We start from the raw sequence: 144,179 nt of genomic DNA, 5'->3' as shown, positions 1-144,179 counted from the left end.
GCCTGCAAAGATCATGGTCTGACAAATGAATCTCCCAGTATGGGTCCTAGTCCAGGCTGGGATGGAGTCACTGTGGCTATGCAACTGTGGCACTGTGCCCACTCCCTGTACCCCAGCAGAACCTGTCATGTGGGCAATATGAGGCTCTGGTACAAAAGCTGCCTAAACTACCTTATTCCTGTGATCAAATTAGAAATTAGTACAGAGGTAAGTCATTAAGCTAGTCCATATGTGCACTTAGCATCACTGTCAATGTGTCTTTCGACTCATGACAGGTCCTTTACTTCCGCAGATCTGTTGTCACTTCCCCACATATAATATTTGTCCTGTAGAAGCTTACTGCATAAATGACAGTCCCACAGTGCAGACAATATGTTGTTTCCTGGGAGTTCATGATATGTGTCTCAGTAGTCTGGGCACGTAGCAGAAACTCTACAATGTATGCCTTTGTTTGCTGTATGTCATCTCTGTAGGATGGACACGTATCTCCAAAGGAGTATCCTGTGGTACAAGTGCATACCATAGAACACCTCCCCCTGAAGTGGCCTGAGTCTGCCTTTATTAGTCCACATGTCCACACATGGACAGGGAAGACACTTTCTGTACCCACAATGCCAGTCCCTTCATTGTTGCCCATATGTGATGTTTGAGTTTGTTCTCTGGCAGTAACCTGTAGGGACTGTATTTAGAGAGTCATTTGTGTGAATGTGTTGTTCCATTCATGCCTAAGGAGTTTACCCTTAGGAAGCCACAGAGGTGTGATGTGTCTCATAGTGGCTCACATCTCAGCCAGGCTGTTATAGCATGTCCCACATGATGTCAGTAAGCTTGCTTAGTCATTGTAGGGCCTGAGCACGGTGGTGGGCTGGCCTGCAGACTAGGAAACATATGTCTGTAGTCATGGCCCTCCACTTATTGGCTTGTATGTGTCACACTGGGGGAGTATTGACAAATAGGAAAGGTCTAGCTTGATGTTACTGACATGTATGTGACTCAACCATTTGTGACAAAACTTGTGATCATAATCTCTTGATTTGCTTTTTGCATCCATGCATCCATCAAAAGAAGGGGACACGGAGAGCATCACCAAGAAGGAGTGAACCCTGGGGGTCCACAGCCAGGGGAGAGCCCATTGCAGAAAAAGGTGGGAGGACCTGAGATGCTGGGCCTGGAAAATTGTGGCGGTCCAGCTGGGGCTGTCCTCCCAACATGGGCAGGGTGCTGATCAGACAATGACCTCCCTAACAACCTGCATCCTGTTGGTGGCCTATCCAGAGCTTGTGGGTGTGTGAGGGCAGCACAGAGGACACAAGGGGGTCAGTAAAGGACATATTTCTGCCTGTCCCATTGCAAGTGCTTCAGTGAGGTCCTGACAGCTCCCCCTGACAATCAGGTATGAGCCATGCTTGACACAGTAGATGAGAATTTGTTTGTGTTGACATGTCACATGTTATATACTGATGTGCCTTGCCTATTGGACCAAGGGCCTAGGACACAACTGGGTGGAATCTATAAACCACTTGCTCTGGAGGGACCTCATATGGCTCTATACATTGATCAATCATCTACTGCTTATTGTTGTAGTGGGTGTAATTTCTTCGCAACAGATGAATACTCCTCAGTGTTCCAGGCCAAAAGTAAGTAGGTGATGGATCACTGCCCTGTGCCATGTGTCTGTGTAAATGTGTATGTTGGCATCTGCCATCCAGAAGCAAGTTTTCTTCAGTGTATGATATGTGCTGGTGCCTCACTGCAGTCTGTAATGTGGGGGCACCCAGCATACATGTAACAGGGCTTACATTGTTCTTTGGATGCAGTTATAGGCTACTACATTTCCTTGTAAGTGGAAAATGTCTATTGACATGATTTATGGGCCATCACTGGTGCCAATATTCCTGTGCCTACATGTGTCCCTTTTTCTTTAGAAAACATTTGTCAGTTGCACTTTCATGCATGGTCCACCTATGTTGATGGGATGGTGTCTGTATTCTCTCACATATGTGCATAGCAAACTGTTTGTGGAAAAGTACAGTTACAATGGGGGTACATTTCATGTTGTGCCACAGACAGGAGTGTGTCACCATTGTTTATTGGCTGATACATACCCTCATCCATCATAGCATGTCACTTGGCATCTACAACTGCAAGAGAAATGAGGGACATGACAGGGAGGCCTAGAGTTTAGAGCCACAATGTGAATATCTATGCCCTTGATGTGGCATCAGGTGAAAAAGTGCACTGCACATGTATAACGGTTAAGGTTTGTAAGCTGACTGTTTTGTTGTGCATCATAGAGTGACTTGCAGTTATGTTCAGATCACATGTGTATTGGTACAGGCATTCATCCACAGCTTGACATCTGGGTTTGCATGAGCAAAATGGGGACAGATAGCTTTCTATTGGGAAACATGCTGAGGGCCTTGTACAAGTCCTTGCTAATTTCTGTGTCCGACATTAGTGGTGATTACTCTGGGGTTTGCTGGTTCATTGTATTGCGTATCTTACACATGAGGTCTACAGTGTTCATTTGCATGTCACATGTGTGGCCTATCTGGGCAACATTCATACTACCTCCTTGACTCTACTGGGACAAATATCACTTAGTGAAGTATACATGGTTGATATGTTTCCAGTGTGACATGAGCATTTCCATGTCACCTTCTCCAGGATATTATACTGTTGTCATTAACATGGCATTATTTTGTGTCATCAGTCCTCATTTTTGGGTCATCTTGCATGTGACAGTCAAATGTGTGTACGACCTTCTGTGGGATCTGTGAAAATGCATTTTGTATTGGCTTACTATTGTCTACCAACAGCTGGCTGATTTCCTGTGAGCAACTTTTGACTGTTCAGATAGCATGAATGCATATGGTATGGCACATGTATGGGCGACCCAGGTGGAGTTTGTTGCTGGGACCAACTTGACATCATGGTAATGTATGCCAATTAAAGCTGTTGTTCAAGTGTAATCATGGACATGTGATGACCCTATTTCTCTTTGTACTTGCAGCATCAGCACCAGCAAGTGAAGGAGACGGGGCAGGGCTGAGTGGGGAAGCAACCGGCCACAGGACCTCGGGTCCAGACACCACTAACACAGAGAGACCCAGGGGTCCAGAGGGCAAGGGGAGTGCCAAGGGGGTAGACCACAAAATCATCCTCATCATCATTGGATTCCTCCTCCAGTGGACACTCCCTAGTGGAGGCAGACCCATTGGGGCGTTCCCCTGTACCATACTTGTCTGCTACCCCTCGTTCTATCACCGCCCTCCCTGTTGCTCCCCACCAAGCTGCTCATGCCCACTCACCCAAGAGGGTGGGTGTCTCTTTCACCACAGGCGCCTTCGCCCAAGCCTGTTACCCCTACTGCCCTCAGTATGGAGGCCATTGAACTCCTGAGAACAATCTTTGTGGCTCACTTAGCCATTGTGAATGCCATCCAGGGATTGGCCACCCAAATGCAACAAACTAACACATTCCTGGAAGGCATTCATGGTGCAATGGCTGGACTACAGAGATGTTCTCAGGCTCTGGCCTCCACACTGATGCCAACCAGTCACCCCCGCCTCTTGTCCCCCCCTCCATCTCCCTCTTCCTGATACAAATTCCACTTTCCTATACCTACCCAAAGCACACAGACAGATTTGCACACATCCACATCAACACACAAGAGCAGCACACACAAACACAAGCACCACAAACATACTCGCACACAAGCAAACAACATCCACCCACAGACACAACAGTCACAACTTCCCTAGACACCCGAGTATCTCACACACATCAAGCATACCCACAGGCACACCACCAACAGTCACTGACACACTCACCACACCCATCATACCTGCAGACACCAGCCACGTAGACCCCCAGACATCCACTACAGGTGCCACACCCACAGACACCACAACTACAGACACACAGACATCCACCATATCCAGACAATCCACAGTCACCACCAAAACAGCCACACACTTCCACCACTCTATCCCAGAGCATCTCCACCTTCCAGACCCCCAAGAGAAAGGTATATATTGAGCGTATGGATATGTGGATGTAAATGCAATGGTGGTGTCATGGCATTGTGCACTGTTTGTTATGGTAAGCATTTCCTTTTGTGTTGTCCAATGTGAGCATGTGCGCTGTTTGACTTTTCCCCTGATATGGCTTATGTATTCATCTGATGTGTGTCAGCTTGCATTTTGTTTGTGCAAACATAGAGTGTGTTCAATTCTGCTAGCTTTGCTTGCATTTTACTGTGCACGTGTCCATTTAGCTGTGTGTACCTTGCAGCTAGTTCCTGTAAAGGTATGTCCCAAACTAACAGAGTTGTATGTACTTTGTTGACTTTCACTTCCTTGTTGTGCAGATGGGCATGGCATTTGGGTCATGCACTGTTTCTCCCTGAGACACATGTAGGGCCATTTCCTGTGTACATTTTGTTTTAGGGGCCTGTGCAAAGTGATATGTGTCCCGGTGCAGCCTCCTTCCCTGAATGCTCCTGATGCCCCTATCCCTATTGTGCAGGTATTGTCAGCATAGTGATCATTGTACATTTGTCTCTCTGACTGTTGTGCATGCCATTGTCCTTCCATTGTGTTGTGATGTGTGTGATGTGCATGCCCATTGCAGGGGTGTTTAATGGGAGTGTTGTTTGTGTTTCATGCCACATTGATACATATGTGTGTTGTATGTGAGTCCATGGCATGTGTGGAATTTGAGTATGTGAGTTGTATTTATAGATGTAATGTTTGTGTGTTGTTGGTGATGTGTGAGACAATGTTTTGCAGCCTTCACTACTTCACTGGGAGAACTCCTGTGTAGGAGCTGTTATAAGTAGATCTTTTCCATAAAGACACAGGGGGTCATTTTGACCCCGGCGGGCGGCGGTCGCCGCCCGCCTGGAGGGAACCGCCATATGGCCGCTCCGCGGTCGAAAGACCGCGGAGGCCATTCTGGCTTTCCCGCTGGGCTGGCGGGCGACCGCCAGAAGGCCGCCCACCAGCCCAGCGGGAAACCCCTCCCCACGAGGAAGCCGGCTCCGAATGGAGCCGGCGGAGTGGGCATGTGCGACGGGTGCAGTTTGCACCCATCGCGTATTTCAGTGTCTGCTAGGCAGACACTGAAATACACAGTGGGGCCCTCTTACGGGGGCCCCTGCCGTGCCCATGCCATTGGCATGGGCACGGCAGAGGCCCCCAGGGGCCCCGCGGCACCCCCTACCGCCATCCTGTTCCTGGCGGGCGAACCGCCAGGAACAGGATGGCGGTAGGGGTTGTCAGAATCCCCCATGGCGGCGCAGCTTGGGGGATTCCAAGGGCAGCGGTAAACCGGCGGGAGACCGCCGGTTTACCCTTTCTGGCCGCGGCAGAACCGCCGCGGTCAGAATGCCCTTTGGAGCACCGCCGGTCTGTCGGCGGTGCTCCCGTGGCCGGTGACCCTGGCGGTCACCGGCCGCCAGGGTCTGAATCAGGCCCACAGTGCATACTTTAGGTCTGCAATTGTTGTGGTCAAATGATTGACAGTGGGATGTGACAAACTGTTCAAATTACCTACGATAGACAATACAGTAATTATTTGGGTCTCCTACTGTACTATAAAAATATTAATGTATAATGAGGGTGTTAATCATTTCTGATATTCGAAACACAATGTTTCAGTCACCTAATAGGTGCCCTAGCAGGAGTCTATGGCTTGAATCAGACCAGGTTTCCTATTCTGCTACACAAATCTATGTTTGTATGTAGGCCCAAGTAGTGTGTGGTAGTTAGGGTGCATATAAGAACAAACAAGTGTAAATATTACCCTTCTAGATACATTTTGTGTTGGGATGGTAAATAAATATTAGCAAAGACTTATGGCATCAATAAGTGACCTAATGTTCGAGAACATAACTTTTCTTAAATAAATACAAACATGAAGTAGTCTTTGTCAGCCGCAAGGCAGTTCCTATCTTACAAAAGGCTTTACACTAAATTTCTGTGATACCTATGGTGTGCTACTTGGCTGGTATTTTGACTCCTCAGATATATATCTCAACAACTTAGATACATCTCAAACCAATCAGGACTATCCGTTTTGTCAATGTTTGTTAGCTATTTAACATCAATGAGTAACAACAATGATTTTGTTGTAAATAATTAATTTTTTTAATGTGTTGCTCTGAAATTGGGAGACTGTGAATTTTATATCACTGAGGTCTGTGGAAGGAGTAGTGGTTATCAGAGTGTCTCAATCACACCTGTTATATTTACTCTGTGTTAGACATGCACACCCTTTTTCTCTCCACATTTTGACCAACTGCATATCTTACACCTCAACTGTTTCCTCTTCAGCACCCTGTTTTCCCTATCTTCTTAATGCACCTTCTCACATCTCCTTCATGTCACCAGTACCCCAAAATGCAACACACCCACTCACCTCTAAGCACTGTAGTTTATTTTACTTTCACCTTTTAAATATTGACAATTGTGTACCTCTTTCCCACACATTTTCGCAGAATCTTAGCTGCAACTGAAATATGTGACCTTTGCCCTGTGAACTTTGCTGAGAAGCTAAGGAATGGATTCTGAAATGGATTCTGAGCATGTATTCTGAAAATCTTTTAGACTCACTGTTAAGCACTCTGAGAAATGTTCACTGCCTTTAGCCTCAACCCCAAAGTGCTCAATCATGGCCCGTTAAACAAATCTGAAAGCAACTAAGTTCACTGTATAAGAGTACTATGCTACCCAACAAAATACAGAAATACAACATCCCAGAAACGTATAACACTACAAGAGAATGCAAGATTAAGTAAAATCTGAAATATAAGCAGGAACAAAATCACTGACATGGATTACCTTACCATTGTTTACTTGAACTGATCAGCGTGTTACAGGGCCCAGTAGGGACCAGTCTTAATACCCTTTTTTAATTATTACAACGACTGGAGCCCATATAACGCTGTGCTAGGCACGATTACTATAAGGAGACAATGACCAATATGTAAAGTACAGAATTAACTGCACATGATGAAGCAACATGAATTCCATACTGACAGACCACATTTCCTGGCACATCCAGTGCATTGCCTACTGTAGCAGGCTTCATTTGCATGTGACCAACCACCTCCCACTAGCAGTCTTGCACACAAAATGGATGCTATGTGCACAACTATTAAAATGAAATATGGATGTCAAAATTTGAGGAATATATGCTGGGCTACTTCGTTGTGTCTTCCTGAGATTTGTGAGTATTTGAAAGAAATTACAAACTCCTGTCTACTAGCACTAGCACTCATGAAGCAATAGGCATAAATGGACTTGCCACTACTACAAAAGGACTGTTTTCCAAAGACTAAGACCAATCGATGTTTGTAAATTCCCTTAGCGTTGTGTCTGTCATGTTACCATTAGCAGGGTAATGAGGAATATTTTTGACCTGGACACCCTTTTTTCGAAATTTTTCTGCATTTTTCAACCATCAACTATGTAAAGTTATTGATTTTGGCTATATATGTATCTGTTGAAAATTGGGTCTCTAGTTGGCAGAGGTTTACACCCTCTCCAAGTAGAGGCCACAATCCTAGTCAAGGTAGGTCAGAAACACACCCAAAATTAACCTGTGCTCACCCTCTGGTAGCTTGGCACAGAACAGTCAGGCTTAATTACGATGCAATCTGTGAAGTATTTGTGCAAAATAAACACATGGTAACACAATGAAAACACCACAAAAAGACTCCACACAGATAGTGAACAATAGAAAATATGTATTTGGGTAAAACAAGACCAAAATGCAATCAGTAGAAGTTGAGATATTAATTTTTAAATATTACACAAAAAAAGAGCTTAGATGTCTCAGTAGTCACGAGGCACTGGTGCAAATCCAAAGTTCAGGCTGACCGTGATGGAGGGTAGGTTGGTAACAAAACCCAGGCAGGGTCTGCTGAAAAAGTACCTTGGATGGAGCAAGCGTTGACGTTGAGGAGCAAACGCGGAGGTGATCCAGCAGACAGGCCTGCATCAGCGTCAAGCTCCTTAGAGATGAATGCAATGCATCGCTGTCAAGCTGTGCAGAGCGTTGTCATCAGGACGCACAGGAGATTAATCTGTTATTGTCGAAGAGCCTCTGTGTCAGCGCTGAAGGAGCGATGTGTCAATTATGACCGGAGCAACGTTGATGATGTGCCACTTTTTAGTAGAAAGCAAGATTGGCTCAGGACTGTGGGTGGCACCATAGGCAAGTGTAGGATTCACAAATGGTAGAGTTTAGCAGCACCAAGACAGTTGCAGGTACTTTTTGATGTCCCTGAGGCTGTAGAACAAAAGGGGGCAAGCCAGCAAGCCCTTGGAGTCACTCTGGGTCCAGTACTTGTCCAGGGCAGGGCAGAGATCAGCAGGAATCAGGGCAGCTCAGAAAAGCAGAGAAACAGCTCCTTAGAACAGTCAGTCCAGGAAAAGTGGCAATCCTTACAGCACAGCAGTCTTTACTCCAGCATAGTTCTTCTCAGTCCAGTAGTGTACTGATTTGCTAGGGTCAGAGCCCAGGCATTTATACCAAATATGACTTTGAAGTAGGAGTGACTTCAAAACAGCTCCTTGAAGTGCGCAGGTTGATCTTTCATCCCAGCCCTGACTCCAGACTATCAGTAGGGGGTGATCAGCCCTTTGTGTGGGGACAGGCACTTCCCCATTGAAGTGTAAGTGTCACCTCCGCTCCACCCTTCCTGCCCAGGAAGGCCCGTCAAAATGCAGATGAATGCAAATTATTTCTTTGTCACAACCACCCTTCCTGTGTTTGCAGCTGTCTCCTAGCCCAGGCATGTATTGGAGACAGGTTGCTAGGCACACAGAGCAGTAAGGGCAGATGTGTTTCTAAAATAGTAATGTTAAATCCAACTTTACCATTAAAGTGGATTTATCATTACCATTCTAATGATATGAAACACGATGTATCTAGTTCTTTCTGATCAAGAATTAGAGCTTAAATGTATATTAAGGAATTGCCAATACTGGCCTACCAGAGGAGTAGGCCTCGCAGTAAAAAATGACTTTGGGGGTTTTTCACTGCCAGGACATGTAGAACTTAAATGTATATGATCTGCCTTTTACTTGCATGACACCCTGCCCCATAGGCTACCTAGGGCCTACCTTTGGGGTAACCTATATGAAATAAAAGGGGATTTTAAGCAAGAGATTTTAAATGCCAAGTCATTTATTAGAACAGACTTGGGTACTAAGGACGTGCTGAACACATCCTTAGCACTGCTTCTCAGGTGTTAAGGATATGTCCAGCACATCCTAGCACCCCCAGCAGGGGAAGCACTGGCACTTCCCCACCAGCTCCCCCACCACATGCCTTCACCAGATATGGCAACTGCAGTGCTTCCACTGCCAACCCTGACCACACTGGCGGTCCAACATCATGATTAGTCCCTTGAAATGCACTAAAAGCCATTTCCTTCCAGCTCATTGGGAGAGGAGGGCTCTTTTTGGGTAAGTCCCTTCACTTGGAAGGGGGAACCAGGAGGCAAAAGACACACTGGGGGAGATGGAAAATCTAATTCCTTTCCTCTGGTGTCTCTCTTGAGTGCACTCCTGCTGAGGGATCGTAGGTGGGACTGTGATCGTGCAGCAGGAATGCTAAACACTAGGCCACTAGCGTTTTTTTTTTGCTGTGGATGTGGCCACTTGGGCAAAGATCTCTACTCATTTGTGGGCATATGTACTCTGCCTACCCCCACCGGAGGAAGATCGACCATTTTGTGGGCCAATCTGCCCCCCAGTTGGAAGGGGGGTGGAAATCCACTAGACACCAGAGATTTTTTTTTTTTTTTTATGTATGGAAGAAAGTGACACTTGCCTAAGGGTCTCTCCTCCAGTTGGGTGCCATTTTTAGCTAATCTGCCCACTAGAGGTAGATATCCACTAGACACCAGGGAATGTTTATTTTATGTGTATGTAGGGGATCAGCCTCTTAGTCAAGTGTTGCTCTCTCAATTTGAGCTCATGTTTTCTTTGCTTTCCACACCCCCTGGAGATTGTTGTTTACATCGATGTGCCCTCAGGAGGGTGGAAACCTGCTAGACATCAGGAAATAAGTTTCTGTATGCCGGAGGAGCTGCTTCTGAGGTAAGGTTCACTCTACTCTAGAGAAACTGTTTTTTTGCCTTTGCTTTATGCACCTTTTAGGGGTAGACCAACATTATTTTACTCTGATCTTCCCATCAGAGCAGATTTTTTTAAATATTTTTTTTCATGGATGGATCAACATGAAAATCCATTCAAATACATGTATCCAGGTGTAACATAACATAAAAAAGTAGTTCAAAGCTAAATGAGAACAATTAAATTAACCAAGAGAAAAAAGGAAAAAAGGAACAGAAGGGGGAAAAAATCACAATACCTGGAAATAGAGCTAAAATAGGTGGAGTAGTCACATTGAAATAACCGTCCCCAAGTAATAAGCAGTCTTAAGTATCCCCTTTTCCCTTTGGTTTTCGGTGCAGCAGACTCTAGTTTGAAAGAGTGTGGCATTATGGCTAGCCAGGAGTCAAAAGTAGGCAGGAGCTTGCTTTTCCATTCATGTGGCAGACAAATCCTGGCAATAATAATAGAAAAAAGACCAGCCAGCATATTTATTCAACATGTTTTCAACTCTATGGAAAGCATAATATTCAAAGTATCAAATGCCACCTAAATTCTGAGTTTATTTGAAAGTTGTAGGAGGCTGGCCTGGCTTGTAGTGGGTACCAGAGGTACTAACACCTTGTGCCAGGTCCAGTTCTCCCTTATTAGTGTAGAAGAGGTGTTTCTAGCAGCTGAGGCTGATAGAAGATAGCTATGGCAAAGCAGCTTAGGCTGAACTAGGAGACATGTAAAGCTCCTACTATACCACTGGTGTCTTATGCAAAATATCATAAGAAAACACAATACACAGATATACTAAAAATAAAGGTACTTTATTTTTATGACAATATGCCAAAAGTATCTCAGTGAGTACTCTCAGTATGAGGATGAGAAATATACACAAGATATATGTACCCAAACCAAAATTATGCAGGTTATAGCAAGAAAAGTAATGCAAGCAGTGTAAAGTTACAATAGATTGCAATAGGAGCACATAGGTATAGGGGCAACACAAACCATAAACTCCAAAAGTGGAATGCGAACCACGAATGGACCCCAAACCTATGTGAGCTTGTAGAGGGTCGCTGGGACTGTAAGAAAACAGTGAGGGTTAGAAAAATAGCCCACCCCAAGACCCTGTAAGGTAGGTGTAAAGCGCACCTACAACCCCCAGAGAGCACAGAAGTCGTGATGGGGGATTCTGCAAGGAAAACCAACACCAACAATGCAACAACAGTGGATTTCTGGACCTTAGTACCTGTAAGACAAGGGGACCAAGTCCAAGAGTCGCGACAGTGTCGAGAGTGGGCAGGAGCCCCGGAAATTCCAGCTGAGGGTGCAAGGAAGATGCCACTGGATGGAAGAAGCTTGGTGTTTTGCAAGAACGAAGAGGAATAGGAACTTCCCCTTTGGAGGATGGATGTCCCACGTCGTGAAGAAGCTTGCAGAGGTGTTCCCAAGCAGAAAGACTGCAAACAAGCCTTGCTAACTGCAAGGGTTGCGGTTAGGGTTTTTGAATGCTGCTGTGGCCCAGGAGGGACCAGGATGTCGCCACTTGAATACAGAGACCGAGGGGGCGTCCAGCAAGTCAGTGAGCCCTCACAGAAGCAGGCAGCATCCGCAGAAGTACCGGAACAGGCACTTAGAAGAGGAGTGAACCGGAGTCCACATGAAGTCACAAAAGGGAGTCCCACGACGCCGGAGGACAACTCAGAAGGTTGTGCACTGCAGGTTAGAGTGTCAGGGAACCAGGCTTGGCTGTGCACGAAGGAAATCCTGGAAGAGTGCACAGGAGCCGGAGCAGCTGCAAATCACGCGGTACCCAGCAATGCAGTCTAGCGTGGGGAGGCAAGGACTTACCTCCACCAAACTTGGACTGAAGAATCACTGGACTGTGGGAGTCACTTGGACAGAGTTGCTGAGTTCCAGAGACCAAGCTCGTCGTACTGAGAGTGGACCTAGAGGACCGGTGATGCAGTCTTTTGTTGCCTGCTGTTGCAGGGGGAAGATTCCGTTGACCCACAGGAGATTTCTTCAGAGCTCCTGGTGCAGAAAGGAGGCAGGCTACCCTCAGAGCATGCACCACCAGGAAACAGTTGAGAAAGCCGGCAGGATGAAACGATACCAGGTGGAAAGTAGTCGTCTGGCTACTTTGTTGCGGTTTTGCAGGCGTCCTGAGCAGTCAGCGGTCGATCCTTTGGCGGAAGGTGAAGAGGGAGATGCAGAGGAACTCTGGTGAGCTCTTGCATTCAGTATCTGAAGAATTCCCCAAAGCAGAGACCCTAAATAGCCAGAAAAGGAGGTTTGGCTACCTAGGAAGGAGGATTGGCTACTAAGAGAGGTAAGAGCCTATCAGAAGGAGTCTCTGACGTCACCTGCTGGCACTGGCCACTCAGAGCAGTCCAGTGTGCCAGCAACACCTCTGAATTCAAGATGGCAGAGGTCTGGGGCACACTGGAGGAGCTCTGGGCACCTGCCAAGGGAGGTGCAGGTCAGGGGAGTGGTCACTCCCCTTTCCTTTGTCCAGTTTCGCACCAGAGCAGAACTGGGGGATCCCTGAACCGGTGTAGACTGGCTTATGCAGAGATGGGCAGCATCTGTGCCCAGCAAAGCATTTCCAGAGGCTGGGGGAGGCTACTCCTCCCCAGCCTTCACACCTATTTCCAAAGGGAGAGGGTGTTACACCCTCTCTCAGAGGAAATCCTTTGTTCTGCCTTCCTGAGCCAGGGCTGCCTGGACCCCAGGAGGGCAGAAACCTGTCTGAGGGGTTGGCAGCAGCCGCAGCTGCAGTGGAGACCCCGAAAAGGCAGTTTGGCAGTTCCCGGGTTCTGTGCTAGAGACCCGGGGGATCATGGAATTGTCTCCCCAATGCCAAAATGGCATTGGGGTGACAATTCCATGATCTTAGACATGTTACATGGCCATGTTCGGAGTTACCATTGTGACGCTATACATAGGTAGTGACCTATGTATAGTGCACGCGTGTAATGGTGTCCCCGCATTCACAAAGTCCGGGGAATTTGCCCTGAACTATGTGGGGGCACCTTGGCTAGTGCCAGGGTGCCCACACACTAAGTAACTTTGCACCCAACCTTCACCAGGTGAAGGTTAGACATATAGGTGACCTATAAGTTACTTAAGTGCAGTGGTAAATGGCTGTGAAATAACGTGGACGTTATTTCACTCAGGCTGCATTGGCAGGCCTGTGTAAGAATTGTCAGATCTCCCTATGGGTGGCAAAAGAAATGCTGCAGCCCATAGGGATCTCCTGGAACCCCAATACCCTGGGTACCTCAGTACCACATACTAGGGAATTATATGGGTGTACCAGTATGCCAATGTGAATTTGTGAAATTGGCCACTAGCCTGTTAGTGATAATTTGGAAAGCAGAAAGAGCCTAACCACTGAGGTTCTGGTTAGCAGAGCCTCAGTGAGACAGTTAGTCATCACACAGGGAACACATACAGGGCACATACTTATGAGCACTGGGGCCCTGCCTGGCAGGATCCCAGTGACAGATAGACTAAAACAACATATATCCAGTGAAATATGGGGGTAACATGCCAGGCAAGATGGTACTTTCCTACAAAAGTAAATGGCAAATTTCCTCCCCATAGCCTCAAATTCAAGGGCAAACTGAAAAGATATGGATGATATTTGAGACCAGCTTAACGGGCAGACTCCATTGTGCTTTGTAAAGTTTACTGTTTTATTACTAATGATGTGCATCTGTTTTTCCTTTTTATTGTAGTGCAAAGCTTTTGATTGTCTTAGTGTAGTCATGCTAGTGGTTTCAGCAATGCCAGATCTGTAGTTTTTTAGTCACATGAGTTTGGTAAGGAAACCTTTTTGTAATGTTTACAAAAAATGTGCATCATTGCCCTGCTTGAATGTTTCTCCCACTGCTGTAATAATGTTATCATTTTTATCTTAGATACTTTATTGTCTTTCAAATTCACGTTTGGATCTGTGTGTTTTGTTTTTTGTATTTCCTGTTTTAGTGCTATATCTTTAATGCTTGCTGTATCTGGGCAGAGTAGTTTTAGTTGATCCTCAATACAGTAGTTGATTCAAGTAAGAGGTATTTATGGATCTTTTCATAGTGAAAAGTTAATTGTGTTGTTTCTATTGATCTATACATATCAGTATCTTTCAATAGTTGTATGTTTGATACAGCCACAGTTTGTTGAGTTCTAATTCAATGCAATTGCTGTAAAAAAATGGATTATTTGTTGAAAGTGGTGAGAACCCACTCCAAACAATAATCACAATCCTTGGCAGGGTGAACCACAAAAGGCAGTAATCAAGCCTTGGTTTAACTGTCCTTGCAGCTTGACACACAAGCAGTCAGGCTTAACTTACAGGCAATGTGTAAAGGATTTATGCAGTACTCAAACAGCAAAAAAGTGAAAACGCAAAACAAATAAATCCCTAAATCAATTTAGAACAATAGAGAATATTTTAATAAATACCATGACACTTCAATGACATAAATCCAATCAATAGAACAAGAGGTATGAATCTTTTAATTTTTAGATAATACTATAGCCAAAAGGCACGAGGTGCCATCTGCGGACATCTGGTTGTGTCGGACCAGGACAAAGTCAATAGTTCAGGCCAACTGCAATAGAATGCAAGCGATATACTAGACAACGTTTGTCCTGCCGGAAATTTTACCTTCTGACTTTGATGAGGAAAAGAAGCGGTGTGATCCTACAGAGTACTGCATTGTCCTGCATCAGATCAGGGGGTGTGCAGTGTTGCAAGGCTCTGCGTTGCTCTGGATCAGGCCTGGTGAAACCACTGATCAGAAGCAGTGCAGTGCTGCATGTGAAACTCTGTGTTGCTTTCTGTTGGATCTGGTGAAGATGATGATCAGGCCCTGCTTCACTTCGCATTGGTGGCAATTAAACCTTCAGTTACCAGGAAGAAATGCACTCTTTCTCCAGCCACCAATAGATCCAGGACCTCTAGGACAGCACTTAGGGGTCATTATTCACTCCCACAGACAGCAGATGGAACTAGGAGAGGTTCAATTGGGTATGGTCAGTTGGAAAGCAGGAAAGGCCTTTAGAAGCTTATTGTGTCATTGTAGCTCAAACAGGTCATCCAGTTGATCCTTGTAGTCACTTCAGGAGCCCTGTGGTCAAGGCAGGAGGTTCAATCTTTCCCCTCCGACAGAAGGGCAGTTCTTCTGAATCTTCTATGGTTCAGGAGTGCTCTAATTTCACGTCACGTGAATGCCATATTTATGTCCAGTGTCAGCCTGTGGGTGGGAACCCTAAACTGGTTCTTGTCAGTTCCTCTCTACTACCTAAAACTTTGTGGAATCCACACAAGGTATACCACCGTGGACTCCCCGGGATGCCTAGCTGTCAGAAACGTTTGGGTTTAACAGGCTTCCCTGGATGGCAGCTAAGCCCGTCCCAAACACCACAGCTACCCGCATTGCTAAATATAGTCATTTTCTGGATACATCAACATTGTATTTTGGACCCTTTCCTCTCATTGGTGCTATGCCCACCCACAAATGTGATGTACCCTTTTTATAGAAGACATGAGGGAATGCTGAAGTAGGACATTTGTGGCTCATCACTGATTCCAGAAGCTTTCCTCATGTAAATGTGAGGAAAATGTTTGGTTTTAGCCAAAGTTTGAGGTTTGTAAAGGCGTTTGGATTAAGACAACCTGATGAGAGTAACAAAAGTCACTCCAAATGTCTACTTTTCAGAAATGTGTGGGTTTGGTAGGTTTTCCTGGATGCTGGCTAAGTAGGACCCAAAATTTAAGGCTACATAAATTCCAAAAAAAGGGTTGGTTTTTGTTAGAAATTGGGTTTTTGGTTGGCAGTCAGATTACCCTCTGTCCAAGCAAGAACCCTCACTCTAGTCAGGGTAAGTCACACACAATCCAAAATTAGCCTGTGCCCACCCTCTGGTAGCTTGGCACGAGCAGTCAGGCTTAACTTAGAAGGCAATGTGTAAAGTATTTGTGCAATAAATCATACAATACCACCATATAGCACCACAAAAATACACCACACAGTGTTTAGAAAAATATATAATATTTATCAGGATAATTGTAGGTCAAAACGAATAAAGTTGCAATGTGAATTTGTAGAGATATCACTGAAAAGTGATATAAAGTGTCTTAAGTCTTTAAAAAGCAAACAAAGTCTCTTTCAAGCACAAAGTACCTGGTTCGGAGAGGAAAATCTCCTCAGAGGGCCACAGAAGAAGAGATACGTGGAAAAATGGTGTGTGCCTCAATTTCTCCCCAGCACACACGGACTTGCGTCGTTATTTTTCACGCGGGGAAGTTGTGCGTCGTTTTCCGGCGCGCGGACAGTCTCTTTCTGAGGATCGCGGGGATTACCAGATGTCCCGGTTCTGTGAATGGATTTTCCTGCTTGTTTTCCGTTGGCGCGTCGTTCTGCGGGGCTGCGCGTCGAAGTTTCGCTCTCACGGCAGGCGTCGCGTCGATTTCTCCTCTGGAGGTTGGGCGGCGTTGTCCTTGCAAGGCCGTGCGTCGAAGTTCCGGTCGTCCCGAAGGTGTTACGTCGATCAGCGTCGGTGTGCGGTGTTTTTCTCGCAGTGGAACAAGCTCTGCGTCGAAAATTTCGGCGCACGGAGCGTCCAAGAGAAAAAGAGAAGTCTTTTTGGTCCTGAGACTTCAGGGAACAGGAGGCAAGCTCTATCCAAGCACTTGGAGAGCACTTTCACAGCCAGGCAAGAGTTCAGCAAGGCAGCAGGCCAACAGCAAGACAGCAGTCCTTTGTAGAAAGCAGACAGGTGAGTCCTTTGAGCAGCCAGGCAGTTCTTCTTGGCCGGATGTAGTTTCTGGTTCAGGTTTCTTCTCCAGCAAGTGTCTGATGAGGTAGGGCAGAGGCCCTGTTTTATACCCAAATGTGCCTTTGAAGTGGGGGAGACTTCAAAGTGTGGCTAAGAAGTGCACCAGGTCCCCTTTCACTCCAATCTTGTCTGCCAGGGTCCCAGTAGGGGTTGTGGCAGTCCTTTGTGTGAGAGCAGGCCTTCCACCCTCCCAGCCCAGGAAGACCCATTCAAAATGCAGATGTATGCAAGTGAGGCTGAGTACCCTGTGTTTGGGGTGGGTTTGAGTGAATGCACAAGGAGCTGTCAACTAAGCCCAGCCAGACGTGGATTGTAAGGCACAGAACGATTTAAGTGCAAAGAAATGCTTACTTTCTAAAAGTGGCATTTCTAGAATAGTAATATTAAATCCAACTTCACCAGTCAGCAGTATTTTGTATTACCATTCTGGCCATACTAAATATGACCTTCCTACTCCTTTCAGATCAGCAGCTACCACTTCAATACTGTATGAGGGCAGCCCCAATGTTAGCCTATGAAGGGAGCAGGCCTCACAGTAGTGCAAAAACGAATTTAGGAGTTTTACACTACCAGGACATGTAAACTACACAGGTACATGTCCTGCCTTTCACCCACACCGCACCCTGATCTAGGGGTTACCTAGGGCACACATTAGAGGTGACTTATATGTGGAGAATGGGGAGGTATAGGCTTGGCAAGTACTTTTAAATGCCAAGTCGAGGTGACAGTGACACTGCACCCACAGGCCTTGCAATGGCAGGCCTGAGACAAGGTAAAGGGCTACTTAAGTGGGTGGCACAACCATTGCTGCAGGCCCACTAGTAGCATTTAATCTACAGGCCCTAGGCACATATAGTGCACATTACTAGGGACTTATAAGTAAATTAAATAGTCCAATCAGGTATGATCCAAGGTTACCATGTTTAAAGGGAGAGAGCATATGCACTTTAGCACTGGTTAGCAGTGATAAAGTGCGCAGAGTCTAAAAGCCAGCAAAAACAGAGTCCAAAAAGTGGAGGGATGCAGGCAAAAAGTTAGGGGTGACCACCCTAAGGCTGTCAGGGCTAACAGTTTTCATTGGAAAGATTGAATTCTCCATGTTGCATTTTGGGTCCTTTTCGGTCTCAGGCACTAGGTCCACCCACAAAAGGGAGGTACCATTTTTATCAGGAGACATAGGGCAATACTGGGTAGTTGGAAATGTGTGGGTCTCCACAGATTCCAGGCATTTCTCTTGCAGAAATGTCAGGAAAATTTGTGTTTTCAGCCAAACATTAAGGTTGTGGGTGCTTCTGGGTGAGAAAGGCAGATGAGAACCACAAAAGTCATGCCACCCTGGACTCCACCAGTTGCTTGTTTTTCAGAAATGTGCAAATTTGGCAGGTTTCCCTAGCTGCCAGCTGTCTAGGGCCCAAATTCGAGATCCATCAACATTGCTAAAAAGGGTTCATTTTGACTGGAAAAAAATGGCATGTCCATGCCGCTTGCTGGATCCTTTGCTGTAGAAGGCGCTAGGTCCAATCAGACAAATGAGACACTATTTTCATCAAGTGACATGGGGAGAACTGGGTGTAGGAAATTTGTGGACCCCTCACAGATTCCAGAACTTTCCCTTGCAGAAATGTGAGGCAAATGTGCGCTTTTGTAAATCAGCCATCGTGACAATAAGCTACAGATGAAAATTCTGTCACAAATCGCTGTTCTCTACTACTAATTTTCATTATTTTTAAATTTAAACAGTTAATTTCTTTGGAAACCTCTTGAGGTATCTACACAAACAACCCCTTGCTGAATCCTGAATTTTGTCTACTTCTCAAAAATGTATAGCTTTCTGGGATCATCAGTAAGTTCTGAACCTGTTTCCACCACAAACTGGAAGTGGGTTGAAACCATAAAAATTATGAAAAATGGACTACCTCTTCAAAAATGGAAATACCGAGCTAAAAAATGTTTTTTTTTGCTACAACTGTACTTCTTCAGGAAAGGTGGGAGGACGGTGGTCCAAGCATAGCAAACCTCTCGTTGATGCCATTTTTAGAAGAAAAAATACAAATTTAGTGATATTTTTTCTATTTTCTTGGCACCCTCGAGGGAAATCTACAAGCCCTGTGTATCTTTAGAATTCCCAAGATGTTAGGAAAAAAGATGCCAATTTGGAGTTGAAGATTTATGTGGGAAAAAAGGTTATAAAGGCGTATGCGCAAAGAACACCAAACAGGAAAAAAATATTACAATGTTATGTACCATTTGTGATAGTCCTCTTACTGGAATCCATGACACAGCCATCGCCAGAAGATGAACATATTATTTCATGAACGTTAATGAAAGTATTGGGATTTTTTTGTAATTCTCTTACTATTTGCCAGATTCTCCGGTCAGCACACGTACAGTAGCCAGAGGTCAGGAGAAAGCTCACAGCAAAGCTTGTCTGACAGGCACAGCCTCTGTATTTATTGCATTTACAGATTAGTTCTGTCACGTTCTTTTTTATGATCATTTTATGGTCGGAGTTCGATGCTCTAACTGCCAGGAGTTGACGCTCATTAAAGTCTGGGCGGTCTGTCCTAGCCCCAGACCAAATGGTGTTAATTATTTGTCGAATGTAGCACACATTGTATAGCTGCCATCGAACAGCAGAGGCCGGCAGCAGTAGAAACTAATAATACATCTTGAACCTGCAGTTTGCAGCTTGCTGCTTCACTTCAATTTTAGTGAAGCTATTAAAATGAATGTGGTCGCTGGTGGGCCATGTTAGAAATTAATTTTCAGACATTACAGGGCTCTCGTTGTTCACTGTGCGTTGGCCTCTGTTAAACCGATGCTTCAAAACGACTGCTAATGGAAAATAGTCTAAAGGGGCCTGATTAGATACACTTGACTGGTTCTAATTTGCATCGATCCGCTATTTTAGCACCACATTATAAGGGTATCAGTTGTTTTATTCCATGTCATTTTGAGGCGGTAGGTCTATATTTGAGGCAGTTGAATCCAATTTTTGAATTTTGTCAGTTTACGCAAATTATAAGTAGCTTTATTCTGCCTCAAAAACGTACAATATGATGCATAGTAGCAATTTGTTGTTGTTTCACCAATCAGTGTTTTTTTAACTTATTGATTTATTTACCTATAGAGCATTTTCGTGACCCAATTGGCATCTCCAGACTGCGAGTAGAGAAATAGAAAGATTGCTTGGTGGGGTGTGTGGGCAAGGAGGCCAACAGGGAGGTCGAGTTTTAGCAGTGCCCCCGTTTCCCGACTTTAATCCGCCTGCCTGACAGTGCTGTACTGACCCCCTCCAGTTCCTTCCTACACCCTGTCTCACTCGGGGTGACCCCCTTTTTGACACCTTCTTGCACCACCTGAAGAGAACTGCTGCACTCGGCATAGGCCACATGGAACCTGAGCGAGTTGACGGCAGTCGTCGTGGGATGTGTCTCGCACCTGGAGCGGCTAGTGAGTGCAGTCTTTATGCAGCTGTGATCCGGCAGCCCCCAGCTTGGTCTGGCCTCTGAGTAAGTGAGTGCGCCTCCATCAATAGCGGAACCAACGCAGCTGGCACATGCTGGATTCCCTAGCCGGACCCGCCTGAGTCCTGCCTTAGCTTACAGCTACTGCCGGAATTGTATTGTGGGTCTGGGCTGGCCCATATATTGAATCACTCCCCGGAAGGAGACGGAGCTGGAGGCCAGTGATTTTGCCACACACTCAGGGCGAGGGAGACTGTTGATGTCCCCCCAGTATGGATAATCAGAGGTGGGCATGTGTGCGCAGAGACTGCTGTGGCATTTACATGCCCCCACTTTGAACAACGAGGCCGTATCTCAAAATCTCTATATGCAGACCTAGGGTAGCTCAAAAATCTGATATCCTCAAACCAGGGGCCTACTGTCCTCCTACACATCTTGAGGCAGCAGGGGTGCAAGAAACAGCTCTGGAGGAGGACTGCCTGGGGGGGAGATACACTGTGACTGGCTCCCTAGAGTGCTCAACTAGAAGTTCTGCCCTTGCAAAGCCTTAGCCATCTCCTGTACAGATCAGCAGCAGACGGTGGTGCTGCACTCGGGACCTGGGAAGCAACTACAGTTGACTGGCATGCTCTGGATCATGAAAGGGGGGTAAGCCAACCCATATGATGACCTGAGCACCTACTCCTACAGCACATGTAACCTCCCTACACGACTGAGGAAGGACCTGCCTGCTTACATAGTATCCAAATGATCCAGACTAGCTGATACTGCCTTACTGAGTCCCCTTGGCTTTGGGGAACCTGTGGTGATTTAGGATCTCTCCACCGGGTTGTGGCTCACAGGGGGTGAGGTGGACCTGACCTTGGAACACATACTGTTGCCACATTGGGAACTATGACTGCCAGACCTGGTGATTGATGGTGATTTATTGCCCCACGAGAGAAGGGAAATAGGAAGCACCCAAAACTGCACATAATCCCTCATACGGAGGTGATCCAGAATCTGTCTAGGGTGTGGGTGGGCCCCTTTCTGCATGCACCACCATGGATATTTGAATCCAAAGAACACATAGGACACTGTACCGGTACCTATGCCTGGGCCGTTCCCCCCATTTAAGGTGTGTCACTGAACTCTATGCAACAGTTCACACAATCAGCCTATGGGCCTGGCACTCAGCTGCCCCAACTGTGTGAAGTCTTCACTTTGCCTCCTACTTGTTGATGCCCACGGAGGAACACTACTAAGACTGTGGAACTCAGACATTGCTGCCTTGCAGAAGCTGGGGAGAACACAGGGAGGTGTGAGACTTTCAGTGACTTGGGTCAGTCATCCACAACTTGACTCCTGCTCCCCCTCGAAGGTCAGGTGTCTCCTTTTCTGGGATTTCCAGACCAAATACTGCTGACTGATCTGCTGCCCGAGGCAAGCGGGTTGGAAATACTGGACTCCCCTATTGGTCCTGCTTGTGGACCCTCCTTCCCTCACCGACCATCCTGTGTGTCACTGTGAATTTTCATCCCAGGACCTGAACCTTAACACGATGGGCTGTTCTTACTGCACTGGGGCAAACAGGCCCATTCCCAGTGAGCTTACTTTCCACCTTCATTGGTCAAGACATACCCAATGATAGGATGTGGTAAACCCCCCTCTGCTGGTGGCATCTCAGCCCAAAATGGACCAGTATGCTGTTCAGGCATCAGAAAACAAAGAGACCACAGAGACTCCCCACTCCGCTGCTCGTACTCAGTCCACTACAGACCTGGGAACTATCTTCAAAGCAATTCAGGACTCAAGGGAGGTGGTGGAAAGCAGGATCAATTGCATCCGTGTTGATATTTTGCTTTTGCGCTATGACTTACACAAAGTCGCAAAGAGGGTGACTGAAATTGAGACATGGATCTCCGTGACCGAAGATGATATATTAACACTTAAGTGCCAAATGTCTAAACTGATGTCCACAGTGGCTACTCTGGACGAGAAAGCTAAGGATGCCGAAAATCACTCCAGGCGCAACAGTTTACACCTCATTGTGCTTCTGGAGTGAGAGGAGGGCCCAGGACTCAGTGAACTTCTTGAAGAAGGGTACCGATCCTAGATCCCAGCAGACCAGCGATAGGGGTGTTTTGTAATTGAGAGGGCACAATGAGCCCTGACTAAGAAACCCCCAGCCAGAGCCCCGCCTTGCCCGGTGATATTGTGTATCCTCAACTTCCAAGACTGAGAAACCATCCTGCGCATAGCCTCAAACCAATCAGACCAACGACATTTGAACTCTAAGATCATTATTTTCCCAAATTATACCAAAGCAGTCCAACAGAAACAGCGCCCCATTCAAGGAAGTTAAACAGAAGGTCCATACTCTCAACATACGCTATATGCTTTTATTCCTGTCCCACCTTAAAGACATTTTCAACTCCAACTACTTGACTCACTTCTTCAACACTCCTAAGCAGACCTCAGAATGGGTAGAGGAATGGCAGTTAATGCCCCCACGGAACCAGGAGATTGAGTGAGTCTGGGGCAGCGGAGGAAGCACTCCATGTCCTGGAAATTGGGACCGCACCAAGGGGGAAGACAGACGGTTGATGAGCCCACCCCTGGTACAGGACAATTTGACTGAAATGGAGCTTAATTATAAGACCCTCACAGCTACCCTGCAACTGTTGGTCTCTCTAGACAGTGTACCCGAATAGCTAGCTTAGCACCCCCTTCCACCAATGCTTTGACTGAGTTGGAATGGCAGCGTGCGATAGAGCAGAACTTGACCACTAACACCTGGAGTGGCATTGTATATCTCAATGCCCGACTCTTTGGCTGTGTGGGAGCGGGGGATGAGGGCTACATACACTGTATTTAAATGCCTTGGCGCTGTATTGTTTTTAAGGGTTACATATTTGTTTTTTAAACTTAGGCCTTCACTTTGAATCCAATCACTATATTGCTCTTAGGCTTGAGATCCGACTTACATGCGACAAACTGTCATTTACATTTCCCCCAGGTTTTCTTATTTGGTGGGGGAGTTGCGGGGGAGTGCGTTACTTTCAATAGAATTTGTGTGCTGTTGTTTTTTTTTTCTTTTCAGGTCTTTACTATGCAAGCTCTTCACTGTGTCTTTTCTGTTTCCTGGGCCACGCCCTGGGTTGCCAAGTGTGGACACCCCCTATCATTGGCTGGTCCCCATCCGACACACATATACATCACCACCCTCCTAGATGATTAAAATCATCTCCTTGAACATAAACAGTCTCCTGGACTGTCTTAAGAGATCTGCTGTGCAGCTATATATCAAGCGATACGTACCAGATGTAGTCTTACCCCAGGAGACACACCTCTTATGTTCTCATTTCCCCTTTCTTGGTCAATTTGGGTACGACAGAATGTTCCACTCATGCTTCGCCAGAGGCTCAAGAGGAGTCGCGATCCTCTTACATAAAACCCTTCCACTGAAAGTCACTAAGGTGCACGAGGACCCCAGGGGAGATATGTAGAGACTTGAGGGATGTATGGTTGCCCAATATTATAATTATATGTCCTGCTATGTTCCTCCACAGCTCCTAGAACCAACCTTACAAGTCCTCCAATCCCTATTAGTAGCCATTACCCCTGGGACCACCATAATAGGTGGGAACTTAAATGTGGTTCCAAATTCCATGAAAGACGCCTCTAACACCCCACACTCTGGTAGGTGGAAGGGCTTTACATATTTCTCTCTTTTTGTCTTCTCTTTTCCCCCCTCCCTTTCCCCTTCCTTCCCTGTTTCCCTCCTCCTTCGAGTTCCCTCCTGTCTCGTGACCGCAAGAGGAGGCTTTCTACTCCTTCCTAGAGGCTGGGAACTACATTTCCCAGCCTCCCGCACACTCCAGCGCGTTGCGTGTTCTCTTCACGCGAACGCTGAGCGCTGAACCACTCCCCGGCAGCAAACCGGCTGGGGCTGGCTGGAATGAGGACGTACACTGCGTACCTCATTATCACTTGTTTGCTCAGACTTCATAAACCGCCACCAAACTGGACCACCTACCACAAGCGGTCCAGTGAGGGGACAGATTAGGCGCACAATGCCGGATTATCTCTTACTCTTCTTCCCCGGAGATCGTCTTCCACGCTACAGATAAGCACTATATTGGCTGGCTGTTTATTTGTTTTTGCATTCCCTTTCCCGGCTGCCGTCTCTCCGCTGCGGGGGACATATGGTTGGTCATATAATTATTTAATGTTATTTGGATTATGTAGGAGGCTAGCCTGGCTTATACGGGAACCTTCCTTGTGGTACTTACACCCTGTGCCAGGTCCAGTTATCCCTTATTAGTAGAATAGAGGTGTTTCTAGCAGCTTAGACTGATAGAAGGTAGCTATGGCAAAGCTTAGCTGAACTAGGAGACATGCAAAGCTCCTACTATACCACTTATATCATATAGCACAATATCATAAGAAAACACAATACACAGAGTTACTAAAAATAAAGGTACTTTATTTTTATGACAATATTCCAAAAGTATCTCAGTGAGTACCCTCAGTTAGAAGGTAAGTAATATGTACACAAACCCAAAACAGGTAAGTAATAGTAAAAAAGTAATGCAAACAGTGTAGAATTACTATAGGATGCAATAGGTGAACATAGGTCTAGGGGCAACACAAACCATATATTCCAAAAGTGGAATGCGAATCACAAATGGACCCCAGACCTATGGGAGCTTGTATAGGGTCGCTGGGACTGTAAGAAAACAGTCAGGGTGTCCAAGATACCCTACCCCAAGACTCTGAAAAGTAGGAGTAAAGTACACCTTCTACCCCAAAAGGACACAATAGTTGTGATAGGGGGATTCTGCAAGAACCACAAACACCAGCAAAGCACTGAAGATGTATTCCTGGACCTGAGGACCGGCAAGGCAAGGGGACCAAGTCCAAGAGTCGCGATAGTGTCCAGGGGGGGCAGGAGCCCAGGAAACCCCGGATGAAGGTGCAAGGAAGCTGCCTCTGGATGGAAGAAGCTTAGGATTCTGTAACAACGAAGAGCTAGGAACTTCTCCTTTGGATGGAAGATGTCCCACGGCGTGCTGAAGGTTGCAGAAGTGTTCCCATGCAGAAATACCACAAACAAGCCTTGCTAGCTGCAAGGGTCGTGGTAAAGGTTTTTGGGTACTGCTGGGGACCAGGAAGGACCAGGATGTCGCCCCTTGGAGGAGGAGACAGAGGGGGCGCTCACACAGAAGCAGGCAGCACCCAAAGAAATACCGGAGCAGGCACTTAGAAGATTTGTGAACCGGAGCTGGCTCAGACTCACAAAGGAGGGTCCCACGATGTCGGAGTCCAACTCAGAGGGTTGAGCACTGCAGGATGGAGTGCTGGAGACCCAGGCTAGGCTGTGCACAAAGGAATCCTTGGAGGAGTGCACAGAAGCCAGAGCAGCTGCAAATCACGCAGTATACAGGTTTGCAGTCTAGCATGGAGAGGCAAGGACTTACCTACACCAAACTTAGACTGAAGGATCACTGGACTGTGGGAGTCACTTGGATAGAGTTCCTTTGTTCCAGGGACCACACTCGTCAGGATGAGAGGGGACCCAGAGGACCAGTGATGCAGTCTATTGGTGCCTGCCTTAGCAGGGGGAAGATTCCGTCGACCCACAGGAGATTTCTTCTTGGCTTCCAGTGCAGAGTGAATGCAGATGCCCCTCAGTGCATGCACCACCAGGAAACAGTTGAGAAAGCCGGCAGGATGAGGTGATACAATGTTGCTGGTAGTCATCTTGCTACTTTGTTGCGGTTTTGCAGGCATCCTGGAGCAGTCAGCGGTCGATCCTTGGCAGAAGTCGAAGAGGGAAGTGCAGAGGAACTCTGGTGAGCTTTTGCATTCATTATCTGAAGAATACCCCAGAGGAAAGACCCTAAATAACCAGAAAAGGAGGTTTGGCTACCAAGAAAGGAGGATTGGCTACCAAGAAAGGTAAGAGCCTATCAGAGGGGGTCTCTGACGTCACCTGCTGGCACTGGCCACTCAGAGCAATCCAGTGTGCCCCCAGCACCTCTGTTTCCAAGATGGCAGAGGTCTGGGACACACTGGACGAGCTCTGGGCACCTCCCCTGGGAGGTACTGGTCAGGGGAGTGGTCACTCCCCTTTCCTTTGTCCAGTTTCACGCCAGAGCAGGGCTGGGGGATCCCTGAACCGGTGTAGACTGGCTTATGCAGAGATGGGCACCATCTGTGCCCATCAAAGCATTTCCAGAGGCTGGGGGAGGCTACTCCTCCCCAGCCCTTCACACCTATTTCCAAAGGGAGAGGGTGTAACACCCTCTCTCAGAGGAAATCCTTTCTTCTGCATTCCTGGGCCGGGCCTGCCCAGACCCCAGGAGGGCAGAATCATGTTTGAGGGGTTGACAGCAGCAGCAGCTGCAGTGGAAACCCCGGAAAGGCAGTTTGGCAGTACCCGGGTTCTGTGCTAGCGACCCGGGTGATCATGGAATTGTCCCCCCAATACCAGAATGGTATTGGGGTGACAATTCCTTGATCTTAGACATGTTACATGGCCACGTTCGGAGTTACCATTGTGACGCTATACATAGGTAGTGACCTATGTATAGTGCACACGTGTAATGGTGTCCCTGCACTCACAAAGTCCAGGGAATTTGCCCTGAACGATGTGGGGGCACCTTTGCTAGTGCCAGGGTGCCCACACACTAAGTAACTTGCCACCCAACCTTCACCAGGTGAAGGTTAGACATATAGGTGACTTATAAGTTACTTATGTTAGGTGAAAAATGGCTGTGAAATAACGTGGACGTTATTTCACTCAAGCTGCAGTGGCAGGCCTGTGTAAGAATTGTCTGAGCCCCCTGTGGGTGGCAAAAGAAATGCTGCATCCCATAGGGATCTCCTGGAACCCCAATACCCTGGGTACCTAAGTACCATATACAAGGGAATTATATGGGTGTACCAGTGTGCCAATGAGAATTGGTAAATTTAGTCACTAGCCTGCAGTGAAAACTTTATAAAGCAGAGAGAGCATAAACACTGAGGTTCTGGTTAGCAGAGTTAGGCACCACACAGGGAACACATACAGGGCACATACTATGAGCACTGGGGTCCTGCCCAGCAGGATCCCAGTGACACAAGGGCCAAAACAACATACATACAGTGAAAAATGGGGGTAACATGCCAGGTAAGATAGTAAAGATGGTACTTTCCTACAGATTAGACAGTTCTTATTCGATTTTGACCTCGTATTTGGCATATTGCCTACCATACTCTTATCGTAGCCAAGCTGCACCATCACTGATACGAGCTCTATAGTATTAGCTCCTTCTATCATGCTATCTAACAGGGTTTTTTTTCTGAAGCAGCTCACAGTGAGTGTAGCATCTGACCAGACGCTCTTGATTTCTCTATAGAATTGTGATCTTTTGTTTTTACTTACTGCCGTCCTTGCCTACCTCTTTCCCTATCCCTTAGTGTGTGACTATAAGGGGACACACCCCCCTCCTGGAGTTCTGGGGCAAGTAGCCCTTAGACTTGGGGTAAGATGTTATTTTCATTGTAGATACATGTTACACTCTTATACATTGCATGACTTTGGCTTGCTGTGTCACCCCTGTGTGTGTTTTGCAGTGCTGTGCTGTGTGTCACAAAACGTTAATTACGTTTCTGTTCCCTTAGGCCTACGCTAGGTAGTTCCTCGCTTCAGGTAGGCTGCATTAATTCTCACTATATTTTACCCACTCTCTTACTGAGTGTTGGATGTTTATCTCTGCAATGCATGACTTTAAGGCCCTGAAGAATGCCCCCAGACCTTCATTGGCTCATTGTAGAGGGCAGAAACATGTCAGCCATTCATTTTTAGATAGGTGACCCAGTGAGTCCTAGTTCCCACAGAGGTGTACCATCCTTGTTATTAACACACCAGCAGACACCATTATTAAAAATGTAGATTGCACACTGGTAACTGCCTAGGTATTTTTATATTTTTCCCTAGTTTAGCTGGATCCCACAAATTCCAGAAAGTAAAAATGTACGCACTCCTTCCAGTTCTTTTGAGTCCATTGAGGCATTGTCCTACCTGGGTGGGTCTAGGTGGTCAAATGATTAAGCATGACACTATATAGTGTGTGAGACCACCTAGTCCGTAAAGGAAACACACCCCCCATCACCACTTCACAGCACTCACTCACCATTCATACACCTAGTGAGGTTAAGGAGCTCCAGGAAAATCTCCCTCGAGTATAGCTCCTCATTATAAGTGAACCCCATACCTTTTTGTGTTTTTTGGCTCTACATATTTGGTCTCTTGAGTGTATTCCCTGGGTCTCTTCGAGTGGCATTTGTGGAACTCTTCACAATTTTCTTACAGACACCAGTTCACAGCCCACAACATAGAATTAAGAATTAACCTCCTTTGGCTGCTAGCTGCCGATCTTTTGCCGCTACGGTTGGTTAGGATCCTGTCATGAGGTATATCCAATCATGCCCTCTCTGGATTGGGGTGCCCTGTGCCCAATCTGAAGGTTTAGCATGTGACATCTGCTGGATTTAGAATGTGCCATCTTCGTGGAGGAGGAATTGGATGCTTTCTTTCACACCAATGTGGGCTCAGTATCATCATCCGCAACACTATGGGCAGCATGTAAGCCCACTCTGTGATGGAAGGAACTGGTGTAGCTGGCACAAGTAGCAGATCCTTACCCTGGAACACCAGTTCTATGGCTCTATCATGGACAAAGCCAGTCCCCTACTGGCGACAACACAATCCATATTGAGAAGGAGGTAAAACTTTGCTCTAGGGAATCGACCCAACGGGTATATGAATTGGGAGATAAATATGGCAAGCTGCTATACTGGCTAGCGACCTGTAATATTTTCAATTGGATTGTGCTTGCCATCAGAGATTCAGCTGGTATCTTCCATGAGGACCTGCCTTCACTTGCTCAAATTTGTGCAGCATTTTATCAAGACCAGTATGAGGTGCACCCAGCTCCCCTCCCCTATGCGACTGAGAAACTACTAATCTGGGACATACCTCTGCCTTCGAGGTCATGTTCTTTTGCTGATGAGTTGGATCGACCTCTGACAACTGAAGAGGTAGAACAAGCTATATCCGAACTTCAACAGGGGAAGACCTCAGGCTTGTATGGCTTCCATGTAGAATATTACCAAAGATACCATACCATTCTGACACCACACTTGCTGGCCTTTTATACGGAGGTGTCAAACCAAGGATCATTCCTGCGGTCCTTGAATGTGCCATCATCATTGTCATACCCAATGTGGAACATCCCGAGGACCGATGGTCCTTCTATTGACCAATCTCCCCTATTAATGCTGACATCAAGGTCTTTGCTAAAGTTCTAGTGATCAGCCTGAGGCAAACCTTTTCCCCACCTCATTTATCTGGACCAATGTGGTTTCAAGCCTGGTAGAAGTACCTGCAACTGTATTTGTCAAGTGTAGTTGCCCATCTCCTAAACACACTGCCTGGATCGTAGCCTAGCCGTTCTCCTTGTGGACGTCCAGAAGGCATTCAACATGGTTAACTGGACTTTCCTTGATGCTGTGCTCCAGGGAGTTAGGCTTAGCCCATCATTCTGGAGAATTGTGCATCCCTTGTACACCATCCCCACAGCTCGGGTCAATGTCAACAGAGTTCTTTCCCCTCATTTCCAATCCATAGAGGCAGGCCCCAGGGATGCCCCCTATCCCTGCTGCTATTCACCCTAGCTTTTAAGCCCCTGGCACATCTAATACGTTGCAATGCTTAGACCTTGGGCTGGAGATGGTGAGGTGGATTTGAAGATCAGATAGGTCTTTGTGCTGATAATATACTTCTTTTCCTCAGAGACCCCAAGACTCAGGGCTTCAAGGTCTGGAGATTCTCTGCCTATATGGGGAGGCTTCTGGTCTGTAGTCAATGCACGTACATCCCTGCTGGTAGAGGTGGCTGGGGAAAATGCAGGGCGACACTGGTGCCTTGACATACCTGTCCAACAGAACTCATTTCTATACCTAGGGATTCATATATCATGCCTCCCAGATCTGGCCTGGTCCCTCAACTTTTAAGCCCTGAACTCGACTCCAGACAGGGACCTGTGCAAATGGAGCTGATTGCCTCTTAACCTAATGGGGCGTATTGCACTCTTTAAAATGAAGTGTCTCCTCCGGTACTTATACATTTGAACAAATTTCCTTTATCAAATATCTCGGGGGCGGTTCCATTCACTGACCACAAAGTTGACATCCTTTGTATGGGTGGACAAACGACATTGAGTGGAATTTAATTCAGCGCTGAAATCTCCTTTCAATGGCGGCCTTGGCATGTCAGACATTTTTGGCTATTATTTAGCTGCATATCTGATGCCCATAAATGAATGGTTCTTGGGGGCTGAGATGACCCTGCTTACCACCTAGAACTCCATTTCCTGGGGTTTGAGAGGCTTCTTAACTTGCTCTGTGGGCACCGAAATCTCATAATGGCTCCATCCTGCATGCATTCGAGTGGCGGTGCTCTGCTGCAGGTCTGCTCTTTGTCTTACCCAGTGGGACCACCACGTGACAGTTGACTCCCCTATGGCGGAGCATCTGGCTTCAACAGGTCTCAAACCTTTGAAGGCTTTGCCCAATGAGAATGGACTGGAAATACGTACTTGGGGTGGGGTGGGGTTGGGGGGTCGGTTTACTGCAGGGAAACCCTGATGCCCCTCCAAGAACTGAGAGATCAATACACCCTATCCCACAGACAATTTTCCATTTCCTCCAACTGTGACAGTCTCTGTGGGTTCACCTCCCACTAGGTGTCATAATCCCTGAAAACAACCTGCTTGTGGCAAAAATCTTCATGGGGTGCCTGGGTAAGGGGGCTGTATCTGGGTTTTACCACCCACTGATTATCACGGCCCCAGACGGTTTCCCTTTTCTTCGGCAGAGATGGAAGGGTTGGGTGGTCGACCAAGATGATGATGATTGGAGCGAGGCATGTGTGGCTCCAAGAGAACTGGTGATGTCATTGCAGCTGCGTATGATCCAGACTAACTACCTTCATGCAACTCACCGGTCCTAACATCACATACAACAGATGAGTCAATGAACACAGGCGAGATCAACATGTTATGCTTTTCCTGCTGCTGACTTCTATCATGACTTCTTCTAAATATAATAGGTTAATACAGTGATTTATCAATATGACTTTACAATATGAAACTAGAATGAGGGTTTGAGAGTATATGATACCCCACAGTGTCTTTACAGGTCTACGGATGGAATGTGATGTGAAGTTTATTGTGCCCTTTCTGGAGACATTAATAATGTGAGATTGAGTACCTGTACCAGAAGTAAAGAGATAGAATGGTACTATGAGATTGATCTAATGATTCTGAAGTAATGATACATTCTGGGCTTGTTTAAACTACCGACATGCGTTTGTAATAATTATAATCTATTTTGATTAGTAAAACATGAATGTTGTATTTATTAGAGAGGCCTGTAGAGGGAGCGATTTCCCCTTTTTGTTCCTGGTTTTGAATGGGCACCCAAGTCAGGTGTGATGGATGACGGTGTCAGATGTAACATTCCTGGGATGCCGGCAGATAAGGGTGACCACCCGTCCGTAAATTTCATGGCCTGTCCGTAATTTCGCCCTGCTGTCCGTTGTCCATGATGAAAGCTTTAACGGACGGCATTTGTCTGTAATTTTATCCTTTCACCTAAAGGGCAACGGAGGCAGGGCGAAATTACGGGCAGATCAGTTTCCCCAGCTGGACTAGAAGGTAGGGAGTCTCCTGTGATCTGAGCGAGGGGCAGACAGATAAGAATCAGACCTTCTTGCCAGGGGGTCTCCTTCCCTAAAGACATGCAAATGTGCCCAACTGGTAAATCTGCAAATACAAAGGGGCTTGAAAGCCTGCATTGACTTTACTTAACCTCTTCTGTGCCTTGGACGAGATGATCTCGTCCAAGGCTACAGTTCCCCTGTGCCTTGGACGAGATCATCTCGTCCATGGCACAGGGGAACTTGGGGGCGCGCTAGCGCGCCCCCCGTGCACCCCCCTTCCCCCCCAAGTCGGGGATGGAAGGGGAAGACCTTCCCCTTCCACCCCCGACCCCCCCCACTCCCCCCTGTGACGTCCGCACGCGCGCTGATGTGTCACATGGGCCTCCCTCGTCGCGCTGGAAGCTCTGCTTCCAGCGCGATTGAAAAAGAAATGCAAAAGCATTTCTTTTTCAATCACTTGGGAGGCCCGGAGGGGCTTCAAAGGGAAGGAAAAGTATTTCCTTCCCTTTGAAGTCCCTCCGAGGGTTTCAAAAGCCGGATTGCTTGCAATCCGGCTTTTGAAACCCCACTAGACACCAGGGATTTTTTTTTTTTTCTTAGAAATTGACAAAAGGGAGCGACCCCTTGGGCAAGGGTCGCTCCCAGGGGGGGCATTTTTTTGAAAAGGCCTTTTCTGCCCCCCCTGGGGGCAGAAACCTCTAGGCACCAGGGACCATTTTTTTTTATTATTTTTATTTTTTTCATTTTTTTTTATTGAGGTGGGGAGCGACCCCTTAGGCAAGGGTCGTTCCCCTTGGGGGAAAATTATATTTTGGCCATTTCTGCCCCCCTTGGGGGCAGATTGGCCTATTTTGATGAGGCCAATCTGCCCCCAAGGGGGGTAGAAACCACTAGACACCAGGGATTTTTTTTTTTTTTTATTGATATTGACAAAAGGGAGCGACCCCTTGGGCAAGGGTCGCTCCCAGGGGGGCATATTTTCGGGAAGGCCTTTTCTGCCCCCCCTGGGGGCAGATCGGCCTACTATTAGGCCGATCTGCCCCCAGGGGGGGCAGAAACCTCTAGGCACCAGGGACCATTTTTTTTTTTTTGTTTCATTTTTTTTTTTTTTGGTGGGGAGCGACCCCTTAGGCAAGGGTCGCTCCCAATGGGGGAAAATTATATTTTGCCCATTTCTGCCCCCCTTGGGGGCAGATTGGCCTATTTTGATGAGGCCAATCTGCCCCCAAGGGGGGTAGAAACCACTAGACACCAGGGAGTTTTTTCTTTGCGTGAATTTCACGCGAAGGGAGCGACCACTTAGGCAAGGGTCGCTCCCTGGGGGGGAGGGGAATTTATTTTAGGCCATTTCTGCCCCCCCTGGGGGCAGATCGGCCTATTATTAGGCCGATCTGCCCCCAGGGGGGGAAGAAACCTCTAGGCGCCAGGGCAAATTTTTTTTTTGTGTTTTTTTTTTTTTTGTTCTTTTTTTTTTTTTAGAGATGGGGAGCGACCCATCAGGCAAGGGTCGCTCCCCTGGGGGGCAAATTGTATTTAGACCATTTCTGCCCCCCTGGGGGCAGATTGGCCGATTTTAGGTCAATCTGCCCCCAAGGGGGCAGAAACCACTAGGCACCGGGGATTTGTTTTTTGGCGCCAATGTCACGCAGGGGGAGCGACCCCGTAGGCAAGGGTCGCTCCCGGGGGGGGGGTGGGGGTTGGGGGGGCAAATTTATTTTAGGCCATTTCTGCCCCCCCGGGGGACAGATCGGCCTATTATTAGGCCGAACTGCCCCCGGGGGGGGGGGGGCAGAACACTCTAGGCGCCAGGGCAATTTTTTTTTTGTGTTTTTTTTTGTTGTTGTTTCTTTTTTTAGAGATGGGGAGCGACCCATCAGGCAAGGGTCGCTCCCCTGGGGGGGCAAATTGTATTTAGACCATTTCTGCCCCCTTGGGGGCAGATTGGCCAATTTTAGGTCAATCTGCCCCCAAGGGGGCAGAAACCACTAGGCACCGGGGATTTGTTTTTTGGCGCCAATGTCACGCAGGGGGAGCGACCCCGTAGGCAAGGGTCGCTCCCGGGGGGGGTGGGGGTTTGGGGGGGCAAATTTATTTTAGGCCATTTCTGCCCCCCCGGGGGACAGATCGGCCTATTATTAGGCCGAACTGCCCCCGGGGGGGGGGGCAGAACACTCTAGGCGCCAGGGCAATTTTTTTTTGGTGTTTTTTTTTTTTGTTGTTTCTTTTTTTAGAGATAGGGAGCGACCCATCAGGCAAGGGTCGCTCCCCTGGGGGGGCAAATTGTATTTAGACCATTTCTGCCCCCCTGGGGGCAGATTGGCCAATTTTAGGTCAATCTGCCCCCAAGGGGGCAGAAACCACTAGGCACCGGGGATTTGTTTTTTGGCACCAATGTCACGCAGGGGGAGCGACCCCATAGGCAAGGGTCGCTCCCGGGGTGGGGGTTGGGGGGGCAAATTTATTTTAGGCCATTTCTGCCCCCCCGGGGGACAGATCGGCCTATTATTAGGCCGAACTGCCCCCGGGGGGGGGGGGGGCAGAACAATCTAGGCGCCAGGGCAATTTTCTTTTTGTGTTTTTTTTTTTTGTTGTTTCTTTTTTTAGAGATGGGGAGCGACCCATCAGGCAAGGGTCGCTCCCCTGGGGGGGGCAAATTGTATTTAGACCATTTCTGCCCCCCTGGGGGCAGATTGGCCAATTTTAGGTCAATCTGCCCCCAAGGGGGCAGAAACCACTAGGCACCGGGGATTTGTTTTTTGGCGCCAATGTCACGCAGGGGGAGCGACCCCGTAGGCAAGGGTCGCTCCCGGGGGGGGGTGGGTGTTGGGGGGCAAATTTATTTTAGGCCATTTCTAGGCCGATCTGCCCCCGGGGGGGAGGGGGGCAGAAACCTCTAGGCGCCAGAAGGAATTTTTCTTTTTTTTCATTTTTTTTTTCTTTGTTATTTTTTTTTAGAGAAGGGGAGCTACCCATCAGGCAAAAGTCGCTCCCCTGGGGGACAAATTGTATTTAGGCCATTTCTGCCCCCCTTGGGGGCAGATTGGCTGAGTTTAGGTCAACCTGCCCCCAAGGGGGCAGAAACCACTAGGCACCGGGGATTTGTTTTTTGGTGCCAATGTCACGCAGGGGGAGCGACCCCGTAGGCAAGGGTCGCTCCCGGCGGGGGAGGGTGGGGGTTGGGGGGGGCAAATTTATTTTAGGGCATTTCTGCCCCCCCCCCCCTGGGGCCGGCTGAGCTACAGGCCAAACACCACAGGTAGGCACCTTACAAAAAACACCTCTGTTTTCTGTGAAAAAATATGTTGTGTCCACGTTGTGTTTTGGGCCATTTCCTTTTGTGGGTGGAAGGAAATTTGTGGCTCCTCTCAGATTCCAGAACTTTCTGTCACCGAAATGAGAGGAAAAAGTGTTTTTTGGGCCAAATTTTGATGTTTGCAAAGGATTCTGGGTAACATAACCTGGTCAGAGCCCCGCAAGTCACCCCATCTTGGATTCCCCTGGGTTTCTAGTTTTCAAAAATGCACTGGTTTGCTAGGCTTCCTCAGGTGTCGGCTGAGCTACAGGCCAAAATCCACAGGTAGGCACTGCTTTTTATAAAAAAATGTGATGTGTCCACGTTGTGTTTTGGGCCCTTTCCTTTCGTGGGCGCTAGGCCTACCCACACAAGTGAGGTATCATTTTTATCGGGAGACGTGGGGGAACGCTGGGTGGAAGGAAATTTGTGGCTCCTCTCAGATTCCAGAACTTTCTGCCACAGAAATGTGAGGAACATGTGTTTTTTTAGCCAAATTTTGAGATTTGCAAAGGATTCTGGGTAACAGAACCTGGTCCGAGCCCCGCAAGTCACCCCTCCTTGGATTCCCCTAGGTCTCTAGTTTTCAGAAATGCACAGGTTTGGTAGGTTTCCCTAGGTGGCGGCTGAGCTAGAGGCCAAAATCTACAGGTAGTCACTTTGCTAAAAACAGCTCTGTTTTCTGTGATATGTCCACGTTGTGTTTTGGGGCATATCCTGTCGCGGGCGCTAGGCCTACCCACACAAGTGAGGTATCATTTTTATCGGGAGACATGGGGGAACGCTGGGTGGAAAGAAATTTGTGGCTCCTCTCAGATTCCAGAACTTTCTGCCACAGAAATGTGAGGAACATGTGTTTTTTTAGCCAAATTTTGAGGTTTTCAAAGGATTCTGGGTAACAGAACCTGGTCCGAGCCCCGCAAGTCACCCCTCCTTGGATTCCCCTTGGTCTCTAGTTTTCAGAAATGCACAGGTTTGGTAGTTATCCCTAGGTGGCGGCTGAGCTAGAGGCCAAAATCTACAGGTAGTCACTTTGCTAAAAACAGCTCTGTTTTCTGTGATATGTCCACGTTGTGTTTTGGGGCATATCCTGTCGCGGGCGCTAGGCCTACCCACACAAGTGAGGTATCATTTTTATCGGGAGACGTGGGGGAACGCTGGGTGGAAGGAAATTTGTGGCTCCTCTCAGATTCCAGAACTTTCTGCCACAGAAATGTGAGGAACATGTGTTTTTTTAGCCAAATTTTGAGATTTGCAAAGGATTCTGGGTAACAGAACCTGGTCCGAGCCCCGCAAGTCACCCCTCCTTGGATTCCCCTAGGTCTCTAGTTTTCAGAAATGCACAGGTTTGGTAGGTTTCCCTAGGTGGCGGCTGAGCTAGAGGCCAAAATCTACAGGTAGTCACTTTGCTAAAAACAGCTCTGTTTTCTGTGATATGTCCACGTTGTGTTTTGTTGCATATCCTGTCGCGGGCGCTAGGCCTACCCACACAAGTGAGGTATCATTTTTATCGGGAGACGTGGGGGAACGCTGGGTGGAAGGAAATTTGTGGCTCCTCTCAGATTCCAGAACTTTCTGCCACAGAAATGTGAGGAACATGTGTTTTTTTAGCCAAATTTTGAGGTTTGCAAAGGATTCTGGGTAACAGAACCTGGTCCGAGCCCCGCAAGTCACCCCTCCTTGGATTCCCCTAGGTCTCTAGTTTTCAGAAATGCACAGGTTTGGTAGGTTTCCCTAGGTGGCGGCTGAGCTAGAGGCCAAAATCTACAGGTAGTCACTTTGCTAAAAACAGCTCTGTTTTCTGTGATATGTCCACGTTGTGTTTTGGGGCATATCCTGTCGCGGGCGCTAGGCCTACCCACACAAGTGAGGTATCATTTTTATCGGGAGACGTGGGGGAACGCTGGGTGGAAGGAAATTTGTGGCTCCTCTCAGATTCCAGAACTTTCTGCCACAGAAATGTGAGGAACATGTGTTTTTTTTAGCCAAATTTTGAGGTTTGCAAAGGATTCTGGGTAACAGAACCTGGTCCGAGCCACACAAGTCACCCCTCCTTGGATTCCCCTAGGTCTCTAGTTTTCAGAAATGCACAGGTTTGGTAGGTTTCCCTAGGTGGCGGCTGAGCTAGAGGCCAAAATCTACAGGTAGTCACTTTGCTAAAAACAGCTCTGTTTTCTGTGATATGTCCACGTTGTGTTTTGTTGCATATCCTGTCGCGGGCGCTAGGCCTACCCACACAAGTGAGGTATCATTTTTATCGGGAGACGTGGGGGAACGCTGGGTGGAAGGAAATTTGTGGCTCCTCTCAGATTCCAGAACTTTCTGCCACAGAAATGTGAGGAACATGTGTTTTTTTAGCCAAATTTTGAGGTTTGCAAAGGATTCTGGGTAACAGAACCTGGTCCGAGCCCCGCAAGTCACCCCTCCTTGGATTCCCCTAGGTCTCTAGTTTTCAGAAATGCACAGGTTTGGTAGGTTTCCCTAGGTGGCGGCTGAGCTAGAGGCCAAAATCTACAGGTAGTCACTTTGCTAAAAACAGCTCTGTTTTCTGTGATATGTCCACGTTGTGTTTTGGGGCATATCCTGTCGCGGGCGCTAGGCCTACCCACACAAGTGAGGTATCATTTTTATCGGGAGACGTGGGGGAACGCTGGGTGGAAGGAAATTTGTGGCTCCTCTCAGATTCCAGAACTTTCTGCCACAGAAATGTGAGGAACATGTGTTTTTTTTAGCCAAATTTTGAGGTTTGCAAAGGATTCTGGGTAACAGAACCTGGTCCGAGCCACACAAGTCACCCCTCCTTGGATTCCCCTAGGTCTCTAGTTTTCAGAAATGCACAGGTTTGGTAGGTTTCCCTAGGTGGCGGCTGAGCTAGAGGCCAAAATCTACAGGTAGTCACTTTGCTAAAAACAGCTCTGTTTTCTGTGATATGTCCACGTTGTGTTTTGTTGCATATCCTGTCGCGGGCGCTAGGCCTACCCACACAAGTGAGGTATCATTTTTATCGGGAGACGTGGGGGAACGCTGGGTGGAAGGAAATTTGTGGCTCCTCTCAGATTCCAGAACTTTCTGCCACAGAAATGTGAGGAACATGTGTTTTTTTAGCCAAATTTTGAGGTTTGCAAAGGATTCTGGGTAACAGAACCTGGTCCGAGCCCCGCAAGTCACCCCTCCTTGGATTCCCCTAGGTCTCTAGTTTTCAGAAATGCACAGGTTTGGTAGGTTTCCCTAGGTGGCGGCTGAGCTAGAGGCCAAAATCTACAGGTAGTCACTTTGCTAAAAACAGCTCTGTTTTCTGTGATATGTCCACGTTGTGTTTTGGGGCATATCCTGTCGCGGGCGCTAGGCCTACCCACACAAGTGAGGTATCATTTTTATCGGGAGACGTGGGGGAACGCTGGGTGGAAGGAAATTTGTGGCTCCTCTCAGATTCCAGAACTTTCTGCCACAGAAATGTGAGGAACATGTGTTTTTTTTAGCCAAATTTTGAGGTTTGCAAAGGATTCTGGGTAACAGAACCTGGTCCGAGCCACACAAGTCACCCCTCCTTGGATTCCCCTAGGTCTCTAGTTTTCAGAAATGCACAGGTTTGGTAGGTTTCCCTAGGTGGCGGCTGAGCTAGAGGCCAAAATCTACAGGTAGTCACTTTGCTAAAAACAGCTCTGTTTTCTGTGATGTGTCCACGTTGTGTTTTGGGGCATATCCTGTCGCGGGTGCTAGGCCTACCCACACAAGTGAGGTATCATTTTTATCGGGAGACATGAGGGAACGCTGGGTGGAAGGAAATTTGTGGCTCCTCTCAGATTCCAGAACTTTATGCCACAGAAATGTGAGGAACATGTGTTTTTTTAGCCAAATTTTGAGGTTTGCAAAGGATTCTGGGTAACAGAACCTGGTCCGAGCCACACAAGTCACCCCTCCTTGGATTCCCCTAGGTCTCTAGTTTTCAGAAATGCACAGGTTTGGTAGGTTTCCCTAGGTGGCGGCTGAGCTAGAGGCCAAAATCTACAGGTAGTCACTTTGCTAAAAACAGCTCTGTTTTCTGTGATGTGTCCACGTTGTGTTTTGGGGCATATCCTGTCGCGGGTGCTAGGCCTACCCACACAAGTGAGGTACCATTTTTATCGGGAGACTTGGGGGAACATAGATTAGCAAAACAAGTACTATTGCCCCTTGTCTTTCTCTACATTTTTTCCTTCCAAATATAGGAGTGTGTGTAAAAAAGACATCTATTTGAGAAATTCCCTGTAATTCACGTGCTACTATGGTCACCCCGGAATTCAGAGATGTGCAAATAACCACTGCTCCTGAACACCTTATCTTGTGCCCTTTTTGGAAATGCAAAGGTTTTCTTGATAGCAATTTTTTACTCCTTATATTTCAGCAAATGAATTGCTGTATACCCGGTATAGAATGAAAACGCACTGCAGGGTGCAGCTCATTTATTGGCTCTGGGTTCCTCGGGTTCTTGATGAACCTACAAACCCTATATATCCCCGCAACCAGAGGAGTCCAGCAGACATAACGGTATATTGCTTTCGATAATCTGACATTGCAGGGAAAAGTTACAAAGTAAAACGTAGAGAAAAATTGATGTTTTTTTCACCTCAATTTCAATATTTTTCTTTTTCAGCTGTTATTTTCTGTAGGAAACCCTTGTAGGATCTACACAAATGACCCCTTGCTGAATTCAGAATTTTGTCTACTTTCAGAAATGTTTAGGTTTCTGGGATCCAGCATTGGTTTCATGACCATTCCTGTCACTGACTGGAAGGAGGCTGAAAACACAAAAAATTGCACAAATGGGGTATGCCCCAGTAAAATGCCAAAATTGTGTTGAAAAATTGGGTTTTCTGATTCAAGTCTGCCTGTTCCTGAAAGCTGGGAAGCTGCTGAGTTTAGCACCGCAAACCCTTTGTTGATGCCATTTTCAGGGGAAAAACCACAAGCCTTCTTCTGCAGCCACTTTTTCCAAATTTTTTGAAAAAAACGAAATTTTCACTGTATTTTGGCCAATTTCTTGGCCTCCTTTAGGGGAACCCACAAAGTCTGGGTACCTCTAGAATCCCTAGGATGTTGGAAAAAAAGGACGCAAATTTGGCTTGGTTAGTTTATGTGGACAAAAAGTTATGAGGGCCTAAGCGCGAACTGCCCCAAATAGGCAAAAAAAGGCCTGGCACAGGAGGGGGAAAAGGCCTGGCAGCGAAGGGGTTAAAGGAGTCACTTGAAGTTTTCTGGTAGCAAAGATATTTCTTTTAGAGAGGTATTGTAATGGTGTTCCAAGGTGAGCTGTGGAGTGTGTGGTTTTAATGGAGTGTTATAAAAATGTTTAGTACTAGGTATAAACTGTATATTATTCAAATCTGTATTTGAGAAGCACTTTTATTTTTTATTTAACCGAAATGTATTTGCGCATTTTGTAGCAGCCTTTATTATGATGTGATTGTATTTTCCACAGTTCTTTCAAGTACTTCGGTTCCTCATAGTACTAACAAACATTGGCAAAGCAATAGGTCTCATCTACGAAAGTTATTGGCTTTGCTTATGTGTTTTAGCTATTAGCCATGTTATACACCAGAGTAGCTGCTGTTCAGCATGGCTTAAAGTTAGTGGCATAGTGGTGTGGAGTGGAGAGGAGTAGCATAGGAGCAGTGGCGTGGAGCCCAGTGGTGCAAAGTACAGTGCAGTGGGGTACAGTGCAGTTGTTTAGAGTGTGTTAGGGTAGAGTGCAGTGGTTTAGAGTGCAGTGGTATGGAGTGGCATGGGACAGAGTAGAGTGGCATAGAGTGCAGTGGAGTAGAGTGGCATACATTAGAGTGGCAGAGAGAGCAGTAGTGTAGATTGGTGCAGTGGCATAGATTGCAGAGTAGACTCACGATGCAGTGAGTGCAGTGGCGTAGTGTAGAGTGGTGCAGAGTAGAGCTAAGTGCTGTAGAGTGGAGTGATGCAGAGTAGAGTGGCATAGAATGCAGTAGTACATAGTACATTGGTGTATAGTACAGTGGTGGAGAGTGCAACGCTGCAGAGTAGAGTGTCAGTGCAGTGATATAGAGTGGAATAGAGTGGCACAGAGAGCAGTGGCGTAGAGTACAGTGGTACAGAGTAGAGGGCAGTGGCGTACAGTGCAGTTGTTTAGAGTGCATTGGCGCAGAGTGCAGTGGCATAGAGTGGCATGGGGTAGAGTTACATAGAGTGCAGTGGAGTAGAGTGGCATACAATAGAGTAGCAGAGAGTGCAGTAATGCAGAGTGGTGCAGTGTCATAGAGTGCAGAGTAGACTCGTGGCATAAAGTGCAGTGGTGTAGAGTGGTGCAGAGTGGAGTATTGTAGAGTGGTGTAGAGTATAGTGCCTAGAGTGCAGTGGCATAGAGTAGAGAGGTGTAGAGTGCAGAGTAGAGTGTCAGTGCAGTGGTGTAGAGTGGTATAGAGAACAGTGGCATAGAGTACACTATGCAGAGTAAAGGGCAGTGGCATACAGTGCAGTTGTTTAGAGTGCACAAGTGTAGAGTGCAGTTGCACAGAGTGGCATTGGGCAGAGTAGAGTGGCATAGAATGCAGTGGAATAGAGTATATTGGTGCAGAATGCAGTAGTACAGAGCAGAGTGGTGTAGAGTATAGTGGCGGCCAGTGCAGTGTTGCTGACACACAGCTTGCAGTGGTGTAGAGGGCATTGAACTAGAGTGCAGTGGTCAGAGTGGTATAGAGTACTGTGGCGTAGAATAGATTGTTTCAGAGTAGAGTGCAGTTGCATAGAGTGGAGAGGTGTAGGGTAGAGAGCAGTGGAATAGAATGCAGTGGCACAGAGTGCAGTGGCATAAAGTAGATTATTTCACAATAGAGTGAGGTGGCTTAGAGTAGAGAGGTGCAGGTTAGAGTGGAGTTGCATAAAGTGGCATAGAGTGTGATGGCATAGAGTAAAGTAGTGTAGAGTGCCGTGGCATAGAGTGCAGAGGTGCAGAGTAGATTAGAGTAATGTACAGTGTATTAATGTAGAGTGCAGTGGGGTTGAGTGTTACAGAGTAAAGTGCATTAGCATAGAGGGTATTAGCTTAGAGTGCAGTGGCATACAGTACAGTGTTGCAGAGAGTGGAGTTGTGCGGATTAGATTGGTGTTGCCTAGACTGGAGTGGTATGGCGTGCAGACGAACAGAGCGCAGTGGTGTAGAAAGGCGTAAAGTGCAGTGGCATAGAGTAGAGTGGTACAGAGTAGAGTAGAGAGGCATAGGTGGTCATTCCAACCCTGGCGGTCCAGGACCGCCGGGTTGGAGGACCGCGGGAGCACCGCCGACAGGCCGGCGGTGCTCCAATGGGCATTCCGACCGCGGCGGTAAAGCAGCGGTCGGACCGGCAACACTGGCGGGCTCCCGCCAGTGTACCGCCGCCCATTGGAATCCTCCAAGGCGGCGCAGCTAGCTGCGCCGCCGAGGGGATTCCGACCCCCCCTACCGCCATCCAGTTCCCGGCGGTCCGCCCGCCGGGAACCGGATTGCGGTAGGGGGGGTCGCGGGGCCCCTGGGGGCCCCTGCAGTGCCCATGCCACTGGCATGGGCACTGCAGGGGCCCCCGTAAGAGGGCCCCTAAATGTATTTCACTGTCTGCTGCGCATACAGTGAAATACGCGACGGGTGCAACTGCACCCGTCGCACAGCTTCCACTCCGCCGGCTCGATTCCGAGCCGGCTTCATCGTGGAAGCCTCTTTCCCGCTGGGCTGGCAGGCGGCCTGAAGGCGGCCGCCCGCCAGCCCAGCGGGAAAGTCAGAATTACCGCTGCGGTCTTTCGACCGCGGAACGGTAACCTGACGGCGGGACTTTGGCGGGCGGCCTCTGCCGCCCGCCAAGGTCCGAATGAGGGCCATAGTGTGAAGTAGCATAGAGTGCAGTGACATAATGTGGAGTGGTTCTGAATGGAGAAGAGTGCAGTGGCATGGAGTGGAGTAAAGTAGAGTGATACAGAGTAGGGTACAGTGGCGTGTAGTGGTGCAGAGTAGAGTGGAGTGCAGTATGGATGATATGCTAACACACTGCCATTACAGACAACACATTTTTGATTGCCATGACCATTACATTTGCACAGATATACAGTTTTTCAAATCAAACTATACTGTGCACAGATGATGATGTGTGGAAATTGCATCACCTAATGCAATGATTTGTTTTAATCATGGAAAGGAATTTGTTTCCAGCACAGTTCAGAATTAACAAAAATGTCCTTGATTTGTATTTCTAATTCTGATATATTCTGAAGTTTATTTAAATGTTGTCATGTGATAGAAAAAACTCTTTCCTATCCCCAGTATCCAGCAAGATTGTCGCATAAATCCTCTCACTTTGAAGTCAGAGAAAGGAAAGTAAACACTAAGGGCCTGATTCTAACTTTGGAGGACGGTGTTAAACCGTCCCAAAAGTGGCGGATATACCACTTACCGTATTACGAGTCCATTATATCCTATGGAACTCGTAATACGGTAGGTGGTATATCCGCCACTTTTGGGACGGTTTAACACCGTCCTCCAAAGTTAGAATCAGGCCCTAAGTTCCCACCGAAGACAGAGCCTGACATTTGACTTTGTTCTTTGAATGCACAGCAAATATGATAAGATAAGAACAAGATTTACAGACCTGTTTACAGAAAGGGAGCACTCTGCAGAATACTGTAAATAAGGTTTTCGCATGGGAAGGGACTAATTCAAGCTGCATAGCCTAAAACAAATAAAGCCAGCAAATTGAAAGCAACAAATTGTGAGTTACAAACTACAAGGTCAATTGCAAGCAACGGTCAGAATGCATTCACAAGGAAGCACTAGAAATGTACTTAAAGTGACAGCTGTGGGATACTTTGTGGGGAAAGTCCAGTATTTTAGTCCATATCTTGCAGAGGTTTGGCTACATCAATCACCCAGGTAGTATGACAAGAAGACCTGGAGTGGTTTCCATGTTGCAGGATAGGTCTGTACACCCATTCTATCAGTTTGACACCATTTCCTATGGTACAGAGCTTCTGGCACACCTCTTGTAGGGTTAGTGATAGGTGGCAGACATGAAATAGGGCATTTAATGATTATTTAAGGTGGTTGTAAGTAAGGAGTTGACCGGGGTGAAGCTGGTAGTCTGCCACAAGGGTTTGGAAATTTAGTAGCTCACTGTTCAGAAACAAAGCCCCCAATTTTAAGACACCTGCAACATGCCACTGATGGCGTTTCTCTGAGCACAGCCATCCTGTGCGAGTGGGAAGGCTTAGCAAAGGTAGTGCAGGAGCACAGGGTTTTTTCGTGAAAGCCAGTGAGCCACCCATTGGACCTGTGCAGCTGAATAATAGCATTCTAAGTCCAGAAGACCTAATCCATCCGCAGTCACAGCTAGCTTTAGAGTGGAAAGAGCTCCCGATGGCACCGCAGTGACCAAATCAGATGTGTGGCCTGTCTGAAGAAGGAATGAAGGACGAGCAGGGGAAGGTTTGCAAAGTAATACTATCATTGGGGTAGCACACCATCTTCACTAGTGCCACGTAGCCTTTACAGAAAGCAGAAGAGAAGACCAAAAAGCTAACTGGGCTTGGAGGGACCGTTCGCTCTGCCAAGATTTTCATCCTGGAAATCAGTGTAAGAATGGTAGATATTAATCACTAGGTATCAAAAGGTAACTGGTTCCCAGTTCAATCTGAGATCTAATTGTATATGAAGGCAAAAACAGTGCCATATGTTAAAAAAACACTAATTAAATTTTAAAATTTGTAAATTTTGTTTGTGCAGTTTACATCCCAAATATTTTGAAGATTCTATGTGTACTTGACACTTAGGGATAACCCAGATCTCTAGTTTGGCTTTTGCTCAATTTCAAAACCATATAAAGACATGGACAAAGCGGGCAATTGCCTTGCACAACCTTGCAAGGGGTCTGGCCCCTGCTCACCCTTCAAAAGCACTTACAGCGGACCATTGCACCAGAACAGTTTGCCAAGGTGGATGGGTGTTGCTTGTTCAACCACTTGACAGTGCCCCTTCTGTTTCGCTCCTGTGTGCAGAGACAACTCCCCAGGTACCCAATACCTTTGAATAGTCTAGGTGGACCCATCTTGTCTGATTTTAGGAATTGTCCCACCTTGTTCTTCTCTTCATTTATCCAGTTTTTAGTAACAACCCTTTGAATTACTTGCAGTGGATCTTCCATTTGATCTCGATTTCATCCTCCTTTTTTATTATCTTTGATTGGTAGACTGGGCTCCCATTTCTGAGATAAATGTAGATTCCCATTCATACACTCTAGTGCAGTGAGACTACAGACAAGTTATGGGTACATCACATCCTGACATTAGGTGTGAGACTGTCGCCAACACCATCTGCCCTGCCTCTTTAAAAAAAAATTAGGTTGAAAGTCCATGGGCGGTTGGGGTAAGCCAGATGTTTTTGTTCAATTTGTTTAAACTAGCATAAGGTTAATTACCTTAATGTTTCCCAAACTGTTTGCCAGGGATTTTAAAATGTTCAGAAACATAATCTAAATGTTGCTGTTACTTTCTCTTCAGGAAAGATCGGGTAGATTTGGGTAGGGGTGATGGCCTTGCCGCAGTACTGAAGGTCATTAATTTACTACTGAACAAGGAAGTAATGTGACACCTGAATGTAGCATACCAGGAGGCAATCACAAAAGGTCCACAGTGAATAAATAGTGCTATGTTAAAAAAGATTAAGTAAATGCACTGACAACATAGTGAGGCATGGCCTCTCTTGCGTGTGTCTGAAAAACTGACGTTTGTTCTTCGATTTTTGTCCTGAATTTTGACCCTTTGTCCTGAATTTCTGTCCTGAATTTTGACCCTTTGTCCTGAATTTTTACAGTCCTGTCCAGAATTTGCCACAATGCCAGGTGGTCACCCTACGGCAGATGCCGGAAATTGGACTTGTGTAGGTGGCTTCTAAAAGCGGGCTTTTTTACTCGCCGCGTCTTGAATCTGTTGAAAGCGGTTCTTGCGCAGAATAGGTCTTGAGGTAATTTACTCATGAGGATTTTTGTATTGTGGATGCCGTCTAGAATTGATTGAGTGGCCGGTACACGGAGATTCTGAGTGTTTATTACGGTTTTGAATTGTTTTAGTGCTATAACGGGATCATTTGAACACGCTGGAGGATGGAACGATCCCCTGTGGCTTTAGGCTTAGGATATAATCTCATTATAAATGTGGAAGGAAAAAGGATGGAATGTGTGGCTTTTCAGAAAACCTGTCATAATGATTTTATAAAAACGTGTGAATAAGACGCATTGACATGGATTGGATCGGCATGTCTTCTGGCATGCCGAGTTGCTTGCTTGCCAAATATGAGTGGGATAAAATATGATAAGGAGAGAATTTTCTAGAGGCAATTGCACTTTAGGGTGACATGTTTTAAGCTTACGATGCATGGTATGGATAGGAATATGTAGTGAATTTAGTTAGTGATTTTTAGACAGATATAAAAGGAGAAGTGGATGATTCAAGTTGTTGTGTGTAGACACTGAGGGTATTTTGGCCCATATTTATACTTTATACGCATTTGCGTAATTTTTTTTAGGCAAAAGCGGTGCAAAATACAATTGTATTTTGTAAGTTTGCACCATTTTTCATCAAAAAGCGGCGCAAATGCGGTGCTAAAAAAGTATAAATATGCGCCTTTGTGTTTTCTGTTGAAGGAGAAAAGGAGTAAGGAAGGAGACATATAAGTGATGTAATCCGTATGACTATTATACAATGAGTAAAAAGGTATGTTTATACCTGTGGGATAAGAATCATTGAACAAGTTTACTGTAGGTTATTTTGCCAAAAAGGAATGGCAAGGTGTTTAATTGAATTGATTTCTGATTGATCTGCAGTTTTGTCTGATTCGGTGTAACTTTGAAGAAGACTGAGTTGACATGATTCGATCTGGAACAAGGGGTAAGTCTGTGTGGTGAGTGTTTGCAGAATCGTTGTGTGTGTGAATATAAGGTGGATTGATTAATCTCATTTGGATTATTTTAGGGGTTCCTATCAGTTAGTCCTGAAGAAGACCTGCTAAGGAGCTTTGAATTGGCCCAAGAGCGTAAAGGGGTCGAAACATCGACGATGTTGCTTCAGCCTGAATTTGGTTACTGTTTATAGTGCTGATGAAGGACAAAGTCGGGGGATTTAATGCCTTTTTTTAAATTTAAGATTGGTTCAATGCAGAAGAAGATTAACCAACAGGCTGTTTTTTAACATATGAGACATTGATGGTTATGAGATTTATTTTCACTTGTTTCCTTTTTCTGATCGGGTGTCTATGCTGCTTATTATTGTGGAGGAATGTTTTGTTAGCTGGTCTTTCCCTCAAGGGGGCAGTGTAGTTTTTGTAACAGACTTCTATTAGGTGGCATGGGATTGCCCAGCTTTACATTCCTTTTGGAACGGTGTGGGTTAAGAAATCTCAGTGGTTCTTGATCGCTCAATCAATTAGGCCCCCAGGCGGCACTGCAAGGTCTCCAGGAGGAGATCGGGGACGTGCTCTGAGAGGCCATAGGGATGGCTTCTTTGGTGGTAAAAAGAGATGTCGCTCACCAGTGAAGACAACCTCCACCCCCTCCCACCTTGCTGCACCTATGGTGAAGGGGGGTTGGCTGGTAGGCACACCGGGGGAATCCGATATGAGGCACGAGGATGCCCCAAAAAACATGCCAAAGTATGGAGGAAGTGGTGAACATACCATGGGATACCCCCATAATGGAGATGTTTTTTGAGATTACTGTTCTATTCAATATTGTAACCCAGAGATATTATGTAACTGATAATTGTAACACAGTGGATAATGTGTGTACTATTAAAAATAATAAAATTTGGTTATAAAAACAGATTGTGCGGCAGCAAGACTGAAGTTACCCTACAGATTGAAGTTGTCATTTCTAGTAGAGCAAAATGAAATACATAAGGAGATGAGTGTTTGAGTCGGTATCAGTGCTGGTTGTGCCCAGAGCGACCACTTTTGTTGGTCCTTGATCATTGCTCTTCTCCATAGATTCCCTCAAAACCACCCTCCAATGATGACCCTCATCTCACATTTTCTAAATATATTTTATAGTGTTACTCATCCCAATATAGGGTGTCAGGGTCCATTCCATCACACATATATGCTCATAATATGCCAAGACAATGACTCATGTAAGTTTTTAAATTAAAGGTTTGGAAATGTTGCATGAGAAATGTTATGAGGTGTACAAGTCACATGTCATGCATATTGGTAGGAGTTGGACCTGGCTCCTGTGGCAGGTTCACCCCATTACTTTTTGCCTACTTCCTCCTACTTTTTCTGACCTCTTGCTGTTGGCTCTAGGACTCTGAGCACTTTATCACTGCTGATCAGTGCTAAAGTGCAGGTGCTCTCCCATCTAAACTTTGTATGATTGGCTCATACCTAGTTGGCATATTTAATTTACCTATAAGTCCCTCATACAGTGGTATCTCTATACCCAGGGCCTGTAAATTAAATGCTATCAGTGGGCCTGCAGCACTGCTTGCACTGCCCTCTGAAGTAGCCTTTCAAACCTGTTTCAGGCCTGCTAGCACAGGGCCTCTGTGAGCAGTTTCCTGCCACAGGGACCTGCCATTCAAATTTACTTGCCAGGTCCAGAACTCCCCTTTTACTACATGTAAGTCACCCCTAAGGGGAGCCCTAGCTAGCCCTATGGGCAGGGTGCTATGTATGTAGAAGGCAGGACATGTGCCAGGTTGCGTGGCCTGTCCTGGTAGTGACAAACTGCCTAACTTGGTGTCTCACTTCTGTGAGTGCTGCCTGCTCATAGGATTGCATTGGAAATGCCCTGCCTTGTGTGTAAGGGGTATTGTCTGATTTATGAGGGGTAGCGTAGGCATGTTTGGTATGGTTGTAATGGTAATAAGAAATGCTGCTTACTGGTGTAGTTGTATTTTTTATTACTATTACAGAAATACCACTTCTAGAAAGTGAGCTTTTCTCTGTGCTTATGACTCTGGTGTTTTGCAGCTTGACTCCAATCCACTTCTGGGCAGACTAACAGTTGGGGCTTTGTGCATACTTTTCAGACAGCCTGTACACAGAGAAGGTGGAGGTGTCACAGAGGTGCATCTACATATTGTATGGTCTTCCTGGGCTGAGAGAAGGGAGAGGCGGGGCACACTTGCATTTGTAAAGGCTGTGCCCTGGCCTTGCACAATAGGGTCGTTCAACCCCCACTGATATTTGGAGCCTGTGCTGGAGGAGAGGATGGGCACTCCCAGAACCAGTTGTAACTGGTTGAAACCCCCTCTCCTCCTCATTGTAATCGATACTGCAAACTGAGTATAAGTACAGGGGGATTTTCCCCACAATTTAGAAATTTTTGGGACTCCAGAAAACTTACTTGGAACTGGACACAGGACGCTGTTGAATGGACTCACCAGGACCACGTTGGACTGCTGCTGCTGTGCTGACCTGTGACCTGCCTGGTCACTAAGAGGAACTGCCATCACCCGCACCCCTTTTGCTGACCTGTTGTTGGGCCTGCCAGCCCTGTGCTTCCCCCCCCTTGCTTGTCTCCAGGAGCAAGGTGCTGTGGCCCCTGACCCCTGTAAACTTTCCCTCACGAGGGGTGCTGCATTTTTCCCCTAAAGCACCTTCTTGCACTTGTAAGGGGAAATAGGCGCTTCAGATGAGCACAGTGTGGTGAGGAAGGATCACTGCCGCGGCCCGGGCATAGCACGCTGAAGACCGCTGCCAGGGGTGTCCCTGAGCACTGTGTAGGCACTTAGCTGAGACTTCCTTGCGGCGACCCAGGCACACAATTCACCGCCACAGCCCGGGCGTCTAAGCCAGAGGAAGCACGAGTGCTGCACGCTCCCCAGTGCCCCCGGGGCACAAAGAAAAGGAAACCGGTGCAACCAGAAAGCCCTGATTCCTGGCACGGGGTGGAAAGGGAGTTCCTTTCCCCCCGGCCACTACCTTAGGGGCGCGATCGCCCCAGTAAATTACTTTAGGCATTTTCTTGGTGCCCCCCCCTTGGTGGAAGAGCCAGTGGAGGCCTGGGGGTCCCCAGAGATGGCAAGCCCCAGGAGGGTCCCGTTAGGTGCAACCGAAAGGGTGCTGACCGTCTTTCTTCCCCAGGAGCCAAACTTGACCCCCGTTGAGCGCACAGGAGCACCCGGGCCCCACCTTACGCTTCTAGGCACTAGGAGTGCCTTTTTCTCAGGAACCAGGTACTTTTGGGGATACTGGGAGGGTGATATGCACCAGGGTTATTTTGCTAATGCATTATATATTTGCTACATGTTTCTGTTATGGGCATGACAGGGTGATATATGTTTTTCATGACTTGCCATATCATTTTATAATGTTCCTGGTATAGGCCTTTATGATATTTTTTATGACAAGTGCTTTGGTGTAATAACGTGTTTCCTGACTACTGCTTATGTTGCAGAATACTAAGTAACCTGTGTGTTCTATGTGACTACTGCTAGTTTTGCAGAGTAACTAATGTGTAATGTTCTGACAACTTATAAGGTAGCAGGATATTACTGATATGTGATGTTTGGTCCAATAAATGTGTTATGTACAATACTGTATGTTTTCATATAACTTGGTGTTGTGTTTCCTTTGTGGTGGGATAGTGCATCACGTGTGTTGTGTGTGTTGTGCAAATGCTTTACACATTGCCTGAGTACCCGTGCCAAGCTACCAAGGGGGTGAGCAGGGGTTATCTTGGACGTGTAGCTCCCTTGCCCTGACTAGAGTGGGTGGGTTCTGCCTGGCTTAGGTGCATACCCTAGCCAACCAGAAACCCCATTTCTAACAGTAGGCATTATTTGTTACGAATGCTTGGTCTGGAGAAACACAAACTTGTGATTTAAAAGGTAACACAATGGTTGGACTAGTCTTAACTACTACAAATGTATTACTATTAAGAGGAATCCTTTTTTAGCAAATTTAGAATAATGAAGGTTTGGGGAAAAAAACAAAAAGGTTCTAAGCCCATGCCTTGCAGTCTGTATGCTGCTCTTTGATTCTGGTTCATCGCTCATTGTGCTATATTAGGATTACAACCTATGAACTTCAAGTAAAAAAGGGATCTCTGTGAAAAAGCAGTGGCCCACTGAGGTATCTAGATAAAATAAAATTCTGTGATCTGCATGTTGCATGTTGTGCTTTGCACAAAGCACATTATCCACTGAGCTTCTTTATGATGAATCAAAACTGTGGCTAGTCAAAACCATAACAACTAGACTTATCTTGACATTTGTATTAGCCTCTAAAAATTGCTGGGTACACAAGAACTCTACAGCAGGTGCCTGTAACCCCATATGAAGTTTGAAAATGCAGTGCTTCCTGTGCTTGGCACCGGTTGTATTGGCCCTTAACCTGCCATTGAAGAGTGTAACAATTCAAGGCTAATAATGTCTTAGATGATGAAGCTATTCTGAAATGGAAGTGTGCATTCAAAGTAATCCAAACATCTAAGGTCAGGCAGTCAGTCATTCCACAAAGCAAGCCTGTTAAACTCAGTAAAGGACCCCTTAAACAGGCTCACTTGACCAGTATTTTGACTTGATATACATCAACTAATCCATTTGGTCTTGAAGGACTGGTTGCTACTGTTGCTAGGTGAACAGTATCAACCTTCAAAATCATTTCATTTATTGCATTCACACGACTATAACCTCAAAAATAAATACATACATATGGCCTATCAGAACCCCTTTCAAATGGCCACGGGGAATGCAAGGCCTACTGAATCCAACTGGTGATTGAGGCCTTTTACTCCTGATGTTCTGGGGCCTGACCTACTATGAATCCTAAGCAAATCGGCCAAGCACCCCTTATGCACTTCACTCTTAGTGGTATCTGTGGTCTAGCATTCAAGGCTCCCATGGGCAGGATCTAGATAGAGGTCTTTGAACATGACCGTTAACTCTAAGTGTAAACAGCACGAACAATAAATCAATGTCCAGTCCAATACTTGTTTTTATATTAAAAATATGTTATTTCTTATATAACTCTAAATAGGCAAAGGTATATTACAATAAGAAGCAATAACGCAATCCCCTTTTGAGGTTGAGGCTCTGGTGGTTTTCAGATAAATCCCTGTCCCACCCTCCTTTGTGATTTGTCCAGGGTTATTCTCCATTCACTGGTGGCCACATCCAGGGAATGAAAACTATTAGAACGTACCCAAGAGTTCTCCCTTTGACTCTTTAGGGATCAGTCTAAAGTGTCTAGGATGTCTCAGCACCACTAGCAGCAAGTCCTGCAGGGCCCGAAGGCCGAGTTCCAGTTTTACCCATCTGGCAGTATGGCAGTGTTCAGATTTGTGAATGCTCACAAATTAAGATCCTGTATGGTGCTGGTTCATTCTAGTGATTGGAGCTTCTTCCACTGAGCAAAACACTAATGTAAGTTGCCCTTTCCAGAAGCGGTGGTGGGGGCTGGTGTGATCCTCCCGACAGGCGCTCCAATGAGAACATGATGTCCTCAGCAGCATTCTGGCGATCCTTAGGGACCCATCAGGTGCAGATCAGAGACAGCGGGCTCAGGTCACAGCAGTATTCCTTCATTTAAGGGAATGACCCGAACCCGTGGCCAAAGTGCCTTCTAGCATATGGAGTTGCTGCAGTACTCACAATCTGGGTGCAGACTCTCTATATGCCATCGCCCTCACTACAGCGGCCCCACCTGTATGCTGATTTCACGAATTGTGACTACAAGTCCTGTGATCCTTGCCCAAAATCAGTTAACCATTGACCTCCTCTGGCAGAAGGCGTCACTGTGGCACAGTAGGCCTTGTGCTCCTGCACAGGGCTTCTGCCATGACTCAGAACAAGGCAGCCGTCTCCAGGCACACGGGGGTTGCATAGTGGATACTACACACGGGCAATAGGTTAATCGGTGCACAGCCTCACACCTTCCTCAGGAAATCCTTGTGCAGGGCTCTCCACTGCACCTCACTCCCTCCAATGCTATCCTCTCCCTCACAGGGCACACTGATATTAGCAAGCAGGTGGGAAATGGTGCTCCAGGGTCCAGGACAGGCTATTTTGGTGTCCTGAGTGATTTCCCCTTACCCAACAGGGAGAATGGCAGGCCTTTGCTCCAGCCTTTGCCACAGAAAGAAGTTATGCAGAGTTTCCCCACCTCATAGAGCTCGTCTGGCTGCTTGGCTGCTGACAAAGTTTGGGGACTCAACCTCCCCTTCTTGTAGTTCTTTTCCAGACACCAAATGTGATTTAGGGTCTTTGAAGGTTTATGTGGCGGTTCTGCTTAATTTGAAGTGAACATCTTCACTTTTCTTCTTTCCTCTGTAAGAATATCTTTAACAGCTGGCATGAATCCGAACCTGATTGACCCACAAAAACTCATGGGAGTGACCAAGGTTCAAACCTGGTTGTCAGACAAAGTGATATGTGTATCAAAAGGTTAATCCCATGCTCCCAGCTCTACTCTTTATGATTCCTTTATCAGTTCCATCTCCCTTCCAGAAGAGTGTCCAGACTCCTTCCATGTGACCTATTACTGAATCAAAGAGGAACCTTTTAAAGTGTTGCCCTCCCCAGCTCACAAGAATACAACAATACACAGATCTCTCTGAGGGGATTCCTCTACTACTCATGTCTTCACCAGGAAGACGTGAGCCTCCCAAAATGGAACCCAGGGTCCCCATGTAATGTACCATTGCAGGCACAATTGCAATCAGCACACTTACAGCACAACACTGCTATGTCCATGCATGGTACATTACAGGTACAAATGCATTCAGCGCACATATTCAGTCTGCAGACACACACTGCCAGCACAAACAGTCAGCATGTCTGCTACACAACACTCCACCCTTCATGTATTGTACTATATGCAAGCACACATACACTCACAACAATGCTTTCCTTGTGTACGCACTGCACAGTACTACATCTCTCATGTACTGTATCTCAACAGGCATTCATACACTTTGTACATGTAGGCATTGGCACACATACAAAAGGTGCAGAGTCACTACTCCTGCGCTGCGCAGCATTTCTACATTTACCTGATGTAGACCTAGGGTGAGTTAAGCACACAGCAGCGTAACTTTTAAAAAGGTGAGTAAGCCGGTAGGCCTCATTGCAGTGACACAAGGTAAAAAGGCAATTTTCAAAACTACTGATCCCTACATGGTATGCAGCCACCACCATGCTTTCACTGCCTAACTCCTGGTGAAGGTGGTAGCCTTCCACCGCTATGAGGGTAACACTTTGGGGACCTCTCCGGGTTCCAACAACAAGAACGTAATCAGTGAGTCACACAGGCCTTTGGGTTCAAAACAACTGTACACTTGGGCACTCAGGGCAGGAGTATGCATCTCTTACCATGGAGAGTACTTTTCTGTCCCAACAGGACCTAATTCACAAAGGTAAATTTGAAATGTTTGTGTAAGTTTATGTCTTTTCAGCATTCACAAAATTGCATTTTAATAGTAAGTTTAAGAGTGCAGAGACTCAGCAGTCAGGGCAGAGAACTCTGTACATAAAACGGTAGCCCTCACAAACTTACTATTAAAATAAAGTTTTGTGACTACTGAGAAAGTGTAAACTTACACAAATATGTAATGAAGAAAGGGGGCTCCTTATAAGATTTATCAAAATGAGATACACCGTGCAAAGAGTCCAGGAGTTCCCTTAGTAGTGAACGGTAGCTTGCTCTAGCAATTTCAAGGTGCGCTTTTAGAGAGTAGTGTATTCAAGCAGTCTTAGGCTTATCAGTGAGTAGTGTGAGACATATGCAAATTCACACACAGTCAATAAATTAGATACACGACTCAAGGAGATCCACACCAATTTACACACAAAAAAAAATAACAAGTATCTTTACATATATTTTGGCACCAGAATCAATTAGTTCAAGTAAGTACATTTTGCATGAAAAATATTTACAGACTTGAAAAGTCACCAGTGCAATTTTTGGAAGTTGCAATGCTATCCTATGGAGGAAAAGCAAAGACAGTAAATAGGTACAGTGCAGGGACTTTCAGGACCATTCTCCCGTACTTAAGATGAGTATTGGGTAATGGTCAAGATCACACCAACAGGTCACAATAGGTGGCACTAGGGCAGCCAGGAGCAGAGGTGTAGTACAGCATTGGGTGCCCAATGTTAGTGAATGAGGATCGGTCTATTTGCAAAGACACAGAAGGTGAGGACTGGGGATACATTTGAGTGGAACCAAGAAGTGGGTTCCAATCTTGGGATGTCCGGAGACGTGACAACACCTCAGGTCTTCTTCTCCATGGGACAGAGGCAACAGGTGCAGAGGTGCTCTGAGGCATTGGGTTTTCTCCACCGGAGTACTCGTGGTTGAGGAAGTCTACATGCAGAGGCTGCAGGCGGTGGAGGTGAGTCCTCTATGGGCAAGTCCAAGGTGGGCTTTATCTCTGGAGAGCTGGGAGGCCACACTGGCACTGTTGGTCCACTTCAACTTGGGCTGTGAGGCAGTGGTGCTTTCAGGTGTCGGGTTTTAGGAGGTCCAGAGTCCTCACAGTTTGTCTTGGGGGTGCCTGCAAGATGCAGGGAAGCAGCTAATTCCTGGGTCCTTATTGAAGGCAGGCCGACCTCCCAGGCTTTTGGAGACACAGAAGCTTGCAGGATGTCGAGACGGGCCACTCACCTGAAAAGTAGGATGTGTGCAGGGGCGATGGTATGCCCCGACCTCCTGGAACACTTCTCGGCATTTCCTTGTGGACACAGAAACCCCGGCAGGTGTCCCAAAAGGAAAAGGGGAATGGAAGAGAAAGAGACAAAACACTGCCACGTCTTGCCGGTCCAGCCAGGCACCCTGTATATTTGGGGGGGGCAGTTTGTTGTTGACAGAGTGATAGTAGAGTTAGTGCACTCAACTTCCTTGAAACTGAATCTCTCTTTCTGATATGGGCACGGGAGCGGTAGGAGAACACCGGAGCTCCAGCACTTTTCTTGGATAATAATAACTGTTGCCACAATTACTAACACTGCATTACCAAAAACCCAAACTGAGTACCATAACAATAAGCACTGCAACACTAGGGCTGGCTTCACAGAGATTCACTGTTGTACAATACAATTAGAATTGTGGTTGCACTTATCATGCACAAGAAAGACAAACAAGGGCATTAATTATTTCACGCATAACTTTCCTGCATGCATAGGGTTAAACTAAAAGGAATAAAAACAATCCAAGAAATACAAATGTCCACTCTGGGATTAAACAGTTAGGGTAGCAAAGATTGGTTTGGTTTCACTGTGTGTGTGAAAACCCCTTCAAAAGCAAATTCCTCAAACCTGGAACACAGGCATGAATGCCACAATTTAAATCCAACAGTTATGCTATTAGAGAAAAAAAAGTCACGTAAATGCTCCTTTAAAATCGCACTGTCAATTTTTGTAGTACTTGAGCTCAAGCAGATTGCCTGAAGCACATTTAGGCAAGTAACTATAACAATAATGTAGAATGTTCAGAAATGCATTTCTCTCTTCAAAATAAACACCAAAATACGAGATCTGAAATACACCAGCTGTTCTAGGAAAGCGTGGCGCTCAAAGAACAAACTCCCTGGAGAATACTCGTCACTTAGCTGCAGTCTTTCTTGGAATGCTGGAGGAATGTCTGGTGTCAGCTGGTACAGGAACGAAGAAAATAATTGCCTCAAAAGTTCTGAATATGAGGATGACAGCAGGGGCCGGATTGCCAAATCAGATGCTGAGATCAGGAAGCAAAACAAAGCCAAGCAGGGAGGCATGCTTCACTCTGCCATTTACAGCCAATCAGGAAAGCAGATGAGTTTCCACATGTGGATGAGTCACCACACCCAATTAGAAGCACATGTCTACACCACACTCAATTAGAAGCACATGTCTACACCTGCTCACAATAGCAAACAAGCATTGGTAAAACAAGCATTGATAAAAACCAATTGTGTAACACAGCACATTATGTTTACTTAGAAACATGAAGGTTTAACCAAGAATAGAGATATGATTTAACCCTAATCCCTGGTGATGTTGACAGATGACGCAGGAGGCATTTTGGGGATTCCTGACACAGGACAAGTCAACTCTGGTGCACATCGGTGGGAACAGCAGACAGGCTGGCAGAGTTGGAGCCAAGTCAGGTGTTTCTTCTGTGAGCTTTGGTTTTGTGGCTCGTGGGTGTCCTCCTTTTAAGTAGGTCAGCAGGAATCTGATTTCCTGGCACCTGGGCCTCCCCTAAATATTGCATTTAGGGGCATTTTGGGGAGAGATGAGTGGTAGCCAATGGGCTATTTACCCCTGGGGTCACTACACCTCCTATATGACCACTTCCTGTGAGAAGTGTGCATACCCTGTCCAAGTGTTCCTAAACTGCCAACACAGAGATGGCAGATTTCTAAAAGTTGTGTCCACATACGGCCGCTCACCTTAGGGGTAGGACTGACCTGAGGGGTAGACACACCTCCCTGAGTATTAAATTTGCCACCTGTTCAAGTGTCAAATGGTCCCGTGGGACGGGGGGTCAACATCTCTCCTGTGATTGAAGCCAGATCTACATACCAAGGGTGGTGGGCTTCTTTGAACCCCGCTGCCTTGGAATGCAGGTTCGCAGGTCATCCTGTTGAGTGGGGTGAGTAAACACCTCTCCCAGAGCAGGCTTTGTGGTTGACCGCTCAAAAGCAAAGGCTCTCTCCTAGGATGTCAAACACTTTTCTGGTGGCTGCAGGCTGGCTAAAACTAGTCAGTCCCCCATCAGGTAGTTGGTAGGCTTTCAGGAGGCAGCTCTAACATGCCCTCTGGGTGCATGTATTAATAAATCCATCACTGGCATCACTGAGGGTTTATTCATATGAGATGTTTGGTATCAAACATCCCTATATTCAGTGAAGCCATCATGTAGCTGGAGAACTCATATTGAACTGTGTCCAGCACATGCACTTAAAAAAGGCTTCCCTGCTCACTCACTATGTGTTAAAAATCCACAACAACATAGCATGGGCATATCTGCTTGTGCACATATATCCTCTCATGCAATATTCCGCTCCCTGCCTTAGAGCTGGAAGACCTGCTGTAGAGGTGACTTACAGATATTGCACGCAGTGTTAGGGGAATTGGCACACAGGTTGTGTGCCATGTCGTATTTTCAATTTTAGCTGTACGAAGACACACAGCCTGCAATGGCAGTCTGTGTATGCTAGGTGAGGGGTCCCTGAGGATAGCACAATACATTCTGTAGCTCTTGGGGATCCCTTTTGATACCCATGGCCTAGGTACCAGGGTACCATTTTATAAGGACTTATAGGGGGACCAAAAGTATTGCCAATTGGGGAACAATTGCACAGTTTTAGAGAAAGAGATCTAGCATTATGGACGTGGTTAGCAAGCACTCAGTACATCTTCTGTCAAAATTGCATCACATACCAGGCAAAAAGTGGGGGGTGACCATGTCACAAAGGGGCACTTTCCTACATGTAAGTTTACTTTTGTGAATCAGGCCCTAAGTATTCTTAACTTCACATCTACTTCCCTGAACAATTTAGTGGTAGTCCTTGTTTTGAATGCAATGCTTTTGGCATGTGATATATATTGCATACTATATAGCAGCCCTTATCTCAAAGGTATGTTGTGTTACAAACAGTGTTGCACATAAAATGAATCTGTAATCTATAAGGGATTGTGGAAGATATTAAGTATTTTAAAAGTGATTTGCCTTTTGATCAGCAGCCAGAATAGTTCATTCAAAAGAGACATGATGTGGTATTGCAAGGCTAAATGAACCAGCACTAGGCTAAATTTAAGTGAGTATTTCTTAGGAAGACAGAGGGACAGTGTATTACAGTAGTATAGTCACACCATGATTGTGGTATAGACAATTGTTTTTATTTCATTGAAAGCAGTGGGTCTAGCAACCCCTTTTGGCCATAGGCAATTGGACGTGTATGCTTTTGATTATCATTACAATGTGTGCTTGTCAGTGAAAGATCATTAACAAAGATCATTCCTGTGTTTTCTTCAGGGAACAGGGCATACAGTAGATGTTTGGCTCAGTGCCATAGGATATTCAAAGGGAGTCAGATAATTCACCTGCAAGCCTACTCTGAATATTTTAGAATAAGATTCATTGAGTGTTTAAGTATTTGTTTCATCACTACTAGCACACATTCAAGGAAAGAAGCTCTTTTCCTTTATCTATTCAGGTGATATTTGTTTTAATGTACAATTGGAATGAAACCCTATATAATTATATATGTGTAATGAAATCCTATTTAATCAGGCTATATCAGCCAGGGTTTTTGTGCAAGTATTTAATAACATGTTTGTTAGCAATTACCTTTGTGGAACTTATGGAACTTTGTGAATCTTGTGGAGCTCAAAGGTGTAGACTTCAATTGAAAAATGTGTAAAAGCTTTCACCTAGTAGTTAGAAATTATTGAATACATGATGGAGATGACAGTCTCAAGTGTGGTATTACTTAGATTTTTGCCTTCACTACCTAACGTGTGCTGAAAATGTTTTTGGTTAAGTGCTTGTGCTCTCCCTTCAACCAAATGGTAAAATTGGTTTACACCAAATTGGCACCTTTAATTTACTTATACGTCCCTAGTAAATGGTACTAAGTATACCCAGGACTATAAATTAAATTCTGCAAGGGGGCACAGCACTCACTGTTCCCCCATATAGTCGCACTGTAAAACATGTCTCCAGTTGGCCTGTAGAGCACTGCTAAAACTAGCATTTCAACCTGGCAAAGTAAACCCCTTACGAGTCCTAAACCTTTCTTTTTAGTACCAATAAGTCCCTCAAGGTAGGGAGTAACACAGCTCATAGGGCATGGTGTACGGTATTTAAGAAGTAAAATAAGTGTACCTAGGTTTTACACGCCCTGACAGTGATAAGACCCCAAAGTCAAGTCAAGTAATTTTTCACTGTAGCAAGGCTAGCTCTCCCATAGCCTAACAAGAGATGCCTTTTTACAATTAATAAATGATAACTCCAGTTTGGGAACAGCTACAAAAATATCTTCTTCTGCTCATTTGATTTTTTAAATCCTCTTTAATAGTAAAATCAGATCTTAACTAGTTTGAAATTATAAAGTTGGCATTTTCCTGCCTAGGGCTAATGTCAGTGACTAGGCTCTCCTTTGGTGTTATTTGTATTTCTCCCAGATATTAGATAAAAGGACCTTCGGAATGAGGAAGTATGTTTCTCTCCTGAGAAGGATGGCTTAGGGGTTTTGTCACCCAGCCCCTTCCTGAGTTTCAAAGGGTAGTCTCAGCACTGTACCCAGCCCCTTACTGACTTCAGAAGATGCCCAACCTGTTGCCAGAAAATGCAGCACAAACCTGGGTCTGTCTGCCCATTGTTTCACTAGCAAGGCTGGAGCGAGACCCTGGGGAAAAGGAAGAACTGACCAAAACCAGTTGAGGGTTAGACAAAGTGGGTGTATCAAACCCACAGACTGCCACTGGGCATAAAAGTGACAGCCCCATAATCTCTCAACAGAACGTTCCTGGACCTGAGAAGATACAGAAAAAGGACTATTCTGCTGTCTGAAGGAAGACTGGATGGGCTTGCTTTGAACCAAGGGCCACAGAAAGGACTCCAAAGGGGCAGATGGCTGGACTCAGTTTAGGGACATAACAAGCTTCCAGTGGCCTCTCCTTATTTCCAGAAAACCAGATCCAAATGGACCTGACCTGATTCCCTCTGTTGGCTTCTATGGAAGTGAGTTGTGACACCACAATGTGCTGTCCTCAAGGTCCTGGACATTTGGCTAGAGTCAGAGTGCACGTATTCTTTCTCAACTGAAGGTTTCGCCAGATGCGACCCAGTGTGATGCAGAATGCTGCAGGGCCTCACACCACAGCACCTCGCAGCTCCTGATTAGCAGCTTCACTGTATCCAATGCACAGCAGCATGAACAATGCAGGGTCTTGAATTGCAACACCATGCAGCCCTGTATCAGCAGCTTCACCTGATCCAAAGAAGAGTGAAGCAGAGCACCACATCGTAGCACTGAGCAGCCACTGTGTCATTGTATTCTGCCAAAAGGAGCACTTAGGTCTAGCGGTATAACAACTGCCAAAGAAATGTTGTTGAGACGAGCACCAAATCTACACACTTCACACTAATGCTGATCTGATGCTATGTAAAGGTCTGGAGTCTGGCTAATTGTTTCCAATATGCTTGCTGTTATGAGATAGTTGTGGAAACTGTTTTGATGTAACAAATTTTTAATTGGCACCAGGTCTGTGGTTGACCACAGAGTTTTTCAGAGTTGCTGTGATACTGGCTGTTAGAAATTGGGTTTCTGGTTGGCAGAGCTATGCACCCTTTCCAAGCAGGAGCACAATCCTAGTCAGGGTAAGTCAGATACACACTATAATTTAACCTGTGCTCACCCTCTGGTAGCTTGGCACAGAGCAGGCAGGCTTGTCTTAAGAGTCAATGTGTAAAGTAATTGTGCAGCACTTCAAAAAGTAAAACAGTGAAAACACCGCTCAATAGGACACCACACCTGGTTGCAAAAATAGAGCCTACTTTTGTGAGTAAAACAGGAACAACCCAATAAACAACCAATAAGTAGAAGTCAAGATATGAACATGTAAAGATTAAAATGCAATATAGTGCTCAAAAGCATAAAACGCCAACAAGGGTTATCTGGTCACACTAGTCCAGGGTAAATCCAAAGGTTAAGGCCGACTGCAATAGAGCGCATGTTGGATACTCTCTGAGGTAAGGCCTGCTGAAGTTTTACCTCTCAGAATTAAGCCAAGAGTACCGTCCATGGGGAAGAAGTTCACCAGGAGATAGGAGAGCATCGCTGGCAGTGGAGCCACGTGTGAACTGGGCATTGCGAACAGGCAGACTTGAGCCTCACAATCATAAGCAGTGATGCTTGTTGTGCAAAGAGATGAACTCATGTTCATTCTTCCTGCTGGCCCATTTGCTGTCATGAAGAGCCCAAAAGCTGAATTTCAGGTGCTACAAAACTATTTAAGTGCCCAGGACCGGAGGGATGCCTCTTGCGGGTCAAGAGCTGGTTGAAGACGGGTCTAGGAGCTGCAGCAGGAGTGTTGGAAGTCTTTTGTGTTCCTGAGACTTTGGAAAACAGGAGGCAAGCCAGCAAGCCCTTGGAGTCACTTTGGTTCTGGGATGAAGAGACGCAGGTCCAGTCCTTCTCACTCAGGAGCCAGGAGGGCAGCAAGTCAGCTCAGCAAATCAGGAGCTCAGTGGAGAAGCAGCTCAGAAGGGTGACAGTCCTCGTAGCAGCACAGCAGCCCTTCTTCCTGGCAGAGTATCCACAGGTCCAGAAGTATACTGAGTTGTTGGTATTAGAGATCCACTATGCAGGTTTTTGTTTGTGGCTAGACACTGCCCTTTCATGTGTGTCAGTCCCTCCCACCCATCCTGCCCAGGATGGCTTATCAGGATCTTGATGGCTTACCACTCACACCTAATCTCCTTCTCCTTGTGGTTGTCTAGAGGTAATGCACAAGCCTAGCTATCACCCCACCCCAAACATGCCATGGAAAGAAGCCGAAACAAAATGCCAACTTTCTAGTTATCATTAAACTTTTACTTCACTATAAGCTGTAATTTTAAAATGTGAGTTCAGAGTCACCAAAGTTGACAATCTTATCTTTGCCAGATTGTGAATTACATTAATAAGATATAATAAGGTAATTCCAAAGTTATCCTATGGGAGAGATAGGCCGTGCAGTAGTGAAAAATTAATTTGGGAGTTTGTCACTACCAGGGCACGTAAAACGTAAAAGTACATGTCCTGACTTTTAAATACGTTGCACTCTGCCCGGTGAGTTATATGGGGCCTACTTTAGGGGAGACTTATACGTATAAAAAGGGAAAGTTTAGGAATGGCAAGAAGTTTATCTTGCCACATCGAAGTGGCAGGGTTAACTGCAGAGACAGGCTTTGCAATGACAGGCCTGAAACATAGTTAAGGAACTACTTATTGGGGTCGCACAATCAGTGCTGCAGGCCCACTGTTAGAAATTAGGTCTCTAGTTGGCAGAGTTATGCACCCTGTTCAAGTGGGGACCACAATCCTAATCAGATTGAACACCCTACATTATCCTGTGCTCCCTCTCTGATAGCTTGGCACAGAGCAGTCTGGGTTAATTTAAGAGGCAATGGGTAATGTATTAGTGCTACACCCGAGAAGTAACGCAGTGATGACTCCACAAAAGCACTCCCTACTAGGTTAGAAAAATGAAGTCTATTTTTATTAACAAAACAAGACTGAAACCATAAAAATTCACTAAGTAGAAGTTGAAATATGAATTTTTAAGGAATAAATGAAACTGTAGTGTTTAGCAGCAGAAAGCGACAACTGGGGTTATCTGGTTGCGTTAGACCAGACCCAAGTCTAAAGTTCAGGCTGAACGCAATGGAGCACTTGTCAGCTATAATACCCACGCAGGGCCTGCTGAGCAAAAGGGCCTTGGCCCTGGAGATGCGTCAATTCTGATCAGTGTAATGATGCCAATGCGTCGGATCTGGGTTTGTGCTGAAGAGAGCAGTGAAATGATGTGATGTGTTGTCGTATATAGCCAGAGGATGAAGGCGATGTATTGATTTCGGGCCACATAGAGGGGATGATGTGTTGTGCAGTCGGCAATGCAGTGTCCCCGATCCTCATAGCAGCAGCAAAGCGGTAGTGAAGCACTGACTGCAAAGACGATGCGTTGGTTCCGATTAGCACAATAAGATCGATGTGTGGTACTTGGGGGATCACCCAGAAAACACCCTTCCAATGGCCCAGGACTGGGTTGGCACCACTTGGTAGGGCAAGACCAAAGTTGGCAGAGTCCACATGCTGCAGAAGGATTGTTGGAAGTCCACTGGGTCCCTGAAACTTCAGAAAACAGGGGGTAAGCAAGCAAGACCTGGGATTCCCTCTGGGTTCAAGTGATGCAGGCCCAGTCCTTCCCATCAAGGCAGGGGAATAGCAGGCATCAGGGCAGCAAGGCAAGAGTCCAGTAAGGCACTGATCTAGCAGAGTAGCTGTCCATTTAGCAGCACAGCCGTCCTTCCTCATGGCCTAGTCTTCACAGGTCCAGAAGTGTACTGAATTCTGGTGTCAAGAGTCCAGTACTTATACCCAGTTGTGCCTTTGAAGTGGGGGAGCGATAAAGGAAAACGTTCAAGTGCACAGAGGTCCACCCTTCCTGCCCTGGTTCTAGACTCTCTACAGGGGGTAATTAGCCCTTTGTGTGTGTTCAGCCCTTACCTCCAATCCTCCCAGGAGGTGCATGCAGTCACACCTTGGTTCTCTTTGTGCCTGGCTGTCTATAGGGGAATGCCAAAGACCAGTTGTCACCCTTCCCAGACTGACCAGAGACAGGCAGAAGACACAAGATGGCTAAAGCAAGTAAATGGCAACTTTGTAACAGTGGCATTTCCTAAAGTGGAATTTTATATGGTGAGTACAGTGATACCACACCTGGCAAACGTATCTCTTCCAGATTGTGAATTACACTTGTAAGAGGTTAAAGTAATCTAAATTATAGCCTATGGGAGAGATGGCCTTGCAGTAGTAAAAAACTACTTTGGCAGTTTTTGACTATCAAGACATGTAAAAGTTAAGAGTACGTGTCCTGCCTTTTTAATACATTGCGCCCTACCCTCTGGGTTGTTGAGGGCCTACCATCTGATAGGTTTATATTGCCAGCTTGAGGTGGAAGGGTGGCGCCAAGAACCATCAATGAGCAACTTCTCCACCCTCAATACAGCCATGCACAAACACCACCAACTCATCCGGACCACCAAACGGTCCTTCTACAAAGAACGCATAGACAACAACACACACAACAGCAAGGAATTCTTTGACATCGTCAAAGAACTCACCAAACCCAAATCCAGCCCCATCGAACCTCCACACTCCCAAAACCTTTGCAACTCCCTCTCCAATTACTTTCACCGCAAAATTGCAGACATACACAACAGCTTCACAGCATCAGCACCCACCATCACCACCACCGACACAACCAACAACACAACACCCTCCCACACCAACCAACTACACACCTGGACCCCCACCAATGATGAAGAAATCGGCAAAACCATGAATTCCATCGACTCAGGCTCCCCTACAGACCCTTGCCCCCACCACATTTTCAACAAGGCCAGCCAAATCATCACTCCCCAGCTCCGTGTCGTCATCAACAGTTCCTTCGACACCACAACCTTCCCAGACGTTTGGAAGCTCGCCAAAGTCAATGCTCTCCTCAAAAAAGCCAAAGCAGAGCTGGAAGACCTCACAAAATACCATCCCATCTCTCTTCTCCCCTTCCCCGCAAAGGCCGCTGAGAAGATAGTCAACCCCCAACCGTCTCACTTCTTGGGAGAAAACAACATACTCAACGCCTCCCAATCTGGATTCCGCAAGAACCACAGCACTGAGACCACCCTCATCGCCTGCACAGATGACATCAGGACCAGAGTGGACAAGGGCGAGACCGTCGCCCTCATCCTCCTAAACCTCTCCGCAGCATTTGACACTGTATGCCACAAACCCTCCGTGCACGCCTTTTTGACACCGGAATTCGACACAAGGCCCTGGACTGGCTCACCTCCTTCCTTGCCGAAAGAACCCAAAGAGTTCGCCTCTCTCCTTTCCAGTCTTCAGCCAACAAGATCATCTGCGGGGACCCCCAAGGATCCTCCCTCAGACCCACCCTCTTCAACATCTACATGGCCCCTCTCGCCAACATCCTCCGCCCCCACGGAATCACCATCAGCTCATATGCAGACGACACCCAGCTCATCATCTCCCTCACCAGCAACCCAGCCACCGCCAAGATAAACCTGCACGCCTGACTCCTCGACATCGTCAAATGGATGACAGCAAGCCACCTCAAACTAAACAAAAACAAAACAGAAATAATCACCTTTGGCCCCAACAAGATGGCATGGAATGACTCCTGGTGGCCCACCACCCTCAGACCACCCCCAACACCCACCCCCCATGCACGCAACCTTGGCATCGTTCTAGACTCATCTCTCTCCATGACCCCTCAAATCAACGCCATATCATCCTCCTGCTTCAACACCCTTTGCATGTTATGCAAGACTTTCAAATGGATTCCTTTAGAAACAAGAAGAACGGTCACCCGCGCTCTCATCAGCAGTAGACTGGACTACAGCAACGCCCTCTATGCAGGGACCACAGCCAAGCTTCAAAGAAAACTCCAGCAAATTCAAAACGCAGCCGCACGTCTCATCCTCAACCTCCCTCGCCACGAACACATATCCACCCACCTCAGATCCCTACACTGGCTGCCCATCAACAAAAGGATAATCTTCAAAGTCCTCGTCCACGCTCACAAAGCCCTCCACGACACTGGACCGGCCTACTGCAACGAACGAGTAAACTTTCACATACCAACTCGACAGCTCCGCTCCGCCGACCTCGCCCTAGCAACAGTCCCCCGCATCCAACGCACCACCTCCGGTGGCAGATCCTTCTCCCAACTCGCCGCCAAGACCTGGAACTCCCTCCCCACCAACCTACGCAAGACCCAGGACCTCCTAACCTTCAGAAAGCACCTTAAAACATGGCTTTTTGAGCAGTAACCGGCAACCTCCTCCCCCACTGCGCCTTGAGACCCTAACGGTGAGTAGTGCGCTTAAGAAATTATTTGATTGATTGATTGACTGAAGGGTAAACTGCACATACAGGTTCTGCCGTGGAAGGTCTGAGTCATTGTTAGAGGGCTACTTAAGTGAGTGGCACAATGAGTGCTGAAGGCCCAGTAGTAGCATCTAATTACCAGTCCTGAGCACTTGTAGTGTACTTTCCTCAGGACTTATAAATAAACTAAATATGCCAATTGGGGGTTAAGCCTATGTTACCATGTTTAGGAGAGAGAGCACAAACAATTTAGCACTGGACAGTAGTGGTTAAGTGCACAGAGTTCCATAACCAGCAGAAACACAGTCAGAAAAATGGAGGGAGGCACGCAAAATGTTGGGGGAAGACCATCCAAGGGCTGTCAGGTCTAACATGTGTCGCCCCCAACTGAAGAGGGGAGAGCTACCAACCCGTTGGGAGTTCTCTTCACTAAGGTGGAGACCATCGGTAGTGGGGTTGTGTGACCCCAGATGGTGTTCCACCATATGGTCCATTTCCTGTGGAAGTAACCTCCTACTAATGGAGGCTACTGGTTGATGTAGGCCCTCCTCATTTAGCCAAGCTGAGACTGCCCCTATGTCATACTCTGAAGCATCAGGTTGTATGATGAATTCCCCAGAGAAGTCTGAGGCCCTGAGCACTAATTCTTTACACATGGCTTTCTTGATAGAGACAAATGCTTTCTGACAAGCTTCTGTCCAGATCACCAATCTGGATTTCTTCTTGGAAGTCAGCTCAGTTAAGGGGCAACAGAACCCTTAACAAATCTTCTGTAGTATCCAGTGAGGCATAGGAAGACTCTCACTTCTGTTTGGGTTTTAGGTGGTTGCGAGGCCATGATGGATGATGGTTCCAATCAGTGCCTGGAGAGGCTGACCTTGTCTCCACCTACTAAGTATCCCAAATACACCTCATAACCCTGCCCAATTTGGCACTTACTGGCCTTGATAGTCAGGTCTGTCTTTTGCAGGACCTGAAGCTCCTTGCACAGGTGGTGTAGGTGTTCCTCCCAGCTGGAACAATAGACAGCAATGTCATCTATGTAGGTGGCAAAGAAAACCTCCTTTCAACCACTGGAAGGTACCAGAGACATTTTTCAATCCAGAGGGCATCACACAAAACTGGAAGTGACCCTCTGGGGTTGAAAATGCTGACCTCTCATTAGCTTCCTCAGTCAGGGTGATCCCACAGCACTCTAATGTCAAATCAAAGGTACTGAAGGATTTGGCACACCAAGCCTGTCAATGAGCTCATCAGCTCTAGGGATGGGGTGTGCATCAGTCCTAGTGATGGAGTTGAGTCCTCTGTAGTCCACACAGAACCGTAGTTATGGTTTTGTGCCTGGCACCACTGGGCTGGACCAAGGACTGTAAGGGGACTCAATCACCAGTAAGGCTAACATCTTGGTGACTTCCTCCTTCATGCTGGCTCCCATCCTGTCTAACAACCAGTAGATATTGTTCTTTACAGGGGGCTGTCTCCCGTGTCAATATCATGAACACACAGATGTGTGAGTTCAGGAGTGAGTGAGAACAGTCAAGCAAACTGTCCCAGCAACTGGTAACAGTCACCTTGCTGTTCTGGGGTCAGGGTGGTAGATATGTTGATACTGTCCACTGACCCATTATGTTCCTGAGCAGAGAGGAAGTGGAAGAGAGGTTCACTTTCCTCTTCCACTCCCTCATCTGTTACAAGGAGCATACTCACTTCAGACCTCTCGAAGTAAGGCTTTAGTTTGTTCACATGGAACACCCTTAGGTGGTTCCTAGGGATCTGGAGATCCACCAGATAGGTAGCCTCACCCTTCCGCTCCTTGATTTTGTATGGGCCAGTCCAACGGTCCTGGAGAGCCTGTGGCTTTACTGGTTCCATGACCCACACTTTCTGGCCAGGTGGAAACTCTACCAGTGTGGCCTTCTGGTCGCACCAGAGTTTCATGACTTCTTTGCTGGCCTCAAGATTACTTTTTGCCTTTTACAGAAGTGGTGCATCTGGTTGAGGAGGGCCAGAATGTAGCTGACCACATCCTGGGGGGTTTCTCACGAGTTTTCTCCCACCCCTCCCTGACAAGGCTCAGAGTTCCCCTAAGAGGGTGGCCAAAGAAGAGTTCAAAGGGATTGAACCCTTCTTATTTCTGTGGCACCTCCATGTAGGCAAAGGAAAGGCAAGGGAAGAGGATGTCGCACTTACACCTCATGGGCTCAGGCAGACCCATAATCATTCAAATCATGGTCTTGTTTAATCTCTCAACAAGACCATTGGTTTGGGGGTGATTGGGTGTGGTGAATGTGTACGTCACACCACACTCATCTCACATGGACGTTAGGTATACTGGCATGACGTTAGTGCCTCTGTCAGACACTTCCTCCTTAGGGAATCACACATAGGTAAAGATCCCCATCAGAGCTCTAGCCACCACAGGTACAGTCTCTGACCTAAAAGGAATGGCCTCTGGGTAGCAGCAGGTGGCATGATTCACCAAGACCTGAACAAACCTGTTTAAGGCTGCCTTGGGGTCCAAAGGTCCAATGATGCTGATGTGCACTGTCAGACCTGACAGCCTTAGGGTGGTCTTCCGCGAGGCCTTTTGCCCTTTACCTCCTGTTTTTTCTGTATCTTTTTGTTGGCCTTAGGACTCTGAGCAGTATACCACTACTGACCAGTGCTAAAGTTCATGTGCTTCTCCCCTAAACACGGTAACATTGGTGTATCCACAATTGGCATTTGCTGTTTCACTGCCACTTTGACTTGGCATTTAACGCCTCTTGCCAAGCCTTAAACTCTACATTGTATTACACATGTCATCCCTAAGGTAGGCCCTATGTGGCCCATGGGCAGTGTGCTATGTAAGTAAAAGGCAGGACATATACTTTTACGTTTTACAAGTCCTTTTAGTTAAAAACTCCCAAAGTTGTTTTTCACTACTGTGAGGTCCACTCTTTTCATAGGCCAGCATTGGGAATTCCATGATATACTTTTAAGTTGTAATTCCTGATCAAAATGGAGTAGCTACATCATGTTTCATATCACTGGAATGGGAATGATAAATCGTCTTTACTGGTAAAGTCAGATTTAACATTACCATTTTAGAAATGCCACTTTGGAAAGTGGGCATTTCTATGCTCTTACTGCTCTGTGTGCCTTGCAGCATGTCTCTAATACATGTCTGGGCTAGGTGACAGCTACAGTTTGTGCATTCGCTCTAGACAGCCACAAACACAAGAATGGTGGGTGGGACAAAGGACTCATCTGCATTAATCTGCATTCTGATGTGCCTTCCATGGCTGGAAGGGTGGAGGGCAGCTAAAATACTTAAGCCATTGTCCCCACACAAAGGACTGATTACCCCCTACTGGTAGTCTGGAGCCAGAGCTAGGAAGAAAGGAAATATGTGCACTTCAAGGAGCTACTTTGAAGCCATCCCCACTTCGAAGGCACATTTGGGTATAAGTACTGGGTCTCTAAACCTACCAAATCAGTACAATTCTGGACTTGGGAAGAACTCTGCTGGAGTAAAGACTGCTGTAAGAATTGCCACTTAGCCTCGACTGACTGTCCCAATGAACTGTTTCTATGCTTTGCTGAGCTACCCTGCTGCCTTCTGATCTCTGCCCTGCTGAGGACAAGTACTGGACCCATCCTGCTGATTCCAGAGTGACTCCAATGGCTTACTGGATTGCCTTCCGCAGTCTCAGGGACATCAAAGATTTCCTGCAACTCTCCTTGACTCTGCCGTCTGTGAGTCCTACCCTTGCCTGAGGTGTCCCCTCCAGTGCTGGGCCTCACAAGTGGATTTTGCAGCTGATTTCTGCAAAAATCACCTCAAGTGCCTGAGAAATTCTGCTGTATCACTCTTCCAACGCAGAGACTGTTCTGCGACAGCGGATTAACAGCCTGCATGGCCTTACAATGATGCATCGCGTTTACTTCAGCAGAGCCCGACGATAACGCAGTGACCTCACTGCATGGTAAATACCGACACATTGTGCCCTTGATGTCAACGCTTTGTTTCAGAGGGCCCTGCTTGGGTTCTGTAGCCGACCTACCCCACCTCACAGTCTCCCTGATCAATGGATTTGCACCAGTCCCTTGCAACCTTAAGTAAACTTTTGACCGCTAGTGGCTTCTAAGCACTATTTCTTTAAAAATTCATATCTCAACTTCTACTGATTGGATTTTTGTCATTTTGGTCTTTTTTTTATTAAGATAAATATTCTCTATTTTGCTAAACTTGTGTGGAGTCCTTTTGTGGTGTATTCATTGTGTGACTCTGTGTGTGTGTCTGTGGATGGGTGTGTGTGTGCACAAATACTTTCCACATTGCCTCTTACGTTAAGCTTGCCTGCTCTGTGCCAAGCTACCAGAGGGTGACAAAGGTTAATTTAAAGTGTGTTTCTGACCTACCCTGAATAGGATTGTAGTCTCTACTTGGCCACCCTGCCAACTAGAGACCCAGGGCCTTATTTATACTTTTTGGTGCAAAACTGCACTAAGGCAGTTTTGCCCCAAAAAGTTTTGCACCAGCTTGCACCATTTTTTAGCACCAGCTGGGCACCATATTTATGGAATGGTGCAAGCCGGTGCAAAGGGTAGGCTAGCTTAAAAAAAAATGACGTTAGGCAGTTTTGAGTCAAAATAAATGATTCTGACCAGATTAGCATCATTTTTTGACGCTAAGGGCCATATTAATACTCTGTTTGCACTGAATTAGCGTAATTTTTTTTTACTCTAATTCAGTGCAAAACTAACTCCATATTTATACTTTGGTGCTAGACCCGTCTAGCACCAAATTTATGGAGTTAAAGTCATTTTTTGGAAGTGGAAACCTCCCTTGCCTTAATGAGATGCAAGGTAGGCGTTCCTGTGCAAAAAAATGACTCTATGGCCTTAACACCATGGCCCGTATTTATACTCCGTTTGCGCCGAATTAGCGTCGTTTTTTTCGACGCAAATTCGGCGCAAAACTAACGCCATATTTATACTTTGGCGTTAGACGCGTCTAGCGCCAAAGTATGGGCAAAGAGCGTCATTTTTTAGCGTGAACGCCTTCCTTGCGTTAATGAGATGCAAGGAAGGCGTTCCCGTCTAAAAAAATGACGGCGATGCAAATGCGTCGTATTTATACTCCCGGGCAAAAATCACGCCCGGGAGTTGGCGGGTCAAAAAACCCCGCATTTGCGCCACTATTTAACGCCTGGGTCAGGGTAGGCGTTAAGGGGCCTGTGGGCTCAAAATGAGCCCACAGGTGCCCTCCCCTGCCCCCAGGGACCCCCCCTGCCACCCCTGCCCACCCCAGGAGGACACCCAAGGATGGAGGGACCCACCCCAGGGACATTCAGGTAAGTTCACGTAAGTATAATTTTTCATATTTTTCAATTTTTTTTGGGTGGCATAGGGGGGCCTTATTTGTGCCCCCCTACATGCCACTATGCCCAATGACCATGCCCAGGGGACATAAGTCCCCTGGGCATGGCCATTGGGCAAGGGGGCATGACTCCTGTCTTTACTAAGACAGGAGTCATTTAAATGGCGTCTGGGCGTCGAAAAAATGGCGCAAATCGGGTTAAGACGATTTTTTAGCGTCAACCCGACTTGCGCCATTTTAAGACGCCCTAGCGCCATTTTCCCCCTACGCCGGCGCTGCCTGGTCTACGTGGTTTTTTTCCACGCACACCAGGCAGCGCCGGTCTGCTTGCGCCGGCTAACGCCATTCCATAAATACGGCGCCCGCATGGCGCTTCGGAATGGCGTTAGACGGCGCTAAATTTTTTTACGCTAAACTGCGTTAGCGCAGTTTAGCGTCAAAAAGTATAAATATGGGCCCATATTTATAATCCCATGTAAAAATGGTGCAAGGGAGGGAGGAGGGGTCAAAAAATGGGGCAAAGCTTGCTTTGCCCCATTTTTTAAGACCAGGGTCAGGGCAGGCGTTAGGGGACCTGTGGCCCTATTTCCATGGTGGAACATCATGGAATAAGCCCAGAGGTGCCCTCCCTAGGCCCTAGGGGCACCCCCCACCCACACTAGAGGGACTGCGAGGATGGGGGACCCCATCCCAGGCAAGTACAGGTAAGTGCATTTTATTTTTGAAAGTGCCATTGGAGGCCCTGAAATGGGCCCCCCATACATGGCACAGGGTGCAATGGCCATGCCCAGGGGACCCCTGTCCTCTGTGCTGGCCACTGGGGTGGTGGGCATGACTCCTGCCTTTTCTAAGGCAGGAGTCATGTGGCATGGCAGGTTTAGCACCATAAAATGACGCTAATCTGGTTAGAGTAATTTTTTTTTACTCTAAACTGCCTAAAGCCATTTTTTTGTGCTAAACCCTCTTCTTCTATACTGCCAGCCCCACCCGACTAAAGTCATTTTTTAAAACTCTAGCCTACCCTTTGCACCGGCTTGCACCATTCCATAAATATGGTGCCCGGCTGGTGCACAGAATTGGTGCAAGCCGGTGCTAAACTTTTTGGTGCAAAACAGAGTTAGTGCAGTTTTGCAGCAAAAAGTATAAATAAGGGTCAATATTTTGTAAGTTTGCACCACTTTTGCGTCATAAAATGACGTTAATGCAGTGCAAAAAAAGTTTAAATCAGGGCCTTGGTGCTAGATGGGTCTAGCACCAAAGTATAAATATGGAGTTAGTTTTGCACCGAATTAGAGTAAATACAAATGACACTAATTCGGTGCAAACAGAGTATAAATATGCCGCAGAGTATAAATATGCCCCTAAATATGGCGTTAAGGCCATAGAGTAATTTTTTGCACGGGAACGCCTACCTTGCATCTCATTAAGGCAAAGTAGGTCTCCACTTTCAAAAAATGACTTTAACTCCATAAATGTAGTGCTAGAGGGGTCTAGCACCAAAGTATAAATATGGAGTTAGTTTTGCACCGAATTAGAGTTAAAAAAAATGACACTAATTCGGTGCAAACAGAGTATAAATATGCCCCCCACTTTTTAAAACCCACGCTTTCAATCCTAGTCAGGGTAATTCACAACAAACCTTAAATTATCCTGTGCTCACCCTCTGGTAACTTGGCATAGAGCAGCCAGGTTTAACTGAAGAGCCAATGTGTATAGCACAAGCAGCAACACATAGAAGACACCACAAAAACACTCCAAACCAGGTTAGAAAAATTAATAAAATAAAGTATATTTTTATGAACAATACAAGATAAAAATGACAGAAATCCACTGAATAGCAGTAGAGATATGAATTTTTAACCCTTTTGCGCGGTCTTTCCCCTCCCAATGCAAAGTATTTTTGGCTAGTTGGAGTAGTTTGCCCTTAGGCCTCCATAACCTTTTGTCCACTTAGGTTAGGATGCCAAATTTGCATCCTTTTTTCCCAACATCATGGGGATTTTAAAGGTACCCAGGATTTATAGAGTCCCCTAGATGGGACCATGAAATCAGCCAACATATAGCTAAATCTTGTTTTTTGAGGGAAAAATGGGAAAAAAGTGCTGCAAAAGAAAGTGCCTGTTTTTTCCTGCAAATGGCATGTAAAAAGGTGTATGGTGCTAAAAATCACCATCTTCCTAGGTTTCAGGAATAGGCAGACTTGAATCAGAAAACCAAGAGGCTTATTTACAAGCCCTGTAGCGGAAGGCGGCGAAGCAAGTGCTTTGCTGAGCTGCCCTGCACCACTGGGAAGGGGCAGAAATGCGCTGCATCTATGAGATATGATGCATTTCTGTCCTCTCCTCCTAGCTTACACACAATGGGGTGCCTAGCTCCAGTGCAGGCACCCTTGCACCATGGTGCAAGCATGCCTGCATTGTTGGGATGATTTTTTTGTGCACAAAACCAACCAATAGATTTGTTTTTCTCATAAAAAGAGGAAAAACGGGGAGAAATAAAGATATTTCTCCCTGTTGCCTCACTTCTGCTCCACCTCTGAGGTGGCATAAGAATCTGATGCATTCCCAGACTTGTAAATCTGGGAATGATCAGACTCCTTAGCCTTTCATGTGTGTTGCATGGGAACACCCACAACAACACCTATGGAACACCCCTCTCACACACTGCATAAAAAGGGCCCATATTTACAAGGGCATGAAAAAGGCTGGCTTTGCGTCGCCTTGTAAATATGGGATGGCACATGGTGTGCTGATAGGCCCTCGTAAATGAGGTCTCAAATCTTTTAAAACAGTTTTGGCATTTCAGTGGGAGATAGCTTATTTTTCCTATTTTTCGTGCTTTTTACCTCCTTCTAGTTTGTGGTACAAATGGGTGCGAAATCCATGGTGGATCCCAGAAAGCTGTACATTTCAGAAAATTAGACAAAATTCTGAATTCAGCAATGTGTCATTTGTGTAGATCCTTCAAGGTTTTTCCATAAAAAACAAGTGTTGAAATAATAAAGTACTAAAAATTAGTAGTGAAAAATGGGCACTATTTACAAAACCTATATACCATGACATCTGCTGGATCCTTCTGGTTGTGGGGATACATAGGGTTTATGGGTTTTCCAAGAACTCACGGTACCCAGAGCCAATAACTGAGCTGCACATTGCAAATCTTTTTCATTGTGTATCAGGTAAAACAAAATAGTAAAAATAGGTATCAAGTAAGCCTATGTATTTCCAAAATGGGCACAAGATATGGAATTTAGAAGCAGGGGTTATTTGCACATCTCTGAATCTGTGGGTACTGATACTAACATGTGAATTAAAGGGTATTTCTCAAAATGACTTCTTTCTTACACATTGTCTTACATTTGGAATGCAGAGAAATACAAATGTTAATAACACTTGTTTTAATATTCTGTGTTTCCCTAAGTCTCCCAATGAAAATAGTACCTCACATGTGTCACCCGCAACAGGAAATAGCCCAAATAGAAACATGGACACATCACATTCTTCCCCTGAAAACAGACTCATTTTTAGAAATGTGCTTAGATGTGGGTTTTACACCCTATCCCAGCCTGCACCTAGGGAAACCTAGCAAACCTGTACATTTTTTAAAACTAGAAAACCAGGGAAATCCAGGATGGAGTGACGTTTGTGGCACCCACCAGGTTCTATTATCCAGAATCCCTTGAAAACCTCAAAATTTGCCTAAAAACACATTTACCTCACATTTCTATGATGGAAAGTTATGGAATCTGAGGAAAGCCACAAACTTCCTTCCATCCATCATTTCCCTAAGTCTTCTGATAAAAATGGTACCTCACTTGTGTGGGTAGGCCTAGTGCCCACAGCAAGAAATGGCTCAAAATGCAACACGGATACATCGAATGTTTCCATGCAAAACTGACTGTTTGATTGCAGTGGGTAGCTGAAGTTTCCGGCCCTAGCTTAGACGTCACCTCAGGAAACCTAGAAAACCTGCCCCTTTCTGAAAACACCTTGGATAATCCAGGATAGGGTGACTTACATGGCTCATACCAGGCTGTGTTACCCACAATCCCTTGTAAACCTCAAACTATGACTAAAAAAATACATTTCCTCACATTTTGATGATGGAAAGTTTTGAAATCTGTGTAGACCCACAAACTTATTTCCACCTACCATTCCCTTAAGTCTTCTGATAAAAATGGTACCTCACTTGTGTGGGTAGGTGCAATTCCGGCAAGAGGAAATCGGCCACAACACAACATGGATACATAAATTTTTTCCACTCAAAGCTAACCCTTTTTTTTTGCAAGGTGGGTAGCTGTTGTTTTTGGGCCCTAGCTCAGCCAGCACCTAGGGAAACCTAGCAAGCATGCACATTTTCAAAAACTAGACTTGCATGGATCTCATGAGGTTTTCTCATCCACAATGCCCTGTAAACCTCCAACTTTGCCTGAAATTACACATTTTCCTTGTATTTCTGTGACAGAAACTTCCGGAATCTGCAAGAATCCAAAAATGCCTACCGCCCAGCATAGCCCCACTTGTGACAGGAATGGCTCAAACCAAGGACAATGGGAGCCCTTCTTTGGGATTCCTATTGACCTGTTCTTTTAGTCAGGGTAGGGCCTGTTGTTAGGCTGGGAAAGACCCTCACCATTATTTTATTAAAAACATATACTCCTGCCGTGCAGTGAGATTTCTGTCGCCCATTGATGCAGATCTAGGGTAATTACCAATCTGCCCCCAGGGGTCAGAAAGACTGTTTCCCCATTTGTTTTTTTGTCAGGTTGGGCGAATGGCTATGCCCATTCTGGGGAGCAGGTGCAGGACCACTGCGGGGGAACACTTGGAAAGGCAATGCACAGGTGGAATTCAAGGTGAGTCCAGTAGGTCTCCTTAGAGTGTAGAGGTCGCAAGGATGTGGGACCCTTAGAGCACAGCTTGTTCTCCAGTGTAGAACCAATACTGGTACCTGTTTGGATTTATCATTCTGAGTTATTTGATATCAAACAACCCAGGGTGCTGAGTGGTCATCATGTAGCTGTGAAACTCGTGCTGACCAGTGTCCAGCACGTGCATGTAAAATGATTGCTTTATTCACTTACTAAGTACCAGGCTTGGCAAGGACACCGTAGGGGAATATTGCCCATGCACCTATGCCCACATACGCAGTATAGTGCACCCTGCCTTAGGGCTGGAAGGCCTGCCAGAGGGGTGACTTACCTAACTTGGTGCAGTGTCTAGTGGACAGGTCACACGGGCTGTGTGCCATGTTAGTTTTGCATTAGAATTGCACCAGGACACTCAGCTGCGGTGGCAGTGCTGGGAGTACTTAGATGGATTGTCTCTGAGGGTGGCACAATCTGTGCTGCTGCCTTCAGTGGCCTTCCCTTAGTACCGCATGCCCAGGGTACCTTAGCACCAATTACTATGGACTTATAGTAGTACCTAAAGGTGTTTCAAACTGTGCCAATGCACCACAATGGTTTTGAGAACGAGATCTGGCCCTGGGAACCTGGTTAGCAGGGGCCCTGGGCACTGACAAATCTGAAACAATATAAAGTACCAGGCAAAAGTGGGGACTAACCATGTCAAAAGTGTCCCTTTCTCACAGGTAGTTCCGCCCTGAGTTCTTCCATCCTCCTCCTCCTGATTCTGACTAATTCATCCCAGTCCCAAACCAAGCGAGGTAGACCTGTATAGTGCATTGCTGTTGTAGAACAAATAGAGAAACAGATTTGGACTTTTAAGTGTAGATTAGTGGTTGGTAATTAAAGTGACATGTCTGGTCTGAGGAATGAGAAAAAAGAGTGAACCCTCCAGGTAAATTTCACTAAGTTTGAAAGACCAATCACTTTCTGGAAACAAAATGATCACCCATCATCCCCAAAACATTGCAAATCATCAGAATCAAGTTTACAAATTTGTTGAACTCCCTCCCTCACTGTCAGCCATCACATACATCATCAATTATCACTGACAATCACTCATATATCACCACTCATTGGTGCAATAGTTAGTAGTTACCTCTTCCAATCCAAGTACAGTGGTTGAACACAATATTATCTCCTCTTTTATGGTAGCAAGTAGCAACACATTGGAATTTGGCACTGGCACTGGCACTGACATTCTTTTAGTCTATGATCTTCTGGGACAGCACTGCTAGGTGATGTAAAAAAAAAAGGAAAGGCAACGACATGTGAGGGAGGTAGGCATTGTCTCAAATGTCCTGAAGGGAATATGGAGGTTTCTTCACTGCACACGGGTCCAACTCCAATCCAGCCATATAATATGTGACTACAAAATGGTGGGGCAGCATAAAGCTGACACAAACATAATATTCTACTACCCTTTTTTTATATTTTCCAAAGAAAGAATTTCAACAAGAAATAATTAAAAAGATATGTGGTGGCACTGGCAGATTCACTCTGGGAAGTAGAGTTTGTCCTCAAACTCAGGTGGTTCACCCAGAAGTTGGTCAGCAACGCACTTGATTCTGATCAGTCATCCTCTTCCTCCTCCTGTGGTGTTTCAGGAAAAGTGTAATGAGGTGGTGTAAAATGCTGGTTCATTTTGATCGTGGTTAATCTCTGCACATTTTGAGGTGAGAGACTGGTCCTTCTCACTGTTACAACTGCACCAGCTGCACTGAACACAGGTTAAGCAGACATGCTAGCTACAGGACAAGCCAAATACATTATTGCCAGCCTACTGAGCTCTGGTCATCGGCCTATCTTCCCATAACAATACACCAATGGGTTGTGATCCACATGCACCTCTTTTTGGGTCATCCAGAACCTCCTTAAACATCCTTTGAAGTGTTGTTGGTGCTGCCACTTATTCAAGCTCTTTTGCCTTTGCCTCTGCACTGGACTTAAGCCCTGCCACTTCAAACCAAGCTAATGCAAAGGTTGGGTCAAATTCTTCTGATGCTGTTGTTGCCAGTGTTCATGTTGCCGGTGTTTGCTGTTGTGAGACAAGACTGCCCTCTCTGGAAGTAAAAGGTGGTACCCCAGAACTGTGGAGTCGAACTCTAAGTTCCAGACGTTCTTCTTCCAGTTCTCTGGCTTGCTCAACAAATCACCTTTTATATTTTGAAACCTCCCCATCAGAAAAAGGAATGAAAGTGTGAAGAATGTTTTTTGTAGTGTGTATCAAGTAGGGTGTCAGAGATGTACTCTTTGGACAAGATAATGTCATTTGTAGTCTTGCATTACAAGTCAAGCTAAGGATTAAGCTCTCAACTAAGTCATGCCCTCCTGAGTTTTCGTTCACACCTGAGTGCAAACCTTCCAGACACCTTCTTTAGCTGCTCCTGTAGCAGATGTAATAAAGGGATAGCTTGGCCCATTGTACTGCTCTCCTTGCTAACGTCCTGCGTCAAAACTTCAAAAGGGAGCAGCATCTGTGTAAGGCATTGGACTAGGTCCTATTTGTCCACATCCATGGTCATAGCTTTCCCAGCTGCTTCCCCTCTTAGAGTGATATAGTCATTGATCTATTTGTAAAGCTCAAACAGACGTTGTGATATATAGTAGGCTGAGATTCAAATTGTTGGTACCTCCTGCATCAAGGCTTTAACTGGTACTCTCTTACCATGCTGAATAACCCGCAACTGCTTCCTGGCTTTAAAGGAATGGCTGAAATGAGTGCAGATTTGTCTGATAGTGTTCAGTATGATATAGAATATGTCTTCTTTTTATAGAAAGTCTTGCACAACCTCTGGGTCATAGCCATTCAACCACCTTGCTATTATATTTGCCTAAGATATTTTCAGCTGTATGTGATTTCTCCATGGTGAACAAGGCTACTGTTGATTGACACTGAACGCTCTTAAAACTTCCTTCATGGACAAGAACACTAGATAGCTTTTGCATTGCCCCCACAAAAGAGATCCAGTGTGAAGAGATGCACATGTGATCAGTAACCTGACAACTGGTCAACATGTCTGTCGTCAGGTGAATAGTGAAAACACTTTGCTGCAAAGCTTGTCCAACCATTTGCAGCACATCGTGTTGCAGCACTGGAACAGCAGCTCAGGCAAAATATGTCCTACTTGGAACCTTCCATTTTGGATGGATGGCTGCCACAAACTCTGACAATCTCACCCCTTCCACAAAAGAAAAAGGAAGGAGGTCCAGCAGTAACATTTTTGCCAGCTTCCCATAATATAATTGTGCCATTGGGTGGTTGCGGTCATAAGAACACTCCTGTCTAAACATGCCCATAATTGTAGTCTGGATTTTATTTTTTTCTGGGGCCACTGACGCAGGTGAGTTTTGAGACATTGGTGGTGGTAGTCTCAATGTGCATCGTAGTGCAGTCACTGTATGCCGTGGTGTCTCGATCTGACTTTGAATCTTCCTATGCCATTGTGAGGTCACTGAAGCTGGTAATGCTGGTGCACTGCTAGGGCCAGGGCTGCATTGCATGAGGATGTCACCCTCTTCTTCCTCACCTTCCATGGTGATTTGACCAGTTGTAACTGATGTTTCCCGGCTCTCCTCACCTTCACCACCGCAACCACATTCAGCAGTTTTTTTTAGGTGCTCTTCCCACCGGATTGCATGATGTTTTTTCATATGGGTCGTCAGGCTTCCACTACCATATTGTGAACCAGGCTTACTTCGCTGAAAACGCGTGAGGCACATGGAGTATATTGCAATGTTCTCCTCGTGTTTGCTAATCGTAAAAAAGTCCCAAAATGGGGAGGGGTACTGGCCCATTGCCAATGCCTGAAGAAGAACTGGAGGTGGGTAAGTGCGTCAATTGTCTCTCTGCAGTGCACAGTTTTATTGAGGTGCAGGTCTCTGCTGGGGCCTTACAAATATAGCAGCTGCTGGTGCTGTCTGTGCCACATCCCTCAGAGCAGGTTGGATAGTAATGCTGGACTCCTCTGTGCCAGCTTCCACAATGACTGGCTCGTCATCATCATCTCTATCCATGATTCTAAGGCATTCTGGAACTTTTCTTTCCCCTTTCCTCACCTGGTGCCTCCTGGACTATGCCGAAGTTCACTCCATGTCTCTATCATCGTCATGAGAAGTGATGCTCGAACAAGATAGTGGAGTAGTACTCTTTCTTTTTCTTGCTGGATATCTGGGAGCCATTGATTCTAAATGCTCAGCAGGAAGCTTGACCTCCTGTTCTGCTCCAATTTTCGGAAGATCTACTATTGCTGGCTGTGGCTGCTGTCCACTTTGCTCTGTTTCCTGAAATGATTGCGTACTACTTTGTGAAAGGGACAAATCCAATCCAATGTCACTGTTTGTCAGCATTGCCATGATTGCAGTGGCTGCCTCACTGACAGACATGGCCTTGGACTTAGGTTGGGGTGGTGCCGTAGATGCAGGAGTGCTGTCCCCAAATTCCTCCCCAGAGGCGGTGAGGCATGCACACATCTCCCAAAAACGGTTGTGGTCGGCACACCACTAGTGAAAAGCTGTTTCTTCTCACTGAGCACTTTCCTGGGAGCAACTTTCTTTGGGGCCTGCTTACAGCCTTCAGTTAGCAGTGGCACTGAGCTGCACAAGTAGAAGAGATTTAAGGACTTAACTGTACAGGCCTTCTATTTGGCAGTAGTGCAGGTGATGTAACGTCTCTTCTGTTGTGCACCTAAAAGCAACAATGCAAGAAAAACATGTAGTTGGTGAAACATGGCATTGTTGCAGGTTGAAATAGTACAGACAAATGCAATCTTAGTGCGGTTGATTACTTATCTAATAAATACCAACATTGTAAGGTCAAACCACACCATAAAATTTCATTTCAAATCAGGCAGCACAACATGCAGATATAACTCTTTGCTTTTTCTCCATCTGTTTTGAAAGAGACACCTGTGGTAGTCAGAGAGTGGTGCATGGGTAAATGGAATGATCCTTAAAAAACCTATTGCAGCCAGGTGGTCCAGGTGAAATTGAATAATCATGAAAAATATTAATTATCATGCTGCAGTGATATGTCCAAAGTGCGCTAGAGCCAGGGTGTCCAGGAGGAAATGGAATTATTATGCACCCAAAGAAACCAAATGCTGTAGTGTGGCTGTGCACCTTTGGTTAATGAATGGATCAATCAATCAATCAATCAATCACTGCATTTTTAAAGCGTGCTACATACCCACGAGGGTCTCAAGGCGTTGCGGAGGGGGGGTGCTACTGGTTGAAGAGCCAGGTCTTGAGGAGTCTTCTGGAGGCCAGCAGGTCCTGGGTCTGTCGTAGGATGGTGGGGACAGTGTTCCAGGTCTTGGCAGCGAGGTAGGAGAAGGATCTGCCGCAGGCGGTGGGTTTTCGGATGCGGGGGACTGTGGCGAGGGCGAGGCTGGCTGAGCGGAGGCTTCGGGTGGGGGTGTGATAGCTGAGTCGGTTGTTGAGGTAGGTGGGTCCGGTGTTGTGCAGTGCTTTGTGTGCGTGGATCAGGGGCTTGAAGGTGATCCTTTTGTTGACAGGGAGCCAGTGCAGGAATCTCAGGTGGAGTGTGATGTGGCTGCGGCGGGGGACATCGAGGAGGAGTCGGGCCGAGGCGTTCTGGATGCGTTGGAGTCGTCTCAAGAGCTTGTTTGTAGTTCCTGAGTAGAGGGCGTTCCCGTAGTAGTCTGTTGGTGATGAGGGCCTGGGTAACGTTTTTTCTCGTGTCGAGGGGGATCCATTTGAAGATCCTGCGGAGCATACGGAGGGTGTTGAAGCAGGACGCGGAGACGGCGTTGACTTGCCTGGTCATGGAAAGAGTGGAGTTGAGGATGACCCCCAGGTTGCATGCGTGGTCCGTGGGTTCCAGGGCTTTGCCTAGTGACGTGGGCCACCAAGAGTCGTCCCAGGCTGATGGGGTGGGTCTGAGAATGAGGACCTCCGTCTTGTCTGAGTTCAGCTTCAGTCTGCTGTCCTTCATCCAGTCGGCTACGGCCTTCATTCCTTGGTGGAGGTTAGCTTTGTCGGTGTGGGGATCTTCGGTGAGGGATATGATCAGCTGGGTGTCGTCGGCGTAGGAGATGATGTTGAGGTTGTGTTGTCGTGCGACGTGGGCGAGGGGGCTGATGTAGATACTGAACAGTGTCGGGCTGAGGGAGGATCCCTGTGGGACGCCGCAGATGATCTCGGTGGTTTTGGAGCGGAAGGGTGGGAGGCGGATGCTCTGGGTTCTGCCATTGAGGAAGGATGTGGTCCAGGCCAGGGCCTTCTCTTGGATTCCGGCGTCATGGAGGCGTGCTGATAGGGTGCGATGGCAGACCGTGTCAAAGGCTGCTGATAGGTCCAGGAGGATGAGGGCGGCTGTTTCTCCTTTGTCCATCAGGGTCCGGATGTCGTCATCGGCGGCGATGAGGGTGGTCTCGGTGCTGTGGTTACTGCGAAAACCGGATTGGGAAGGGTCCAGGATGTTGTTGACTTCGAGGTGACTTCTCAGTCACTTTTGCCGGGAAAGGGAGCAGGGAGATGGGCCGGAGGTTCTTGAGGTCCTTGGGGTCCGCCTTGGGCTTCTTCAGAAGGGCGTTGATCTCGGCGTGCTTCCAGCTTTCTGGGAAGGTTGCTGTCTCGAAGGAACAGTTGATTGTTTTCCGGAGGTGGGGCGCGATGGCTGCGCTGGCTTTGTTGAAGACGTGGTGAGGGCAGGGGTCCGATGGGGATCCGGAGTGGATGGAGTTCATGGTTTTGATGGTGTCTTCGTCGCTGACGCTGGACCAGACGGTCAGGCTACTGGTGCGAGTGGTAGTCACAGGGGTGGTGGACTCGGTGGTGGGTGCGGGGGGTCGGGGTTGAAGCTGTCATGGATGTCGGTGATCTTACGGTGGAAGAAGGTGGCCAGGGAGTCGCACAGGTCTTGAGATGGCGGGATGTCGTTGGTGATGGAGCTGGGGTTGGAGAGTTCTTTCATGATGCTGAAGATCTCTTTGGTGTTGTGTGCGTTGTTGTCTAGGCGGTCCTTCAAGGCGGTCTTCTTGGCGGTCCTGATGAGTTGGTGATGTCTGCGGGTGGCGCTTTTGAGGGCTGTGTGGTTGTCTGGTGTTCGGTCGTGGAGCCATTTCTTCTCCAGCTTCCGACAGGTGTGCTTGGAGATCTGGAGGTCCTTGGTGAACCAGGCGGCTTTCTTGTTGGTGTGGTTGGTTGTAGAGGTCTTGAGAGGGGCGAGGGTGTTGGTGCAGTCGTTGATCCACTGTGTAAGGTTGGTTGCGGCGGTGTCTGGGTCGGTGGGGCCGGTGGGTGGTCTCAGGGCGAGGACGGTAGTCAGTTGGTCCTCAGTGACCTTGCCCCAGCAGCGGCGTGGTAGCTGTTGGGTGCGGTGGTGTGTGGTGGGTTTTCTGAAGGTGAAGTGGATGCATCTGTGGTCGGTCCAGTGTGGTTCGGTGGTGTGGTTGAAGGAGACGTGGGGGCTTGCGGAGAAGATGGGGTCGAGCGTGTGTCCAGTGGCGTGAGTGGGTGTTGTTACGAGCTGTTTGAGTCTGAGGTTGGCGAGGTTGTCGATCAGGGCGGTGGAGTTGGCATCGTTGTTGTTCTCGACATGGAAGTTCAGGTCCCCGAGGAGGATGTAGTCCGTGGAAGCGAGGGCGTGGGTGCTGATGAGGTCGGCGATGGTGTCACTGAACTGTGGGCGGGGTCCGGGAGGTCTGTAGATGAGAGTTCCTCTGAGGGTGGTATTGGGGTCGGTGTGGATCTGAAAGTGCATGTGCTCGGCGGTGGTGAGGGTGTCATCGGTGTTCATTGAGATTTTGATGGAGTCTTTGTGGATGATGGCGATTCCTCCTCCCACTCCGTTGGTGCGGTCTCTGCGGGAGATCTTGTAGCCCTGGGGGATGGCTATGACGATGTCTGGTGCTGAGGTGGCGTTCAGCCAGGTCTCCGTCAGGAAGGCGACGTCAGGGGCGGTGGAGTCTAGGAGATCCCAAAGTTCGATGGCGTGCTTGCGAGCGGAGCGGGTGTTGAGGAGGATGCAGCGGAGGTGGTTGGGTTCTCTGGCTGGTGGTGTGGAGGGTTGGATGCTGGTGAATCTGCAGTTCCAGCAGGTGAAAGGCCCCTGGGTGTGTTACGGGGTGGCCCGGTAGCAGGGGTGGTCTCGTCTGGTGTTGAGTGCGTGGAGGGTGCTTGCGTCGTAGTGCAGTCTGGTGTTGCGGGGGGTGCTGGTTCCAGGGGTTCTGGTGCTGGGTGTGGTCCAGGCATGGACGGGCGCAGACGGGCTTGCCTTAGGCACGCCAGAGGCACGCCAGAGGCACGCCCGCTACGCGGCCGCTTCTTGGCCTCCATATGAGGGCAGAGGGAGAGAGGAGCTTCTGGGAGGTGGAAGCGGGGCGGCCAATGGGAGTGAAGGGGGCGAGGCAGCAGGGGCTCAGCGGCGAGGGAAAAACCCAGGGAAAAACCCGGAGGAAAACCAGGGAAAAAAAACGGCGGGAAAAGACGGCGGGAGAGGGACAACAGAGCACAGGGGTACAGAAAGCAAAACACATGGGCACAGAATGAAAAAGCGAAGTGGCACAGAAGCCAAGCGCAGGGGTACAGAAAAAGGGAGCGAGTAGTCAGGTGGCAAAGGTGGCAACGGAGGTTCAACCCACAGGGGGCTGCGTGGCAGATGGGGGGAGCGAAATGCCTGGTGACAGGGTCAAAGGTCGCTCATGGATGGATGGATGGAGGAATGGATATGGATAGATGGATGGACCAAGGCAAAATGCAGAATTAAATAAAATGAAAAAAACAAAAAAAAAGTCTAAAAAACAAAACCTTAAATTAAAATAAAAATAAAAACAAAAACTTTAAAAGTTACAATTAAAAATTAAAATAAAAAATAAAAAAACTACAACATTAAACTAAAAACTAAAATAAAAAATACAATAAAATAAAAAATGAATACAATATTAAATTAAAAAATAATAGAATAATAAATTATAATAAAAAATTAAAATAGAAAATTAAAATTAAAAGTTAAAATATAAACCTAAAATAAACAAATGCTCAATAATTAACGGTATTTGTATGTAAGCCCATGGCAAATGAAACACTGGCTGCATCCACAAAATGGCTGCCTTCCACATGGTAAAACAACAAGGAGCAAGGAGGCACGGCAAAGAAATAATACATGAAAGCCTATGGCAAAAGTACACTGGCTGTATTCACAAAAGGGCCCCCAGCCACATGGTCAAACAACAACAACGAGGAGCAAGGAGGCATGGAAAACAAAAAAAGAACACATGCAAGCATATGGGAAAGGAACACTGGCTGCATGCACAAAATGGCTGCCAGCCACATTCTCAAACAACAGCAAGGAGGGATGGACAAAATGGCCACCAGCCACATGGTTAAACAACAATAATAAGGAGAAAAGAGGCATGGGGAACAAAGAAAGAACATAGGTAAGCCTATGGTAAAGGAACACTGGGTGCATGTACAAAATGGCTGCCAGCCATATGGTCAAACAACAACAAGCAAGGAGAACAACAAGAACACATGCAAGCCTCTTGCAAAGGCACACTGGCTGGATGCAGAAAAAGGCAGTCAGCCACATGGTCATATAACAACTGCGAACAAGGAGGTATGGAGAACAACGAACACTTGCAAGCCTATGGACATAAACTACACAAAATGGTTCCTGGCAACACAGCATGGAGAACAAGGACAAATGGTGGACAATGAGACACACAAACTGCCCAGAAGGAGGCATGGTGGCAACATTAAAGCAGTGGCAGCTGGCAGCTTTAGGAGGGAGGGGTCGGGCGAGAAGCACACACACACACTCATTCTTTCACACACAGACATGCACGCACGCATGCACATCCATTAACAACACTCATAACATTCAAACATGCATACACGCACCAAACATTCCTTTTAAAAGTTCACACACACTCATTATTTCACACACACACACACGCACATCCATTAACAACACTCATACCATTCAAACATGCACGCACCAAACATTCATTTTGAAACATCACACACACTCATTCTTTTACGCACGCACATCCATTAACTCATAACATTCAAACATGGACGCACGCACCAAACTTTCATTTTAAAACATCACACACACACACTTACCTTCAGCCTCGAGCTCTCAGGAGGGTTGAGACTGCTGCCTCCCCTCATTGGCTGTGAGGGAAGGCAGCAGTCCCAGCCTCGTCACAGAGTGGGATAGGGTCAGTGAGACTGCTGACCCCACCCCACTCTGTGACGAAGTGTCACTGATTGACACTTGCCCGGGGCGCTTCAGGGCCTAAACCTGAAGCGCCCAGGGCGAGTGTCAATGGGTGATGCTTTCCTCGTCATCCAGGAGAGGGCCTTGAGGCACCTTTGCTGAGCCGAGGAGGTCATGCCCATAGGAGCTGTGACCTCCTCAGCCCAGCAAAGTTCAGCTCAGGCAGCCAGGAGTCTGCGCAAATCGCTCATGTCTGCTCCTGGCTGTCTGAGCTGAAAATGAAGAGTGTCTGTCAGGCTGACCTTTGTTCAGCCTGGCAGACACTCTTCATGTGGGGCAAAAGGTGGGGGGGGGTGGCCCCTCCGCCCTAAAGGATGGGCCACGCCTGCACAAAAGAAAACATTAACATGAATTCAGCAATGCATGACATGAAATCTAACTGAGCTATACAAATTTCACAACAGTGCACACATCCTCCCATGCCATCAAATATTACCACACAACATATACACTTTTTGCAACAACAAAAAAAGAACTGCAAAAAATAGCCAACATTTTTAAAGTAATCCAATGTCATCTGTGCCCTAAATGAAGTTTAAAAACATGTACTACTAAAATATGTATTTCATGCACTGATGACTACTAGTACTGGGCCTACTGGCTAGATGTCCCTTTGGAAATCCATGCCACATAGTAAAATACTATTGTAAATGTTACAAACTTGTAGAAAAGAAAATGTACTGAGCTGTGCAACAATTTCCCTTTATAAAATTTAATTACATGCAAAATAAATTATTAGGCCCATACTTAAACTTCAGGCCACCCACCACTATACATTTTTCAAATCAAAATAAAGCACAAATAAATATTGGTGCATTCCCAAGCAAAGAAACTACACCCTTATTCAATAGTTTTGGAACTTACTGGTGTGATTTCACAAAAACAAAGTCCTTAATTCCAAAGGCATATCCAGGAGACAAAGAGAGTGATCCTTTTACCTTGCAATCCAAGTGAAAAATGACCAGGAGATGGACAGAGCACTAGGGGAAGCCTGCTGGACAGGAACAGGAAATTGGTGTCTGTAGGGCACTTCCTGTTTGAAATAAATAAAAGGCTTCTCAATTTAAAAAACAACTTGAAGGCACCATTGGAGAAGAAAATCCACCCAAAAAACACTTTTTGACTAAATTTAGATGTAGCTGGAGACGAAGATCTACTTCAGGTGCATTTGTGCTTGCGAGTGGGATTGTTTTGGCTGCCGTTGCAGCTGGAAGCAGTGCGAGTAAATGCAAAGTTTTGCGCGCGCGGCCAGTAACCGCGCGATCAAATGCAAAGTCTTGCCCGCACTCGCTAGTAGTCCAGGAGTATTGTGGCACTCGTGAGAGAGCGCCAAAACCCAAGTAAACGCGAGCAACCTCTGCTCTGTGTCGGATTGCAGAATATGGGAAATTTGCACTACTCCGCTCAGTTGAAATGCTGTAATTCTGCAAACTTCTACAGGGGATCGGAGTTCTATGCCCAGGCCTCGTTTAGGCCTGGCAAGAGGTTTATCTTGCCAGGTCGAGGTGGAAGGGTAAACTGCATATACAGGCTCAGCAATGGCAGGCCTGAATCATGGTTAGGGGGCTACTTAAGTGGATTGCAGAATGACTGCTGCACGGTCACTAGTAACATTTAGGGTCATATTTATACTCCGTTTGCGACGGAATTGCGTCATTTTTTTTAACGCAATTCCGACGCAAAACGAACTCCATATTTATACTTTGGCGTTAGACGCGTCTAGCGCCAAAGTCCATGGAGTTTGCGTCATTTTTTAGCGTGGACACCTACTTTGCGTTAATGATATGTAAGGTAGGCGTTCACGTCTAAAAAATTGACTCCGAGGCATGTGCGCCTTATTTACACTCCCGGGCAAAATTCACGCCCAGGAGTGGGCGGGTCAAAAAAAATGACGTCCAGCCGCTTTTGCACAGTTTTTTAGCGCCTGGTCAGGGCAGGCGTTAAGGGACCTGTGGGCTCGGAAGGAGCCCAGAGGTGCCCTCCCATGCCCCCAGGGACACCCCCTGTCACCCTTGCCCACCCCAGGAGGACACCCAAGGCTGGAGGGACCCATCCCAGGGACATTAAGGTAAGTTCAGGTAAGTCATTTTTTTTTTTTTGTGGCATAGGGGGGCCTGATTTGTGCCCCCCCTACATGCCACTATGCCCAATGACCATGCCCAGGGGACAGAAGTCCCCTGGGCATGGCCATTGGGCAAGGGGGCATGACTCCTGTCTTTGCTAAAACAGGAGTCATTTCTATGGGGGTTGGGAGTCGAAAAAAATGGCGCAAATCGGGTTGAGGTGAAAAATTTGCCTCAACCTGACTTGCCCCATTTTTTGACGCCCAAGCCCCATATCCCCGTACGCCGGCGCTGCCTGGTGTACGTAGTTTTTTTCCACGCACACCAGGCAGCGCCGGCGGCTAACGTCATTGATTAAATACGGCGCCCGCATGGCGCTTCAGAATGGCGTTAGCCGGCGCTAATTTTTTTGACGCAAAACTGCGTTAGCGCAGTTTTGCGTCAAAAAGTATAAATATGGCCCTTAATTTATAGGCCTGGTGCACCTGTAGTGCACTTTACTCCGGACTTATAAATAATTTAAAGATGCCAATTGTGGTTAAGCCAATGTTACTATGTTTAGGGTAGAGAGCGCAAGCACTTTAGCAATTTACAGCAGTGGTAAAGTGCACGGAGTCCTAGAGTGAGCCAAAATGAGGTCAGAAAATGGAGGGTGGCAGGCAAAAACTCAGTGGGGAGACCACCCTAGGGATGTCAAGTCTAACACAGGCCTTTTTGAGTTTAGGAATCATGCCTTGAACCAGAGTTGTAGAGTATAATAGCCATGTCAGATATAAGGGTTGTTGCAGGAGTTCTCATGATGAAAGGAAAGTAAGAGCCCCTCAGGTAGAGAAGTGTGGCTCAATGGGTAGAGCAGCAAACCCTGATGCAGAGATCTGGCCCGGGACCAGGGTTCAATTCCTGCCTTAGTGGGTCTTGGGATCAATTTCCTCAGACTTGATAATTCTTGCCTTGATGCCAATCTAATCATGGGTCCTACTCTGGGCAATAGTTTGCTTAATTTCCACAACAGTGCTGGGATGCCTGGCCCCCCCTTGGGGGTGCCCAGGAGTGGGCATTTCACAGGAAAGGCCAGGAAGGGTTCCACAGCGGTATGTGTACAGTGCCAAGAAGCCTGACTTACAGGGTAAAAGTGTGCTGTACAAAGTTTATAGTTTTTTTTACATGGATATGTTAGAGTTGAGAAAAGGTATCACTTTTAGGACATTGTGACCTCGTTAGGCAAACATTGGCTCACTGTACAATGCAGTGGTTTAGTAGGTCAGTATTTCTTCTCAAACATGGTAAATAAGTGGAGCTTCATAGTATTTGGTCTATTAATTTTTTTAGAACTATTCTCCAGGAGAAAGTTGCAGAAGTCATGTGATAGAACAATTTATAGTATATTTTTTAATTGGCCAATTGAAAATTATAAATAGCTCGGTTCGGCATGTGTGGGGTGAAGGAATGTTTATTTTTAACAAATTCTTGGGAGAGTATCTTGGTCCACTTTGATCCTGGATGACCTTTGTTGTTCTTACGCCTCCTATTTCTCCCTGCCCTCTCTTCCACTTTTACTCACTGTGCCTCCCACGGCTCCCTCTCTCACTTTTTTGTGTGTTCTAGATGTTCACAGCTGCCTCTTGCTTTGTCACTGAACAGTTCTGTTTGTTTGGCGTTGTTAAAAGGAGTCTTGCTACCGAAGTGGAAGTGCACAGGGCTCCTTATTGCTGACGGCCGCCCTTCACCGTCCTTCCTTAACCTGCTGCTCCCTCTAAGTCCTGCCTTTTTCTTTTTGGGTCTAGGCTCCAGTGGATCTTCAGGTTAACTTAAGAGAACTGAATACTAATTCCATTTTACATTGTTGATGTGCGTGTTATCCTTCTATTGGAATATGTTCAGCATATGTCAATCACAATAAGCAATAGGGCTTTCTTTACTCTTTACAAAAACTACCCTCTGTAAAACCTACATCACGTAAATCCAGTTTGGCCCATACCCTCACCATCATTCAGCACTGGATGTTAAGATATATCCTAAAATGTAATCTGTTAAAATGGAGTTCCTTATGTCTGAAAGTGTAATTCATAACCCACAACTTCCCCTCTGATCTGATGCGATGTGTATTACAAGAGTGTCCGTCGAGGTAGCTTGCACTCTGTGTATATAGCTCAATGCCAAACTGTCCATGAAGTAAATATAGCCGCCATCTCTATAACTTGTTTCTAGAATCTAAAAATGGTGAAAAGGGTATTCCCATATATAGGCAGTACATACCACGTGCCTATGATGCAAGTTCTAGGACTGTCCCACCTAGATTACGATAGCATGATTTACCTGGGCATCGCAGGGAAAGCACTGAAATGCCTTCAACCCGTTCAAATTGCACCCACTCAGTTCATCACCGTCAGCCTTCAATAATGAAGAATCTCCTTCATCCTTAGTAAACTGCACTGGCTCCCCTTCAATAAATGAACCCTCTTTAAGGGTTTCACGATTCTGCTCCTGAGTTCCTCATGACCAAATGTTATCTGTATGAACCATCCAAGTACTGAAGACCTAGAGATCTGCTTGTACAGACCATGCTAAAAACTCACACTAAACCATTCCCAATTTGAGACTTTTCCATTGCTACTGCCAGGAAAAAGAATAAGGTTCGCAATAATTCCCGGACCTCCGCTTTTCTATAAACTACTGAAAACTAACCTCTCTAACCTTTAAACCTTTTCTTATTTTTCCACGTACTGCTCATAATTTAGTTATTAAAACCAAGAAGCTCCAGTGTACATTCTTGTTACAAATTATTATATACAATGCAATGCAAGTTTTGAAAAAAAAGTGGCAACACATTCTTACTAAACATTTCATTTCACTTCATGAGAAGTACTTATTCAAACCCATAATGCTCCTTTCCCAACAGCTAGTGCTTTAGGTGGGCCATGTCCCTCCGTGGCACAGACCCAGTAGCAACTAAAAATAGACATTAAGAGGCATCCTTATGATCGTGTCCTTAAATGAAATGACAAACACACTGATCACTTTTTCAACAATAAATGGAAAAAATGTTGTGGTAATCCATGTCAGCGATTTAACTTTTGTTTACATTTCAAATGTTTTTTTGCTAACATTGCATTCCCTCACTGTATTAGCTTTTTCCAAGTTGTTGTGTTTCTGTATTTTTCTTCTGTGTAACATATTTTTCTTGTAAAAAGTATACTTCAACAGAGTCACCTCCAGATGTTTATAAGGGCTAAGACTGAGTTACCTGGATTTGATGTTGAAGGCAGTGTAAGTTTCTCACAGCACCTGTCCTTGAATTCAAAAGGTGTCCAGAGTTTAGAGGGTCATAAAATGAGCTGGTTTGTTGAGACCATAACTAAGGACCTCATTCAGAGTTCGGTGGACAGGTTACTCTACCCCATCTGCCTTATTACAAGTACATTGTATCCTATAATATCTGAGGCCGGTTTCCCGTGCCTCTTGCCCTTCCTCTTTGCAGCTGTCTGGGCCATTGTTCCAGGCTCTAGACGCCCTTGACTCCCTTACTGGGCAGCCATGGTCCTTTTGGTCATGCAGACCCACTCAGGCAAACCTTTCATCTCCAGCTAGGATCTGAGCTCTACCTCTTTCCAAGTATTATGCTTTAGATCATTGCCTAACAGACAATCTATAGGCATGGCAGGACTCACAGCAACTTTGAGGGTAACAGAGACACCCCCCTCAAGTCAAAGGGAACCAGAGCCACCGGTAGGTGACTCTCACGATTGTCAGCGACTATGACCTGGTTGAATGTATTAGGGACTATCTGCTCTGCTCTGCTGATACCAGCTGACTCTTGACAGTAGTCATACTGGCTCCAGTGTCACGCAGAGCCTCCACCCTTTGCCCAGTAATGGTGACCCACTGCCTATACTTGGAAGTATTGGCAGGCATGTGGGCTTTTGGCACCATCTCCTTATCTCCCAGGGATACTAGGGACACCTATTTCTGCCCCCCAAAGCTAACTGGGACTCTCCCCCACCCGAGCGCTACACTAGCCAACCCAAGTGTCTGCCCTCCAGTGGTGGGCTGTGCTCTCTTGGAACACTGGGAGTTGCCCTTAGAGTGTCCATGCTGGTATCTTCTTATCGAAGTACCCTGGTTTCTTCCCAAACTTAGAAGAGGAATGTTTTGGGGGCCTTTTGCGAGTTCCTTATCTTTAAGTTTTTCTCCCCCCTCTTTCGTCTTCTGTTGGGAACCCTGACCACCTTTGTGGGTGTCCCCCCCCCCAGATGCCTTTTTGGACACTCTGGTGCTAACCCAGAGGTCCGCCTCCTCAGCAAGCTTCCTGGGATTTTAATTGGCCAATTGAAAATTCTAAATAGCTCGGTTTGGCATGTGTGGCATGAAGGAATTTTTATTTTTTTCAAATACTTGGGAGAGTATCTTGGTCCACTTTGGTCCTGGCCGACCTTTGCTGTTCTTACGCCTCCTATTTCTCCCTGCTCTCTCTTTCACTTTTACTCACTGTGCTTCCCACAGCTCCCTCTCTCACTTTTTTGTGTTCAAGATGTTCACAGCTGCCTCTTACTTTGTCACTGAACAGTTCTGTTTGTTTGGCGTTGTTAAAAGACGTCTCGCTACCGAAGTGGAAGTGCATCGGGCTCCTTATTGCTGACGGCCGCCCTTCACCGCACTTCCTTCTCCTGCTGCTCCCTCCAAGTCCTGCCTTTTGTGTTTTTGGGTCTAGGCTCCAGTGGAGCTTCAGGTTAACTTAAGAGAACTGAATACTAATTCCATTTTACATTGTTGATGTGTGTGTTTTCCTTTTATTGGAATATGTTCAGCATATGTCAATCACAGTAAGCAATAGGGCTTTCTTTACTCTTTACAAAAACTGCCCTCTGTAAAACCTACATCACGTAAATCCAGTTTGGCCCATACCCTCACCATCATTCAACACTGGATGTTAAGAAATATCCTAAAATGTAATCTGTTAAAATGGAGTTCCTGATGTCTGAAAGTGTAATTCATAACCCACAACTTCCCCTTTGATCTGATGCAATGTGTATTACAAGAGTGTCCGTCGAAGTAGCTTCCAGCCTGTGTATATAGCTCAATGCCAAACTGTCCGTGGAGTAAAATATAGCGGCCATCTCCATAACTTGTATCTAGAATCTAAAACTGGTGAAAAAGGTATTCCCATATATAGGTAGTACATACCACGTGCCTATGATGCAAGTTCTAGGACTGTCCCACCTAGATTATGATAGCATGTTATACCTGGGCATCACAGGGAAAGCACTGAAATGCCTTCAACCCGTTCAAATTGCAGCCACTCAGTTCATCACCGTCAGCCTTCAATAATGGAGAATCTCCTTCATCCTTAGTAAACTGCACTGGCTCCCCTTCAATAAATGAACCCTCTTTAAGGGTTTCACGATTCTGCTCCTGAGTTCCTCATGACCAAATGTTATCTGTATGAACCATCTAAGTACTGAAGACCTAGAGATCTGCTTGTACAGACCATGCTAAAAACTCACACTAAACCATTCCCAATTTGAGACTTCCATTGCTACTGCCAGGAAACAGAATAAGGTTTGCAACAATTCCCGGTCCTCCACTTTTCTATAAACTACTGAAAACTAACCCCTTTAACCTTTAAACCTTTTCTTATTTTTTCCACATACTGCTCATAATTTAGGTATTAAAACCAAGAAGCTCTAGTGTACATTCTTGTTACAAATTAATATATACAACGCAATGCAAGTTTGAAAAAAAAGTGGTAACACATCCTTACTAAACATTTCATTTCCCTTCATGAGAAGTACTTATTTAAAGCCATAATGCTCCTTTTCCAACAATTAGTGCTTTAGGTGGGCCATGTTCCTCCATGGCCCAGACCCAATAGCAACTAAAAATGGACATTAAGAGGCATCCCTATGATCGTGTCCTTAAATGTAATGACAAACACACTGATCACTTTTTCAACAATAAATGGAAAAAAAACGTTGTGGTAATCCATGCCAGCGATTTAACTTTTGTTTACATTTCAAATGTTTTTTTGCCAACATTGCATTCCCTCACTGTATTAGGTTTTTCCACGTTTTTTTTGTTTCTGTATTTTTCTTCTGTGTAACATATTTTTCTTGTAAAAAGCATACTTCAACGGAGTCACCTCCAGGTGTTTATAATGGCTAAGACTGATTTTCCTGGATTTGATGTTGAAGGCAGTGTAAGTTTCTCACAGCACCTGTCATTGAATTCAAAAGGTGTCTAGAGTTTAGAGGGTCATAAAATGAGCTGGTTTGTTGAGACCATAACTAAGGACCTCATTTAGAGTTCGGTGGACAGGTTACTTTGCCCCATCTGCCTTATTACAAGTACATTGTATCCTATAATATCTGAGGCCGTTTTCCCGCACCTCTTGCCGTTCCTCTTTGCAGCTGTCTGGGCCATTGTTCCAGGCTCCAGACGCCCTTGACTCCCTATCTGGGCAGCCATGGACTTTTTGGTCATGCAGACCCACTCAGGCAAACCTATCATCTCCAGCTAGGATCCGAGCTCTACCTCTTTCCAAGTATTATGCTCTAGATCATTACCTAACAGACAATCTACAGGCATGGCAGGACTCACAGCGACTTTCAGAGTAACAGAGACCCCCCTCAAGTCAAAGGGAACCAGAGCCACCGGTAGGTGACTCTCACGATTGTCAGCGACTATGATCTGGTAGAATGTATTAGGGACTACCTGCTCTACTCTGCTGATACCAGCTGACTCTTGACAGTAGTCATACTGGCTCCAGTGTCACGCAGAGCCTCCATCCTTTGCCCATCAATGGTGACCCACCACCTATACTTGGAAGTATTGGCAGGCTTGCAGGCTTTTTACACCAACTCCTTATCCCCCAGGGATACTAGGGACACCTCTATCTGCCCCCCAAAGCTAACTGTGACTGTCCCCCCCCCCCCACCAAGCGCTACACTAGCCATCGCAGGTGTCTGCGCTCCAGTGGAGGGCTGTGCTCTCTTGGAACACTGGGAGTTGCCCTAAGAGTGTCCATGCTGGTAGCACTCTAAGCATTTGGAGATGAGCTTCCCTATGTTCTTATCGAAGTACCCTGGTTTCTTCCCAAACTTAGAAGAGGAATGTTTTGGGAGCCTTTTGCGAGTTCCTATCTTTAAGTTTTTCTCCCCCCTCTTTTTTCTTCTGTTGGGAACCCTGACCACCTTTGTGGGTGTGTCCCCCAGATGCCTTTTAGGATACTCTGGTGCTAACCCAGAGGTCCGCCTCCTTAGCAAGCTTCCTGGGATCAGTCAGCTTACTATCTACTAAGTGCTGGTGCAACTCTGTAAAATAAATACTGAGCATATGCTCTCTCAGAATCAAATCATATAATCCTTTGTAATCATTTACTTTGCTGCCCTGCACCCATCCATTGAGTGCCTTATTGGAGAAATGAAAACAGTCTACCCAAGTCTGTGTGGAAAGTTTGGTGCTGTAACTAAACCTCAGACGGTATTTTTCAGGGGTCAGCCCAAACTTGGCCAGTAAAGTGGCTTTCATGGGTGCATAGACATTCTGATCATGTGGATCTAGTGTAAGGAGTGTGTCCCTCCCCACTGCTGGTACATAAATACTCAAGACTGCCCCCCATAGGTCCTCAGGGGTCCCATGAGCCATTAGTGCAACTTCACAGCAAGCCAACCACTTTTCAATGTCATCTCCCACCACATAACATGGCACCACACTTTTGGGTACACAAACCTTTCTCTCCCCAGAAGATCCTGCATGTATGATGCCACCAGCACTGCTGGACTCAGACTGTCTCGCCTTGATCTCCGGCTCCTTGAGACTCCGTTCATGAGCCAACAAAAGTTTCTATTCAGCCAAGGCTTTCTCAGCTGCAGCCTCAGCTCTCTCTGCTTCAATTTGCTTGGCTGCTCTCTCAGCTTCAGCCTGTTTGGCTTCTCTCTCTGTCATCCTGTCCTCCTGACGAGCTTCAATTATTAACCTTGCCATTTGCAATTAAAATTCTCTCTCCTCTCTCCTTTCCGCTGCAGTCAGGTCCTAATCAGAGACACTGCTCCCTGGTTTGGCAGGGGGCACAATTGCAGTGGTAACTTGTAGGAGGCCAGCCTGGTTTGTAGTGGGTATCTTGGGTACTTACACCTTATACTAGGTCCAGTTAATCCTTATTAGTGAAATGAAGTAGTGTTCTAGCAGCTTAGGCTGATAGAGGTAGCTGTAGCAGTGCAGCTTAGGTTGAACTAGGAGACGTGCAAAGCTCATGCAATACCACTTATAGTTACACAGTACTTATACACAAGTAAAGACAATACTCAGTGGTACCAAAAATAAAGGTATTTATTTGAGTGACACAGTACCTAAAATATCTTAGAGGCAATACTCCTTCTGGAGGTAAGTATTATACACAATATATTCACTAGACACTAAAATTAGACAAGTAAATAGTCATAGAACAATGCAAACAGTAGGAAATCCTATAGAATGAAATGGGAGAAAATAGGTCTAGGGGCAACACAAACCACATACTAAGAAAGTGGAATGCGAATCACAAATTCCCCCCTAGACAAGTGTAGTGTGTGCAGAATCACTGGGAGAGTACGAATACAAGAAAGGTAAGTAAATTACCCCACCCCAGAGCCCAGAAAAGCAGGAGTAAAGTACAGCAAGTTTCCTTAGGGCATACTACACCTCGTTTTGGGGATTTTGCAGCAGCCAACCAAGTCTGCAAAGAACAACTGCTGGATTATTGGACCTGAAGACCTGCAAAGGAAGGGGACCAAGTCTAGAAGTCAAAAGAAGTTCTAGGAAGGACAGAAGCCCCTGCCAACCCAGAAGAGGGTGCAAAAGAAGAGTCCATAATTAGTCAAAGACTGCAGAAATGCACCCTAGGACGATGCCAGCGGGTTTCTGCATGATGCAAAAAATGTCCCACGGCGAGAAGATCGTTGCAGATGAGATTTTGAGTTGGAAGGTGCCAATAAGCTTTGGCTACGACAAAAGTGTGTTTTGTGTCAAAATTGCACTGGATGGACCTAGGAGAGACCTGGGGGCCTCACATCTGTGTGAGGAGGAAGAGGGGGCTCTCAGCACTTCAGAGAGTCCTCAGGATACCAGCCAGTACCCCCAGGAATCGCAGGATCCAGGTTCAAAGAGGTGCAAAATGCAGTTGATGCAGCACAACAAAAGAAGGTCCCACGCCGCTGGAGAACAACTCAGTGAGTTGAGCATCACAGGATGGAGTACTGGGGACTTGGGCCAGGCTGCGCACAGAGGAATTTTGCAAAGAGTCCACGGAGGCCTCAGGAGCCGAAGAAGATGCAGTACAAAGGGGTACCATTGCTCTCAGAGAAGGCAAGGTCTTACCTCCTCCAAATTGCGTCAGCAGGACCTCAGGACAGTCCATGTCGATAGCGTCCCCCCTCTGTGTCCTTAGGAGCGCACTCATTTTGTGAGAGGAGTCCCAGGGTACCGGTCGTCGTCTTGAAAGGTGCCTGCTTGGAGCAGGGGAGTGACTCTGTCACTCCACGGGAAATTTCTTTGGTCCTTCTGGTGCAGGATGAAGACAGGGAGTCCCCAGAGCGTGCACACAGTGAAAACTGTTGCATTTGCTGACTTGGAGCTGTGGTTGCGGAAGAAAAGGGTCTCTTGTAGACACTTTGTTGCATTTACAGCATTTCTTGGAGCAAGCTGCGGTTGATCCGAGGTCAGAAGAGTCTGAAGTTATTGCAGAGGACTCCTGAAGGAAACTTGCAAGCAGAATCTGAAGAGAACCCACAGGAGAGACCCTAAATAGCTCTGAGAGAGGGATTGGCTACCTTATCAGCTAAGGACCTATCAGGAGGGGTCTCTGACGTCACCTGCTGGTACTGGCCACTCAGAGCCCTCCAGAGTGCCCCCACACCTTGCAAAGCAAGATGGCTGAAGTCTGGGACACACTGGAGGAGCTCTGGGCACCACCCCTGGGGTGGTGATGGACAGGGGAGTGGTCACTCCCCTTTCCTTTGTCCAGTTTCCCACCAGAGCAGGGGAGAAGGGGTCCCTGAACCGGTGTAGACTGGTTTATGCAGTGAGGGTACCATATGTGCCCTTCAAAGCATTTCCAGAGGCTGGGGGAGGCTACCCCACCCCAGCCTGTAACACCTATTTCTAAAGGGAGAGGGTGTAACACCCTGCTCTCAGAAGAAACGTGTTGTTCTGCCTTCCTGGGACTGGGCTTCCCAGACCCCAGGAGGGCAGAACCTTGTCTGTGATGTGGCAGCAGCTGTACCTGCAGTGCAAGCCTCAGAGAGCTAGTTTGGCAGTACTGGGGGTCCATGGTGGAGCCCCCAGAATGCATATAATTGGCTCCCCAATACCAGCTTTGGAATTGGGGGACAATTCCATGATCTTATACATGTAACATGCATGGCCATATTCAGAGTTACCATTGTGAAGCTACATATAGGTATTGACCTATATGTAGTGCACGCGTATAATGGTGTCCCCGCACTCACAAAGTTCGGGGAAAGGGCCCTGAACTATGTGGGGGCACCTTTGCTAGTGCAAGGGTGCCCTCGCACTTAGTAACTTTGCACCTAACCTTCAGCAAGTGAAGGTTAGACATATAGGTGACTTATAAGTTACTTAAGTGCAGTGAAAATGGCTGAGAAAGAATGTGTACGTTATTTCAAGCAGGCTGCAATGGCAGTCCTGTGTAAGGGTTTGTCTGAGCTCTCTATGGGTGGCAAAAGAAATGCTGCCGCCCATATGGATCTCCTCAAACCCCAATGCCCTGGGTACCTAGGTACCATATACTAGGGACTTATTAGGGGGGTCCAGTATGCCAATTGAAATTGGTAAATGAAGTCACTGGCCTACAGTGACAAATTTAAAAGCAGAGAGGGCATAAGCACTGATGTTCTGATTAGCAGAGCCTCGGTGACACAGTTAAGCACTACACAGGCATAAACATTAGGCCACAAACTATGAGCACAAGGGTCCTGGTTAGCAGAATCCCAGTGAGACAGGCAAAACACACTGACATATAGGTTTTATCTATGAGCACTGGGGTCCTGGGTAGCAGGATCCCAGTGAAACAGTAAAAACTCACTGACACACACTCACAAACAGGCCAAAAGTGGGGGTAAGCATGCTAGAAAGAGGCTACTTTCCTGCATAACTTCATCCACTGATGGCAAAAAATCATCTGAGGGGCCATCCTCTGGACCCACCTCCTCAACATTCTCATCAGAATGGGCTTCTGTCCAGGACCTCAGCGCCATTTGGAATTCCTCCTTTTCTGGAGGCTTTCTGGGTAGGTAATCCCATATCCCTGCAGAACCCCTTCAGCTGTTTAACAGTGTAGGTCTCCAGCATCGCCAGATCAAAATTTTCATCTCCTGCTTGAGACTCAGCCAGAGATATGTTGAATGAGGATTGTATTTAAACAATTGTCAGGAAAAACGAAATTACAGAAAAAGATTTAAAAAATCAAGTTGACCTTCAACTGTGGGTAGGTAGTGAACACTTAGCTATTGTATGTCACTGCACAAATACAAGTCCTATCCCACTGCTGCCACCAATATTAGAAATGGGGTCTTTGGTTGGCAGTTACCCTCTGTACAAGCAAGGACTCTCACTCTAGTCAGGGTAAGTCACACACAATCCAAAGTATCCTGTGCCCACCCAATGGTAGCTTGGCACTGAGCAGTCAGGCTTAATTTAGAAGGCAATGAGTAAGGTATTGTGCAATAAAGCATGCAATAACACAGTATAGCACCACAAAAATACACCACACATTGTTTAGAAAAATATGTAATATTTATCTGATAAGATGCAGGTCCAAACGATTAAAATGCAATAAGTATGTGCAAAATCTTGCAAAGAACCACAGAGGAGGAGATGTGTGGAAAAGAAGGGGGTGTGGGTCGATTTCATGGGCCACACACAGCGATGTGCCATTTAGTTTTCACGCAGGGACGGCTGTGCGTCAATTTCCAGCGCTCGGTCGTGGATCCTGTTTGGGTTGTGAGGTTTTCAGACGCCCCGGAGACTGGATTTCCAGTGCTGACAGGACAAAGTCACATGGGCTGCGTTGATCTGGAGGGTGTTGCATGTAAATTTCTAACACCCAGCAGGCGCTGCGTCGATTCCTCTTTGGAAGTCGGGCTGTGTTGTTCCAGCTCAGCTGGGCGTCGATCCAGTGGGCAGTGCATCAAATTTCCAGTTGCTACACTGGCGCTGCTTCGATCTTCTCGTTGCGAAGTCGGGCTGCGTCGTTACGGTTCGGCGTGCAGTTAATTTTTCACTGCGGTGCAGGCTGTGCATAATTTCTGGCAGGCTGTGCGATGATTTTCGCCACAGAGGGAGTCCTTCTTGTGGAGATGAAATATTTTTGGTCCTGAGACTTCAGAGAACAGGGGGCAAGCTCTATCCAAGCCCTTGGAGAGCACTTCTCACCACAGCTATAGAGCAGCAAGGCAGGAGGTTGACAACAAGGCAACAGTCCTTCACAGAAAGCAGACAGGTGAGTTATTTGGACAGCCAGGCAGTTCTTCTTGGCAGGGTGCAGGTTCTGGTTCAGGTTTCTTCTCCAGGAAGTGTCTGAGTTGGTAGGGGCAGAGACCCTGTTTAAATACCCCAATATACCTTTGAAGTAGGGGAGACTTCAAAGGGTGTCTTAGAAGTGCACAAGGTCTCCTTTCAGTTCACTCCTGTCTGCCAGGGTCCCAGTAGAGGGTGTGGCAGTCCTTTGTGTGAGGGCAGGCACAGTCCTTTGACATGTAACTGTCAGGCCCTCCACTCTCCCAGCCCAGAAAGACCCATTCAAAATGCAGATGTATGCAAGTGAGGCTGAGTATCCTGTGTTTGGGGTGTGTCTGAGTGAATGCACAAGGGAGCTGTCAACTAAACCCAGCCAGACGTGGATTGTAAGGTACCGAAGGATTTTAGTGCAGAGAAATGCTCACTTTCTAAAAGTGGCATTTCTAAAATAGTAATATTAAATCCAACTTCACCAGTCAGCAGGATTTTGCATCACCATTCTGGCCATACTAAATATGACCTTCCTACTCCTTTCAGATCAGCAGCTACCACTAAACAATATATGAGGCCAGCTGCAATGTTAGCCTATGAAGGGAGCAGGCTTGGCAAGTACTTTTAAATGTCAAGTTGAATTGGCAGTGAAACTGCACACACAGACCTTGCAATGGCAGGCCTGAGACAAGGTTAAGGAGCTACTTACGTGGGTGGCACAATCAGTGCTGCAGGTCCACTAGTAGCATTGTATCTACAGGCCCTGGGCACATATAGTGCACTTTACTAGGGACTTATAAGTAATTTAAATGATCCAATTGGGTATGATCCGATGTTTAAAGGGAGAGAGCATATGCACTTTAGCACTGCTTAGCAGTGGTAAAGTGCGCAGAATCTTAAAACCAGCAAAAACAGTATCTAAAAAATGGAGGGAGGCAGGCACTACTCCTTCTTTCTCAGTTTCCCCGATTTGCAAGCCAAATTTGACCCACAAATTCCACTCTTAACTGGTCAGTGGGTCTGTCCTGGTGCACATAGGATTCGCCAAATCTCAGTCAAAAAAAATTATTTCACTCACTTTGACTCACACTCTCACTTGTCAACCACGCCCAATCGACCTATTAAACCAGACAAATTACAACAAAAACCAACTGTCTCATACACTTTTCAATATACTCTGGAGTCTTACACCACGCAGGGTCTGTATACCAACAACCACATGGGCAATGATTTAGCACAAAGCGCCACACACATGTGAAGTTCGACACATTCCCTTCTCTCACACTTCGGAGAATACACACTCCTTCTACAACTTCATTTGGAGTACGCAAACTCCCTAAACCCTCACAAACATCACAATTCACCTGCAATTTGCATAAGCTGTGCAAGGGCAAAACCTACTTCATTCACACCGTCACTAGAATGCCAAGAACATCTTCAAACAATCATTGGCAAGCTCCAAGATTCTGGGAAAGTCATCTTAGGTACTTGAGGGCACATTTTCTTTCTATTTTGTGTCATCGAATCTGAAAAAAATTCAAAATGTCCCCAATTTTCACAAATTTGCTCATTATTTTGCAGGATATTAGCCCTTACCCTACCACTATCTCTGGGGACACTTGTTATTTCTAGCTTATTATCTCTGGGACCAAATACTACACTTTATTATGAGCTCTTAATGAGACAAACCATGTACTAGGCATCTATGATGGGCGTTTAGGAGACAAACTTTGTACCGGGTATCTAAGATGGCCTCTTAAGCAGACAAACCATTTATCTCTGCTACCATCTCTGTAAGCGCGTCAGACCTTTATTAAGTAAACTTACGAATAGGCCGATTGACTTTTTGACTGCGCTTCAAGTTTTTCCCACCCTATAACCCAGTACCAATTCAAATCAGTGGCAAATACCAATCAATGACATTAATAATCAATTGCAGTCATAAATAACCACACTGTTATGCAAACGTTAGGATGTTTATTTCCCTATATTTACAATGCTAATGTGACCTAACTTAGTCTCAGAATCAAATGATAAACATACAGAAACAACACTGGCTGACCAAAGCGGCGAAATAATCACAATCTAATCAAAGCTTTAGCTACTACACATTCTAAAGTTACAGTACAAATTAATAGCAAGAATAACTGCGCAAATGACATTACATACATTTAGATTCAGCAAAGAAAAGACATTAACTGTTATTACATATAGCAAACTTCAGCAGTGAGAACAAAACTAACATCAGATTAGAATAGCATGTTTGGGCTTCTTGCAAAACAGTATAGTCAACACAAATTTGGCAAAAACATCTAACTATTGCTCTATCAAAATAGCTGTTGGTACCTAGAAACAAAAGCAAATAGACATAACAATCAGTAACATTGTCAGTATACCTGTCCTCAATACGGATCAGCAAGCTGTTACAGTCTTCACCAACTGAACATCAGTTCGGTCAGGAAGACATCAGGATTCAGCATCAAAGTTCAGAAAAAGCAAAGCCTCTTCATGCAGTTCGGAAAAGAATAATCGGAAAGAGGGCTGAACTCTCAAGAAGGATGGGAGAATGGCCTCTCTCCTCTTGGTGCAGTCTGGCTAAATTAGATTTCCTAAAACTACTTTCCACACCCTCATTGGTCAGAGAATCACATGTTCACATTTAGTCCAATGAAAATAAAACCCCAAATCTACTTATTCTACTACTACATGGTTCACATGTCAATGATTGGCTCCTGTTCTCCGTCTCCCATCATTCGGCTCATCAGGTATCAATATTGTTGCAGCTTATACTCCAGTCAGTGCATCTAATTATCTTCCTGGGAAGGTCAGTCTTACACACATTACGATATACATTATTTCACTAGCAAGTACAGCATATTCTAGCAAGAGTTTCTCATTAGAGTTAACTTCGGCAACCAGCACATGGTCAGTACAGTGGAAAATCACAATTTAATTCACTAAGCATCCATTTCATAAGTCACCTAAGGAAAGGCAGCTTGACATGAGGCCGTGCAACTAGGCCCAAGACCTGGCTAAGTTAAGGCCTTTGATTAATAAAGCAAATACATAATTCATAACTCTTAAAATGACATATTACTACATTAATCAAACATAAGCTTGTTTGCACGCCTGGTCCTTAGTAAGTAAACTTACAAGAGGACGCATATAGGTCGATTAACTTTTTGATTTGCATGGAGTATCCTAGCTAGGCTAATGACAGTTGCACTAAGGATTAATACGCAATTCAATAAACATTAGTCATCAATCAACAATGAAACAGGAACATAACACCTCATGACCCTCCAGTCATGAATAACCACAACTCACTATTCGTTTTAGTAGTTTTATTACCTATTAGTTACGATACTAAATCATGAAAATTAGTTCAAACTTTATTCAAGTCAACAAATCCGTATTAATTCATTAAGAGGTGCCAAAAACATAGCCTAAACAAAACTTGCATCAGAGAACATTCTAAAGCAGTAGAATAAGTCAACAATAGAATCAGGAATGAGTAAGTCAACATAAGTAGCAGAGTTCAGAAAATCAGTACGCTAATCGTTTTTCTCTGTGTTGGTCAAATGTCATAGGTAGGAACCTCACCTATCCCAGATTAGCATCAGCATGTGGGACGTCATGCAAAAACAGTTTAGAACATGAATCTGGAAAAACATCTAGGTAAGAGAAAACTATTTAAACAGTGCAGTTGGTACCTAGAAGGAAAGGCACAAAAGTTAATTCAGCCACATTGTCATATCTACCTATCCTCGGTATGGATCGGCAACAAGTCAGTCTTCGTCCTCAGGTCATCAATCGATCAGCATCACATCAGGTTCTCAAGAGCATGAGCCCAATGACAGAATCTCGAATTGCCTTGACATCTCTCTCCATCTGTCTCTCTATCTCTCTGACTTTTTCCCTCTTTGTCACGGTATTATATCAAAGTCACCCAGACTATACCCCAATTCCTAATTGGTCAATTAATCACACAATTTTACTCTAACCAATAGTTTTTACAATTCAAATCTCTGAATTCTAATATTACACAGTTCTCAGATTGTTAATTGGTTAACGTTGCGATGTCCTCATCATCCGGCTCGTCAGGTATCGAAAATGTGGCATCTTCTTCTACAGTCAATGTCTCTATTGTTCGAGTCCTGGGAAAGTACGCTCTGAGTGCTTTACACAGTAGTTGATACATTCGAGTTCCATCGTCTCCTGTCCATCAGTTCATGCAAAGGTTTCTGCTAAGCAAATTTTATTAGACAATGAGCAGTTCACGGTTAGTCTGATTTGTCAGCATCTTTTCAGTGAACGTTAATATTCAGCTTCTGCACGAGACCTGGCAAAACTAAGCCATGACTTTGGCTAAGTTAAGCTCTGCAATATTATGCAAACATGAGTTATATCTCTCAATATGACATACTACTACGTTATTCTAATACATTTTCAATATTTCACACGTTAGTTGTTCTTTTAATATAATTTGTGAATCTTGGGGACCACTCTTCAAGGCCACAATTTCAAAAGTGCACATTATTTTTCTACGTTAACTATTTTCTACATTTTGCATTATTTGGAATACATAAACATTCATTAATAATTTCTAATTAAGACATTTCCGTTAACAAGCTCAACATTTCATATTAAGAAGCCATTAATTAGTACACTTAGTGAATATTGACGGCCACTCACGTGGGTTCAATATCAAATGCGTGCATTATTTTTCCTCTAAGTTAATACATTTTCTGCGCAAATCCAACACTCAAATACATGACTATTCATTAATAAGGTCAGCGTTAACACCACTACTGGGCCTTTTGTCCAAAGAAAGTAACTTTGGAATTAGATACAATTGTCATGGAAGTTAAAGAAGCAATTAAAGATTAATGCTTCTGTGTTAGATGGTACTCTATTCTCAGTACACAACCATGCAGTTCGGCTCTTCATTCAAGTGTATCTAGAGTAAGGACTGCCTTTACGCATGCAGGTGGTGTTGAAGACAAGAGACAGACTGCAAATGTCTCCGGTTTAAAAAATTCCCAGGCTTGTCAGCTACTCTACTAGGCAGAGACTGAGGGCCAGATGTACCAAAGGTTTGCGACTCGCAAATGGGCAGATTCGCAATTTGCGACAGTGCAAAATCGGAAATGGGATGCAAAAAGCCCATTTCCGACTCGCAAAAAGCGATGGGACCCGTTTGCGAGTCGCATCCGTTGCGACCCCATTTTGCGACCCGCAAATAGCAAGTCGCAATTTGCGAGTCGCAAACCTTATGCAATTGCAACTCGCAAATTGCGACTAGTCGCAAAAAGCCCAGTTTGCATGTCCCATTTACCACTAACTCAGAGCAGGTGGTAACCATTACCAAAGTATAAAAGGGGACCCAGGAGCCATCTGGGTTACTCAAGATGGCGGAGATATACCTGATAGCAGTGAGGAGGAGAGTCTACGCAGCCCAGCAGAGGAGGAGGAGGGGCCACAGACAGGAGAAGATATATAGAACAGGGCAGACTCTTTTTCAGCAAACTGAAGAGGAGATCTATGACAAATACCGCCTTAGCAGCGCAGCCATTCTAGAATTAATAGATCTACTCAAACCACAGCTAGAACACCAGACTCTGCGTGGCTGCGCCATTCCTACGCATGTGCAAGTACTATGCTCACTGCACCTCTTGGCCTCAGGGAGCTATCAGGGGGTCATTGCTGTGGCAGGTGGGGTATCCCAAAGTGCAATGTCAAGGTTCCTCAGGGCCTTCCTAGATGCCTTAGTCACGCACATCTCTCACTTCATATACTTACCAAGGAATGAGGCAGAAATGAACAGCACCAAGCTGGACTTTTACAGGATTGCCCACTTTCCCCATGTCATAGGGTGTGTAGATGGGACACACATTCAAATATGCCCCCCTGCAAATCTGGAACACATTTTCCGCAACAGAAAGTGTACCCACTCACTCAACATACAGGTTGTTTGTGATGCCCATTATGTCATCACGGACATCGTGGCTAAGTTTCCAGGCAGTACCCATGACTCATACATTTTTAGGCATAGTGGGATACATCAACGCCTGGAACGTGGGGAATTCGGAGACGGTTACCTCCTAGGTAGAGCCACAGACACTTGCAGACATACACACAGGTCACTGTGCATGACTATCTGGACTTCCTAACAGTGTACTTTTGTGCCCAACAGGTGACAGTGCCTATGCTCTCAGGCCTTGGATCATGACTCGGTTTTTAACACCCAGCACTGAATCAGAGAGGCAATACAACAGTGCACATAAGAGGACCAGGAACCTGATAGAGCGCACCTTCGGACTCCTGAAGGCAAGATTCAGATGCCTCCACCGCAGTGGAGGCGCCCTTCAATACACCCCCATTACCGCATTCAAAATTGTGGTCGCATGCGCCATCCTCCACAACATAGCCACCCGACGTGGGCTACCTCTCACCCCTGCAGACCCAGATCCTGATGATGAAGAACAAGAACAACCACATCGCTATCATGGGGATAGGAGTCTAGCTAATCAAGGCAGACTGAGACGGGAACACATTGCAACACAATATTTTGGACGGTACGTGTCAACTCCCACCATACTCACCTATTGACCAAAAACTCCATTTGTTAAGTGGAACAAAAATAACTGTTTTATTACTGTAATTAAGTAACTATATACAAGTCAAAATTGTCCATGGGCAGGAAAATGCCAACCAGTCATGTGGCACATTAACGCCATGTGCCACATTTAATGGTCCTGGGTGTTCTCTATGATCTTCTGCCCCTCCTGCCAGCCTGGCTGGTCCCTGCTGCGTCCGTGGTGCTCTGCCTACCACTCCTGGGCACCCTGCTGTCAGTGGCAGAGACACTGCTCACTGTTGAGCCCTCCTCACTGTCTTGGGGTGTTTCCCCTGTGGCCCTCGACATTTCCCGTGTCTCCATAAGTTCGATGATGTGGGTGAGACGTCCCTGGCCCCTGGCAACATCCCCAGCAAAATGGCCCATCTCTACTTGCAGCCCAACTGTCCTCCTCGACAGGCCTGTTGTATTCATGGCGAGCCTGTCGATCGATGTGGCCATCCTGTCCAGTCTGTGCATTATCTGCCGATCTCTGCGCCGCCCAGCCTCTGCCTGGGCCAGCAGTCCTCCCGCCAGTTCCCTAATGGCAAGGGCAAGGTCCCCAGTGTTCTGGCACATCATGTCCATGCGTCTGTTGAGGTGCTGCATGCTTGCATGGTTGTTTCGCACAAAGCGGTGCAGCACACCACTAATCCTGCCCAAAATTCTGTTCTGCAGGCGCTGACCACGCAGCAGATGTGCCTCACTGGTGGTTGGAGGAAGTATCCCGGATGCAGACTGCAGCCCAGATGGTCTTGACCTGCGACGCCTGCGCAGCGGTGGCTGCCCTGTGCTCCCACCTGTGTCCTCCCTGCCTGTTGCTGGGGCAGCTTCTTGCGTGATTGTTGCAGCAGGTGTGGCTACTGCAGGGATGCTGCTGACCGTGCAGGTGGGGGTGCTGGAGGGTCCTGGGGTGTCCTCCTGGGCCTGGGTGCTTGGGGTGTTGGGGGTGTCTTGCTGGAGACCTGTGGGACATGGGGAACAGACTGTCAGTGTCTACTATCTATTGCACACATCCTAATAAACATTTGCCTATGAACTGCCTATTTGACTACATTTCCCTGAATGCATCATTCTGGCAATTTCTACCCTGAAATGGAGCTATTTTGGTTGTGCATGCACCTGTGTACATGGTGGGTGGGGGTATGGCATTGATAGGGGTACAGGCTTATCACATGGTACTCACCGGTTGATGTGCTGGGCTCTGAGGTGTCCAGGTCCCCAAATCCACACACTGCCTCCTGCTCCAATGTTTCTTCCACCCTTTCTTCCAGGGGTGTGGGTGGTGGCACAGATGATGGTCCCCCTCCTGTGCCTCGCATCTCCCGGAGCCTTTAAGCCACCCTCTCCTTGGTCCGGGAGCGGAGGTCATACCACCTCTTCTTAATGTCCTCGATTGTCCTGTGGCTCACACCCAGGGAATTGATTTTATCCTGAATTTCCTGCCAGAGTTGTTTTTTTGTGGCCTCAGGAACATTGAGGGCTGCTCTCCCAAAAAGCTCATCATGGTGCTGACAGCATTCCTCTGTCAGCACCTCCAGCTCCCTCTCAGAAAATTTGAGCTTCCTCTTTCTTGGGGTTCCCTCCATGGCAGCTGCTGTTTGTTCTGTGTGAAGACTGACAGTTATAAAAGGGTGTGGTCCTCCCTCCTCCCAGGTGTATTTGTAAACTTCCTGGCTGTGATGTCATCATCATGTGCCAGGAAGTGTTTCCAGAGTGTTCTGGTGTGCTTTCTGGAGTGTTCTGCTGCACCTGCAAGCAATTTTCAAGGTAATCGCAATTTGCGACACCTACTCGCTAATTGCGAGTTCGTTTTTTGCACACTCGCAAAAAGGGACCTCGCAATCTGCGTTGCGAGTCCGGCTGCGAGTCGCAATATCGGATCGTTTTTTTTTCTGGCATTACATATTGCAACTCGCATTTTGCGACTCGCATCAACTCGCAAAATGTGAGTCGCAATTTTTATTTTTGCTTCATCTGGCCCTGAGTCCCTTGCTATGAAAGGAAAAAGAGGCAACTTTGATCCTGAGCACTCCTCTGGACATAAGGAAAGGTCCTAACACTCCACGGCTTTATGACCAAAAAGATTGAACATTCCACACTGAACTTCAAAGCAAGGGTAGTAAAATAGAAGCGGAAGCTGAAATGCAAACTGCAAATGTTCGATTTTGTATCACAGACTAGCGCATCTTTACAGTATGTAACATGGTGATAAATCGCACCTTGGTTTCAGTTAGCACTTTTTGGGCACTTTATGTTACCCAGCCCCAGGCCTTGAAGAAGAGTTCTTATTTAGATCAAAATGGTTATTGAATCATGGTAGCAAACCTTAATGTAAAGGCTAGCATAAAGGGCACTACCAAGTAAGGCAGCCGTTGACGTCAAAAAGGCAAAAACAAAGTGAAAATAATATTTATATACTGCGAAAAGCCATCAAGCAGGCACCAAGAAAAAGCCAAAGTACTGTTGTTGGAAAACGTAAAATTTCTTCAATAAACCTGAACTGATATGCAAATGTAAGATATTGTGAATAATACTGTCTAAACCTTTACGCAAGAGCTACATCATGGGACAAAACACGAACACCTCAAACTTCCTTTGACAACTTTCCATGTCAAAATAGAAAGAAATGACGACCAGTAAGCTAACTTTCTTGATCTTTTTCATAGGGACCTTCATACCATGGCACGTGCACACAGGGCCGACTTTAGAGCCCGTGGCGCCCTGTGCGACAGTCTTTTTTTGGCACCCACCACCCATGACCACCTTCTAAGATTCACTCACTACCACCTGTCAAATTTGCCTCTCATCTCTCCATAGCCTCCTCTCACATACATTCATTTGTTTTAAAGCACTTGTAAATGCTAGCTTTATTAATCCACTCAGCTATCCAAATAAAATATAGTTCTGTTCTTTGCAGCAGCTATATTAACCCTCCACGCTACTTAATAGAGAGTCAAAGCTGCCGCTAGACAAAACTCCCATCTCTCTCCCTAGCAGGAACATTAATCACAAGCGGTATCTTGACATTTTAATTATTTCCTGAAGGCTGGACGCACAAGGAACTTAATAGGAGGTGCTATTACAGTGCAAGTTTTGTAAGCCTTTGGCAAACACAGCGCCCCCTGAGGTCAGCACCCCCCAATGCAGGTTAACACCCGGTATGGCCGCACCACTCGCACTGCCCTAAAGTTGGCCCTGCGTGCACAAAACATTCTGACGATAAGAGAGAAATTCAATCCAAACAGAGTAAACATTGGTTTAAATTTTATAGAACAGTCGCTTGCAAGCCCCTGGAACAGCCAATGCATCAATAAACTACTCTTTATAAGTCCCAATGCTACTCTTTATTAGGTAATTTCATTTTTTACATTCACACACAAGGAATCTTGGGCCTTTACCAGCACTTTCCACATTTTTGCTAAATTTTGTTCTTATTGCTAATTTTGCCAGTGCAATTCTATTCTGTTATGTTTTGCGTGGACGGAAAAGTCCTCCATGGTAATTGATGTGAACCTATACCCTATTGTGGCCAAGACATAGGGATGTCTCACAGATTGTTATCTTGATGGAACGGGAAGGGTTCCCAAAGCACTACCCTCATACTGGTGAAGGCTACTGCACTAAACCAAGAGTAAGGCAGCACAAGCGCAGTGGAGGCAGCATAGTATGTAGTGAATAGTAGGAGTGAGCAAGTCTTTTTTTAATTAGTTACATAGGTCACTTAACCTTGGCTACATCAGAGTGGTGTGAAGTGGTGTGCAGTGCAAAAGTGGTGTATCTGTGCTGGGGGTTTGTGTGCATGGGAAGGGTACAATATAAAGACAGTGCAGAACTGAGCATTGGCTCCTGTGCCACCGAACACCATTACACTACCAACGAACTCCATGCCCTTAATCCAGGACGCTCCTCCATCTGCTTCCAGTCCACACCGATGCGCACCAAAGGACCCTTCTCCTGCAAAGCCTGCAATTTCACCTGCAACCTAACCTCCAAACTCCAAATCAAAACAGACAACTGCCTAAGATGCATCCTACTTAACACCCGCTCCGTCCACAAACATGAAATTGAACTCTGGGACCTCCTGATCACATACTCGAGCTACATCGCATTCCTGACCGAAACCTGGATGAATTCAGCCTCGGAACCAGACGTAGCCATAGCCATACCAGAAAACTACAAGATCACCAGAAGAGACTGAATCAACAGACCAGGAGGAGGAATCGCCATTGTCCACAAAAATACCATAAGAGTCTCCACCAACTCCCATGACACCATCAACTCCGCCGAGCACCTCCACTTCAAAATCCACAGCAACGCCAACAACACACTCAGAGAAACACTGGTCTACAGACCCCCTGGACCCAGACCGCAGTTCTGCGACGACATCGCCGACGACATCAGCTCCCAAGCCCTCGCCTCAACAGACTACATCCTCCTCGGTGACCTAAACTTCCACCTAGACAATAACAACGATATCAACACCACCAACCTAATCGACAACCTCGCCAACTTCGGCCTCAAGCAACTCGTCACTACACCCACCCACTCCGCAGGCCACACACTCGACCCCATCTTCTCAGCCAGCAACCACGTCTCTTTCAGCCACACCACCGAACTCAGCTGGACAGACCACTGCTGCATCCACTTTTCCTACCAGAAAACAGTCACTCACCGCACACAACCCCCCCGACGCAACTGGAGCAAAATATCAACTGATCTCCACTCTCGCCCGGGCCCCACCCCCTGGGACCCCAGACCCCAACACAGCCACCACCAACCTGCATCGCTGGATAGAAGACTGCGCCAACACCCTCGCACCACTAAAAAAAAAAAAAAACCTCCCACAGAATCAAGGCCAGCTGGTTCACCCCAGAACTACAGGAATCCAAACGGCTATGTCGCAGAATGGAAAAAACCTGCCACCTTGACCCTATCAACTCCAACCACATCGCTTTCAAGGATGCCCTACGCAAACATAACCAACTGATCCGCACCACCAAAAGGACCCACTTCAAAAACCGCATCAACACCAATGCTCACAACATTAAAGAGCTCTTCGGCATCGTCAATGAGCTCTCCACTCCCAGGACCTGCTCCAACGAACCGCCGCCATCACAGGAGTTCTGCAACTCACTGGCAACCCACTTCCGTCGAAAGATAGAAGAAATCCACAATAGGTTCAAACCATAGACCCACCAGCTGACTACAAACACCCAAGAACCCAACGCTCCAAGCAACACCCACCTACTCCACACCTGGACCCCCGTCAATATAGAGGATACCGCCACCACCATGGCCTCCATCCACTCCGGATCACTATCGGACTCCTGCCCACACCATATCTTCAATAAGGCAAACATCATCATCGCCCTTCACCTCTGCAAAACCATCAACAGCTCCTTCGAGTCAGCCACCTTCCCAGAAAGATGGAAGCATGTACAGTGTGAGCAGGATAAATGCCTGTGCTGGGTGTATGTGTACATGTGAGTGGTACAGTACATGAAGGATGCACTAAGTGCTTGATGGAAGCATGCCCAGACCAGACCACCCCCTCAACTTCAAAGGATACTGTTTAATTTAATGGGAGGTTACAAAGAAGGGGGCTGGGCACATCTCAGGAAGTAGATGGGGCTGATAAGAGAATCATATAGAGCAGGACTGGGAGCTCTGGGATAACATTTGGTGCACATATCACTGCAGCTGACATCCAGGTGTAAACTCTAGTCACTTCCTTGGCCTGTATTGGGGCTATCAGCTTTTGAGACATCCCTACTGTGACAGACTGCTTTTCAAGAGGAAGAGGGAGCAGAGGAGCATGCACTTCAAAAGAAGCAAAACCTCAACATAAAACCTCAAAGACTCAGGCCTTAAAATACATTTGATGTCTAGAAATGGACATCTACCAAGCAGCCAGATGGACTGGGTGAGGAGTGGAAGTTTTGCAAGACGTCTGCCTGTGACCAGGACCGGGGGCGAGGTCTGCTAGCCTCCATGCTAAGTAAGGAGACATCACTCAGGGAATCTGAGATCACCTACCCTGGAGCACCAGTGCCTGCTTGCTTGCCAAGACCAGTCTGCTGTGTGAGAAAGAGGGGAGTGTTGGTATGAGAAATGTCCAGTGGGGATCCCTGCCATGTGGAGTCCCTGTGCGAGGTATGAGGAAACGGCTGCTGAATTGATTGGGCAATTGTCTGTGTGCAGGACTGAGTCAGGAAAGGGCCACCGTGAAGATAGCCATGTGAAAGACCGCTGTGTTGTAAGGGTCTAAGCCTCGTGCAGTAGTGGTGTGTTGACCCTGTATGCAAGGAGAGACCATTGTGGTGAAAGAGTGCTGTGTGGTAAATGCTGAACCCTTGCGCAGCAGCAGTGCTGCAACCGCTTATGCCAGGAAGGGCTGCCATGGACAGCTGAGCCATATTGACTGAGCAAGAGCCCATGGACAGCAACTCGTGGTGACCCTGTGTATCAGAGTAGGTCACCAGAAGCACCACGGACTGTGACTTGTTGTACCCCATTGGATAAGTGAGGACGACATGGAAGCACCATCACCTAGGAGAGGCACCAAGAACAGGATTGTTATAATAACCAACCTCCATCAGGAGCAAGTGAAAACTTACCCAACAAGAAACCTCACAGCAGGGGCATGGCCATGTAGTGGAGAGACTGCGCACACTGAGTGCAGTTGCAGAGTTCAACTCACCTGGCTTGGGTTGAAGCGGCAGCTAGCACTCAAAGATGGGGCACACTCCCGGACTCTGAGTGCTTTCCTCCTGCTTGGGCAGGTAAGACTTGTTTCATGGCTGACGGCCTGAGGGGAACATGCTGCTACGTTGAGTGTGTTTGCGCTGGCACACTATTGACTTTCAATGAGAGTCGTACTGAACTCTTAAGACTTAGACTACTAGTGGGACATACCATGAATAGTATCAATAGTGAAAGGGGAATAACCACGACTGCTAACAAGATAAGTGAGTGGGACAGGAAATCTTCAGAGAGACACTAGAGCCCTGACCTCAGATGAGAACTGTGTGATTGTTTGTGAATGTTGCATTCTTACCTTACATGGGTAGCACTAGAAATAAACAACTTCTCTTTTTTCATAAAAGCAATTAACTAGACAATGATTTATTGCGGCTGCTGTGTGTATTTTGAGTTATGACCCCGTGTTCACTAATCTGTATCCACAGCCCCCCCCCCGAGGGAGCCTTTGACTTCTCAGACCACACAACTGAGAATCAAGTGCAGAAGGGGTTTTTGGCCCAGTTACTCACAATATATGTTAAGTCATGCTTTGAGACATCTGGGGTGAATAGCCTCACCCTCCCCCCCCCCCCACGGTTGGGCCTAGTAGCCCCTGTTTGTCCTGTGGCCCTCTGAATTGACATGATTACATTAATTTCCTCGTTATTTTTATACTTATTCTAAAAACCCTTGTGAATGGTGGAAATGAAATGTCTTATTTACCCAGAGGAGCAATTCTTAAATAATTTGGTCTTTTGTCTGTGGACATCAGGGTACCTTTCATTGTATGTGTCTTTCAAAATGATTGTGATGATTACACTGTATCCTTGGTTATTATTTCTTGGCGTGCATTGTATTAATGGTTACGGCAAGCATGCAACATGGATGCATTTACTTTCCTTGAAGCCATGAAACAAATGTAAAAAAACAACAACTTTAAAACATTTTAATAATATCAAGGAAAATATTAGCATGCTCAAAAAAGTAGGCTGATGGTAACTGGTGCAAAACTGTGACGGTAAAAGTGCAGTGAACAGATAAAGTTTATGCACTTGTGGTATTACATTTTTATCTCTTTTTTTCCTTTGGTCTTGAGGTAATACTGTGATTGGTTGCACTTCCACAGAAAAACAATTTCATTCAATACTATTACTAAGAAACCATTTCACTTAAATTGCTTAATGGAAATTTGCAGGATGAATGGCAATTAACATTTCATAGAAACCATTTTATGCAGTTTTTTTCGAAATTGTTTTTTGCAACCTTAATTTCTCAGGGGTAAAATCAATGATTGCGGATCTTACTTTCAAAAATATTTTTGACTGACGTAATTCGTTCAATACTTTATTTCATGGGACATTATTTCAAATGTATACCTTTTACATTGTTGAACAATTACTTTAGATGTGTTTAATTTGTTGACCCCTTCACCACCCCTAAACCTCATGCATTCCTGATCCCCTCACAATCCCTAAACACCATCAATCCCTGCTCTCTAAAAACCCCTCACCATGCCTAAACTACACCCATCCCAGACTGACAAACTCACCCCATACCTGAACCCTAAAAATTTAAAAGCTTTTTTTATCCCAAACTCCACCCAACTCTGAACCCTAAAAAACCTTTCCTACACATATCCATAACCCCTAAACCCTGCCCATTCCTTAACCATAAAAGCCCTTTCTACCCCTAAGCTCCACCCATCCCTAAACCACCTTACTACTACTAAACTCCACCCAATCTGAACCCACAAAACCTTTCCACACCTAAACCCCACCATCTCTGAACTCTAAAATCCCTTACTGCCCCTAAACATCACCCATCATTGAACCTTACAAACCTCTTTCTATATCTAAACTCCTCCCACCTTGGAACCCTTTAAACCCTTCACCACCCTAAACACCATCCATCACTGACCCCCTAAAAACCTCCCACCACCCCTCAACCCCACCTATTCCTGGCCTCAGTACCCTTCACTACCCCTAAAATCTACCCGTCACTAAATTATAACACCTATCAGCAACCATAAAGTCCATCCATCTGTGAACCTTAAAATCCGCTCAACACCCATATGCTCCTCCCTTTCCTGAACCCTAAAATCCCCTCATCACTCAAGCTCCACTTATCTGTGATCCCAAAACCCCTTACCACTTCTAATCCTCTATTCCAATCCCTAAAAATCCTCATCACCCCTAATCTCCACCCATCTCTAAACATTAAATACTCCTTTCCACATCTGAACACAACCCATCTCTGATCCCTAAAAAACTCACATCACCCCTAAACACTACCATACCCTTTCCTGAACCCAAAGATCCTGCACTACCCCATCCATGTTTAATGCATTTTTGGATTTTTCCTTCAAACTATCTTTCTATTAAAATTTCCTTTAATTTCTGATTTATTCATATTTCCTTAAACTTGTTTTCCCTAAAATTAGTTGTCCATGAATTGATTTCTTCCAATGTGTTTTCTCAGTTTTCGGTTTTCCATGAATTCACATAAATCAAACACTACACCTCATGAATAAAAGCAGTTTACTACATTGTTATAAGACTTTAAGCTGTAGAGTGCAACTCAAAAAGAGTGTGCGCTCTGAAACGCACAAATCTAATTTGGGCCTGACATTAATAAACAGAAAGTTATAGAAATATGAAACCTCTCTCGCCTATCTTTTCTTCATACTTAGAATATGTTCAGATACTAGTTTATCACCATTTAGTGAGACAAAAAGTGTGGAAAAACTTGAATAAAAGGTTCTGAGATGTGCCTTATGATGGTCATTTGAAGTGCATCTTTTCCATACAGACGCACTGGCAGAGGCATAAAAAGAATTAATGAGTATGGAAAGTGGTTCTTCAGGAGTACTCTTATGTATTCTTAAGAGCCATTCTGAATTTGCTCTGAAATTCAAAACGTTATTAGTAAAAGTGCAAAAATGGTGCAGTCCTTCTATTTGTAGTAATTCTATAGGGAAAAAAAACACATTATTTTCCCATTTTCTATATTTTGGATTAATTTACAAAGGCACATAAGAGTAAAATAAAAGAGTACTACAGGAGTACTTATCTATGTAGCTCAAAATGCCTTTGTTGATATACCTCACAAAGAGACTTAGCCATATTTTATTGCTGGCCCCTCTTTTGCAGTCTTTTGATTGTGATAATTCCCTGACACTGCTTCCTCCTTTCCCAAACTGGCAGAGTCCTTGAAAAATACAGATGGTTTTCAGTTAAGAATGGTTCCCATGGTCCTGAACCTTTATAGCTTGTATTACGAAGCAGTAAAGAATGGATTGCACATGTATTTGACCTAAGAACATCAGAGATATTTGTGCAAAAAATACAGAATGTCCAGCAACATCCTTTTACATCAACCCATCAAACTATGAAGACTGAATGAATGAAGGAATGAATGAAAAGGTTTACATAGCGCACAGCTACTTAGAGAGTGACTGATCCAAAAGTTAACCCCAGGAGGAGAGAATACGTTATGTCATAAACCAATGCGTTTTATGCCTTTTCCGAAAGCCTGTTTCAACCTGACGTGCCCTAGGTTGAAACAGTAAACCATTCCAGGCTTTCAGAGCGTGTACCTTAATAGATGACCCTCCTATACTGACTTGCTTAAACTGAGATACCACCATCAGCAGAGCATCACATGAAAGAAGCACCCTAGCTGGATGGTACTGTCAACGCATCCCTTTATGATAATTTATTACACATCAGGACTCGTTTTAGGCCAATGAATCTTTTGACCCAGTTGAGAGACACCTTAGGACGAGATAGCTAATCAATATGTCAATCAATACGTCAATGATGTCATCAATATTTATCACAAAGATACATTTCACTTTAGTCAAAGTCATTAATCAATTCAAAACACCACCATGACCTTGCAGTTATGAATAACCACACCAGCTTAGTAGAATTTTATGAGTTTTTTTTCCCTGTTAGTTACAATTCTAAAAGTAGAAGTGTTAATTTTAAAACCAAGAAGCATAATAGCATTGTCACGATATGGCAATTTTGATAAGATTTCATTCAAATGAAAATCACAAACATCAAAACATAACACGGTCAATTTAGCAGAGTGTCAATAGCGCGTCGGTTCAACAAAGCATAGATTCAGTCATTTGTCTATTTGCGTCAATTGAGTTAACACCTGTTCTAACCACTAATTAGCATTAGCATGTTGAGCTTCATGCAAAACAATTTAGAACACCAATTTGGAAAACATCTAACTATGGTTCCTGTCAAAAGTAAGCAGTTGGTACCTAGAAAGGAAAAGCAAACAGACAAATCACAATTTGTATTGTCATAGTTACCATCCAAAGTTTAGGTCAGCACTCAGGTTCAGTCTTCGTCTTCAGGACATCAGTTAATTCGCCATCAGTCAAACTCAGCTCTGGGGAAGAAGGGGCACTTCCCTCATAAGGAGGTAAAGTGTAAAATGGGCAATCTAAGGAAGAGGATGGTTCTAAGTAAAATCAGCAAAGTCACCAAACAGAGTGACAAAGTTTCTGGATAAAATCAATAGCATTCCTTACCTAATTCCAAATGGCTCCCTGTGTCTTGGGTTTTTATCCCTTTTTCGTTGTACATTCCCCTAAAATTCTATTGGATCTTAGTTATACCCCACTGTCTTTACCCAATTGGAAAATGGATTATGTCATTAATCTTTCACCCCATATTATTTTACAAGCTTTTCATTGGACCACATGATTGACGTCTTCGGAGGTAGCACGTCCGGTATGATTTCATCCTTCTGTAATTCTTTGCACATCTTTTGGTCAGTAGCTCCATTGTCTTCACCGGTTCAAATGACCTTGTACATTACATTAATCTACACTGTTGCATTTTGATTAACATTTTCTACAAACAATGGGGATATCATGGGAACGGATCTACTATGGTTACATTCAGCTTCTAGTTTGAGGAAAACAAGAGGTCCTTTTGCGAGTCAGCACACTGCAAGATAGGAAAAATACGTTTAATATGAGAGCCAAGCAGCTAAGCTTTGACTCATGCTAACTTAAGGCCTACAAGGATTTCAGCACAAATTCAATAACGTAATCATTAATAATTAGTACAAAACGTATTTAATTATAATAACTCATAAACATTTAGTCATTTTATTAGTCTGCGTATACATTGGCGGCCACTCCCCATGGTTACATTTCAAGTGCACGTTTAAGCGAAAAATCATTTCTATAGTTTCTATGTGGCAATATCACACACTAATTCATAAACATTTCATGTTATTATAGATTATATAAGCTATGCTCTCTCAGTCCCTCCTCTGATGACGTTCGTCATCACACAAATCTTTCCCATTCAACCTTTCACTTTTAATTTTTCACCTTCCGCATAATGCGCATTTCAACATCTTGTCCCTTGTGTGAACTTTCCCAAATTTCATTGAACATTTTCTCCCTTTCACTTTCCTCATTTCTCTTGTTTCTCTTTGTCCGATTTTTTTTAATTTTGTCATTAATTTTTAATGCTCCCCATAACCCTAATAAACAGACCAGAATAATTAATAGACCCCCTAGTATTTTAGCAAGAACCCCATTCCAAATGATGCTGAACCAGTTCCCTACTCTGGCAATTCCTTTTCCCACTTTCTCCCACACTCCAGGTTCCTTCAATTCCTTCAAATCTGCACTATCTCTAGTTAGGTTAGTAGGCATACCTCTAATCTTTTTACTATTGTCCGGTATAAAAGAGCAGCAATGATGCTTGTTGAGCATCTTGCAGACTCCGCCGCTCTTTGCTAAAAGAATGTCTAAAGCAAGCCAATTTTGAAGAGTCATAGCTCTTTCTGCAACAAGTTCATTACCCATCAGGAGTATAGCCTCTGTAAAATTTGTCAGCATGTTATCCATAATAGTAGACAACTTTCGAATCTTTATGGAGTTTAGAATAACCCCTACTGAAGGAATTATGGCTCCAAATATGTCACCAACGACAGCAGCCGCTGTCTCTCGTTTTTGTCTAGCATGTTGTAATTCAGACGTTTTAGGTATTTGCTTTAAGTCATCAATCTGGTAAATCTTTGGGAAGACTATTCCCAAATAACATGTCCCATACCATCCCTTAGGGAGACGGTAACAAGCATTAAGTCCACAGATGTAATAGATCCCAGGGATCGCTGGATCCTGTCCATTTAACATGAATGTCCATTTACTCTGAAACAAAAACACATGCCTGCATTCACTCGTTCCCACAAATAAAGTGTCATGATCAGATTTTGGCCCATATATACAAAGCCTTCCTACATGTAATGCATCTATAGCTAATTTGCCTTGCGTCTTTATTGCAGTGTAAGCATGATCATTTGCATTTGTGTGTTTCTCTAGCCCCTTTTCTAGTCTCTCTTTCAGTGCTTTGCGTCTATCATTAGTGTGATCTAAGAAGCTTTTATCTAGGTGTTAATAAGCAAGTCAGATTGTTGCAGTGTGCATAAGCTGTCCCAAATGTAAGTGTTGGTTCAAAGAAACCTCTAACTAATTTTATACTATGCTCCTTAGCTAACTTATTCAAAACCTGTATCACAGGCACAAAGGAAAACACCACATCTAAATTAGAATAAAAATATTGCACATGCTCTTGATCATAGAATCTTGTTAATAGCAGACTACAGCTTATCCCGTAAGTTAAAGGAAGACTATGGTAGGTGACCCCTTCTTGTACTGATGAAGGAATCTTTGTGCACATGTGGGGAAACAGGGCTGATTGCAGAGGCCCCCTAACTGTTTGCCCCCATTTTCCACTTTTTGCTGGTGTTTTCCTGACTCTGATGGTGCCCTGGGTACTGCTAACCAGTCCCAGGGCCTGTGCTCTGTGTAAAATGGATATGCAAATTAGGCTAATTATAATTGGCTAAGTTAAACTACCTATAAGTCCCTAGTATACGGTAGGGCATGTAGGTTTAGGGACCACAGCATAGGTGGTGCACCCATAGGTGCACTGCTGAGGTGCCCAGTGTCATTTTAAAGGCAGGCCTGCCTTGCTGGCTGCTTTTAAATTAAAGTTATATGCAAATTCGACTTTGTTATTAAAAGTAGTTCCAAAGTCTTAAACTACCTTATTTTTACATATAAGTCACCCCTAAGGTGTGCCCTATGTGCCCCTAGGGCTGGTTGCCATGTAACTATAAGCAGGGACTTTATAAAAATAGTTTTATAAGCCCTGGTGAGGTAAAAACAGCCAAATTCATTTTTCCCTCATTGTAGTAAATGGCATCCATAGGCTAGAATGGGGAGACTTTATTTTAATTTTTAAAGTCTCCTTAAATGATGCATACCAAGAATTTGGTATCAAATTAATTGTTGTAATAAATCCCACAACTTCCAGTTGTTGGATTTAATATAACTTGTTCAGGTAAAGAGTTTTAAACTTTACCTGAAAAGTTGCCAATTTCAGCCCTGCATTGTTTTTGCTGCTGTGCTCTGATTGGCCAGCCTCTAGCAGCTTGGCCAAGCTGCCTTGATGAGGTGTGAAGTGGCATGGCTTCACACAAAGGAATGTGCCTGTGGGAGGGAATCTCCCCTTAGCAGATGGTGAGGCAGGAAGGGGGAGGGCTGCCAAACTGGTCTTCAAAGGCAGAGAAGGACATTTGGAGCAACTTTTGAAACTTTTTGAAAAAAAGCTCCATAGAGGGACCGACCCGCCGCGGCAACTCTAGCCGGCTTGCGTCAACCGCGACCCGGCCTGATTTGCTGGTTCGTCCCGGTAAAGAAAATCTCAGAAAAAGAGACTAATTCCGAAGGTAAAAAGTTGACCGGGACCTTCCAGCCAGCGTATCCGAGGAGGGCTCCATGGACGTCGGATCAAGATCCAGGTTTACCCCGGTCGAAGGATTTTCACCTCGAAAAAACAACTAAGTCCGAAGGTAAAAATCTCCACCGAGGATTCCAGCATCGCGTATCCAGAGAAGGGCTCCAGGTGGTCAGATTGGACTGGCAGGTTCGTCCCGCTGAAGAAAATCTTCGAAAAAGAGACTAGGTGTGAAGCTAAACTTTTAACCGAGGCCTCCCGCGATCTGTAGCTGAGCAGGGCTCCATCGCGGTCGGCCTGAAACTTTGACTTTGCCCCGGTCGAGGTGCAACCAGATGACCCGGTTGGCGCTTTTTGTTTCTAGGCGCTAAAAAAATAATAATTCTTTAAAAATTCATTTCTCCGGTTCCCCTTATCCGATTTTATTCGTTTTGGTGTCATTTTAAAGCTAAAAATATAATCTATTTTTTAAATTGGTTTTGGATTTTTAAACTGTTTCCTGTGTTTTATTTAATTACTGTTTTGTGATATTTGAATGCTTTACACTCTGTCTCCTAAGTTAAGCCTTGACGCTCTTTGCCAAGCTACCAAGGGTTGAGCTGGGTTTAATTTACTGAGACCTAACTGGACCTTAGTGGAGGTTAGTGGCCTATTGCTAAGTGTAGGTACCTACCTGCCCTTGCCAATAAACCATTTTCCAACAGCACACATAACAATTTCTCGCATCCATAGTTTCAACATACTCATTCAGTAAGCGATAGAAGACGTTAGTGGAGAGTTCCCCTTTTGAATTAGTTCCCTCATGCAAGTGTTTTGTATTTTGCTCAAACATTTCCCACGGTGTTAGTGTTGTAGTCTCAGGTTTTGAAGCATTGTTAGTCGCTTTCTTATCCAACCACGGCATTCCCACAATCACACCTACAATTATTATTGCACACACATTACCTAATATAACACTGAACCAACCACACACCTTACCCTTCTTGCTACTACCACTATTATGAGCCATGGTCTGTAAAGAATCAGATAGCAGAATAACTAAAAGCAAACAATCAACTTGAGGACGATATAAAAACTCTCTCTTTTTTTTTTTTTCTTCTTGATGCAAAGTCTCTCTCTCTCTCTCTGCGTGTATTTACAGCGTTTCTCTCACTCCAGGATCCTTTTGTCAATCAGGTTAGCAGCTTGTCATATCGGATTTCAAAGTCAATTCAGGTTATTTGTGTCACATCCGGTAATTTATAAGTCTCTTTCTCAGCTTTTCAGCTTTCAATTTCAATTTGAACTTTAACACAGTCTCTTTCTCAGTTTGAATTCAGGTACCGTAATATTGGCCTGGTACTTCTCAATCAAAACAGAACGCTAAGAATTCTTGTTGCCATTCAGATGTTGTTGCATATGCCCATTCAGGACCTGCGTACCTTCTATTTGAGGTTCTTTTTCTTTTCAGCCTGTGTTCACTTTGCAATTCTCCTTCACTTAGATCCTCTACTCGGGTTGTATCGATTTCTTCCACTGTTGTTTCACCTGGTACAACCTTTTCTTTCGCAGCCTGCTTCTCTTGCCAGTTATCACCTTTATGCGTTTTCTTCCTGCTCGTCCTTTCAGGACGCTGAACAGCACCCTCCTCTTGTGCTATGGTGTTTTTTTCTCTTGACGGACCTGCAACTGGCTCAGGGGATGCCGGTGTGCTTTGACCTCTCTCTACTATTTCCCCTTCTTCTTCTTCTGGGTCCGTAGCAGGTTCAAGCTCTAACCCGTACCCATCTACTTCTGGGAGAACCTCTCCTTGATTTAGTTCTCCTGCTGCCTCTACTGAGATAGGCTCACTGTCACCTCTCTCAAACTCGTTTACTGTTTGAGGGACTAGGCCGTCCTCAGTGGGCTCTCCTGTAGTCTCAGTTCCCCCTTGTTGTTTTCTGGCCCTGAGACTTCCTTCTCTGGAATTGCTGAGTCAGAAACTTCAAGTTCCTCATCAGTCGGACATGTTACCTTCTTTGTGTGACTGACATGTATCCAGTTTGGAACGCCTGCACATTTCACAGCAGTGGTTGTTGTCAGTATTACTTGGTATGGCCCCTTCCAGCGTAGCTCCAAACACGACTTTCTCACGTGCTTCTTGACAACCACCCAGTCACCGGTTTGCAGGGTGTGACCTGGATCACTGATCGGTGGCAGTGTGTTGGCTTCCACCTGGTGAGAAAAAGAGCGAACCACATCAGCCAAACCTTTGCAGTAGTCCAACACCATATCATCTGTGATATTCACAAGAGCATTTGCGTGTACTGCGGGTAGCCTCATAGCTTTGCCCATGAGGATCTCATGGGGTGATAGTCCTGTCTTCTTATCGGGAGTGTTTCTCATTGACATTAGCACTAAAGGTAACGCATCTGGCCATTTCATATTGGTAGCTGCACACATTTTTGCCATTCTCGACTTCAAGGTACCATTCATCTGTTCTACTAGTCCTGATGCTTCAGGGCGGTTTTACAATGCAGCTTCTGTTCAATGTCTAACGCAGCACACAAGAGCTTAATCACCTCATTGTCGAAGTGTCTGCCCCTATCTGATTCTAAAGAGACCGGGAAACCGAACCTGGGTATTAGTTTTCTAAGCAACATCTTTGCAACTGTGAGACTGTCATTTCTACGTGTGGGGTAAGCTTCAATCCAGTGGTTGAAAACACACACAATCACCAACACGTACCTCAATCCTCCACAAACAGGCATCTCAATGAAATCCATTTGCATCCTACTAAATGGACCGCCAGCTCTCCCTATGTGGCTCAAAGTTACCACAGTCCCTTTTCCTGCATTCATCTGCTGACAGATGATGCACCGGTGACAAGTAACCTCTGCGGCTTGTCTGAATTTCGGGTTAAACCAGTCAATTTTGAACAATCTGATCATTGCGTCCCTCCCAAGGTGTGCCTGACCATGATAAAGCCTTGCAAATTGTGACATGAGACTGTTTGGTAAAACCAGCTTCCCCTCTTCTGAAACCCACAAGTCGTCAGCCCTCTGTACACATTGCATTCTCTGCCAGGGGCATTTTTCCTCTCTGCTAGTACGACCCTGTAGTGATTTCAGTTCATCCAGTGTGTCGACAACTCTTAATGCAAAGTTCAAACATGTCTAATTTTCCGTTTGCGGTAAAAATTCCCACTGGTCCTTGAACGATATACAGTTCAATGCGCAAACCTTGCGACTTGATCGGCAAAGCCATTTCCCATTGACACAAAGGGCCTGATTACAACTTTGGAGGAAGGCGTCAATCCGTCCCAAATGTGACGGATATACCACCAGCCGTATTACGAGTCCATTATATCCTATGGAACTCGTAATACGGCTGGTGGTATATCCGTCACATTTGGGACAGATTAACACCTCCTCCAAAGTTGTAATCAGGCCCAAAGTCTTGTGATTTAACATGAGCATTGCATTTCACCACGGCAATTTCAAGAGGTAACTGAATCGCATGTAACAAATCTTTAATCTGTTCGCCATTTTTCACTGGAGAACCAGAAGAGGTCATGAAACCTCTCTGTGACCACAATTGGCCAAAATCATGTACAATTCCAAATCCATATCTGCTGTCAGTATAGATAGTGACTTTCAAATTTTCAGCTGCGCAGCATGCCTTAGTAAGGGCAATTAATTCGGCCACTTGTGCGGAATACACTCTCTCGAGCCAGGAGGCTTCAATAATACCTGCGATTGTACACACAGCATAACCGACTCTCAGTATTCCAACTGAGTCTCTCAAACAGGATCCATCAACAAACATAATGCAGTCATTTTCTTTTAACTGCGTATCTTGAATATCAGGTCGGGGCTTGGTACATAGTTCTGTTACCTCAAGACAATCATAATCCACTTCCTCTTCATTATTAATCTCAGGACTTTCAACAGGAAGTAGAGTTGCCAGGTTCAATATAGTACATCTCTTTAAGGAGACATTTGGCGACCCCAAAATAATTGTCTCATATTGGGTAAGTAGGGCATTTGTCATGTGCTGGGTTTTAGTTTGAGTCAACAGAATTTCAACTGAATGTGTAACCATTACTGTTAAGGGATGTCCCATCACTATGCCTTCACACTGCGTGAGGCTCTGACCAATTGCTGCAACTATGTGCAAACAACCCGGTAAGGCTGCTGCGACTGGGTCCAAGGTAGATGAAAAATACGCTACAGGGCGGTTTGCACCTCCATGGACCTGTGTCAAGACAGACAAAGAACAAGCATCACGTTCATGACAAGACAGTAGAAAAGGCTTCGTGTAATCAGGCATACCTAAAGCTGGTGCCCTGCACATGCACTCCCTCAATTCCATGAATGACTCAAGCTCTTCCTTGGACAGATTTATAGTATACAGTTCATCCTTAGTTTCCTTGCCTGTCAGTTTTATTAACGGTTTAGAGAAAATTGAAAAGTTGGGTATCCACTGGCGACAGTAGCCCACCATTCCCAAAAACATCCTGACATCTCTCTTTGTTGTCGGTGGTTTCATCTGTAGTATAGCTGTCACCCTTTCCTTTGATATTTTCCTAGACTCTCTCTCAATCAAGTGCCCTAAGTATTTTACCTCTTTCTGACTGTACTGCAGCTTCTTTGGAGACACTTTATGTCCGTTCTTTCCCAAATGGTTCAATAAGGCAATTGTGTCATACCTACAGTCGTCTTTTGTTCTGGACGCAATCAGAAAGTCATCAATGTACTGCTCTAGAGTCGAACTGAAAGGCAGTTCTAAGGACTCTAAGTCCTTCTTCAATATCTGATTGAAGATAGATGGTGACTCAGAAAACCCTTGAGGAATTCTACACCAACTGTACACCTTGTCCGGGAATTTTAAACTGAATAAAAATTGGCTGTCCTCATGGAGAGGCACCGAAAAGAAAGCTTGTGACAAGTCTACAACGGTGAACCATTCTGCATCACACGGAACTTGGAACATAATCACTGCTGGGTTCGGCACTATGGGGCAACATTTTACCACAATCTTGTTTATTTTCCTTAAGTCCTGCACAATTTGAACCTTCCCACAAGGCTTTTTCAGACCCATTATTGGTGAATTACATGGGCTGCTCAACACTTCTTTCAAAACTCCTTGCTTTACAAAATCCGCAATTATTTGTGACACCTGAATAAGGACATCTTGTGCCATGTGGTACTGCGGCACCTGGGGAAACACTGCATTCGGCTTCACTTGTACTTTAACTGGTTCCACTCCTTTTAAAAGCACTACTTCTTTTCCTGTCAAGTCCCACACTTTCTCTGTCACTGTTCCCTGTAACTCAGCTGGTAAGTCAGTCACTGTAAGCATCAGGAATAGGGTTATCAAAGGGTAATCCTCATTCGCGGTTTCTGTCTTTAATTCTGAGAACTGACCATCTTCCCCTTCATCATCACTGTTTGTCTGCACCTCAATTCCATCGTTAGAACTGGTAATTGAACATTTCGTTTTGCACAGTAAGTCATTTCCCAGTAGGGACACAGGACTTGAATCGCAGACTACAAACTTATGCAGTCCCTGAAAGTTGCCAATCTCAACTTGCACCGGATCTGTGATTAGATTTGTCAAATACTGGTTTGCTACTCCTACCACTTTTATGGTACGCCCTGAAAATAACAATTTCTGAACCTCTGCACTTCTGACTGTAGAGCGTGTAGCTCCGGTTTCAACCAAGAATGAAACCTTGTGACCCATCACCTTTCCCTCTACATAGGGTCCCCTCTGATCTACTTCTAGGGATGCTGCAAGCCTGCACTCTTCCCTGTCTGAAATCTCATCTGACCATTCATCATTCATTCCATCTTCACCACGTAATGGGAACTGCTATACTGTATTATTTTGACTTGCTACTTAACCTGTGACCTGCTGAGGAAGCATCACCTGTTGCTGTCCCATTGGGGCTAAGGGTAATTGCATTTGCTGTCTAGGTACCATGGGAACCTGCTGTTGTACCTGCTGCATTTGTGCTGGTTGAACACGCGGCATTTGCATTTGCTGCATGGGCTGTAACCCCTGCATCTGGACCATGTTATTTTGGAAGTTCTGATTTTGACCTCTCATTTTTGGACCTCTCACATTTTTAAATGTACCGACATCACTGTTTTGTTGAAAGACACCATCATGCACTGCATTGGGGCATTACCGCTTTCAATGCCCCACGCCCCCGCACGTGTGACATGGTGACATTTTTTTCATCCTGTGCGCATCATTTTGAACCACAACAGTATTCAAATCTGGACCGCGATTCACAAAACCTCGACCTCGGCCTCTCGGCTGTGCCTGAAACACGCCATTCATTTGTGGCTGTTGCTGTACCATCTGCTGGATTCCATTCCCTTCCATACCTGCCTGCGCTGCCCTTATCTGCATCATCATCACTTTCTCCTTCAATTTTCTCTGCTTCAGCTCAATCTCGTCACTACAGTATTTCGCATACTGCAACACCTCATCAATCGGCTTCGCTTGCCAACAGATCAAGTGATTCTTAATCATCTGGATAGTCTCAGGTCTCAGTCCTTCAACAACCTAAACACAAGATGGTTCATGTCCTTTGGCTGAATAGTCTCAGTGCCACTGTAATGTTTGAACGCCTTCAATAACCTCTCATAGTAAGCATGGATTGACTCTTTAACCTCCTGTGAGGTACGGTCGATTTTCTGCCAATCTGTCACCTTCGGCAACACCTTTTTCTTCAAAAACTCAATCACTTTATGATAGTACTTCATCACCTCCTCAGATGGTGCTCCAGTCACTTTATCCCTTGCCGGCTCCTGTGTCAGCCAGTCTACACCCCTCTTGCACTCAAGCCATAAGTCGGGTGGGACAATAATCTCAAACAAAGTATTCAAGCCTTCCCAGAGACACTTTGCAAGCTTTACAAACCTATCCGTTTGCTGATACCATTCTATCGGTTTCTCCCTTAACCTGGTATAATCGTTTGTAAATGACAAAATGTCTCCCCTGGACCACGGTACATGGACTAGAACCCCTCCAGCTGTTTCTCTCATTGGAAGTATCTTTACTGTCCCAGTGTCTGGTGAGGCTTTAGTCGGACTTGATACAGGACTGTCGCTTTTCTCCTTATCTCTTTTCTTTGCCCATCTGCCTTCCCACTTTTCTAAGGCTCCCCAGATCTGAGCACTTTGCAGTATTTCTTTAAGATGCGCACTTATTCCGGCTGACCTCAAGTGATCAAAATCTTTGGAATCTAAATCTAATCTGTAACTCCTTTTCAAATGCTTAGTATTCTCAATGTCAATATTGTATTTGTCTGCCAGGTTCGCCAACCTCTGATGCACCTTGTCCACTTCTTTAGTAATCTTGGGGCACAGATACCTTAACTCTGCTTCTGTGTATGATTCTAATCTGTTTACCCCTATTGTCCCTTCCACTAGTTCAGCAGCTTCCACACCCAGTCTCACAAAGTTCAGGTACTCATCTTTTTCAGTTACTGCAGTCTTTTGTGGAGTGTAAGTTTTCTCTAACCACTCATTCAGTTGTTGCACAGAGAAACCTTGCAACAAAATGTTTCCTGACTGCATCAACGGTGACTGTGATGTCTCTGCACTCATTGTCTGTGGGGCTAACACACTTAGTCCTGCTTGTCTCATTGCCTCTAGAGGAGCTCCAATCGGACTGAGGTCTAACAAAGATCTGAGTCCTTCTGCTGCTTGTTCTCTTGGTAGAATGGGCTGGGGGTTCCTGTGAACCCTCCTCTTGTCATTTCTGGTGTCCTCACTCCCTGATCGTATATGCCAGACTTATCTTGCGCATACAGTGGTATTGATGGACCGACAGTAATTGGTAATGATATGGCAGCTGGTGTCTGACCTGGACAAACCCCGCGGAGTAGGAGCTCCCAAAGCTTGACTGGCTGTAACTGGTAGAGGCACTAATGAAGATCCTGCTACTGGCTATAACTCGGAACCAGCTGTTGCTGCGGCTGGGGCAGCAATTGCGGAGTTGGTTCGATCTGCACTAACCTCGATTTTGTATATATCAGGTCAGGCGGCACTATCAGATTTGTAGTAGACTCCAGTAATGGGAAGTCTGGATAGATTCTCTGTATCTGTGGTGGAGGTTGCAACTGTATCTGCATGTCTGACGCAGTGGGCACACTGACACCATTCTGTATCAAACCTGTATCACTAGTCTGCACTGTATCAGTAACTCCCTTCTCCTGCGTCGGGTTACCAGGACCCACACTAGTGCTCGGGCATTGCCGTTTACTGCATAAGGTGGCGGGCGATCATGCAATAACTGATTAAGAAACTCTTCATCGTCTGAGTCATCTTCTATCCAAGACCTCCTAGTCTCTTTCGGTTTACTAGAGTCCTTGTCTGTCTTACAGGTGGCTTTCTTCCCCTGCGTCTCGTCTCCCTGCGCTATTGCTGGAAACAATTTGAGTCCGTCAACTATCCCCCGTCTCCACATTTTTCTCTCATTGTTCCATCTAGCCTCAGCTAAGGTCTTTTCTGCCCTTCTCATTCTCCTCTCGAATTTCTGCTGTCTTTGTTTAATAGCTATCAAATCCCAGACTGCTAAAGCCTCGTACTGAGCTGGCCTCGGAGGTGGCTTTTGTACACTTAACATCCACCTCAAATTCTCAAAAATTCTCGTATTGAATGTTCTGTGCTCCGGAAACGCCAAACATCCCTCCTTCTCTGTCAATTTGCGCCTTTGTTTCATCCATAAGCAAGGCACGACACCCTTTTCCTCCATGACTATATAAGTTGGAGTACCCTCAGGCGGTGTAGGCTCTCCTTCACTCGCCATAATGTATGCGTCTCCTTTCAGAGCGCTCCTCAAAGCTTTGATAAAAATTCATTTTTGCGTCTTTTTCTTTTGTCTGTATTTAATCAGGAAGTTACTTTAGTTCCCAGGACACTCTTCACCTACCTTTCTCAACCTATTGCCTCTCAAGGACGGCAGCCAATCTGTGTGCAGCCCCTCTCGGCAACTGACCTATCTCAGCGCAGCACTACTGACGTCACACTCACACACACTGCAGCTGACAAAGTCTTGCGGCTTGTCCGCCCCTCACTGGATTCACACCAAACTAATGCAACATACTGCGAGCACCTTTAACAACAACAACAACTCAAATTTGCCGGTTCACTACAGGAAGGGTACACAATCGCTTCAGAACTTTACAAAGATTTCACTTGAAGCCTCAGCCGCTACTCTCTCCTTCTCAGTTCCCACACCCACAAGCAGAATTCGACCCGCAAATACTATTCTCGACTTGTCAAGTGTTTGTTCTAGTGCACTTTAGAACTTGCCAAATCTCCATCGAAGGTTTCACTCACACAATTGACTCAAACTCGACTTGTCAACCACGCCCGATTGACCTACTGAACCACACAAATTACAACATAAACTCAAGTGTCTCCTACACTTGTCAATATACTCTGGAGTCTTAGACCGCAACGGGTCCGTACATTAACAACCAACCACGTGGAGAATTATTTAGCACAAAGCGCCACACTCATATGAAGTACGCCGACTTCCCTACTCTCATACTGTGGAGTACGCCCACTCCTACTAAAACAACATCACCTGGCCTAAATACACACAAACATCACAAATCTCCTGCAAGATGCATAAGCTGAGCAAGCGCAAATCCTACACCACACATGCTAAAATGCCGAGAACATCCCCAACTCACTTAGGCAGGTTCCGAGATCCCAGGAAAGTCATGGTGAATTTAGAAACACATCATACCTCCAATTTGCATTATCTCAGAAAAACAATCTAAACAATAACTCTCCGTCCTAGGGCCCCAAAGGGCCAAACCGTCGCTCTGCTACTAGAACTGTCAACGCGTCCCTTTATGATAATTTATTACACATCAGGACTCGTTTAAGGCCAATGAATCTTTTGACCCAGTTGAGAGACACCTTAGGACGAGATAGCTAATCAATATGTCAATCAGTACATCAATGATGTCATCAATATTTATCACAACGATGCATTTCACTTTAGTCAAAGTCATTAATCAATTCAAAACACCACCATGACCTTGCAGTCATGAATAACCGCACCAGCTTAGTAGAATTTTGAGTTTTTATTCCCTATTAGTTACAATTCTAAAAGTAGATGTGTTAATCTTAAAACCAAGAAGCATAATAGCATTATCACGATATGGCAATTTTGATAAGATTTAATTAAAGCGAAAATCACAAACATCAAAACATAACACAGTGTAAACATAGATCAATTTAGCAGAGTGTCAATAACGAGTCGGTTCAACAAAGCATAGATTTAGTCGTTTGTCTATTTGCGTCAATTCAGTGAACACCTGTCCTAACCACTAATTAGCATTAGCATGTTGGGCTTCATGCAAAACAATTTAGAACACCAATTTGGAAAACAACTAACTATGGTTCCTGTCAAAAGTAAGCAGTTGGTACCTCGAAAGGAAAAGCAAACAGACAAATCACAATTTGTATTGTCATAGTTACCCTTCAAAGTTTAGGTCAGCACTCAGGTTCAGTCTTCGTCTTCAGGACATCAGTTAATTCGCCATCAGTCAAACTCAGCTCTGGGGAAGAAGGGGCACTTCCCTCATAAGGAGGTAAAGTGTAAAATGGGCAATCTAAGGAAGAGGATGGTTCTAAGTAAAATCAGCAAAGTCACCAAACAGAGTGACAAAGTTTCTGGATAAAATCAATAGCATTCCCTACCTAATTCCAAATGGCTCCCCGTGTCATGAGTTTTTATCCCTTTTTCGTTGTACATTCCCCTAAAATTCTATTGGATCTTAGTTATACCCCACTATCTTTGCCCAATTGGAAAATGGATTATGTCATTAATCTTTCACCCCATAATATTTTACAAGCTTTTCATTGGACCACATGATTGACGTCTTCGGAGGTAGCACCTCCGGTACGATTTCATCCTCCTGTAATCCTTTGCACATCTTTTGGTCAGTAGCTCCATTGTCTTCACCGGTTCAAACGACCTTGTACATTACATTAATCTACATTGTTGCATTTTGATAAACATTTTCTACAAGCAAAGGGGATTTCATGGGAACGGATCTACTATGGTTACATTCAGCTTCTAGTTTGAAGAAAACAAGAGGTCATGTCCTTTTGCGAGTCAGCATACTGCAAGATAGGAAAAAATATGTTTAATATGAGAGCCAAGCAGGTAAGCGTCGACTCATGCTAACTTAAGGCCTACAAGGATTTCAGCACAAATTCAATAACGTAATCATTAATAATTAGTACAAAACTTATTTAAGTATAATAACTCATAAACATTTAGTCATTTTATTAGTCTGCGTATACATTGGCGGCCACTTCCCGTGGTTACATTTCAAGTGCACGTTTAAGCGAAAAAATAATTTCTATAGTTTCTATGCGGCATTATCACACACTAATTCATAAACATTTCATGTTATTATAGATTATATAAGCTATGTTCTCTCAGTACCACTGCAGTCTGGCAGACAAATACTCTGGCCCTGTGCCGTAAAAACCACAATGGACTAAGACCAACATCTTGAACAAAATTAGTTTTTTTACTGGTAACCAGCGCAACTCTAGTAAGTATGAGGAAATGGCACAGTGATGGGAAAGCTAAAAAAACAGACAAGCTGCCACATTCTGCACTAGTTGCAAATGCTGAAGGAGATAACTTGGCAGACCCAAATAAAGTTTGCTTAATCAAGACAAAGATCACCAATGCCTGCACATCCCCTCTCTGAGCTTCCCAAGGGAGTATAGTAAGAAGCATATTCAGTGTTTTCATAATCCAAGTACAAAATTTTATCAACCAACCTACCTGGTATTTGAAAGATAGAAGATGATTGTTAGACTTGGCAGCTCTTGGCGTGGTTTCCCTGTACTTTTTGCTTCTGACCTCCTGTTTTTGGACCCTGTGCTGTACTTTGTTTTTGCTGGTTTTGATGCTCTGTGCACTTTACCACTGCTTACCAGTGCTAAAGTGCAAGTGCTCTCTGTCTAAAAGATATTAGTAATTGGTTTTCCATGATCAGCACATTTGATTTAGTGATAAGTCCCTAGTAAAATGCACTATGGGTGTCCAGAGCCTGTAAATCAAATACTACTAGTGGGCCTTTAGCACTGATTGTGCCACCCACACACCCACATGTGTAGCCCTGTAAACATGTCTCAGACCTGCCACTGCAGTATCTGTGTGTGCAGTTTTGCACTACCAGTTCGACCTTGCAAGTGTACCCACTCGCCACGCCCAAACCTTCCCTTTTACTACATGTAAGGCCCCCCAAGATAGGACCAAGGCAGCCCAATGGGCAGGGTGCAGTGTAGGACATGCACTGTTGTGTTTTACATGTCCTGCTAGTGAAATACTGCCAAATTCATTTTCACTATTGCAAGGCCTGTCTGTCCCATAGGTTAACATGGGGATTGCCTTTAAATATCTTTTAAGTGCAGTTTTCTATTGGGAGCAGATAGAGATTTGGAGTTTGGGGTGTCTGATTACACAATTTAAAAATACATCTTTCGGTAAAGTTGTTTTTTAGATTGTCTGAAAATGCTACTTTTAGAAAGTGGGCATTTTCTTGCTTAACCATTCCATGCCTCTGCCTGGCTGCTGAATACACATCTGGGTCAGACTGGGAGTCGGGCTGTTTGTGAATTCACTCTAGAAAGTGACACAAAGGGAGCTGAGGTGTGTCCTGTAAATCCTGATGGGTGTTCCTGAGCTAGAGTAGGAGGGAGTGGTTGTCACCTGCAAATGGAAGGGCTCAACCTGCCCTCACACATTACTGACTCCAACCCCCTAGTGTGTGCCTGGGTCAGGGCAGGAAAGGGGCACTACACAGACTTTCCTTTCATATTTGCATACTGCAAAGGCAGAAATTAGTATCAGAAATTAGTATAAGTATTGGACTGCTGGCCCCCACAACTTTAGATTACTTCTGGATCAAGAGGAACCTCTGCCAATGAGAAGAGCTTGATGCTTGAGAAGGGCCTGCCATTCTGCCTGTTGCCTTGATGTGCTGGCCTGCTGCCTCTGCTTCTGCCTTAAGAGGGATAGGACTTGGCCTTGCTTTCTGAAATCCTCCTTGTGAAGTTTCTCCAAGAGCTTGGAATGAGCGTGCCCCCTGCTTTGAAGTCTCAGGGATGTCAAATACTTCATCTGCCAGTGCCTGGGCTCTTCTGTAGATAGTTCTGACTTGCTATGTGGTGCCAAATCCAGTCCTTGGGTGCTTAGAATTGGAAACTGGTAACCTGTAATGGAAAATCCATGCACCGCTGTGTGCACATCAGAAAAATCGATGCAGCACCTGTCCTGTGGCATAAAATTCGATGCAGTGCCTGCCTAGCAGCTGGAGAATCAATGCAGCGCCTGTTCTCAATGCGGACCCTTCGCATAGCGCTTCAGAATTTCCACTCACCGACCCTGGGTGTCAAAAACTTCAACATCACCGCATGGACCTGAGGCTGCTTGTCCAGAAATTGATGCATCGCTTACTCGGTAGAGAAAGAATCGATGCACAGCCTCACTTGTGAGTAAAGAATCGACACATTGCTTGCTTTTGCGATGCACACTCGTCAGTGCAGCTTTATTTTTGACCCATACCAGGTACTTTGTGCTGAAACAACGCATCCATTGATTTCTATAGATTAAGACTCTTTTTACTTTAAAAATTAATATCTTTGCTTGTGTAAGTTGGATATTTGTCCTTTTGATGATAAATATTGGCTTTTTTTCTAAACTGGTGTGGAGTCCTTTTGTGGTGTTTTGTCTGTGTTACTGTGCATGTTGGTATAATTACTTTCCACATTGCGGGTGAGATAAGCCTGACTGCTTGTGCCAAGCTACCAAGGGGGTGAGCAGGGGTTATCTGAGTTGTGTATCTCCCTTATCCTAACTAGAGTGAGGGTCCCTACTTAGATGGGGTGTAAACTGACTGCCAACTAGAGACCATATTTCTAACACTGGTGATCAGGGATGAGGATAGAACTGGTATTTGTACTTGACATACAGTGACTGGTGTACACTACTGTTTATTGCAGAGCATTACACAATCACATACTGTTTTTAAACTGGCCTTTTGGCTTTTTCCTTTTTTGATTTACTTTGCCTTCTCAAACTCTGCACCTTTGTTGAGCCTTCCTTACAGTCATGTCAGTCGGAGATGCAGAAGTAGTATTTGTGCAGGAGAGGTTGGAGACCTATACTGTGCCTCATCTCAAAACATTCTGCAGGGGGTTCAAATGCCTTATTAAAAGCCTCACTAAAAAGGAGGAGCTGCAAAAGGCACTGAGGGCCTGGCTGGCAGCAAAGGCTGATGAGCCCACAGAGGAAGAGAATGTTGCTGAGGATGTGGAGGTGCAGAGCATCCATGATGTTTTGTTGGATAACCAAGGCCTGCATGGAAAGAGGGCCTCCAGGGCAGGCAGCAGTGTTTCTTTCAAAGGCTTGACCCAGGAGGAACTGGAGGACAGGCAGTAAACCGGGAGGCATCAATGGGAAATACAGAAGCTCAATCTGCAGCATGAAAAGGAGCTTCAGCTGGAGCTGGCTAGGATGAGAAGGGCGGAGCAGAAAGATAGAAGTGCTATGGAAAAAGAGAGAATTCCTAAGGAGAAGGAGAAAATGCATTCATCTCAGGAGCTGAGCTTGAAGGAACTGGATTGCAGAAGCAGGTCCAGCACAGATGGTAGCAGAATTTCTTCAGTGCAGTCTGAGAGGAGAGTGTACCTTCTCAAGTGTGAAGGGAAACAGTAGACTGAAGAGGATGATATCCACAGGTGGTGTTAGGGCTATGAGGTAGCTCTCCACATGCATTGGATTTCCAGAGGTTTGGGGGCGGGCCTGTGGAACTACTTCACAGCAGTGGGGAGGGACACCTTGTTAGCACTAGGGACAGTTTGTGAGCTCACCTACTCTAACATGAAGGATGCCCTCATCACTAGTAATGGCCTGAAACCAGAAATGTATAGGAAAAGTTGATGAAGAGTAGAAAATTTAATTCCCAGACCTGACTTGAATGTGTGGATTCATTTTGCAGAGCACTAGATGGTTGGGTGAAGGCCAGTGAGGTAACAGATTACCAGTGGCTGTACAATTCGTCTGTATGGGGGATCTTGTCTAGTCTGTGTTTTCCAGAGCTGCACCAGCACTTGATTGACAACTGGCTTCATGAACCCAGGAAGCTTGCTCAGTAGGTAAACCGTTGGGTGAGTACCAGGGTCCATAAGAAGTTGTATGGGGGAGACTCTGCCAAGGGTGGTCTCCAAAAGAAGCAGGGGGTGGGGAACAAGGACAAAAGTAAGAAGTTCTCTAATGGGCCTCAAACTAGCTCCCAGGGTAAAGATTTCCAGCCCCCTGTTGAGAAGAAGAGTTGGTTCCCTTGAGGTAACCCTGAGGGAAAGGGACCCATAAATTGCTTTGCCTGTGATTAGGAAGGGCATATCAGAGGGAGTCCCAAGTGTCCTAATCAAGCACAGCCCCCCACCAGTGGGCAGTCACTTGGGGTGGCCAGTTTAGCGCTTGAGGAGGACTTGGCCCCAGTTAGTGGTGGGGAGCCAGCTGAGTTAATCCTAGTCTCCCTGGGTGAGGGTGAGGTGGTCCAGGGAAACCTCATACCTCAAGACGTACAGGCAGTGGGTGTAGGAAAGTGGCCTCTTTCTAGCACGGCTACCCCCACTTTTCGCCTGTTTGTCAGTGTGTTTGACTGTGTCTACTCGGATCCTGCTTATCAGGACCCCAGTAGTTATGCTCTCTTCCTTAAATTATGGTTATAGCATACTGGTAACCCAGTATTTGAGCCCCAAATGGCATAACAGTGTCCCTTCATAATCCCCTAGAATTTAGGTACCCAGGGAATTGGGGTTCCCGGGGTACCCCTATGGGCTGGAGCATTTCTATTGCTATCCAAAGGGTGCCCATGCAAAGAACAGGACTGCCATTACAGCCTATGTAAAAAGGTGCCCTTTCACTGCCATTCACACTGCACCAGGTCACTTATAAGTCACCCTTATAGTAGGCAATTCAGCCCTGAGGGCAGGGTGCAGAGTACTTGTGTGTGATGGTACCCCTGTACTAGCAGAGATGCCCCCACAACCTGCAGGATCATTTTCCCAGACTTCGTGAATGTGGGGATGCCATTTTACATGTGTACTGGACATAGGTCACTACCTATGTCCAGCTACATAATGGTAACTTCAAACATAGGCATGTTTGGTATCAATCATGTTGAAATCATACCCCAAGACTTTTTCAAGCATTGATTGTATGATTTCATGCGCTCTGGGGGCTCCTTAGAGGACCCCCAGTATTGCCATTACAGCCTTCTGAGGTTTTCCAGGCAGACCCAGCTGCTGCCACCTCACAGACAGATTTCTGCCCTCCTGTTGCTTGAGCAGCTCAAGCCCTGGAAGGCAGAACAAAGGATTTCCTTTGGAAGAGGGGTGTTACACCCTCACCCCTTGGAAAGAGGTGTTACAGGCATGGGAGGGGTAGCCTCCCAGAGACTCTGGAAATACTTTAAAGGGCACAGATGGTGCTCTCCTTGCACAATCCAGTCTACACCAGTTCAGAGACTCCCATTCCCTGCTCCGGCGTGAAACTGGACAAAGGAAAGTGGAGTGACCACTCCCTTGTCCACCACCACTCCAGGGGTGGTGCGAAGAGCTCCTCCAGAGGGTCTCTGGGTTTTGTCATCTTGGATTCCACGTTAGCAGGGCACTTTGGGAGCATCTGAGTGGCCAGTGCCAGCTGGTGACGTCAGAGCCCACCCCTGATAGGTGCTTACCTGTGTAGCTGACCAATCCCCCTTTTAGGGCTACTTAGGGTCTCTCCTCTGGGTGTTTTCTCAGATTCTGATTGCAAGATTCTAGGAGGAATCCTCTGTATCTCTTACTTCAGCTTCTTACCAAAGAAACTACATCTGGACGCTCCAGGAACTCTACAACTGCAACAATGAAATAAAGACGACTTTTGCAACACTGTATCTTCAGTTCCTGCCAGCAACTACAACTGTTTCCCGGTTGTGCATCCTCAGAGGACAGACAGTCTTCAGCCCGCACCAGAAGAACAAAGGAATCTCCCTTGAAGTGAAGGAGTCACTTTCCTGCTTCAGCAGGCACCCCTCTGCAGCGATGACCGGTGGGTTGGGTCCCCTCTCCTGAAGAAGTGCGTGGATCCAGCAACATGGGTGGTTGACTGAAGTGGTCCTGACGGTCCTGACGGTCCTGACGGTCCTGACATTCAACTTTGGTGGAGGTAAAAGTTTGCCTCCCCATGCAAGACAGTACCCCATGCACCGCGTGTTTTGCAGTTGCCAAGGCTTGTGTGGCATTTTTCCACAAAGTTCTTTGTGCAGCGTGCAGCTCCCTCCCCCAGCACTCCTTCCTGAGACGCACAGCCTCCTGCGTGGTTCTCCGGTGGCGTGGGACCCCTTTGTGTAGTGCTGCGTGGACCTCTGTTTGCACCTTCTTTGTCCCCGTGCTGTGGGACTCCTGTGTGTGTTGCCTGGTGTTCTGAGGGCTCTCTGACTTGCTGAGAGCCCCTCTGCCTCCCCTTCCTGGGTAGAGTCCAAAAGGTCCATCCTGGTCCCGCACAGCGCCATTTTCCGTTAATCTCAAGCTTTGCATCTGCCAAGGCTTGTTGGCCGATTCCAGCAACACAAACCAGACTGCAATCATCCAACTGGCGTGGGACATCATCTGCACCAACCAGGAACCCACATCCGTCTTCTTGGGTGCAATACTGAATATTGTTCTTCACCAGTGGTTCTTCTTTTGCACGTTCATCCGGATTAGCAGGGGCTCCTGTTCTCCCTGGACTTCTCAGTGCTTCTTGGACTTGGTCCCCTTCTTCCACAGGTGTTCAGGTCCAGGAATCCATTGTTAGTGTCTTGCAGTCTCTTCTGGTTCTTACAATATCTTCTTTCTTGTGTTCTTGTGGTTCTAGGAAAGTTACTGTGATTTACTCCTTCTTTCCTGGGCTCTGGGGTGGGTTCTATTACTTAACTTTGGTGTTTTCTTATACTCCCAACACCCCTCTATGCACTACACTTGCATAGGTGGGAAACCAACTTTCGCATTACACTTTCTTAGTATATGGTTTGTGTTCCCCCTAGGACCATTTCTAACTATTGTGATTTTCACTATTTGCACTGTTTTCTAACTGGTTGTACAGCTATTTCTGCATACTAGTGTATATGATGTGTGCATTATTTACCTCCTAAGGGAGTATAGCCTCTATGGTATTTTTGACATTTCTGTCACCAAAATAAAGTACCTTTATTTTTGTAACACTGAGTATTTTCTTTCATATGTGTGAGTGCTGTATGACTACAGTGGTATTGCATGAGCTTTGCATGTCTCCTTGTTAGGCCTTGGCTGCTCATCCACACTACCCCTAGAGAGCCTGGCTTCTAGACACTACCTACATTTCACTAATAAGGGATAACTGGACCTGGTATACAGTAAGGTGTAAGTACCTTAGGCACCCACTACAAACCAGACCAGCCTCCTACATTGGTGGTGCAGTGATGGCATAAGTACTTGCAATTGCCTTATCACTCAGTCACTGGTGTTTTCCACAGGAAAGAATACTCTGTACCTAGAACTATACATACATATATCTAGTTACAGGGTCTAGTCTCTTACCTTCCTTTCTAAAAGACTAGAAGTTAGGTAGAGTAGGTTTTCTTTTTAATTACACTACTCTAACACTCACAATACATCATGTCTACTGCTGGGCCTGGCTCAGAGGTCATTGGCACTACCTATGAGGGCATGACCTTGCTCAGAGAGAGGCTTAGAAGTAGGGAAGAACCCCAACAAGAATTTTATGTTGAGCCTTCTCCTCCAGGGTGATGAGGAGCATGCTAATAACCAGGGGGAGGAGGGGAAAGGAGATCCTAACCCCTTGGAGTGAGTGGATCATCCTGAAAATTCAAGGGAGGGCTCGTCCCAAGATCGTCCCCCTAGCAAACCTTCTAGTGTAGCTGGCAGTGGGAGGGGTAGTCACTCTGGGAGGGCTCCCTTCACACCTAAAGGTCAAGTTACTAGGATTAGTAAAGTTAGGGAAAGATCTACCTCTGCCCACTCCCATATTACCTCAGTTTCTGAGGGATCCCATGGTTCAACTCCAGGTGATGACTCCATACATAGGGAGCTCAGGAAAACTGAGACTGAAGGAGGACAGGCTGAGGCTCCAGCAGCAACAGTTAGCCCTAGATAGGGAGGCCTTGGCTGTGGAGAGGGAAGGGCAGGGGTTAGGGTTAATACACCATGGTGGCAGCAGCAGTTTCATGGGTTATGGGGTCAGGGAGGAGTCCATTGATTCCAGAAACTTAAATAAAATTGTTCCTCCATTCAAGGTGGGGGATGACATTCAAAAGTGGCTTGCAGCACTTGAGAGGGCCTGTAAAGCCCAGAGGGTCCTTCAAAGGAAGTGGGCTGCTATTCTCTAGTTGTCCTTCTCTGATAATGGGAGGGATAGACTCCTCACTGTCAGGGAGGAGGACTCAGACAATTACAGTGTCCTTAAGAATGCACTCTTAGATGGTTTTGGGCTTACCACACAGCAGTACAAAATAAAGTTCAGAGACACCAAAAAGGAATCCTCACAGGATTGGGTTGACTTTGTGGACTGTTCTGGCAAAACCTTAGAAGGCTGGTTACATGGCAGCAAAGTGTCTTACTATGAGGGCTTGTATAATCTTCTATTGAGAGAGCATATTTTGAATAATTGTGAGTCTGACTTGATGCACCAGCACTTTAGGAGACTCATATCTGACCTCTCCCCAAGATTCGGGAAAGAAGGCAGACAAATTGGTCATGTTAGACCTGACAGCCTTAGAGTGGTCACCCCTAATGTTTTGCCTGCCTCCCTACACTTTTTAGACACTGTTTTTGCTGGTTTTAAGACTCTGTGCACTTTAACACTGCTAACCAGTACTAAGGTGCATATGCTCTATCCCTTTAAACATGGTAGCATTGGATCATACCCAATTGGACTGTTTATTTTACTTATACGTCCCTGTAGCGTGCGCTATATGTGCCCAGGGCCTGTAGATTAAATGCTACTAGTTGGCCTGCAGCACTGATTGTGCCACCCAGTTAAGTAGCACCTTAACCTTGTCACAGGCCTGCCATTGCAAGCCCTGTGTGTGTAGTTTCACTGCCAATTTGACTTGCGATTTAAAAGTACCTGCCAAGCCTGAAACTCCCCTTTTGCTACATATGAGACACCCCTAAGGTATGCCCCACATAACCCATAGGGAAGGGTGCTGTGTAGGCAAAAGGCAGGACATGCACTTATGTAGTTTACATGTCCTGGTAGTGGTAGCCGCTGATCTGAAAGGAGTAGGAAGGTCATGTTTAGTATGGTCCGAATGGTGATATAAAATCCTGCTGACTGGTGAAGTTGGATTTATTATTACTAATCTAGAAATGCCACTTTTAGAAAGTGAGCATTTCTCTACACTTAAATCTTTCGCGCCTTACAATCCACGTCGGGCTGGGTTTAGTTGACAGCTCCTTGTGCATTCACTCAGGCACACCCCAAACACAAGATACTCAGCCTCACTTGCATACATCTGCATTTTGAATGGGTCTTCCTGGGCTAGGAGGGTGGAGGGCCTGCCCTCACACAAAAAACTGCCACACTCCCTACTGGGACCCTGGCAGGAAGAATTGAAAGGGGACCTGGTGCACTTATAAGCCACTCTTTGAAGTCTCCCCCACTTCAAAAGCACATTTGGGTATATAAACAGGGCCTCTGCCCCCAACCAACTCAGACACTTCCTGGAGAAGAAACTTGTAACCAGAACCTGCATCCTGCCAAGAAGCACTGCCTGGCTGCCCAAAGGACTCACCTGACTGCTTTCTGT

This window comes from Pleurodeles waltl, chromosome 1_2 (genome assembly GCF_031143425.1).
Source record: "Pleurodeles waltl isolate 20211129_DDA chromosome 1_2, aPleWal1.hap1.20221129, whole genome shotgun sequence".
NCBI classification, from domain to species: Eukaryota; Metazoa; Chordata; class Amphibia; order Caudata; family Salamandridae; genus Pleurodeles; species Pleurodeles waltl.
The sequence above is the reverse complement of the archived record's forward strand: the minus strand, read 5'-3'. Positions refer to the sequence as shown.